Source organism: Protomyctophum parallelum, assembly GCF_964188405.1.
Source record: "Protomyctophum parallelum genome assembly, chromosome: 10".
NCBI lineage: Eukaryota > Metazoa > Chordata > Actinopteri > Myctophiformes > Myctophidae > Protomyctophum > Protomyctophum parallelum.
The window spans coordinates 13,901,180-14,045,358 of record NC_139704.1 but is presented as its reverse complement, the minus strand read 5'-3'; the positions used below and the strand labels follow the sequence as shown (position 1 = coordinate 14,045,358).

General features: G+C 40.5%; 4 protein-coding genes across 5 annotated transcripts; 2 read left to right on the top strand and 2 right to left on the bottom strand.

Moving 5' to 3' along the window:
* Nucleotides 1-48,653: 48,653 nt before the first annotated feature.
* On the bottom strand, nucleotides 48,654-108,368 carry LOC310865124 (uncharacterized protein). Of its 2 annotated transcripts, XM_083774129.1 has the most exons (11): nucleotides 108,256-108,368; nucleotides 105,826-105,936; nucleotides 90,263-90,374; nucleotides 81,376-81,505; nucleotides 71,217-72,028; nucleotides 63,409-63,570; nucleotides 57,818-57,980; nucleotides 56,092-56,231; nucleotides 54,955-55,076; nucleotides 52,736-52,840; nucleotides 48,654-51,190 (listed from the first exon to the last, which is right to left on the bottom strand). In XM_083774129.1, the coding sequence occupies exons 4-10, from the start codon at nucleotides 81,452-81,454 to the stop codon at nucleotides 52,744-52,746; spliced, it is 1,575 nt and encodes a 524-aa protein (XP_083630255.1). In that variant the 5' UTR covers nucleotides 81,455-81,505; nucleotides 90,263-90,374; nucleotides 105,826-105,936; nucleotides 108,256-108,368; the 3' UTR covers nucleotides 48,654-51,190; nucleotides 52,736-52,743. The 2 variants fall into 2 exon arrangements, with proteins under 2 accessions (XP_083630255.1, XP_083630256.1); XM_083774130.1 differs by lacking the exon at nucleotides 81,376-81,505.
* On the bottom strand, nucleotides 102,616-103,296 carry LOC310866163 (uncharacterized protein; the record flags this gene model as incomplete). The annotated part of the gene is made up of 1 exon (XM_083775592.1): nucleotides 102,616-103,296. The coding sequence occupies one exon, from the start codon at nucleotides 103,294-103,296 to the stop codon at nucleotides 102,616-102,618; it is 681 nt and encodes a 226-aa protein (XP_083631718.1).
* Nucleotides 103,695-104,081, top strand: LOC310865553 (NADH dehydrogenase [ubiquinone] 1 alpha subcomplex subunit 6-like; the record flags this gene model as incomplete). The annotated part of the gene is made up of 1 exon (XM_083774712.1): nucleotides 103,695-104,081. The coding sequence occupies one exon, from the start codon at nucleotides 103,695-103,697 to the stop codon at nucleotides 104,079-104,081; it is 387 nt and encodes a 128-aa protein (XP_083630838.1).
* A 1,706-nt stretch (nucleotides 108,369-110,074) lies between the features above and the next one.
* Nucleotides 110,075-112,519, top strand: fuom (fucose mutarotase). Its single transcript, XM_083774351.1, has 6 exons — nucleotides 110,075-110,194; nucleotides 110,294-110,362; nucleotides 111,147-111,217; nucleotides 111,405-111,491; nucleotides 111,695-111,768; nucleotides 112,227-112,519. Exons 1-6 carry the CDS (start codon nucleotides 110,113-110,115, stop codon nucleotides 112,291-112,293), a joined length of 450 nt encoding a protein of 149 aa, XP_083630477.1. The 5' UTR covers nucleotides 110,075-110,112; the 3' UTR covers nucleotides 112,294-112,519.
* The last annotated feature ends 31,660 nt before the right edge of the window (nucleotides 112,520-144,179 follow it).

Below are 144,179 nucleotides of genomic sequence, written 5' to 3'. Positions count from 1 at the left end.
ATCATTTTTGAGGATTTGAAAAAAATGAAAAAAAAAAAAAACATGGGTTATAGCCCATCGTTTTTTGAAATTTTGAAAAAAAAAAAAACCTCGTTTTTCATCATTTTTGAACATGGGCTATAGCCCATACCGTACGGCATACTATAGCACGCCGTTTTTCATCATTTTTGAGGATTTGAAAAAAATGAAAAAAAAAAAAAACATGGGTTATAGCCCATCGTTTTTTGAAATTTTGAAGAAAAAAAATAACCTCGTTTTTCATCATTTTTGAACATGGGCTATAGCCCATACCGTACGGCATACTATAGCACGCCGTTTTTCATCATTTTTGAGGATTTGAAAAAAATGAAAAAAAAAAAAACATGGGTTATAGCCCATCGTTTTTTGAAATTTTGAAAAAAGAAATAACCTCGTTTTTCATCATTTTTGAACATGGGCTATAGCCCATACCGTACGGCATACTATAGCACGCCGTTTTTCATCATTTTTGAGGATTTGAAAAAAATGAAAAAAAAAAAAACATGGGTTATAGCCCATCGTTTTTTGAAATTTTGAAAAAAAAAATAACCTCGTTTTTCATCATTTTTGAACATGGGCTATAGCCCATACCGTACGGCATACTATAGCACGCCGTTTTTCATAATTTTTGAGGATTTGAAAAAAATGAAAAAAAAAAAAAACATGGGTTATAGCCCATCGTTTTTTGAAAATTTGAAGAAAAAAAAATCCTCCGCAACACTCCGCAATTCCTCCGCATCCTCCGCAACACTGCTTTGAATGCCAGCATCAGAGTTTTGTATTCTGTGACTACCGGCCGTTAGCAAATTGCGGAGTGTTGCGGAGGAATTGCAATTAACCTCGTTTTTCATCATTTTTGAACATGGGCTATATAGCCCATACCGTATGGCATACTATAGCACGCTGTTTTTCATCCTTTTTGAGGATTTGAAAAAAATGAAGAAAAAAAAAAAAAACATGGGTTATAGCCCATCGTTTTTTGATTTTTTTTATTGTATAGCAGTGGCTCACAGCCTCAGCCTGATGACCTCAAAAGTCTCATATCTCCCCTGAGCCATAGGCAGTTGCTTTGGCTTAGTGGTTAAGATGTTGTCCTTCAGTGCAGGTGACCTGTGTTCGATTCCTGGGTGTTACACTCTGATGAACGTGATTCTATGTTCAACTCTTGATTCTTTCAACTTTACTATCTGAAGGCTAACATACAAAAGATCGCTTCAACAGTACAAAGAGGCAGATGTTACTGAGTGATGGTGTAGTAGGGGTTATTCCGCACAGAGAGTTCATTTTCAAATCCCACTCTTCCTAAAGTTTAATGCTAGTTATTGAGCTTCATTTACTGCTATACTAGCAGTGGCTCACAGCCTCAGCCTGATTACCTCAAAACTCTAATTGTCGTAGTGGTTAAGATGTTGGCTTTCCACGTGGGAGACCAGGGTTCGATTCCCGGCTGTTACACTATCATATAAAAGAAGACCTCAACAGCGCTAAGAAACATCTGATTAATATGATTCTGTGTTATTTAAACTTTACTAACTGAAGGCTAACGAACAAAAGATCACTTCAAAATGACCAGGAGACTTTGCCTGAGAGTGTCTGACTGATGGTGCAATGGTCTAATCATCAGGCTTTCAGTACAGACATTCCATGTTCAAGTCCTGTTCCTCCTACAGCTCAATGCTGCAGTAATTTGAACTTTTCAAGGCTTGAATGAAAAATAAAAACTCAAAAGCACCAGGAGACATCTGCTGAATGCCCAAAGGTGCCTTGGCGTAATGGTGTGGAGCGCTTGGCCCGTTGCCTCTGCTACAGGCAGTTGGCAGGTTCAAGTCCCATGTCATGACATCAAGGTGCTGGAGGACCATCGGGAGAGGGTGCTCTCTCCCCCTGTTTCCTGAGATGTAACGGTTGGGGCTTATGTCTGAAAGAACCCTGTCCAGCTAACCTTTTACCATGAAAATGTCCAATTTAACATACTCTTACCACCTCTCAGTTTGCCCTTTTCCAACTGGCCTGGAAGCCAGACATAAAAGAGGGACTTTCCAACCAAGTTTTGGCCCAGTATGCAAATAGACAGACTATTCTTTCTGTCAGATGATGGGCCAAATTGCTATTTTATTTTTAAACGTTTGACCTAATTCTTATCTGTAAAATTTTAGGTGGACAGGGTTCTTTCAAACATAACCCCCAACTGCTACTTTTCAGGAAACAGGGGGAGAGAGCACCGTCTCCCGATGGTCCTCACTAGTACCTTGCATGGGACTTGAACCTGCAGGCAGGTGGTAGCAGAGGCTACCGATCAAGCACACCACACCATTGAGCTAAGGCACCTTGGGGCAATCAGCAGATGTCTCCTGGTGCTTATGAGTTTTTATTTTTTATTCTAGCCTTGAAAAGTTCAAATTACTGCAGCATTGGTTGAGTATTAGTTTTGAACCAGTAACCTTTGGATTATGAACCTCAGATTTATCTTTTGAGCCACATCGGCATGTAAGGTACAATCGGGAACTTATATTTAACCAGCCGTTTAGAATTTAGATGGACAGTGAAAATGTTCTTCAGGAGAATTGAACCCGGAATGTTCTGCTTATAAACCCCAGGTTTATCTACGGTGCCACACTGGCATGTGAGGTACAATCGGGAACTTATATTTAACCATCCGTTTAGAATTTAGATGGACAGTTCTGTTTATAAACGTCTAAAACAAGTCTAAAAATAGACGTGTTTTAGACGTCTGTTTTGAGGATATAAAAAAAAAAAAAAACATGGGTTATAGCCCATCGTTTTTTGAAATTTTGAAAAAAAAAATAACCTCGTTTTTCATCATTTTTGAACATGGGCTATAGCCCATACCGTACGGCATACTATAGCACGCCGTTTTTCATCATTTTTGAGGATTTGAAAAAAAAAAAAAAAAAAAAAACATGGGTTATAGCCCATGGTTTTTTGAAATTTTGAAAAAAAAAATAACCTCGTTTTTCATCATTTTTGAACATGGGCTATAGCCCATACCGTACGGCATACTATAGCACGCCGTTTTTCATCATTTTTGAGGATTTGAAAAAAATGAAAAAAAACAAAAAACATGGGTTATAGTCCATCGTTTTTTGAAATTTTGAAAAAAAAAATAACCTCGTTTTTCATCATTTTTGAACATGGGCTATAGCCCATACCGTACGGCATACTATAGCACGCCGTTTTTCATCATTTTTGAGGATTTGAAAAATATGAAAAAAAAAAAAACATGGGTTATAGCCCATCGTTTTTTGAAATTTTGAAAAAAAAAATAACCTCGTTTTTCATCATTTTTGAACATGGGCTATAGCCCATACCGTACGGCATACTATAGCACGCCGTTTTTCATCATTTTTGAGGATTTGAAAAAATTAAAAAAAAAAAAAACATGGGTTATAGCCCATCGTTTTTTGAAATTTTGAAAAAAAAAATAACCTTGTTTTTCATCATTTTTGAACATGGGCTATAGCCCATACCGTACGGCATACTATAGCACGCCATTTTTCATCATTTTTGAGGATTTGAAAAAAATGAAAAAAAAAAAAAACATGGGTTATAGCCCATCGTTTTTTGAAATTTTGAAAAAAAAAATAACCTCGTTTTTCATCATTTTTGAACATGGGCTATAGCCCATACCGTACGGCATACTATAGCACGCCGTTTTTCATCATTTTTGAGGATTTGAAAAAAATGAAAAAAAAAAAAACATGGGTTATAGCCCATCGTTTTTTGAAAATTTGAAAAAAAAAATAACCTCGTTTTTCATCATTTTTGAACATGGGCTATAGCCCATACCGTACGGCATACTATAGCACGCCGTTTTTCATCATTTTTGAGGATTTGAAAAAAAAAAAAAAAAAAAAAAACATGGGTTATAGCCCATCGTTTTTTGAATTTTTGAAAAAAAAAATAACCTCGTTTTTCATCATTTTTGAACATGGGCTATAGCCCATACCGTACGGCATACTATAGCACGCCGTTTTTCATCATTTTTGAGGATTTGAAAAAAATGAAAAAAAAAAAACATGGGTTATAGCCCATCGTTTTTTGAAATTTTGGAAAAAAAAATAACCTCGTTTTTCATCATTTTTGAACATGGGCTATAGCCCATACCGTACGGCATACTATAGCACGCCGTTTTTCATCATTTTTGAGGATTTGAAAAAAATGAAAAAAAAAAAAAACATGGGTTATAGCTCATGGTTTTTTGAAATTTTGAAAAAGAAAATAACCTCGTTTTTCATCATTTTTGAACATGGGCTATAGCCCATACCGTACGGCATACTATAGCACGCCGTTTTTCATCATTTTTGAGGATTTGAAAAAAATGAAAAAAAACAAAAAACATGGGTTATAGTCCATCGTTTTTTGAAATTTTGAAAAAAAAAATAACCTCGTTTTTCATCATTTTTGAACATGGGCTATAGCCCATACCGTACGGCATACTATAGCACGCCGTTTTTCATCATTTTTGAGGATTTGAAAAAAATGAAAAAAAAAAAAACATGGGTTATAGCCCATCGTTTTTTGAAATTTTGAAAAAAAAAATAACCTCGTTTTTCATCATTTTTGAACATGGGCTATAGCCCATACCGTACGGCATACTATAGCACGCCGTTTTTCATCATTTTTGAGGATTTGAAAAAAATTAAAAAAAAAAAAAACATGGGTTATAGCCCATCGTTTTTTGAAATTTTGAAAAAAAAAATAACCTTGTTTTTCATCATTTTTGAACATGGGCTATAGCCCATACCGTACGGCATACTATAGCACGCCATTTTTCATCATTTTTGAGGATTTGAAAAAAATGAAAAAAAAAAAAAACATGGGTTATAGCCCATCGTTTTTTGAAATTTTGAAAAAAAAAATAACCTCGTTTTTCATCATTTTTGAACATGGGCTATAGCCCATACCGTACGGCATACTATAGCACGCCGTTTTTCATCATTTTTGAGGATTTGAAAAAAATGAAAAAAAAAAAAACATGGGTTATAGCCCATCGTTTTTTGAAAATTTGAAAAAAAAAATAACCTCGTTTTTCATCATTTTTGAACACGGGCTATAGCCCATACCGTACGGCATACTATAGCACGCCGTTTTTCATCATTTTTGAGGATTTAAAAAAAAAAAAAAAAAAAAAAAAACATGGGTTATAGCCCATCGTTTTTTGAATTTTTGAAAAAAAAAAAACCTCGTTTTTCATCATTTTTGAACATGGGCTATAGCCCATACCGTACGGCATACTATAGCACGCCGTTTTTCATCATTTTTGAGGATTTGAAAAAAATGAAAAAAAAAAAACATGGGTTATAGCCCATCGTTTTTTGAAATTTTGGAAAAAAAAATAACCTCGTTTTTCATCATTTTTTAACATGGGCTATAGCCCATACCGTACGGCATACTATAGCACGCCGTTTTTCATCATTTTTGAGGATTTGAAAAAAATGAAAAAAAAAAAAAACATGGGTTATAGCCCATCGTTTTTTGAAAATTTGAAAAAAAAATAACCTTGTTTTTCATCATTTTTGAACATGGGCTATAGCCCATACCGTACGGCATACTATAGCACGCCGTTTTTCATCATTTTTGAGGATTTGAATAAAATGAAAAAAAAAAAAGAACATGGGTTATAGCCCATCGTTTTTTGAAATTTTGAAAAAAAAAATAACCTCGTTTTTCATCATTTTTGAACATGGGCTATAGCCCATACCGTACGGCATACTATAGCACGCCGTTTTTCATCATTTTTGAGGATTTGAAAAAAATTAAAAAAAAAAAAAAACATGGGTTATAGCCCATCGTTTTTTGAAATTTTGAAAAAAAAAATAACCTCGTTTTTCATCATTTTTGAACATGGGCTATAGCCCATACCGTACGGCATACTATAGCACGCCGTTTTTCATCATTTTTGAGGATTTGAAAAAAATGAAAAAAAAAAAACATGGGTTATAGCCCATCGTTTTTTGAAATTTTGGAAAAAAAAATAACCTCGTTTTTCATCATTTTTGAACATGGGCTATAGCCCATACCGTACGGCATACTATAGCACGCCGTTTTTCATCATTTTTGAGGATTTGAAAAAAATGAAAAAAAAAAAAAACATGGGTTATAGCCCATCGTTTTTTGAAAATTTGAAAAAAAAAATAACCTCGTTTTTCATCATTTTTGAACATGGGCTATAGCCCATACCGTACGGCATACTATAGCACGCCGTTTTTCATCATTTTTGAGGATTTGAATAAAATGAAAAAAAAAAAAGAACATGGGTTATAGCCCATCGTTTTTTGAAAATTTGAAAAAAAAAATAACCTCGTTTTTCATCATTTTTGAACATGGGCTATAGCCCATACCGTACGGCATACTATAGCACGCCGTTTTTCATCATTTTTGAGGATTTGAAAAAAAAAAAAAAAAAAAAAAAACATGGGTTATAGCCCATCGTTTTTTGAAATTTTGAAAAAAAAAAAAACCTCGTTTTTCATCATTTTTGAACATGGGCTATAGCCCATACCGTACGGCATACTATAGCACGCCGTTTTTCATCATTTTTGAGGATTTGAATAAAATGAAAAAAAAAAAAAACATGGGTTATAGCCCATCGTTTTTTGAAAATTTGAAAAAAAAAATAACCTCGTTTTTCATCATTTTTGAACATGGGCTATAGCCCATACCGTACGGCATACTATAGCACGCCGTTTTTCATCATTTTTGAGGATTTGAATAAAATGAAAAAAAAAAAAGAACATGGGTTATAGCCCATCGTTTTTTGAAATTTTGAAAAAAAAAATAACCTCGTTTTTCATCATTTTTGAACATGGGCTATAGCCCATACCGTACGGCATACTATAGCACGCCGTTTTTCATCATTTTTGAGGATTTGAAAAAAATGAAAAAAAAAAAAAACATGGGTTATAGCCCATCGTTTTTTGAAAATTTGAAAAAAAAAATAACCTCGTTTTTCATCATTTTTGAACATGGGCTATAGCCCATACCGTACGGCATACTATAGCACGCCGTTTTTCATCATTTTTGAGGATTTGAATAAAATGAAAAAAAAAAAAGAACATGGGTTATAGCCCATCGTTTTTTGAAATTTTGAAAAAAAAAATAACCTCGTTTTTCATCATTTTTGAACATGGGCTATAGCCCATACCGTACGGCATACTATAGCACGCCGTTTTTCATCATTTTTGAGGATTTGAAAAAAATGAAAAAAAAAAAAAACATGTGTTATAGCCCATCGTTTTTAGAAATTTTGAAAAAAAAAATAACCTCGTTTTTCATCATTTTTGAACATGGGCTATAGCCCATACCGTACGGCATACTATAGCACGCCGTTTTTCATCATTTTTGAGGATTTGAAAAAAATGAAAAAAAAACAAACATGGGTTATAGCCCATCGTTTTTTGAAATTTTGAAAAAAAAAAAAACTCGTTTTTCATCATTTTTGATACGTACGGCATACTATAGCATACTATGGCATACTATGGCATACTATAGCACGCCATTTTTCATCATTTTTGAGGATTTAAAAAAAATGAAAAAAAAAAAAAACATGGGTTATAGCCCATCGTTTTTTGAAATTTTGAAAAAAAAAATAACCTCGTTTTTCATCATTTTTGAACATGGGCTATAGCCCATACCGTACGGCATACTATAGCACGCCGTTTTTCATCATTTTTGAGGATTTGAAAAAAATGAAAAAAAAACAAACATGGGTTATAGCCCATCGTTTTTTGAAATGTTGAAGAAAAAAAATAACCTCGTTTTTCATCATTTTTGAACATGGGCTATAGCCCATACCGTACGGCATACTATAGCACGCCGTTTTTCATCATTTTTGAGGATTTGAAAAAAATGAAAAAAAAAACAAACATGGGTTATAGCCCATCGTTTTTTGAAATTTTGAAGAAAAAAAATAACCTCGTTTTTCATCATTTTTGAACATGGGCTATAGCCCATACCGTACGGCATACTATAGCACGCCGTTTTTCATCATTTTTGAGGATTTGAAAAAAATTACAAAAAAAACAAACATGGGTTATAGCCCATCATTTTTTGAAATTTTGAAGAAAAAAAATAACCTCGTTTTTCATCATTTTTGAACATGGGCTATAGCCCATACCGTACGGCATACTATAGCACGCCGTTTTTCATCATTTTTGAGGATTTGAAAAAAATGAAAAAAAAAAAAAACATGGGTTATAGCCCATCGTTTTTTGAAATTTTGAAAAAAAAAATAACCTCGTTTTTCATCATTTTTGAACATGGGCTATAGCCCATACCGTACGGCATACTATAGCACGCCGTTTTTCATCATTTTTGAGGATTTGAAAAAAATGAAAAAAAAAAAAACATGGGTTATAGCCCATCGTTTTTTGAAATTTTGAAAAAAAAAATAACCTCGTTTTTCATCATTTTTGAACATGGGCTATAGCCCATACCGTACGGCATACTATAGCACGCCGTTTTTCATCATTTTTGAGGATTTGAAAAAAATTACAAAAAAACAAACATGGGTTATAGCCCATCGTTTTTTGAAATTTTGAAGAAAAAAAATAACCTCGTTTTTCATCATTTTTGAACATGGGCTATAGCCCATACCGTACGGCATACTATAGCACGCCGTTTTTCATCATTTTTGAGGATTTGAAAAAAATGAAAAAAAAAAAAAACATGGGTTATAGCCCATCGTTTTTTGAAATTTTGAAAAAAAAAATAACCTCGTTTTTCATCATTTTTGAACATGGGCTATAGCCCATACCGTACGGCATACTATAGCACGCCGTTTTTCATCATTTTTGAGGATTTGAAAAAAATGAAAAAAAAAAAAACATGGGTTATAGCCCATCGTTTTTTGAAATTTTGAAAAAAAAAATAACCTCGTTTTTCATCATTTTTGAACATGGGCTATAGCCCATACCGTACGGCATACTATAGCACGCCGTTTTTCATCATTTTTGAGGATTTGAAAAAAATGAAAAAAAAAAAAAACATGGGTTATAGCCCATCGTTTTTTTAAAAAAAAAAAAAAAAAAGAAACTCGTTTTTCATCATTTTTGAACATGGGCTATAGCCCATACCGTACGGCATACTATAGCACGCCGTTTTTCATCATTTTTGAGGATTTGAAAAAAAAAAAAAAAAAAAAAAACATGGGTTATAGCCCATCGTTTTTTGAAATTTTGAAAAAAAAAAAAACCTCGTTTTTCATCATTTTTGAACATGGGCTATAGCCCATACCGTACGGCATACTATAGCACGCCGTTTTTCATCATTTTTGAGGATTTGAAAAAAATGAAAAAAAAAAAAAACATGGGTTATAGCCCATCGTTTTTTGAAAATTTGAAGAAAAAAAAATCCTCCGCAACACTCCGCAATTCCTCCGCATCCTCCGCAACACTGCTTTGAATGCCAGCATCAGAGTTTTGTATTCTGTGACTACCGGCCGTTAGCAAATTGCGGAGTGTTGCGGAGGAATTGCAATTAACCTCGTTTTTCATCATTTTTGAACATGGGCTATATAGCCCATACCGTATGGCATACTATAGCACGCCGTTTTTCATCCTTTTTGAGGATTTGAAAAAAATGAAGAAAAAAAAACAAAACATGGGTTATAGCCCATCGTTTTTTGATTTTTTTTATTGTATAGCAGTGGCTCACAGCCTCAGCCTGATGACCTCAAAAGTCTCATATCTCCCCTGAGCCATAGGCAGTTGCTTTGGCTTAGTGGTTAAGATGTTGTCCTTCAGTGCAGGTGACCTGTGTTCGATTCCTGGGTGTTACACTCTGATGAACGTGATTCTATGTTCAACTCTTGATTCTTTCAACTTTACTATCTGAAGGCTAACATACAAAAGATCGCTTCAACAGTACAAAGAGGCAGATGTTACTGAGTGATGGTGTAGTAGGGGTTATTCCGCACAGAGAGTTCATTTTCAAATCCCACTCTTCCTAAAGTTTAATGCTAGTTATTGAGCTTAATTTACTGCTATACTAGCAGTGGCTCACAGCCTCAGCCTGATTACCTCAAAACTCTAATTGTCGTAGTGGTTAAGATGTTGGCTTTCCACGTGGGAGACCAGGGTTCGATTCCCGGCTGTTACACTATCATATAAAAGAAGACCTCAACAGCGCTAAGAAACATCTGATTAATATGATTCTGTGTTATTTAAACTTTACTAACTGAAGGCTAACGAACAAAAGATCACTTCAAAATGACCAGGAGACTTTGCCTGAGAGTGTCTGACTGATGGTGCAATGGTCTAATCATCAGGCTTTCAGTACAGACATTCCATGTTCAAGTCCTGTTCCTCCTATAGCTCAATGCTGCAGTAATTTGAACTTTTCAAGGCTTGAATGAAAAATAAAAACTCAAAAGCACCAGGAGACATCTGCTGAATGCCCAAAGGTGCCTTGGCGTAATGGTGTGGAGCGCTTGGCCCGTTGCCTCTGCTACAGGCAGTTGGCAGGTTCAAGTCCCATGTCATGACATCAAGGTGCTGGAGGACCATCGGGAGAGGGTGCTCTCTCCCCCTGTTTCCTGAGATGTAACGGTTGGGGCTTATGTCTGAAAGAACCCTGTCCAGCTAACCTTTTACCATGAAAATGTCCAATTTAACATACTCTTACCACCTCTCAGTTTGCCCTTTTCCAACTGGCCTGGAAGCCAGACATAAAAGAGGGACTTTCCAACCAAGTTTTGGCCCAGTATGCAAATAGACAGACTATTCTTTCTGTCAGATGATGGGCCAAATTGCTATTTTATTTTTAAACGTTTGACCTAATTCTTATCTGTAAAATTTTAGGTGGACAGGGTTCTTTCAAACATAACCCCCAACTGCTACTTTTCAGGAAACAGGGGGAGAGAGCACCGTCTCCCGATGGTCCTCACTAGTACCTTGCATGGGACTTGAACCTGCAGGCAGGTGGTAGCAGAGGCTACCGATCAAGCACACCACACCATTGAGCTAAGGCACCTTGGGGCAATCAGCAGATGTCTCCTGGTGCTTATGAGTTTTTATTTTTTATTCTAGCCTTGAAAAGTTCAAATTACTGCAGCATTGGTTGAGTATTAGTTTTGAACCAGTAACCTTTGGATTATGAACCTCAGATTTATCTTTTGAGCCACATCGGCATGTAAGGTACAATCGGGAACTTATATTTAACCAGCCGTTTAGAATTTAGATGGACAGTTAAAATGTTCTTCAGGAGAATTGAACCCGGAATGTTCTGCTTATAAACCCCAGGTTTATCTACGGTGCCACACTGGCATGTGAGGTACAATCGGGAACTTATATTTAACCATCCGTTTAGAATTTAGATGGACAGTTCTGTTTATAAACGTCTAAAACAAGTCTAAAAATAGACGTGTTTTAGACGTCTGTTTTGAGGATATGAAAAAAAAAAAAAAAACATGGGTTATAGCCCATCGTTTTTTGAAATTTTGAAGAAAAAAAAAACTCGTTTTTCATCATTTTTGAACATGGGCTATAGCCCATACCGTACGGCATACTATAGCACGCCGTTTTTCATCATTTTTGAGGATTTGAAAAAAAAAAACGAAAAAAAAACATGGGTTATAGCCCATCGTTTTTTGAAATTTTGAAAAAGAAAAAAAAATTAACCTTGTTTTTCTTCATTTTTGAACATGGGCTATAGCCCATACCGTACGGCATACTATAGCACGCCGTTTTTCATCATTTTTGAGGATTTGAAAAAAATGAAAAAAAAATAAACATGGGTTATAGCCCATCGTTTTTTGAAATTTTGAAAAAAAAAAATAACCTTGTTTTTCATCATTTTTGAACATGGGCTATAGCCCATATCGTACGGCATACTATAGCACGCCGTTTTTCATAATTTTTGAGGATTTGAAAAAAATGAAAAAAAAAAAAACATGGGTTATAGCCCATCGTTTTTTGAAATTTTGAAAAAAAAAAAGAACTCGTTTTTCATCATTTTTTAACATGGGCTATAGCCCATACCATACGGCATACTATAGCACGCCGTTTTTCATCATTTTTGAGGATTTGAAAAAAATGAAAAAAAACAAAAAAAACATGGGTTATAGCCCATCGTTTTTTGAAATTTTGAAAAAAAAAAAAAAATCGTTTTTCATCATTTTTGAACATGGGCTATAGCCCATACCGTACGGCATACTATAGCACGCCGTTTTTCATCATTTTTGAGGATTTGAAAAAAATGAAAAAAAAAAAAACATGGGTTATAGCCCATCGTTTTTTGAAAAAAAAAAAAAAAAAATTAACCTTGTTTTTCTTCATTTTTGAACATGGGCTATAGCCCATACCGTATGGCATACTATAGCACGCCGTTTTTCATCATTTTTGAGGATTTGAAAAAAATGAAAAAAAACAAAAAACATGGGTTATAGCCCATCGTTTTTAGAAATTTTGGAAGAAAAAAAAAGAACTCGTTTTTCATCATTTTTGAACATGGGCTATAGCCCATATCATATGGCATACTATAGCACGCCGTTTTTCATCATTTTTGAGGATTTGAAAAAAATGAAAAAATGAAAAAAACGATGGGTTATAGCCCATCGTTTTTTGAATTTTGATTTTTTTTTTTTATCCTCGTTTTTCATCATTTTGGACCATGGGCTATAGCCCATACCGTACGGCATACTATAGCACGCCGTTTTTCATCATTTTTGAGGATTTGAAAAAAATGAAAAAAAAAAAAACATGGGTTATAGCCCATCGTTTTTTGAAATTAAAAAAAAAAAAAAATTAACCTTGTTTTTCTTCATTTTTGAACATGGGCTATAGCCCATACCGTATGGCATACTATAGCACGCCGTTTTTCATCATTTTTGAGGATTTGAAAAAAATGAAAAAAAACAAAAAACATGGGTTATAGCCCATCGTTTTTAGAAATTTTGGAAGAAAAAAAAAGAACTCGTTTTTCATCATTTTTGAACATGGGCTATAGCCCATATCATATGGCATACTATAGCACGCCGTTTTTCATCATTTTTGAGGATTTGAAAAAAATGAAAAAATGAAAAAAACGATGGGTTATAGCCCATCGTTTTTTGAATTTTGATTTTTTTTTTTTATCCTCGTTTTTCATCATTTTGGACCATGGGCTATAGCCCATATCGTACGGCATACTATAGCACGCCGTTTTTCATCATTTTTGAGGATTTGAAAAAAATGAAAAAACGATGGGTTATAGCCCATCGTTTTTTGAATTTTTGATTTTTTTTTTAATCCTCGTTTTTCATCATTTTGGACCATGGGCTATAGCCCATATCGTACGGCATACTATAGCACGCCGTTTTTCATCATTTTTGAGGATTTGAAAAAATAAAAAAACGATGGGTTATTGCCCATCGTTGTTCGAATTTTTTTTTTTACCTCGTTTTTCATCATTTTTGACCATATCGTACGGCATACTATAGCACGCCGTTTTTCATCATTTTTGCCATTGAGCCCAATTGTAAATTTGAAAGCACTATATTTCTAAAACTATGAAACATTTCAAAGATTCCTTTTCAGGCAAACATGTCCACCGTGAGATGAACCTAAGTAGGCTAGAATGGGGTTGCTAGGTGTAAGTATGTAGGACTAGTAGCATGCCAAATTTTGTGCTATTGCCATAGAGAATGCATTGGGCGTTTAAGTTAAATAACTCATAAACTACAAAACATAAAAATAAAAATAAGGTTCCAGCATGTGTCTCCACAGTAAGCTGAATAATAAAAAGTGTGAATGGAGTTTCTAGATGAAAATGAATTTTGACGTGCCTATATAGCTGCTATTGAGCCCCATGTTAAATGTCTCAAATTTGAAAGCACTATATTTCTAAAACTATGAAACATTTCAAAGATTCCTTTTCAGGCAAACATGTCCACCGTAAGATGAACCTAAGTAGGCTAGAATGGGGTTGCTAGGTGTAAGTATGTAGGACTAGTAGCATGCCATTTTTTTTGCTATTGCCATAGAGAATGCATTGGGCGTTTAAGTTAAATAACTCATAAACTACAAAACATAAAAATAAAAAAAAGTTCCAGCATGTGTCTCCACAGTAAGCTGAATAATAAAAAGTGTGAATGGAGTTTCTAGGTGAATGTGACTTTTGACGTGCCTATATAGCTGCCATTGAGCCCCATGTTAAATGTCTCAAATTTGAAAGCACTATATTTCTAAAACTATGAAACATTTCAAAGATTCCTTTTCAGGCAAACATGTCCACCGTAAGATGAACCTAAGTAGGCCAGAATGGGGTTGCTAGGTGTAAGTATGTAGGACTAGTAGCATGCCAAATTTTGTGCTATTGCCATAGAGAATGCATTGGGTGTCTAAGTTAAATAACTCATAAACTACAAAACATAAAAATAAAAATAAGTTCCAGCATGTGTCTCCACAGTAAGCTGAATAATAAAAAGTGTGAATGGAGTTTCTAGGTGAAAGTGACTTTTGACGTGCCTATAGAGCTGCCATTGAGCCCCATGTTAAATGTCTCAAATTTGAAAGCACTATATTTCTAAAACTATGAAACATTTCAAAGATTCCTTTTCAGGCAAACATGTCCACCGTAAGATGAACCTAAGTAGGCTAGAATGGGGTTGCTAGGTGTAAGTATGTAGGACTAGTAGCATGCCAAATTTTGTGCTATTGCCATAGAGAATGCATTGGGCGTTTAAGTTAAATAACTCATAAACTACAAAACATAAAAATAAAATAAAGTTCCAGCATGTGTCTCCACAGTAAGCTGAATAATAAAAAGTGTGAATGGAGTTTCTAGGTGAAAGTGACTTTTGACGTGCCTATAGAGCTGCCATTGAGCCCCATGTTAAATGTCTCAAATTTGAAAGCACTATATTTCTAAAACTATGAAACATTTCAAAGATTCCTTTTCAGGCAAACATGTCCACCGTAAGATGAACCTAAGTAGGCTAGAATGGGGTTGCTAGGTGTAAGTATGTAGGACTAGTAGCATGCAAAATTTTGTGCTATTGCCATAGAGAATGCATTGGGCGTTTAAGTTAAATAACTCATAAACTACAAAACATAAAAATTAAAAAAAGTTCCAGCATGTGTCTCCACAGTAAGCTGAATAATAAAAAGTGTGAATGGAGTTTCTAGGTGAAAGTGACTTTTGACGTGCCTATAGAGCTGCCATTGAGCCCCATGTTAAATGTCTCAAATTTGAAAGCACTATATTTCTAAAACTATGAAACATTTCAAAGATTCCTTTTCAGGCAAACATGTCCACCGTAAGATGAACCTAAGTAGGCTAGAATGCGGTTGCTAGGTGTAAGTATGTAGGACTAGTAGCATGCCAAAGTTTGTGCTATTGCCATAGAGAATGCATTGTGTTGCGGAGGATGAGAGGAATGCTCTCATCCTCCGCAACACCCATTCTCATACACCGCTATACACCGCGAGGATATGGGCTATAGCCCATATCGTACGGCATACTATACTGTAGCACGCCGTTTTTCATCATTTTTGAGGATTTGGAAAAAATTAAAAAATTAAAAAAACGATGGGTTATAGCACATTGTTTTTTTTTATTTTTGAAAAAAATAATATCCTCGCTTTTCATCATTTTGGACCATGGGCTATAGCCCATATCGTACGGCATACTATAGCACGCCGTTTTTCATAATTTTTGAGGATTTGAAAAAAATGAAAGAATGAAAAAAAACGATGGGTTATAGCCCATCGTTTTTTGAATTTTTGAATTTCTTTTAATCCTCGTTTTTCATCATTTTGGACCATGGGCTATAGCCCATATCGTACGGCATACTATAGCACGCCGTTTTTCATCATTTTTGAGGATTTGAAAAATAATAATAATAATAAAAAACGATGGGTTATAGCCCATCATTTTTTGAAAAAAAGAAAAAAATCCTCGTTTTTCATCATTTTGGACCATGGGCTATAGCCCATATCGTACGGCATACTATATCACGCCGTTTTTCATCATTTTTGAGGATTTGAAAAAAATAATTAAATTTAAAAAACGATGGGTTATAGCCCATCGTTTTTTGAATTTTTGATTCTTTTTTTAATCCTCGTTTTTCATCATATTGGACCATGGGCTATAGCCCATATCATATGGCATACTATAGCACGCCGTTTTTCATCATTTTTGAGGATTTGAAAAAAATGAAAAAATAAAAAAAACGATGGGTTATAGCCCATCGTTTTTTGAATTTTGATTTTTTTTTTATCCTCGTTTTTCATCATTTTGGACCATGGGCTATAGCCCATATCGTACGGCATACTATAGCACGCCGTTTTTCATCATTTTTGAGGATTTTAAAGAAATAATTAAATTTAAAAAACGATGGGTTATAGCCCATCGTTTTTTGAATTTTTGATTATTATTTTTTATCCTCGTTTTTCATCATATTGGACCATGGGCTATAGCCCATATCGTACGGCATACTATAGCACGCCGTTTTTCATCATTTTTGAGGATTTGAAAAAATAAAAAAATAAAAAAACGATGGGTTATAGCCCATCGTTGTTCGAATTTTTTTTTTAACCTCGTTTTTCATCATTTTTGCCATTGAGCCCAATTGTAAATTTGAAAGCACTATATTTCTAAAACTATGAAACATTTCAAAGATTCCTTTTCAGGCAAACATGTCCACCGTGAGATGAACCTAAGTAGGCTAGAATGGGGTTGCTAGGTGTAAGTATGTAGGACTAGTAGCATGCCAAATGTTGTGCTATTGCCATAGAGAATGCATTGGGCGTTTAAGTTAAATAACTCATAAACTACAAAACATAAAAATTAAAAAAAGTTCCAGCATGTGTCTCCACAGTAAGCTGAATAATAAAAAGTGTGAATGGAGTTTCTAGGTGAAAGTGACTTTTGACGTGCCTATATAGCTGCCATTGAGCCCCATGTTAAATGTCTCAAATTTGAAAGCACTATATTTCTAAAACTATGAAACATTTCAAAGATTCCTTTTCAGGCAAACATGTCCACCGTAAGATGAACCTAAGTAGGCTAGAATGCGGTTGCTAGGTGTAAGTATGTAGGACTAGTAGCATGCCAAAGTTTGTGCTATTGCCATAGAGAATGCATTGTGTTGCGGAGGATGAGAGGAATGCTCTCATCCTCCGCAACACCCATTCTCATACACCGCTATACACCGCGAGGATATGGGCTATAGCCCATATCGTACGGCATACTATACTGTAGCACGCCGTTTTTCATCATTTTTGAGGATTTGGAAAAAATTAAAAAATTAAAAAAACGATGGGTTATAGCACATTGTTTTTTTTTTTGTTTTTTTAAAATAATATCCTCGCTTTTCATCATTTTGGACCATGGGCTATAGCCCATATCGTACGGCATACTATATCACGCCGTTTTTCATCATTTTTGAGGATTTGAAAAAAATAATTAAATTTAAAAAACGATGGGTTATAGCCCATCGTTTTTTGAATTTTTGATTCTTTTTTTAATCCTCGTTTTTCATCATATTGGACCATGGGCTATAGCCCATATCATATGGCATACTATAGCACGCCGTTTTTCATCATTTTTGAGGATTTGAAAAAAATGAAAAAATAAAAAAAACGATGGGTTATAGCCCATCGTTTTTTGAATTTTGATTTTTTTTTTATCCTCGTTTTTCATCATTTTGGACCATGGGCTATAGCCCATATCGTACGGCATACTATAGCACGCCGTTTTTCATCATTTTTGAGGATTTTAAAGAAATAATTAAATTTAAAAAACGATGGGTTATAGCCCATCGTTTTTTGAATTTTTGATTATTATTTTTTATCCTCGTTTTTCATCATATTGGACCATGGGCTATAGCCCATATCGTACGGCATACTATAGCACGCCGTTTTTCATCATTTTTGAGGATTTGAAAAAATAAAAAAATAAAAAAACGATGGGTTATAGCCCATCGTTGTTCGAAATTTTTTTTTAACCTCGTTTTTCATCATTTTTGCCATTGAGCCCAATTGTAAATTTGAAAGCACTATATTTCTAAAACTATGAAACATTTCAAAGATTCCTTTTCAGGCAAACATGTCCACCGTGAGATGAACCTAAGTAGGCTAGAATGGGGTTGCTAGGTGTAAGTATGTAGGACTAGTAGCATGCCAAATGTTGTGCTATTGCCATAGAGAATGCATTGGGCGTTTAAGTTAAATAACTCATAAACTACAAAACATAAAAATTAAAAAAAAGTTCCAGCATGTGTCTCCACAGTAAGCTGAATAATAAAAAGTGTGAATGGAGTTTCTAGGTGAAAGTGACTTTTGACGTGCCTATATAGCTGCCATTGAGCCCCATGTTAAATGTCTCAAATTTGAAAGCACTATATTTCTAAAACTATGAAACATTTCAAAGATTCCTTTTCAGGCAAACATGTCCACCGTAAGATGAACCTAAGTAGGCTAGAATGCGGTTGCTAGGTGTAAGTATGTAGGACTAGTAGCATGCCAAAGTTTGTGCTATTGCCATAGAGAATGCATTGTGTTGCGGAGGATGAGAGGAATGCTCTCATCCTCCGCAACACCCATTCTCATACACCGCTATACACCGCGAGGATATGGGCTATAGCCCATATCGTACGGCATACTATACTGTAGCACGCCGTTTTTCATCATTTTTGAGGATTTGGAAAAAATTAAAAAAACGATGGGTTATAGCACATTGTTTTTTTTTTTTTTTTTTTAAATAATATCCTCGCTTTTCATCATTTTGGACCATGGGCTATAGCCCATATCGTACGGCATACTATAGCACGCCGTTTTTCATCATTTTTGAGGATTTGAAAAAAATGAAAAATAGAAGAAAAAAAAAACGATGGGTTATAGCCCATCGTTTTTTGAATTTTGAATTTTTTTTTTATCCTCGTTTTTCATCATTTTGGACCATGGGCTATAGCCCATATCGTACGGCATACTATAGCACGCCGTTTTTCATCATTTTTGAGGATTTGAAAAAAATGAAAGAATGAAAAAAAACGATGGGTTATAGCCCATCGTTTTTTGAATTTTGAATTTTTTTTTAATCCTCGTTTTTCATCATTTTGGACCATGGGCTATAGCCCATATCGTACGGCATACTATAGCACGCCGTTTTTCATCATTTTTGAGGATTTGAAAAAAATAATAATAATAAAAAACGATGGGTTATAGCCCATCATTTTTTGAAAAAAAAAAAAAAATCCTCGTTTTTCATCATTTTGGACCATGGGCTATAGGCCTAGCCCATATCGTACGGCATACTATATCACGCCGTTTTTCATCATTTTTGAGGATTTGAAAAAAATAATTAAATTTAAAAAACGATGGGTTATAGCCCATCGTTTTTTGAATTTTTGATTCTTTTTTTAATCCTCGTTTTTCATCATATTGGACCATGGGCTATAGCCCATATCATATGGCATACTATAGCACGCCGTTTTTCATCATTTTTGAGGATTTGAAAAAAATGAAAAAATAAAAAAAACGATGGGTTATAGCCCATCGTTTTTTGAATTTTGATTTTTTTTTTTATCCTCGTTTTTCATCATTTTGGACCATGGGCTATAGCCCATATCGTACGGCATACTATAGCACGCCGTTTTTCATCATTTTTGAGGATTTTAAAGAAATAATTAAATTTAAAAAACGATGGGTTATAGCCCATAGTTTTTTGAATTTTTGATTTTTTTTTTATCCTCGTTTTTCATCATATTGGACCATGGGCTATAGCCCATATCGTACGGCATACTATAGCACGCCGTTTTTCATCATTTTTGAGGATTTGAAAAAATAAAAAAATAAAAAAACGATGGGTTATAGCCCATCGTTGTTCGAATTTTTTTTTTAACCTCGTTTTTCATCATTTTTGCCATTGAGCCCAATTGTAAATTTGAAAGCACTATATTTCTAAAACTATGAAACATTTAAAAGATTCCTTTTCAGGCAAACATGTCCACCGTGAGATGAACCTAAGTAGGCTAGAATGGGGTTGCTAGGTGTAAGTATGTAGGACTAGTAGCATGCCAAATTTTGTGCTATTGCCATAGAGAATGCATTGGGCGTTTAAGTTAAATAACTCATAAACTACAAAACATAAAAATAAAAATAAAGTTCCAGCATGTGTCTCCACAGTAAGCTGAATAATAAAAAGTGTGAATGGAGTTTCTAGGTGAAAGTGACTTTTGACGTGCCTATAGAGCTGCCATTGAGCCCCATGTTAAATGTCTCAAATTTGAAAGCACTATATTTCTAAAACTATGAAACATTTCAAAGATTCCTTTTCAGGCAAACATGTCCACCGTAAGATGAACCTAAGTAGGCCAGAATGGGGTTGCTAGGTGTAAGTACTGTATGTAGGACTAGTAGCATGCCAAATTTTGTGCTATTGCCATAGAGAATGCATTGGGCGTCTAAGTTAAATAACTCATAAACTACAAAACATAAAAATAAAAAAAAGTTCCAGCATGTGTCTCCACAGTAAGCTGAATAATAAAAAGTGTGAATGGAGTTTCTAGGTGAAAGTGACTTTTGACGTGCCTATAGAGCTGCCATTGAGCCCCATGTTAAATGTCTCAAATTTGAAAGCACTATATTTCTAAAACTATGAAACATTTCAAAGATTCCTTTTCAGGCAAACATGTCCACCGTAAGATGAACCTAAGTAGGCTAGAATGGGGTTGCTAGGTGTAAGTATGTAGGACTAGTAGCATGCCAAATTTTGTGCTATTGCCATAGAGAATGCATTGGGCGTTTAAGTTAAATAACTCATAAACTACAAAACATAAAAATTAAAAAAAGTTCCAGCATGTGTCTCCACAGTAAGCTGAATAATAAAAAGTGTGAATGGAGTTTTTAGGTGAAAGTGACTTTTGACATGCCTATAGAGCTGCCATTGAGCCCCATGTTAAATGTCTCAAATTTGAAAGCACTATATTTCTAAAACTATGAAACATTTCAAAGATTCCTTTTCAGGCAAACATGTCCACCGTAAGATGAACCTAAGTAGGCTAGAATGGGGTTGCTAGGTGTAAGTATGTAGGACTAGTAGCATGCTAAAGTTTGTGCTATTGCCATAGAGAATGCATTGTGTTGCGGAGGATGAGAGGAATGCTCTCATCCTCCGCAACACCCATTCTCATACACCGCGAGGATATGGGCTATAGCCCATATCGTACGGCATACTATACTGTAGCACGCCGTTTTTCATCATTTTTGAGGATTTGGAAAAAATTAAAAAATTAAAAAAACGATGGGTTATAGCCCATTGTTTTGTTTTTTTTTTGAAAAAAATAATATCCTCGTTTTTCATCATTTTGGACCATGGGCTATAGCCCATATCGTACGGCATACTATAGCACGCCGTTTTTCATCATTTTTGAGGATTTGAAAAAAATGAAAAAATGAAAAAAACGATGGGTTATAGCCCATCGTTTTTTTAATTTTTGATTTTTTTTTTAATCCTCGTTTTTCATAATTTTGGACCATGGGCTATAGCCCATATCGTACGGCATACTATAGCACGCCGTTTTTCATCATTTTTGAGGATTTGAAAAAAATAATTAAATTTAAAAAACGATGGGTTATAGCCCATCGATTTTTGAATTTTTGATTTTTTTTTATCCTCGTTTTTCATCATATTGGACCATGGGCTATAGCCCATATCGTACGGCATACTATAGCACGCCGTTTTTCATCATTTTTGAGGATTTGAAAAAATAAAAAAACGATGGGTTATATATAGCCCATCGTTGTTCGAATTTTTTTTTAACCTCGTTTTTCATCATTTTGGACCATATCGTACGGCATACTGTAGCACGCCGTTTTTCATCATTTTTGCCATTGAGCCCCATTGTAAATTTGAAAGCACTATATTTCTAAAACTATGAAACATTTCAAAGATTCCTTTTCAGGCAAACATGTCCACCGTAAGATGAACCTAAGTAGGCTAGAATGGGGTTGCTAGGTGTAAGTATGTAGGACTAGTAGCATGCCAAATTTTGTGCTATTGCCATAGAGAATGCATTGGGCGTTTAAGTTAAATAACTCATAAACTACAAAACATAAAAATAAAAAAATGTTCCAGCATGTGTCTCCACAGTAAGCTGAATAATAAAAAGTGTGAATGGAGTTTCTAGGTGAAAGTGACTTTTGACGTGCCTATAGAGCTGCCATTGAGCCCCATGTTAAATGTCTCAAATTTGAAAGCACTATATTTCTAAAACTATGAAACATTTCAAAGATTCCTTTTCAGGCAAACATGTCCAACGTAAGATGAACCTAAGTAGGCTAGAATGGGGTTGCTAGGTGTAAGTATGTAGGACTAGTAGCATGCCAAAGTTTGTGCTATTGCCATAGAGAATGCATTGTGTTGCGGAGGATGAGAGGAATGCTCTCATCCTCCGCAACACCCATTCTCATACACCGCTATACACCGCGAGGATATGGGCTATAGCCCATATCGTACGGCATACTATACTGTAGCACGCCGTTTTTCATCATTTTTGAGGATTTGGAAAAAATGAAAAAATGAAAAAAAGAACGATGGGTTATAGCCCATCGTTTTTTGATTTTTTTTTTTTTTTCTCGTTTTTCATCATTTTGGACCATGGGCTATAGCCCATATCGTACGGCATACTATAGCACGCCGTTTTTCATCATTTTTGAGGATTTGAAAAAAAAAAAAAAAAAAACGATGGGTTATAGCCCATCGTTTTTTGAATTTCTGAAAAAAAAATTAATCCTCGTTTTTCATCATTTTGGACCATGGGCTATAGCCCATATCGTATGGCATACTATAGCACGCCGTTTTTCATCATTTTTGAGGATTTGAAAAAATAAAATAAAATAAAAAAACGATGGGTTATAGCCCATCGTTTTTTGAAAAAAAAATCCTTGTTTTTCATCATTTTGGACTATGGGCTATAGCCCATATCGTACGGCATACTATAGCACGCCGTTTTTCATCATTTTTGAGGATTTGAAAAAAATAATTAAATTTAAAAAACGATGGGTTATAGCCCATGGTTTTTTGATTTTTTTTTTTTTTTTTTAATCCTCGTTTTTCATCATATTGGACCATGGGCTATAGCCCATATCGTACGGCCGTTTCGCCTAATTAGTGCCAACTTAGAGTGCAGGGCTTCTTTGATTAGAGTGTGGGAACAGAAAATCTTTCCTTGAAATTTTACCAAACAAATTGTCGTCCCGGCCAAAATATTCATTTTACACGCATGTTCTTTGGTCATTTTGTAGCCACACATCCTCTTTCACACAATGTGACCACCAAAGCACAGAGACATACAGAATGTGAACTACGGCCTTTTAACACAAAGAATGCTGGAACCGTATCCATACGCTTTATTAATCTCGAACGCCGTATGCTGAAAGCGTATCTATACGTTTTATACGTTTTTTTTATGATTATTGTGCTTCATATTTATACGCGCCCGGACAACAAAGAAAGTAACACCGATCGTCTCTAGGAAGGTCCGGTATGTGATCCGGGAGTTAAAAGCCCCCCCCTCCTGAAAAGAGGTCTGGTCTATGGCGGGCAAGCTCCCTCCAATGCCTCCATTACGACGTACTGGAGTCTGGAGGCGGCCTGCACGGCAACAGCATAGACCAACGCAGATGTCAGGGGATCTAAAATGGAGTTACCCATACTCTAGTGTGTGTGAATACACTCGATTCCCCCTCCCCTCCTGTTTCTACATGGTTTCTCCCGAGGCAGCAATGGAGGGAGGGGCTCTTCCTCTCTCCGATCATCGCATTACAGTTTCATTCCCCCCCCCCACTCACTCATCATCCACACAGATCCACTGGCTGTGTGTGCCTCCATTCCAACGGCAACTCGCCGGTCCGCCGCCTCGTCCTCTCATTCTCGGAAATATAAACCCGTATATAAACCAAGAATAATCTGCAACGGTCGATCGCCATTTCACGCACACGGACAGGTATACGCGAAACGAATGACGTATTCTCGAAGGACCGCCATAGGAGAAGCAGTATAGATATGATCAACTGTCTTTTTTTCGCCGTCGCGTCTTCACCGAGTGCAGTACTTTCATCCGACGGAGCATTGGTCCGAACGACAACCTACCTCCTCCCTCACCCTAACCCTAACCTCCCCCGGGGCAGACACCTAAACCTAACCGCAACCCTCTCCCGACCCGCAGCGCACCTCGGAGCATTGCTCCTTCGGATGATAGTATGCCTCCCGTCTTCACCAGCCATGTTTGGACAAAGAAGCAGTATACTAGCAGATATCACAGCCGTGGAACCCCCCCCACTGCGAGTTGCGATCGCTTTGCAGTTTGCATCTCTCTCATTCTCGGAAAAAAGATTCTCGGCAGTGGATCACCATAATCACCTTTAGCCATAGCGCCTTCGCCAGCCAATTGCAGTGATAAGACCGCAATGAAGGCGTCTGGGACGTAATCGACCCGTTTGTAATGGATAACGAATACACATAGCTCATCCTAAACTGCGGAAGCCATCGAGTTGTCTGTCATTTTGTCGAAATCACAGCCAGCCGGGATTATTGTCTCTCGCTTATCGCTCCTGTGGTTCATGTCCAGACATGTCCAGACATGTCAACCTCTCAAGTCACCGTTATGCTATCGTTCTGAAACGAAACGATCTGTGGAAGGTAGCCTACACTGATCAAGTTGATTTTGTTTACTGAGACAATGATCACATATGTGCACATAATCATCATCCTCATGAAGTTATCATAGCGAGTTATAAAGGTTTAAAGTCACAGAGATTGACAGGCAGATATAAACATAAATAAATTATTATCATATACATACTACACACTGAATGAAAGCCCTAAATGTCTAATTTTAGGAGGAAAACAAATAAAATACACATTGATCCCATATACAGTTTGTCAGTAGGCTATTGAATGCAGTTCAGGTATAAAATTCTCTTTTTCAGAGAGAACTTTAGAGAAAGCATGGACCTATAGAACTATTATTCACAAAATAAGGCCTATAGCGACATGTACATACTATATACCGTATGAAACAGAAGACTCTCTGCTTTCATAAGAAAAAAACTAATACTGTAATAATAATAAAAATCACACCCATGTGAAGTGAGCAGTGCAATGTTGTGAAGTGAGCAGTGCAACATTGCACTGCTCACTTCACAGGGGTGTGATTTTTATTATTATTACAGTAGAAGTATTTTTCTTATGAAAGCAGAGAGTCTTATGTTTCATACGGTATATAGTATGTATATGTCGCTATAGGCCTTATTTTGTGAATATTGAGCAGTTCAGGTCCATGTCTTAGTCTTAGTTATCTCTGGTGGGCACAAGCTGAATTCAATGACCAATTACTGTCAAACTGTATATGTGTACAATGTGTACTGTTTTCCTCCTAAAGGTAGACATTCAGGGCTTTCATTCGGTGTATGGTATGTATAGGATAGTATTTGTGCTCATATTTATATCGGTCTGAAAAAACTGAACTGAAATGTCTGTCAACTTCAACCTTCCATATCTCTGCTGTTTTTTCAAGCGAGCAGCGTGCCTTCAAAAGCAGGTGTTAGAAAAAGGTCAATATCTCCAGAATGGAAGATGGTAGAATCATATTTTTATTTTTAAATTGAAGTGGACATGTTTGGCTTTCTTTTGATTTATGCGATGTGATTCTCGCTATAAGAGGCCCCTCGCTGTGGGCCCCTAAAAAGTTCAAAAGTCCAATGTTAATCGCTTAGCACCAGCAATCCTGAGAAAATTTCAAAGCTTAGCATTCAATGTGTTTTAAGTGACACAAATACAGTCAAGCTGCTCATTGACCTCCATTGTAAAATTCTTACGAGGAAATTATCGCGATGACAATTCTTAACTCGCTCTTATAACCACATTTTCGATCGTACCAACACCACAATCGCACATGGTGTACCTCAATATCTCAGGCCACTCACAGCGAAAGAAATATTTGCATTCGACTTTTACTTTTTGCGATAGAGCAATTTGTTCGGGCATAGTTTCCCCCCATTCAGGACCATTGTAAAATAGCAGACCTTCAAGTTGCGCGCCACTCCCAGTCATAGTGCTGGCAGTCTTTTACACTTCCACAGCTGAGACATATAAGGGCTTAATTACAGGGCTGAAATTAAAGTTACAAGATCTCAATGAGTTGCTCTGCGATACCTTGTGGGCTTGTAGGTCTGCTATTTGTGCAATTGGATGGCCTTTACACAGCTCTCGCAAGAGCTGAAAAAAAAGAAAAAAAAATTAAAAAAAGAAAAAAATTGAAAAAATTGAAAAAATTGAAAAATTGAAAACTAACTTTTTTTTTTTAACTTAAAAAGAAAAAACTTTTAATAAAGAACTTAATATTATTATTTTTTTACATTTAAAGAAAAATCTTAGACCATTATCAATAATCATTGTGTTTATGCTTTTAAAGATAGGCCTATATGCTATTTGAACCTTCTTTTTACATGTAAAAGTATGCTATTTCTGTTAAACTCATGAATGCTTTTATATGTATACTCCATTGGATTGACTCTTTTTGTCTCCACCAGGCCGAAGGCATGTGGGGAGAGTATGTTTTGCACTCCGTCCGTCCGTGTGTCCGTGTGTCCGTCCGTCCGTCCGTCCGTCCGTTAGCAGCTAATCTCGGCCTATAGGCATATACAAGTGATACTTGGCTTTTATATAGGCTATACATCACAGTACTCAAGTCTTCGATCTTTAGGTATGCGGTCAAGTGCAAGCCTGGCTCAGAGAGTAGGACGCCCCTGCCTTGCAGAGTCCCTAGGCACTTTGGACTTAACATCATGTCCTGTGTTTTCGAAATCATTCACTCTGGAGTCATCCAGTGACTGCCTTGAATAGAATGGCTGACAACAAGGGAAAGACCATGTGGCTGCTGGAAAGACAGCTGACAGGAGGAAATAGACCCCACTGGGGCAGGTATGGGCTATATATAGCTACCCATATCAGCAGGATCCAATGCTAGTTAGTATTTTGGAGACACCCGCAAATTGCTACGAATAGAATACAAGAAGAACTAGAACTGCACTCTGTCGAGTGCATACTTGCTTGTTGCACACTAGTAGGCCATAAATGGCCAACTAGTGCGCAAGCAGAGCGCACAAGTACTTTCGACCGTTATAAACTGTCACTTTTGATGCGTATGCACCGTCCCAGCAAATTGTGCCCGATACGGCAGTGGTGCCAGATTACATACATGTATCACAGGAGCATTACCTTTAATCCTCGCAACACTAAAACATATCGTCATTACGTCACCATCGAAAACCAATTACACTCTGGCATTGGGTCCTTTAATCCACATATATATATTTTTAAAGATTTATTTATTGATAATGCAGATATCATTTACAACTAGAAAAAGTGCCCTTCTGGGCACAGGTCTCCACCAGGATTCTTCCTCAGCCTAGTGGGAATATGCGTGCACAGTTTCATCGCAATCGGACGCTGCGTTGAGGAGTTGTGGCGATTTGTACAAAGTGGGCTACTCCTGAAAACTGTAGGAGCCAATCGTGGCCATTCAGGATGGAATATGAGAATTCAAACAAAGCTGTCTTGATCACATGACTATGGAGATCATGTGTACCGATTTGCGTGAAATTTGGATAAAATCTGAAGGAGTAATAATAGAAAATGTGTTTTACATATGTCGGCCTCCTGGTGGCGCTATAAAGAGCAGATGTGAAAAATTCCAGGCAAAGGTTTTTCCTTGGCCTCTAGGGAGTTGGCATACAAAGTTATCCACAGATCCGTGCAGTTAGAGGTAAAAACACTTTTCGGCCAGTTATAGCGCCTTGAGGCTGAGTTGAAATTGTTCATGTGGCATTTCGTCCTCGGCCTAGTGGGAATGTGGGTGCACAATTTCACGGAAATCACGCGATGTGTTCATGATTTGCAGCATTTTGTTTGAAACTGAGCACTCCTGTGAACTTTGGAAGCCAATCTTAACCAATCAGGATGGAGTCTGAGAAATCTGAATGACCGGTTTCGTTGAATGGCTCTAGAGAGACTGTGTACCAATTTGCGTGATGTTTGGACAAAATCTGTAGGTGTACTGTGCAAAAACTTGTTTTGCACAAAGCGACCTCCTGGTGGCGCTATAACAGGCCGTTCTGGAAAGTTTGGGGCAGAGGTTCATCGTTGGCATCCAGGGAGTGTGTGTGGAAAATTTGGCATCGACTGGGTTAACGGTGGCCGAGATTAGCTGCTCACGGACGGACGGACACACACACACACACACACACACACGGACGGACGGACGGACGGAGTGCAAAACATACTCTCCCCCCATGCCTTCGGCCTGGTGGAGACAACAATGAATTACAGAATCATGATTTTTTTATTTATTTAAACAAGACAAGACAAACTCAAAAAAGAAAAGACAAAAAACAGTAATATATATATATATATATATATATATGCATTTCATCTTTATCTGTTTTCCTGAAACTCTAGAGAGTGTGTGCACTGCGCATTACACACACTCTCTAGAGTTTCAGGAAAACAGATAAAGATAAAATGCAATATATATATATATATAAATATATATATATATATATATATATTGCATTTATATATATATATATATATGTACAGTACAGTACAGTACGGCCATGGCTGCTGGGGGGCTGGGGCCCATGGTCGCTGGTGCGCCGATGGTGGCGCGAGCTGGGGAGGGGGACTCGGGTCCATCTCTGACGGCAGGGTGATCCGTGCTCGAAGGACCATGAAAGAATTGTATACTGTACGAAGGGGTTTGCTGGTTGTAGGCTATATCACCCTTACACCAGTGTGCCTATTAGAGCACCATGCAGGACCATAGTCGGCTTGTGGTTTCACATATATTTATTGAGGATGACATGGAGTGATTATGGTTGAATTATATTAACGCATCAAGGTGGACAGAATCAGGTTTCTACCTCTTCACCCATTCAACATTTCTATACCAAATGAGACCAAATGTTTTCTCTGAGGGTTAGACCTGTACATTATTGTACATTATGTGTCGCATGTCGTTATAGGTGAGCCGTACTGTACTGTACATTATGTGTCGCATGTCATTATAGGTGAGCCGTACTGTACTGTACATTATGTGTCGCATGTCGTTATAGGTGAGCCGTACTGTACTGTACATTATGTGTCGCATGTCGTTATAAGTGTACTGTACTGTACATTATGTGTCGCATGTCGTTATAGGTGAGCCGTACTGTACTGTACTGTACATTATGTGTCGCATGTCGTTATAGGTGAGCCGTACTGTACTGTACTGTACATTATGTGTCGCATGTCGTTATAGGTGAACAGTACTGTACATTATGCCCAGACAAGGGTTCCAGACAAGGGCACCAGGCATCGTTTTCCTTTAAAAAATAAACAAAGAAAAAAGGATTAGACCTGAGGACAATTCTACAAATGCCTTCTAAATCCTGACAGTTTTTTGAAAGAACTCATGTTTCAGTGGTTCTCAAACATTTTCATGTCAAGGACCCTCATCTGAAAATATGCTGTTCCAAGGACCCCCCCCCCCCCCTTCCCCAGAAGCAAAGATTTGAGTTAAAAACGTTCGCTCTGAAATAATATATTAAAAGATTTGTGCAATATTTTCCACGATTTTTAAAAAAATAGCAGAACTACAAGCTCATAGCGCGGCACATGAGCTTGTAGATCTAACATATTGCTTAACACCAAAAGGGGTTCCCGCCCTCAAAAAGAAAATCACACCATTTGGTGTGAATGGTGTGATTTTTTAGATGATATTTAGCCTCTCAGACCCAAAACTAAAGAATATTTTGGTGTCGGATGAGATTTTGTCCATCATTCCATTCTGTATTGATGTTGGTACCATTATACTGTAGGAGATATATAGCAGGCAGATGTTGATCAAAATAACAATTCTTCTACATTCTCTAATTGGGTAGACTTCTTGTAAATTAAGTAATGCAGATGTTTAACAATAATTTAATCAAGGTACTAGAAGGCTGGTTAAGTACTTTCATTTGGAGTGGGAGGAAGCCTCGGCTGAAATTGGCCAAACTTCAAATGGATAGCGCAGATGGTGGTTTGGACCTGCCCAATATAAGGCATTACCAACTGGCCGCGCACCTCAGGGTGCTTACGAATTGGCTTAAATCGGATCCTTCCTCGATTTGGCTTGATATTGAATCTTCGCAGTCCAAATGCCCTCTTTGGAATCTATTATTCATAAAGGACCTTAAGTCTATTAGGAAATTTTGTTCTAACCCCATCACTATGTTCAGTCAAAGCCTGGAGGTCTGTGCGTAATATTGAAGGCCGTGCTAAATTGACATCTCCCCTTACTCCAGTGGTAGGCAACCCTGACTTTAAGCCGGGACAATCAGGTGCAGGCTTTAGGACCTGGCATGAGAAGGGCATTACCAAACTTGGAGACCTTTTTGATGGCCATACCTTGAGGTCTTTCACACAATTGCAGCAGCGTCATGGGTTGCCAAAATCTGAATTCTTCGGGTATTTACAAATTAGACATTTTATTACTGAGGACACTTCACTTTTAGCCAATAGTTCCGCTTCACAGGTAGAACTTTCTACCTTTCTAAATCTCTTTGCAATTATCTAAGAAACAAATTTCAATTTTCTGTGACGTATTGAATTTCTACTGGGAAAAAGATCTGGACGTCTCTATTCATGATGAGGGCTGGGCAGATATGTGGGCCTATGCGAAACAGATTTCAGTTTGTAACCGAACTAAATCCATCCAGTTCAGAATATTACATCGTATACATATAAGTAACTCCTGCTCTCAAGAACAAAATGGATGTCAGTGCGTCCCCATTTTGCTTTAAGTGCAAGACAGAGATTGGTAATTACATTCACTGTCTTTGGTCCTGTGTGAAGCTTCAGAACTATTGGTATGACATTGTGTCAGAACTCTGTTATTTTTGGTGTCTCGATCGATTTAGATCCGTTGTGTCTTTTACTTGGTCTCCCAGATGTTCATGTCATTGATGTCAAACATTGTTCAACTTATTAACGTTTGCTGCTAGGAAAAATATTCTTTTGTTTTGGATCAAGGATGTTGCTCCATCAAAGAAATCATGGCATAACATTATAATGGGCTGTATTCCTTGTGAATACATTACATGCATGTTGCATTCTAAATTGAATCATATTGGGACCACACTGTCTGCCACGATACTTGGAGGTTTTCCGTACCAACCTTAGATATCTTATATGCCAGCATTCTTCCCTAGTAGGTGCTCTGCTTTGGGGTGGGGGCTTGTCTGCCCTTTGGGTATGGGGGGGTGGTCGCCCAGGCAGGGGTCTCGATGCGTTGCGTCGGGGCCGCTTCTTGGGGCGGTGGCCCTGCCGCCTGGAGGGGTGGCGGTTGCCGCCTTTGAGTGGAGCATGCATGGGTCTGCTCTTGTTGTAATGATTTGGTGCCTATGATAACTATTGTCTGCCTTTTTAATATATGTATTTATGTACTGTATGGATGTATTCCCTGATTGGGAGTCTATCAAAATTCAAAAACCACTTGTCATTATGGTTCATTGTCCTTGTCATGTCTTTGTATATTCAATCTTTTTATTTATAATAGTGTTGTGCCTGAGCTGTTTTTCTTTTCTTTTCTTTTGTTTGTTATTATGTTCTTGTTGTGTAATGTCTGTTTGTCTTTAAAAACCAATAAATATACCAATTAAACAATAATTTAACTCTTGAGAGCGTAAAATGAAACAAAATATTTGGTTTCATTTTACGCTCTCAAGAGTTAAAGATCTATAGAGCGTCGCAGTCCCGCTCCCTTGAGAGACCCGGATTCTTTTTTTTTTTTCCTCAGACTTTTCAAAAAGACGTTTACGCCGTGGACAAAGCCACCTGGAGTTGTGACAAACCATGAAAAAAAGGCTGGATACAACACTATTTGTTTTTCTTACAAATTATTTGATCAGCCCAAAACATTGTGTTTGTCATGATTTCTGACCACTTGAGTTGGCTCTGTCCGCGGCTTAAACATATTGAAATAAATACTTTTTGAAAAGTCTATGAGGAAAATGAACGTTATTCTTTTCCAGGTCTCTTGTCGTCATGAAAGGGGGCGGGACTGCAACACTCTATAAGGGTCCATTTGGGTTAGGGATGTCAGGGGTTAACTGGCTAACCGGTTAGCCGACCGTTAAGAAACATCCGGATATTTTTATCAGCTTTAAGGGTTAATTTGCATAATAATAAATACGTGTTCTGATCTTAAATCCCTTTATTTTAGATCGTTTTAGTAATAGTACAACATAAACATTACAGAGACTGTACTTGTCACTGTACAATACTTTAAAACAGTTGTCATGTTGCACACATGCCTAAAATTGTTTAAGTAAAACTATCAATAGTGCTGTCTAGAAATACTCTGTTGATGTAAAAGTCCAGAATTAAAAATGTACTTCAGCAATAGTATTGGTTTAAAAAAAGTAAATAAAGTACCAAAAGTAGAAAGTATTCATTATGCAGAATGTCCCTTTACAAGTTTTCAAATGTGAGCTTGTAGATCTTCAATCTATCTTTGAAATGGGCTGAAGTGGTTAACCCATTCAGGACGGGAACCTCTTTTGGTGTTTTAAGCATTATGTTATATTATATATTACACTATGATCTACAAGATCATAGTGCGGCACCGAGTGCCGGGCTACGAGCTTGTAGATCACTGGAACAACATATTTTCAGATGGGGGTCGAAGGCCAATTAGATATATTTTTGGGGGTCCTTGACATGAAAATGTTTGAGAACGACTGACATAGAAACATGGGCTTTTCAGAAAACTGTCAGGATTTAGAAGGCACTTGTAGAATCGTCCTCAGGTCTAAATAGTTAATGTATGTTTTGTAATAAATATTAAAAAGAATCTGCAAAGTAGATAGTAACTAATGTTTTCAAATAAAAGCAGTGGAGGTAAAAGTATAATATTTGGATCAGAGATGTAGTGGTAGTAGAAGTTAAAAATATTGGGGAAAAACAAATACCTCAAAATTTAAAGGAATGACCGAAAGTACTCAAATTCCCTCGAAAACTGTTGAACATTGTAAAAGCCTTGTAACATTGCAATAACATTATAACAACATTGTAGTAACCTTGCAATAACATTGCAACGCTAATGACATTGTAATAAATTGTAACACTGAAATAACATGATTGTAACATTGTAACAACACACTCACCGGTCTGCCGGGTCCACAGGCCGGGGAGAGGCAGGGAGCCAAATCTGTACCTCTCCCCCACGCCGTTCTGAGGGTTCCAGACAAGAGCACCAGGCATCATTCTCCTTTAGAAATAAACAAAAAATATATATATATTAAAAAAGGGAAAGGAAATCAGACACTGTACTGTACTGTACGTGAGCCCTCCTCCCTGGCCTGTGTGTGTCTTTGTCTGTGTGTAGGCTGTGCAACAGTGACACTTGGTGGTGAACAAACACTATAACGCTATTTGTGCTCGGACACAGGGACCCAGGGACACAGGGGAGGCGTACTATCATCCGACAGAGCATTGCTCCGAAGGAGCAATGCTCCGAGGTGCGCTGCGGGTCGGGAGAGGGTTGCGGTTAGGTTTAGGTGTCTGCCCCGGGGGAGGTTAGGGTTAGGGTGAGGGAGGAGGTAGGTTGTCGTTCGGACCAATGCTCCGTCGGATGAAAGGCATGCACTCGGGACACAGCCACACACATAGCTGTCTTACTGGCCATTACTGAGGTGTACCATTAAGCACAGCAGCATTGATTACCTACACCTGGCCTACGGAGCACCTGCTCCATGGATTACACCTCAGTAATGGCCGCGCCCAGGGCACCCCTCTGTGAATTAGTCTATAGGAGTGGTTGCACCACTCAAAAATCACACCCGTGTGAAGTGAGGGGCGCTCATCATCGTACATACAGTAATCATCACAAATGATGGTACCTAGTGTTCCCACCGACATCTGACTGGTTAGCGGATTTGCTCGTCTACATTGATGTACATTTTCCCTTCATTGTCCATGGCCTTTAATGTTTAATTTACGTCATATTTGACGGAAATTTGACCTAAATTCTCCTTTCATTGTCAAATATTGAGACCTGCGAGGACAAAAGCTGTATTATTTTTTTTAATCATACAAGTGAGCGGTGCTCTGGTCTTATCATCGTACATCATCATGACGCAACTTATGTCGATTTGCTCAGACACACATAAATTCTCCATTCATTGTCAAAAGTGTTTGAATTGATTTCGGGCCAAAATTGGGCATAGCCGTCCAGAAAAACGTGACATTACTCCTTTAAAGCAGGGATATACCATTCTGGCACGATAGTTACATAAACGTTTGTTATATAGGAAAAAACATAAGTACAACAGTAAAAAAGAAAAAAGGTATTTTACTTGAGTATTCCAGGACTTTTACCACTACATCTCAGAGGCAAATATTCTACTTTTACTCCACTACATTAATTTTAAAACTTTCGTTACTGTATGTTAGTTTGTACATTTAGATCAGTGGTGGTTTTCAACCCTCTTCATGTCGAGGCCCATTATTTATTTATTGGGCATTTGAGCCTCTCAGACCCAAAACTAAAGAATATTTTGGTATCGTTGCATTAGATTTTGTCCACCATTCCATGCTGTATTGATGTTTGTACCATTAGGAGATATAACAGGCAGATGTTGATCAAAATGACAATTCTTCTACATTCTCTAATTGTGTAGACTTCTTGTAAATTAAGTAATGCAGATGTTTAACAATAATCTGTACGGGTCCATTTGGTTTCATTTTCCACTCAAGAGTTAAAGATCTATAAGGGTCCATTTGGTTACCAACTCATCATTTAGCTGGGGACCACCTGGAACCCCCTCAAGTACCCCTGGTGGTCCCCAGACCACTGGTTGGGAACCAGTTTTAGATGATGAAGACCGCAAGGTCGAAACGTTAGTCGTTTGTATACTCAGCACCTAAATAAAAGGCTCTAAATGTCCGTGCTGCTCCAGCCTCTTCTCCTTATGCAACTCATGTCCTTGTACCTGTGAAGCACCGGATCAGCCGTTTCAGGCTTGAGGCGCGTTGGTAGACTCCCTTTGATTCCATCTAGAGTTGCAATACCCTCCATTGACTCCCCACTCATCCAATTTGCTTTTGCGATCTGCTTGTCTTAAACAACGTTGAACTCACCAACATTGCAGCTGTAGGCCAAGCTTGAATTATCCTCTTTCAATCTGCCAAGCTTTTGTTTCATAACAATCCACCGTAAACATGTTATGAGCTGCTTTCTGTCAAGAAATTATCAGCAGGTGATTATTTTTGTGTTTAGCTTTGAGTTTGGAAGCACTCGTTTTTATTAACAGGTCGCGCTGCTGCCTCCTGCATTATGTACCAACGTAACAGGTGGTACGCAGGGCCGTTCAGTGACTTCAACGAGTGCTTCCAAACTCCAACACTTAGAAAAATAATCACCTGCAGAGAATTTCTTGACAGAAAGTAACTCATAACAACATGTCTACGTTGGATTTTTATGAAACTATTTAAACAAACGCTTGGCAGATTGAAAGAGGCTCTTGCCCTACAGCTGCAATGTTGGTGAGTTTAAAGTCGTTTAATACTTAAGCAGATCGCAAAAGCAAATTGGATGAATGGGGAGTCAATGGAGGGTATTGCAACTCTAGATTCATCCCATTATATTAAGCTATATCAACTGTAGACCCGTGGGGACGATTTGTATACAAATAGCAGATATACAAGCTCACATGTCCACACACACACACACACACACACACACACACACACACACACACACACACACACACACACACACACACACACACACACACACACACACACACACACACACACACACAAACACATACAGTTCACTAGTACAGACCACACACACAATCGAACATCGTTTAACATGGTTTAGCATTTATTTAGAAAAGGTGGAACATGAGAAGGAATGATGCATAGGAATGAGATGCATTGAATGAATGATGCATTGGAATGATGCATGAGTAGATTGATGCATAGTTGATATGCATTGGATGGCCTTGACTGTTTGTGAGGATGAGTCCCGTTCGGGAAGGGGGGAAGGGAGGAGGATGTCGGGTTGGGAAGAGGGGAAGGGTAGGGGGTGTGAGGATGTAGGAGGTTTCCGAGGGGCCGGATGAATGAGTGAAAGGAGGGGGTGGGGAGGGGGAGTGAGGATGAGAGGATGATTTGGAGCTACAGAGGGAATCTTGAGGGAGTGATGGGGAGGAGGATGTTAGTGAGACTAGGCCCCTGGGAGGGAAGTGGAGGATGATAGGGCGTAGCCCTGTGGGGGGAGGGGGTGTCGAAGGCCCGGTTCCGGGGGGGTAGAATACCCTGAGTATTTGGCATAGGGTCTGAGTAGCGGGGCGTCCTTCTGGTTGTGTATGGACACGCCCCCAATACGAGACCCCCGTCGGAACCTGAAACTGGAGAACGAGAGTTAGTAACAGAAGCGGGAGGGAGGGAGGGTTACGAGATACGATGCACGAGTGGCTGGTGGAACAGGCTGGCATATATACTCTTCCCTTGATGCAGCGGGGGCAGCGATAGGGCAGAGAGCTGGTGGTTGCCATGGCAGTGAGGTCTCGGTGAGTGGTGAGGGTGGAGCTGGCATTGGTAACCATGGCAGGTAAATGGTGTAGATGATTGAGCTTGGTACCTGAGGCTAGGGATAGAGTTAGCGTGGCATGGTGGCAGAGGAGGCCAACGATCTTAGCTTGTAAGCGTGGTCTTCCTCCTGAACATGCGTTGTACCAACTTCAATAAAGTAACCAAAAATAGCCTCTGAGAAGTGTATTTTCAATATATTGAAAATCTAAAATACTCCAGTAAAAGCTTCATATCACATAACACAAAACAATGCAGACTGAAATAAACATTGATTTTACAATATAAAGTGGGATAGAAATAGAAATGCCATTAAATCCATAGACTAATATGCATGTCAAACTGGGGGGGGGGGGGGGGGTCCTTGAAATTAAATGGGTTGAGAATCACTGCTAGAGAGCCATCAAAATATTGTCATGGGGGTCCCTGGCATATTTTTTCAATTGGGGGGTCCGCGGGCTAATTAGTGTCAATTTGGGGGTCCTTGGTATGAAAAGGTTTGGGAACGAGTGGTCTAACCAATTGCTGCTACATCAAAGTGAAATTACACGCAATTCCATCAACTCCTTTAATGATATAAGCAGCTAATTAGCTAAGCCAGTCCACCAGTGGTCCTTGAGTGGTTCCAGGTGGTCCCCATGTAATGCAGCTATGGAGTTTAACCAAATGGACCCTTATTAGATCTTTAACTCGAGATAGAATGAAACCAAATGGACCCGTCAAGAGTAAAACAACATTGTTAAATACCTGCGTTAGGCTAATTAATTTACCAGAAGTCGACACAATTAGATAAAAAAATAATTTTGATCAACGTTTGCATGTTATCTGTCCTAATGGTACCAACATCAACACAGCATGGAAGTTTGGACAAACAACATATTCTTTAGTTTTGGGTCTGAGAGGCTAAATGTCATCAAATCAAACTTTATTTCTACTTTATTTACAAAGACCAGACGGTCAACCAAAGTGCTGTAGGCTTAGGCTACACGAACATGAAACAAGCATACAATCAACACAAACAGCATAATATAAAAACAACAACAAAAGCAATTATCATTGCAAGCCAGGGAGAAGAGATGGGATGTAAGTCATCAAATGGTGGTTCCGTGGCTCAAATGCCCAATAAATAATGGGCCTTGATATGAAGAGGGTTGAAAACCACCACTGATCTAAATGTAGGCTACAAACGAACATACAGGAACGAAGTTTTCAAATAAATGTAGTAAAAGTACAGAATATTTGCCTCTGAGATGTAGTGGTAAAAGTGAAGTAAAAGTCCTGGAAATTGAAATACCCCTTAAAATACCCCTTTTCTTTTTTACTGTTGTACTTACGATAAAATGATTAAATAATGGGCCTTGATGTGTAAAAGGTTGTAAAGCACTGAGCTAAGCGAACAGGTACACCTGCAAACACTGACTCACCTGAGTTCGATGATCAGCTGATTATCTGTTTAGTGTTTCCACAGCTTCTTGTAGAAACGTTTCTTTTATTTGTCTAGTTTTTCACCAGCCTGGTAAAAACACCGTCGACTCTCATTAACTCCATGTCAATGAAAGTTACATGCAAACATTCCCGATGGGTATGGTCTGAGGTCCATAGGCTGATGGGGAAATCCCAATATAAACAGGGATATTCTTCTATATGGGATAATCCACGCATCTTGATAGGTAAATATTCATTTTGCTGGGAGCCATGGCAAAGAAATGGCATAGGTGTAATTGATGATTTATATATGGATACAACTTTTAAGTCATATCAGGAGTTGGAGAATCAATTTAATGTGATGGGTATGGGTGAATTTTGGAAATATCTTCAACTAAGAAGTAGTGTTGGAAGTGTGTTCAACCTTAACAGGGGTATAGAGGAACCTAATATGTTGAAAACTATTTTTGACTGGCCACCGACAATGCATAGGGCTTCAATAATTTACAAAAATATAATGGAATTACAAAGTGCAAAGACTGAAAATCTTAGATTAATATGGCAAAGGGATTTAGGATGTGAAATAAGTGAAGAGAAATGGTCAAATATCATTTCCAAAATTGGGTGGGCCACTAGGGATATTAAAAGCAAATTTACACATTACAAAATTATACATAGATTCTACTATACCCCTGTGAAACTGTTTAGGATGGGCTTGGTGGAAGACAAACGGTGTTGGAAATGTAAAGGGGAAGATGGTACATTTTTACATGCATTTTGGGAATGTCCTGTGGTTGTGCCTTTCTGGAAAGAGGTACTGGGGAAACTTGGAGACTGGATGGGGCTAATACTACCAGAAATTGACAACCTTGGGCATTCTGGTCCAGAATGCCCAAGGTTGTCTCTTGGGAGATCGCACGGTGCTGCCACAGGGGGTCACCAAGGCACAACATGCATTGGTGACTGCAGGCCTTATTACTGCAGCTAGGTTGATACTGAGAAACTGGAAGAGCTCTGCTACGCCAGAGATCACAGACTGGACCCAACTTATGACTGAAGCGGCATCCTTGAGATATGGGACTATTTTTATTTGTATATCAAAGGATTGTTGTAACATTTTGTATTTGTACATTACATATGATATAACCACGAGTGTCAACAACAGAGTGTGGAGGGGTGTTGTCCAGGGGTTTTCTTTTTTTTTTTGACTGCTAGGTGTGTTTTGTTTGTTTGTTTTTTCTTGTCTTTTTCTTTTGTGTAAGTCATGTGGATTTTGTATGCTCTATTTAAAATCATTAAAAAACTTTGATGACAAAAAAAAAAAAAAAGTTACATTCCGAGGTGTTTAATATTAAAAGTAAAACAAACGGCTTTCTGTAACAAACACTGTAGCAGCGTGGCGTGCTTGTTTGGGCGTGTGTGTCAGTGACTCTGTCTGTGCGCGTGTGTGGTGTGGGTGTGACCAAGAGGTGGCGCGCACGACCCGATGACAAATACATGCACGTGCGTCATTATGGATCCCAGTCTCACCACAGCTCAAGCTCATCCCCCCCCCCTCACTCAGAACCCCCACTGCAAAGACGCACGCACGCACGCATCACGCACACGCGCACAATCTATTTAAATTATTAATATTTTTATTGACTGACGTTATCTGGCTTGATTGAAGACTAGGCCTATATGATTCAACTTTGAACGTTTGATATTGTTTATAATTGTTTTAAAATGTTAGAGTGATATATAGGCATATATATGTTTGCTGGTTTCAAATTGAACCAACATAATTATACTAAAGGTGCCTACTACCAATTTTGTGATTTTATTCTCATGCGTTTGCAGCGTTTTCACAAACCAAAAAACAAACAAAAAAAAGGAAACTCTGAAAATGTCTGTTTGCTGAATTCAAATTGAACAAACAATATTTTGTCAAAAACATCACTTTCTCCTAGAAACTCCATTCACACTTTTTATAATTCAGCTTAATGTGTGGACACACATGCTGGAACCTTTTGCTTTGAAATATGTTGTAGTTTCTGAGTTATTTAACTTAAACGCCCAATGCATTGTCAATGGCAATAGCACACAATTAAAAATATAGGCATTTATCAGACACTCTTAATCCAGAGCGATTTAACATTAAGCAAGAACATAAAGCATGGCAATACATAAGAATTATAGTTATCAGGAATCATACGTATAAGAACGTAATGGTGGAATATGTATATAGATCTATATATCCATAATTAAACTATGCATATATACTCACACTAAACCCAAGCGTTTAGGTTATAAACACATATTTGTAACACTTTTTAAACGTGTCACAGTGTTTAGATTATAAACAGAAGAACATATGTTTAATCGCGAGTAACACTTTTTAAACACATAAACGTGTTTAGTTTTTTACAATCAAAGTAAGTCATATAGGTGTTTAGAATTTGAACACTAGGTGTTCTTGTGAGGTGTTTGAGTGAACTCGTGTTCTACTGTATTGTATGACCATTAATAAACATTTGGCATTTTATTATTACACACTGGTGTTTAGGTTTTAAATGTGTCACATGTTCCAGGGATTTACAGTGATAGTGTCTACATAAAATGCTATCTAACTTACACCAGAGTAAGACACCTGGGGGCGCGTGTATACTATGCATCCGTCTGGGTGACAGCAGACTGCTGGGCGAGCGCTGGCATTTTGGGTCAGATCAACATAGGCTATATGGAAAGAATTCTGTACTGGCCATATATGGAGCCTTGAGTGTGTACAGGGTTTGATGAGGTCTGATCAACATAATGGAATGTCAGAACAGATCAGCTCCATATATGGAGATCTAAGGGTGGCAGTTGGGGCAGTGTCTTGAGTGTACAATTTACAATTCAGGCATTTAGCAGACGCTCTTAATCCAGAGTGATTTACATTAAGCAATAACAAAAACATGGCATACATCACATATATAAAAAGTAGTTATCATGAATCATGTATAAACTAAGAACGTAACAGTGGAGTATCTATGTAAACTATACATACTATATATATTATATATTATACATATATACTATAAAGTGCTATGACTACATAAAATGCTATTCTAATGCTGTCTACGTAACAATCTATAAGTCTGTTTAAAATATATCTAAGTCTACATAAAGTGCGGGCCATGGTGGAGTCTGAAGAGGTGGGTTTTCAGACTACGGCGGAAGATTGGGAGTGAGGCTGGAGCCAGAAGGGAGAAGAGTTTGGTACGTGGGGGTACAGGGTTTGATGAGGGCCCAGGTAAGGCCGGGCCTTAATTTTCGGGCCCGATGAGAACTCTAGTGTGGCAGCGGGGGCATGCAGTGTCTTAAGTGTGCAGGGTTTGATGAGGGCCCAGTCAGACTGACATACGTGACCATATATGGAGATGTGATGTCACAATACGTGACCATATATGGAGGCTTGGGTGACTCAATATATCCATATATGGGGTATTATGTCACATGATGTCACGTGTCTGGTGGGTAACAGGTTTGGTCGCCCCTTTTCCATCTCGCCTCACTACTCTACCTAGCTGTAAATAACAAACATAATTCATGTTGGTGATTATAGCCTATAAAAGGTATTATCATATTAATGTATCATTGTTAAGTTCACTCTGTATATCATCCACGGGCATAATAGCATGATGATGCCATTACAAAACATGTGCTTTACATGGAAGAAATGTGTTTCTTTAACGAAATGAACTGCTAGAAGGTCCTATTAAAAATTAACTTAATTAAGCAGTCACTTATAATAACTGTGTCAGTTAATCTTTCTTAATTTTGTATATTATATCGACTACTATACAATCAAATAAATCTGTATACAAGATCATTTCAGATTTCAGAGAGGGAGCTATAGGGAAATACAGTAAATACTAAATTAACTGTAAAGGGGCGAGTTGGTGAAGGGGCGAGTCGTTTGGTAGAGACAAAGCGAGCAATGTTCGCTTTGTATTTATATGTGTGAATGAAGTATGTATATATGTGCGAATGAAGTATTTATATATGTGTGAATGAAGTGTGTATGTATGTACAAGTGAAGTATGCATGTATGTGCATGTGAAGTATTTATATATGTGCGAATGCAGTATGTATGTATGTATGTACAAGTGAAGTATTTATGAAGCAAGTGAAGTATTTATGTATGTGTGAATGAAGTATATATGTATTTGCAAGTGAAGTATGTATGTATGTGCGAATTAAGTATGTATGTATGTGCAAGTGAAGTACCTAAATGTATGTATGTGCAAGTGAAGTATGCATGTATGTGTATGTGAGATATGCATGTATGTGCAAGTGAAGTACCAATATATATGTATGTGCAAGTGAAGTATGCATGTATGTGTATGTGAGATATGCATGTATGTGCAAGTGAAGTACCAATATATATGTATGTGCAAGAGAAGTATACATGTATGTGCGAGTTGACTATGCATTTATGGCCTAAACGGCTTCCCATAACACCGCCCTCTTGTGAACCATGAGGCCCAGTGCAGTCTGGGCAGCCGTCTGTGATGGGCATCCCTATGAAGCTCATATTAGTGTGGTACGATGCGTCAAAAAAACAGCTCCCGTAGGATTTTTGTGCTAAAATTGATTTTTTTTGCAGATCTTGGTTCTATAGAGTCCAAACTATGAGAAAATGATGGGGTTCAAATTTTCCCGACCCCCACCCCGTTTCTGGGGGGGTCATCTATTTGGGACCTCCCAGAACAGTATGCCAGCCAGTTAATGTCCGATTTTCATTATGAGAATTGTTTAGTATGTTTTAAAACATTCTGAGTTGATTTCTTAAACTTTGAAAGTGGTCAGAAGATTATTTTTTGACTTTTGGTAGGGGTGTTTCCTCACATGGGACCTCCCGGACTGACCCCTGGGCCTATCCCAGTTCTCATTACATTCCTCACTCTGCTCCTGCTCCAGAATATTGTCAAATTAGATCATAAATGAAGCATAAAAGTATTTGTAGCTGGGCTCTGATATAAAAAAAATAGTAGTAGCCAATACAAATGGGGCAAATGACCCCTAGGGGTCCTCAGAGTTACTACAGGGGCCCACCAATTCATTGTGGGATAGGAACTTTTTTTTTTTTTTTTTTTTTTTTTTTACATTAAACCACTTAAACCATCACCCTTTTCCAAGGAGAACTTTAGCCAACAATAGCTGATGGTTGTAGTTTGAGCTTGTAGATCAGCTATTTTCAAAGTAAGGTGCCTCAGACCCAAGTGTAGCAAATATTGCTGCTAAATAAAGATCTGTTTCTCCTGTCTCATAGATTAGTGTAATTAGTGTAAGATCTACAGGATGCATTCAACAAACGCATCAAAACGATGATGGCTGGCTATAATGAGGGACGCATTGTCTTTGATCGGTACATGGATCAGTCTTTAAAGAATAAGACTCGACAGAAGAGAGCAACTTCATCTGTAGAATACAAAATCCATCCAGAGATGAAGCTCACCATGTCCATCAAGGAACTCCTGTCTGCATCATCAAACAAGAAGAAGCTGTGTTAGGCCAGGGACTGCTTGAGTATTTCTCAAGGGACAGCTCTTTCATGCTGGTTGTCATAATGATAACTTAATCAAGGGACGTGATTTTGAGGAGGTGCACACACATGAAGAGGCTGATACCCTGATTCCTCATCAAGTCCTTGCCTCTGCTGCTAATGGTGCTTTGTGAGACATAGGCCTATGTGTTTGGTCACCCGACACTGATGTTCTCCTGCTGTTACTTGACTTGGTGTCTTGTGATTGCATTGCAGCTCCAACTTCTCTGAAATTTTCAACAGGCAAAGGTACAAACAAAAGGGAAATAGATATATTTGAACGAGTTCAAGTTCTTGGACGTCACAAATGTCAAGGATTCCTGGGCCTACACAATTTTTCTGGTGCTGACTGGGGAGGAAAATTAGTTGGAATCTCAAAGAAGACATGGGTCAATGCCTACTTGAGGCTTGATGATGACGATCCTGCCATTAACTGCTTCAAGGACCTTGGAAAGGGTTCCATTCCTCCTGAGCTTGTTAACGGCAAGCTTCCATCACCATTGGAGTCATTGGAGCATTTTGCATGCCGTGTTTACAGTCCAAAAGGTCCAACAACCTTGACATTACTCAGATGGGAACTATTTCGGTCAAAGAACTTGGAGGGTGAGATGCTACCTCCAACTCGTGCTGCACTGCTACCACATATCCTCCGTGCCAACTTCATCACAATGCGGGATAAGTCATACCTGACAAATTGCCCTGAGCTAGATTCCACCAATCGAACAAAATGGATGGAATTCAGATAGTGGAGGGTATGTTCCAGTCAGGTGTCTTGCCCTCCCTGATCCAAAGGCAGTACTTGAGCTCATCAAATGTGCTTGCAAAGCAGGTTGCAAGGGACGGTGCAGCTGCTCAAACAATAACCTGCCTTGCACTCCTCTCTGCAAATGCTATGGTGGAGACTGTGTCAACACTATTAGGGAGGACATTCAAGATGATGATGACAAAGATGAATAGATCCTGCAAATAATGTATTGTAGGCATAATTGACCATGGGCTCTTTAAGAGGATAGGTGTGTGCGTGTTGTGTTGTTAGTGTGAGTGCAGTGTGTGAAATTAATGGACACTTTCTGCGTGCATAAAGTGAGAAGTTGCAATACTTTTATTCCCTGCAGTAACACCTGTCAATAATAATGGTAGAATACTAATACACTATCAAAGTACTTTACATAAACGCAAGATATTCTAATTATATTCGAAATACTTGCAAAACACATACATGGGTGCAAGAATAGGGGCAAAACTGGTCCCGGACCCCCTGTGGAAGACCCCTGGTATTAGCTACTACAAATTTTTGTAATCAGTGCCCAGCTACAAAAACTTTTAATGCTTATATTATTATCTAATTTGACATTGTTCTGGAACAGGAGCAGAGCGAGGAATGTAATGAGTACAGAGATGAGTCCGGGTCCCGGGTGAAGAAAGACCCCAACCAAAAGTCAGAAAATATTATTCTGGCTACTTTCAAAGTGTAAGAAATCAACTAAAAAACCTATAAAACAACCCTAATATTATGAAAATCGGACATTCATTGTCTGGCGTACTATTGTGGGAGGTCCCAAAATATATGACCCCCCAAATAAGGGGTGGGGGTCGGGAAAATTTGAACCCCATCATTTTCTGACAGTTTGGTCCCTCGTCCCTATGAAAGCCAAAAAGGGGGAAAAAATCACTTTTAGCAAAAAAAATCCTACGGAAATACGCATCGTACCACACTATATTGTCAACCTGTCAATGAGGAAGTTGGAACACGCTGGATTTGTTTGTTTACACTCTCTGCCGTGTGGTCTGGCCGGACCGCGGCGGCAACGATCCGCGACCGTAGATGCCTAGATGGCCTCAGAGTACGCCGACTAGGTCAGCTCCTCTGGGTTCTACCCCGCCGGCCGCCGCCGCGGTGTACAGCCGCGATGATAGACCCGGAGCTTTGCTCGGGGTCTCACCGCTTCTGTAGCCAGGGAACCAAGGCTCCACCAACGCTTGGTCAGTTTCGCACTTGGCCACACTGAACGCCGTCTCCTAGTTTCCCCCAACGTGGTCAGGTTTCACTAGGGAACGGACGCACGGACAAGACTGAGGCTTCCTCCACTGTCTAGCGGGTTCGGCACTGCAGCTTGTTGCTGTTGTTTTTTCAGTGGAGCTATGCGGCGCCCTGAGAGGAGTCGTCGAGACGACTGGCTCTCTTCTTACCTATGGTAAGCGGACTGTGTGCCACGCAACTGTATGTTCTAATCTAAATATATATATATATATACATATTAATAAGTGTCAAAACTGCTGAGATACACGAAACGTCTGCTCTCATGGAAATCAAAAAATCGAAGTGGCCATGCCCAGATGGGGCTTAAATAGCCCGCTGATTGGCATCTGGGCAGGGCCACCATAGGTGATGTTTCTTAAAGAGATATCCATGAACACTGCCCCGTGGGGTCAGTGGAGAGCCAGTCTCGAACACGGTAGAGAACACAGGTTCAGTGTTCTGTTTCCTTGATTCAGATGGATAATGGAACTATGGAACACAGCTTCAATGTTCTTCAAACGAAAACAGGTGCCGATTTTAGACTTTAAAAAAATACATTTAGAATAAAGAAAAACAGGCCTGTATTCTCTTTTGGCCTGTATTCTCTTTACGTGATTGACAGTGGGAAAGGTTGGTGCTGGCCTTCTTCAGGTAGCCACTATGTAGTCATGTACATAGCTGACAATGAGGTTATATCTTCCCTTCTTCTCTGGAGTCCTGCCTCAAAGCAGACCAGAGGTAGAAAACTGTCGTTCCCTGATGTCATCGCTAGGGACACAGGCATCAGTAAGCAGGAACTGGGGATGAAGGACCGGGAAGTCTGGCGTGAAAATCGAAAAATGATGATGACTTAATCATGTCTGGACGATCAGGCTCTAAGAAACGTAGGTTATAATTAAACGAAAAGAAGTGTAATGGAGATACCATAGCCATTATTAAGCATGGCTCTTCTATATGCCGGAACTCCTTTCTAGGGAACTAGAAAGGTCTCCACAAAGACACTCACCAGAGGGAGCTCCACCAATCACGTTCAAACCAGATTTGGCTCAAACAAGGGGTTAAATTAATTTTGCTCCTATGCCACAAAAATGTTAACCTGGTCACACCTCGTGACATCATGCCTCCATATATGGTCACGCCTCGTGACATCATGGAGATCCTTAGATCTTGTGCATTTTTTGGTCAAAGACAGACCTCATCAAACCCTGAATAACCATATATGGAGAATACTGGCCTCACCTACTGTAGATCTGCATATATGGAGCCGGCCAGCAACTCTACATCTGACCTCAAACCTCAAACTCTTATATCTCCATATATGGATCTGACCTGTTCTGACATTCCATATGTTGATCCTCCCCACCCGTCCTTCCTGTTCTGACATTCCATATGTTGATCTGACCTCATCAAACCCTGTACACTCAAGACACGGTCGGTATGTATTTTTCAGATAACTCCACAGACCCTGACATTCTCATCGAGGGTAGTAGTATTCAGGTAGTATCAGAATTCAAATTCAATGTATCTAATTTCATACACATAAGACCATATCTAACAACAGATGCAGCTAAACTCTTCATGCATGCTATGATTTTCTCACACATAACATACTGTTTCACAACCTGGTCACAGACAAATCAGACAACTTTAAAACCCAAAGAATCACTGTACAAACAGACATTAATACTTGACCAAAAGCCCAACCGTTACCACCATGACCATTGCAACACAGTTCAAAAGTACAACTTATTTAATTTTGACAGCTTTTTGACAACATTTTGCAGATGCTTGTCTCATTTTTAAAACACATTTTGTGCCCAAGACGTCCACTGACGTCCTGGGAATTACCGCTATGTGGTGCCCAGGACGTCTGTGAAAAAAATATATATATGTTTTTGTGATTTCCAAATAAATAAAATGTAAAAAATAACATTAGGCACCCTGGGTCACTATTTTGATCTTAAATGGACTTGCACCTCCACCACTGAAACAGTTCATACTGTAGGTCAAAGGGACAGTGGTGACAGAGCAACAAGGGCAACTACCAGAGGGGACTGTGAAGTACCAACCAGATGTAGTGTGTTTGGTAAAACAGTCTTCTCTGTTAGAGCCTCCCATCACTGGAACAGTCTACCTATAGAAGTAAGAGAGACCTCCAACTATTTGACCTTCAAATTCAATCTGAAGAGGTGGCTTAAAACAAATCAAATCTGTAATCATGAGTAATTAACAGCTCCACCCATCACTGATGTCATATCTCACATCACTCTACGGTTGTTCTGTCCCCTGTACAATGTTTATTTGTTCCTGTACTGTATTGTATTGTATGTTTTCGTATGGATAGTTTTATCATCATTTTAAGAACCTGCTCAGGGACTACAGATGAAAATTAGCTTCTGGCTAACTCTGGCCCATTTACATGGATGTGAAAACTGAGGTTGATTAATGTGCATTGTCCCTGTCAAATAAATAAATAAATAAAGACACGCTCCATATAGGCCTATGGCCAGTACAGAATTCATTCCATGTGTTGATCTGACCCCCCATGCCAAAGCGCCAGCGCTCGCCCAGCAGTCTGCCGTCACCCAGGCGGATGTGTACACGCACGTCACCCAGGCGAGGTCGTGTTTTACTGGTAAATCCTCTTAGCAGACTTTGTATTGAACTGTACTTTCCTGTGCTTTTTTTTTGCAAACTGTTAATAAAGTATTCAATCAATCTCCAGTAAGCGGAGAAACATTTATTCATTATATATTATAGTCAGGCCAGTTCAGTTGTACTTCTCCACTGAAGGAGGATACCCCATACACTACAACTCGTTTTTGTTTTGCTCACTCAAAAAATGTACCGGTGGTAGGCTTATGTGACTTCCATTTGTTGAGCTCTTTGTAGACTTAGACATTTCTTCAGCACCTTCTGTGAAACATGGTATTCCAGAATTGAGTAATTGACCACAAGTTTAAAATCATTTAGGAAAAGCATGTCTCTTGTCATCTTATTTTGAATAAACTTTATTTGAAAAATAACTTTGAATATTAATGCAATATGCATACTGAAATATACAACCGATAACGTTGTCTTAAGTCACATAGCAAACTCCCATCTTGAAAAGCAACTGTATCTTGCATACAAACAGTTCTTATTGCCTATACAAATAAAACATATATTCTTTCAACTTTTAATTGAATATTCAGGTAAAAAATGAAGTATATTACAATGAAAGAACATTGTTATTTATACTTTAGGGATACAATATAATAACATGCTATGAAATACCCCTTGGTATTGTACTGTATGTATACTTTTCATACTAACAATGTAATTTAGCTAAAGTATGACCAGTTCAAACTGGTTTCAGTATTGCCAATACAAATATATATTTTTTACACTGGTTTGGAATTAGTGTCTTGTAAACAAAGAGCTTCTTGTCTTATAAATATACTGTAGCGCAGCTGCTGTTCATATGTTGCCATAATATGTCTTGCACCTTCCTATCTCCACGATTGTTTGCCTAGATATGTCCCTAACCGCCCCCTCAGGTCCTCCACTGATGGCCTGCTCGAACTCCCTAAAAGGGTGCCTACAAAAAAAAGGTGAGGCAGCCATTTATGGGCCAACGGCCTGGAATAAACTGCCACTACAGCTCAGACAGTCACCCTCTATAGACATTTTTAAGACAGCTTAAAACTCATCTCTTCACTCTTGCTTTTAGTTGAGTTTAAAATCTCTGTTCTTATTTTTGTACTGATCTGCCACCGTTTTATGCTCTTCGCTATTGTCCTATTGTTTTAACTGCCTGCCTGTTTTAATGTTGTTCTTGTTTATGTTTTTATTATTTTTATTCTGCTCTGTAAAGCACTTTGGGCTGCATGTATGTATGAAAGGTGCTATATAAATAAAGTTTATTATAATGGTCACTGTTACTGAAACCTTGTCTGCATGGAACGATTAATCTTCTAATTATTGGATCTCAGTGGAGATAACATCCTCTAATTTCAATGGAGTTCATCTTTTGTTATTCATTCCATCCTCATTTCTCTTAGACACTGTAACTCATTCTGCATCTCGTCAGCAATCCGATAAGGGAATCTCAATGACGTAACATTGGCGTACAAAATGCTAAATCACAGTACTTAAGGTGTCACTGAAAAAGTTGGTCATGACATATACCTTGTATCATGGGGTCAGTGTTTCTGAGCAGCCACTTATCATCAGCGTTTATGGGGAGACAATTAATGGTCTTTAACTTATATAGTTGCTGTCAGGCAGATAATCTTGTCCAAAACCGTTACTTTTCAGGAAATGGGGAAAAAAGAGCCTGTGTTCCATTAGATCCAATGTAGATATTATTTAGTCACAAGCTCTTGATAATACTTTTTAGGTTAAATATAAACCCCACAGACAGACTCAACCATTTTCAACCTGAGCTCCCCTATTTGTTCATGTCAGAAGTCATGTCATATACGACGTTGATCTTGTTACGTAAGATCAGATGCTAGCCATCATAGAGAAGTGCTTTTTTAAATGATCTTACATGATTTTTAACACATAATATGCCTTCTTTATAGACATAGGAATGTACATAGCACATAACCCACACAGAGCACTGGTTCTCAACATGGAGTCCGGGGACCTCCATGGGTCCTTAACAGGTTTTGATGGGGGCCTCCAGTTAAATGGTTTATAGTTAGGAACCAAATGGACAGTTATGGTTCTGTAACTTGAGGTAAGGTGTATTCACACCTAAAGATATTTGACTTTGCTCGAACAAAAGAAATATCCCTAGGTCTCGAAACTTTTACTTTCATTCCCTTTCCTTGCTCTTAAGCTATTACTGTACAAGGCTACACACTAAGACACACCGCCGTCTATCATTTGTGTATTATACAGTATATACACATGATACTGTATGACCACGTACGGTGAGACAAAATTATATGACATTGTTGGGTTTCACATTACATTTTTGTCTACACTTGCAGCATTCTTATTGTATTGTAGTGTATGCGCATGTGCTAAGTAAAGTGACAATGAATTGCCTTGTTCTGAATTTGAAACAGAATTCTTACAAGGCCTGATTACTTTTTACAGGTGAATGAATGTTAACACATCTTAAAGCACAATTAGAGTTGCCAATAACTATTTCACAATGACTGAGATGTTTGTACTATACCATCCAGTAGCAAACAGCTGTTTGTTACTCTTTTGACAAAGAATGGTTAAAGAAAATGCATCACTTCCAAAAGTTGATTATGAACATCACTGAAAAAAACTTTATGAACTTGTATGAACACAGCAATATACCTTTACATGCAAGACCATCAATCCATCATTCTAGAACCTTAACATTAACCCTTATCTTGTCTTTTCTTGGTGCTCTCCTTTTCTTGTCTATGATCCATCATAGTTCATCCTTTCAGCCCTCCCTCCATTCCTGCCTCTCTTTTCCCATCTTGAATCTCTGTGCAACATCATGGAGTCCTTCTGCTCTTCAGGGAAGCCTCTTCATACCCAGCCCCATCTGGATCGTATATCTGTGTAGAAGACAGAGGTGCTCATTGTGGGCAGTGTGTAGAAGAGTGCTCATCTGTTCACCTTTTTGAATAAATCCAGCAGATACAGTATATGTGGACACTGAATGTTATTGTTTCAGTGAGGCGCTCCCCAGTCCCCACCATAGGAGGATATGCCCATAGAAAGAAGCAGAACATAAATAAATACATCTATAAAGATTTGTATATGCGCATGCACGCGCACGTGCACACTCACACAATAACGAAAATAGACTATCTACAAATTCGATATATATCTACAATGATTTGTTTTGATTTTGTAGATCAGCCATTTTTTCTATTCAATATACCGTACAAACAACAAAATATATAAGGGTTTAAGTGGTTAAACCGTGCACGTGTGAATAGACGCCTTAACATTCCATGACCGGGCTTTTGCCGCTCGGTTGTTTTGTTTTTTTAACTATTTAATAGCCATTTGTACATACATTCTTGTTATTGTTTTGTGTGCCATTTTCATTTTGTTATTGTGTGTCGTTTCTTGCCGTTTTTAATCTTGCTCTGTGCAGCACTTTGGAACTATGTTTTGAAAAGCGCTATACAAATAAAGTTCATATCATATCATATCATAACAGACAACGTCACACTGATAAGCAACAGCATGCGCGCGCATAGTGGCAGCACAAGAACCCTTCCTCTCATAAGATGCAATGGAAAAGTTCTAACTGCACTCACATGTAAAAAAATGCACCATCAAACCTTCAGATGCTGTTTTTCTCCCAGTGTGGAGGAAGAATGATTAGGATTTTTATTGTTATCTCTCGCCCTTGAAATATATAATCCTTGGTTTCTGTTGTGTTTGAACAATAATATCAATTCAAATCAGTTGTCTTCAAAACCATACCTCCAGTCGCTGTCATAAGAACGGGAGGTGTGCTCATGAAGAGCCTGTTTGTCCATGGCTGCACGCGCACCTGCAACCCATCAAGTATCATTTATGCTTCGTCCCGCGATGGTGTCGCGCACGCAGACCTCTACACTCAAGATAGTCGCATCCGCGATGCGATGAGAGCTTGTATATCAGCTGTTCTCTGTGCGCAATACTGTTGTGCTTTGAAGTATAAATGTCTCCTAAAGTGCATCTCTCACTAGCCAACACACAAGGAGGTTGAATGAACTTAAACCAGTGCTCCCCAAAACAACAGGTTTGGAGATCTGTTGGAAATTGATTACATGAAACAGTCACCCGTGCGCCCAGTCCCAATGTTGGTAAACAAATAATTGGTCTATAAAGACTATTGTGATTAGAATCAAAATGATTTTGATTAACTTTTGGACAGTTTTGGTCCATGTCAGCTTAATATTCACTTTGACGTAGTCCTATCCCCACCTTCAATCTAAATTGAAAGTAACATTTCACATCTCCTTTGAGTATTTAAAAAAATATATTATAATATTTAAAGTAAACTATACAGTGTTGACGTGTGCCTCCGTTTTGTATGCCGTCCAACAGTATATGATACAAGGTCAGCACCATAGTGTGAAAAGAGCACTTGTGCACTGTACCTGCATGGTTACTGGAGCCAGGGGAAATCGAGTTTGTGCTGATGGCCCAAGGCAATCATGGAGTTCCTGTTTCTTCCAGGGAGCTCGACTGTTCCCAAATCAGGTCTGTGGGGGAAAAGACACAGGCTTTGATCACTGAGAGGCACTGACCTTTAGAGAAGACAATTTGAGAGAAATCTGTTGCCATTTCCGCTCAACCTGACATACAGTATATACAGCAACAATGGTGTAGTTTTAAATTCACTGCTATTAGATGACACTACACAAAGAGAGCTCTGGGAATATTGAAGTATTCATTCATTGACATAAGGACTATAAAATAAGCAGTGATTTGGAGACAGTCCCAGGTGCAGTTCTGTCGGAGAGTGGCGTCTTTTAATGAATGCTGGATGAGAGCCATATCTCACAAAACCACTGTTAAAATCCATGGGGGAATTCTCCTACTCCTCCAGGCATACCTCACGGCTGACACTCCAACCCCCAGCTCTATTAGTCTGGTCACGGCCAAGCTCTTGGAGACAAGTGCCCTGCTCAGGCTCGGGGAATAGGTTGAAAGGCCAGAGAAAGAACTGTTCTTTCCTGCAGCCCTCCGACTCCCACCAGATTCCAATGTTCTAGAACAACTCAAACAAAGGAATACCACACAACCCCTCTACTGACGATGCACCCATCTTACAGATGAAAATGTCCCAAGAACAATGCAGTTAACTTCTCAGACAAAATGACTCATGGCCATTTTATGCCTCAAATAACCCATTAGTAATTTTTCTCCCTTTTAGCTATGATTTCTCTGGTTGGGTTTTTGAGAGTCAATCTGTTAAAGTGAGGGAGGTGAGTAGAGTGGTTCAGTGGTTTTGGGCTGTTATCATTTCAGAACCAAAAAAGCATTTAAGAAGTCCTTCCTTCTGATAGTTGAAAAAGATAATGGCATGTATTGTTGTTGTGAGAGAATTCTTAAATTAGTGTTCATATGTTGGCTACTGTATATAGATTTATTATTCCCTCATAATTTATGTTCACAGTGTAACTAAGTTAGTGTCTACTTGTTTTTCTTCACAATGGCCTACTTATATTCTGCATGATGACAACCATGTAATTTAATAATAATAATAATAATAATAATACATTTGTATAGTACCTTTCCTAAAGTTACAAAGTACTTGTACAGTACAATACAATACATACAAAGCATTTAAGTATAATTAGCATAAAGCAAATATATGATACCGATAGTGAAAGTAAGAAACTGAAAGTAAGAAACATTTGCCTTCCCAGTTCCCACTATCTCCAGAGAATGCTAATACTTAACTAAATATAAGCAATTTGATACAGATATACGTACAGTGCCCCACACACACACACACACACACACACACACACACACACACACACACACACACACACACACACACACACACACACACACACACACACACACACACACACACACACACACACACACACACACACACACACACACACACACACACACAATCTGTGAGGAATCTCTTTTACATAATGAAGAAATTGGATATTTGGAAACAAAACATGGAAACTTGGCAAACTGCCACAGGTATCACACTAATCTTTCTGTGAAAAGCCACTGTGGTTCTCTGGCAGGATTTCACAATGTGAAATGTGAGGTAAAGATGTATGCTGCAAAATATGTTAATTTAAGTATTTATTTAGTATAAGTATTTATTTAACTCTCAGAATTAAATTAAAGGGGGGTCCCCAGATAAAGGATTTACAGTTAAGACCCTTATGTTAAATAAACACTCACAATCTTACAGTTCAGTAAAAGCCAGGCATGCCAAAGGTGATGAAAGAATTGATAGTTCTGTGGTTGTGCAGTGGATCTGTGAAATACCCTTTGAAAGCCCATACATTGAAACTATTGATATTGTAAATTACTACCAAAACCAGAACAACGTACAGAGAAGTGACAAAAGGAAAATGCTGAAAGCATATCAGATTGGAAACTACAGATTCACAATACATGAGCTCTCTCTTAGTCAAAGACTAAACATCCACCTGTGTCGTGTACTGTACTTTCACTCTATTGTATTGTACATCTTTTTTGTATACCCGTTTAATTATATGACGTCACAGACATTCCGTGCTCGGACAGACAGACATACACACAAAGCTGTGCATTGGAGCAGCTGCACAGCTCAAAAAAAAGAAACAAACAGATACACGGGGCGATGTATCCTCACCTGTAAAGCTGTGGACAGGACATCTTCAGAGATGGTGAAGTAAGTCCTAGCCTGCTTTGGTTCCTCAGCTTTGTCCTCTTCACCAGGTCTTTAACTCTGCCCCATGTGTAGTTCTCACTCAGCTGCGCACAAAGATGGGGTCGCCAAAATCAGTAAGGTTCATCCTCCAGGGAGCATGAATGCACTCAAGATATCTCCAAATATAATTGGTTGCCTAGGAATTTGTTGAGTGCAATTATACATTTTGAATTCATGATGGAGCTAGAGGGAAATGGCCATGAGGTCACCAAAACCGCTATTGGCCATCCTATGCGGAGCGTGAAGGTGCAAATCAGATCGACAATCTAGCCTGTAGCTTTTTAGATATCTTGTCTGGGAGAAACAGACTGACACACTGATATAGTCATAGAGCCCTGCCGCTAGTGGGGCTAAAAATATCTAATAGCACTTGCTACAATCATACCATCTCACCAAAGTAGACAAACCCTGACCTCCAAGTGACACACAAATGAGAAACAGGGAAAACAAACAACCTCTATATCTGATAGTAACTGTGTAAAGCTGCTGAAAATGTTCTTATTCTGCTGAAAACTGTTCTTGTAAATTGAAAGGCGTTTGTAAAGCTTGCAATTTTCTTCTTGTAGACAAGCGACATCGTTGTTCTACAGAATAGGATTTATTCCGAGGAATGTCAGACAGATGAAGGAACATCCCACGACTAATTTAATTAATCGATTATTAATCGCCAGAGCTGTAGATTATTCGATTGGGCAAATGGTCACTTTGTGGCATCCCTAGCTACCAGCGATACGTACATTCCTTTATAGATCCTTTATAGTAATGTACAGCTTTTATCATCCAACAACCTAAATATTGAATTACAGTACATCAGCTATCACTTCCTGCCATTCCCAGAGGTTGAGACTCTCACCGAGGGAGGCTCTCTGGAGTTAAGAAAGGTTTAGGAAAGAAAGTTTATCTATGAAAGTTTATCATTCCACGTGTCAACACTCTGGGCACGCTCTGCTGAGGATAGCAGATCTACAAGCTCACACCGCAGCATACCATCTGCTATTTTTGCCTTTTGACTCAGTCATGCGGTGTGAGTCAGATGGGTGGGTGTTCAGTGTGACTCACTCTTCGGTGGGGGATGGAGAGACCCTCGGTGCTGTCAGAGAGGAAGTGTGTCTCTCCCTCCGTGTAGCTCCTTCGGTTCTGACCCCTCCTCCACAGCGCCGTAGCTCCCAAAAGCTGGCATGAACCGTCACTGGCCAGGTCTGCACCAACGACATGGAGAGCAGATACAATGTCTTGTTTATTTTACATTCTCAGGGAAGGTGAAAGCTCTTTTTTATTCTTTTGAACAGGACACTGACCCGGGTTGAGCTGCTGATAAAGTGAGAGGGTATTTGTGTGTGTGTGTGTGTGTGTGTGTGTGTGTGTGTGTGTGTACAGTTTTCATGCACACAAAGAAGGGAGTGAGGTCTATTATGACAAATGGTGATGGGAATCAGAGGTCCCAGAGGAGTTCTGCCTGTCTGTCCGTCCGTCCGTCCCCCCCCCCCCCGTCCCCCCCCCCACACACACACACACACACACACACACAGGATTTGACTGTGTATGGAAAGACAATCCACTCCCCCTCGCTGCCTCTCAACCGGAGGGCCCCCATCAGCTGGGGCCCCCCCATCACCCGTTGCACCCATCAGCCGGGGCCCCCCATCTCTCCTGACTCTTCAACCTCTTCTCCAGATCCAATTTCCCACCAATCAGAGGAAGGAGCACAGAATTCCTGAGTCCGCGGGATATTATATGTTCCGTTCGTAAGCAGAATGCCTGGAATTCTGCCTGTGTTCCATACAAGTCGTAATTTCACCTTTCTCGTGGGACCACCGAACTGTCAGCCACCACCACCTCCTCAGGCAAAGTGGACCGCTCAAACACAACAGTAATAACATTTAAGGGGGCCAACCCTGCCGATCAAATGACCTCCATTGGCTAGAATGGTGTAGCGATGATGACGTGGTAAAGGTCATCACTGAAAAACACAATTGGGGTCGCTTTACGGTCGAGTTGTGAAATGTAAGGCCCTGCAAAAGCTGTTTTAATAAACAAACCCAGCCAGATTCATTTCAATTTAACGCTGGGCAAACACGGTCCCTAAAACGTTAGTGGTTGTGTGTGTGTGTGTGGGGGGGGGGGGGGGGGGTGCATGCGTGTTCCACTGGAGCAGGTTATGAGGTGCTAATGAAATTCTAATGTTGTAATGGGATCGACCGTGGGTGGCATGATGTCATAGTGGTTCTATGACCTCATACCATACTCACTCGCTCGCAGGACAATTCCTTCTGATACAGTAGATACAATAGAGGCCACAGGATTTATATTATATAATAATAATGTCTGCCGCCAGACAATGAGTCCAATGTACTATCCATTGTGCTACAAGGACACATGGGGTTTAATGAGGAAGAGAGACTGCCTGGTAAACCCGGAAGAGAAAGATTATATTTTAAAGTATAAACCAGGATTCAACGTACCTAACCTTGCTGGCAACAATGCGGAATATGAGAGCACACTTATGCAACCCTAAATCAGCCAAAATTGCTTGCTGGCGGAAATTATGATTAAATGAGTAGACTTCAAGGAACACTTTTGAAACTTTACACTGTTATTGTGAACACCTTTCTTCTACCACACCCATCACCTCAAATGGAAAGCAGACACTGTACATATTTAACTGTATAGAGATATATGCTTGATGCAATGGCATCAGCGGCTTACACCACTAACTAACTAATAAGTGGTACTAACACTGCCATTACGACCCCCCAGATATAATGTCCCACCAGTTACAACACACCTCTTGTCCTTGACATAAGTGGATGTCGTGTGACCTCAGGAATGGTGGACAGATCAGAGAGGGTACCGCTGGGTGAGAGACATTCACTCCTGGATTGTCTTTTGTGAACGTCCTGGAAGGCCAGGCAGGCTGCGCCACAGCTACAGTGCTGCTGGAAGAAGTCCTGTACAGAATGACAAAGCAAACAGATCAGTACTGTGTGAAAGGCATTCTGGGCCTGCATGAGAGGCTCACCTCGGTTGACCGTGCAGTCTTCTTTTGGGACACAGGTCTGTTGATATAAATTCTTAAGGCCACTAAAAGAGATCTGCATGAGAAACAGATGTTGAACTCGGTCAAGATACAGCTATTCACAAAAATCGGCAGTTGGTGAGTTGAATATTGGCTGAAGCACCGTCTCACTCTGGGTGTTTTCACACTGTCGAAATTGAAATTCTGTCCAAGTTAGCAATTCATTGCCCTTACAGGTCAATTTTTACACTCTCAACGTAAAACCGTATGGCTGCAGCTCAACCTTGTTAAATGAAAATGCCCTGCAGTAAGTTTTCACTTTGTTTTGTTTCTTGGGTCAAAAAGGATCCTCCGATGTTACATACTTGGCCGAGGAAGCAAGCATCTGGTAAAAATTCAGAAGCAATGTATTATGGGCCGCCATGCACTTGCATTTCTTGGCAGCATACAATTACAATTTACAATTTAGGCATTTAGCAGACGCTCTTAATCCAGAGCGATTTACATTAAGCAAGAACAAAAAGGCATGGGAATACATCACATATATAAAATGCATTTATCAAGAAACATGTGTAAGCTAAGAACGTAACTAGAACATACAGTATCTATATAATGACACTATACATATAAACTATACATATATACTATACTATGCTATGTACTATGAAGTGCTATGACTACATACAATGCAATTATTGTGCTGTCTACATCATACATGACATGCTATAAGTCTGTTTCAAATGCTATCTAAGTCTAAAAAGTGCTATCTAAGGGGGTAGGGTAAGTGCTATTGGCCATGATGGAGTCTGAAAAGGTGGGTTTTCAGACTACGGCATAAGAGCGCCGGTTTAGTTTAGCCCTGTGATATTTGAGCTTTGCTTTACTGTTTTAAACTTAATTTTGTTTATTATTTTCTTACATGTTTTGTTATTGCAAGTGCTGGGCTTGTGTTGTGTTGTAACATACTGTATTGTAATTATAAACTGGTATAAAATACAGTAATTGTGAGTTTATCTGTGCGTGCGTGCGTGCGTGCGTGCGTGCGTGCGTGCGTGCGTGCGTGCGTGCGTGCGTGCGTGCGTGCGTGCGTGCGTGCGTGCGTGCGTGCGTGCGTGTGTGTGCGCGTGTGTGTGCGTGTGCATGCGTGCGTGCGGGGTCTGACTATTTTCCTACTCTTCTCTTAAGATTAGAGTACTCTTAGAATACTCTTTGAAGTAAAAACCAAAATAACAATAGGATTAACTGAGTCATTTTAGTGCAAAGATGGGTGTGATTAAAGTTCACATCTGTGAATTCTGACTCAAAGGGAACTAAGCATGTCATTTCCACATAGAACCCCAGAATAGTTCAAACCACACAAGCGGCAATGCAGATGAAAGACAGTGAGCAAGATGCTTTTTCCTACTCCATTGTGCAGAATCATAATTACAATGTCACCCAGGGGGATTATTGGCCGTCTCTACTTGGACCTGCGCGGACACACACGTGACCAACATCTCCAGTACAGTACTACATGCACTGCACGTACAGTACACAAACCACCTGCACAGCTTCTGATTAGGTGAAGTAATTTCCTGACCTTTGGTATAAGTAACCTCTCTGTACCAGAATTACCTCTCACCTACATAGACACAAGGTCAAAACTAGATTCCAAAACAATGCATAATTTGGTCATCAGCCCACACACACAGATTTGTGTTGTTAAAATGTTTAAAAAATATTCGAAAGTAGCAGCCGCGAGTTTGTAGATCGACTTTTGTCAAAAAGCTGATGTACAGCATATAGAGTAGGGTTAAAGTGGTTAAACTGATTTTAACTTATTATGCTGGAGACCACTCGAGGACCCATGGGGGTCCCCGGACCCCACTTCGAGAACCACTCCTTTAGACATGCCTGTGCATGTAAGGCAAGCCCAGGCACTGCCAGGAACGCTGGTCCAGCATAGTGATCAACACGACTCCCTCTATGGACTGGATGGACCACCCCATCGGTGTGCTTATCCCCTCAGAAGAAAGCCCCGGACAACCTTTTGGGGCTCAGAGGGGGCGGGGCACCCACACTAGGCCAATGACCCCTGACCTCCCTGCGGAGGATTATGCTGTTAGAAGTATTATCTGTATAGTCAAGGGGCAACAAACATTCTGGGATTCTGGAATGTTCCACCACATACTTCCTGTCCCTCAATGACTGAAGAGACCGCTTTATGAAGCACATAGAAGATCCATGTGAGTGGGGTGCAAGAATTTTCTAAGGATGAACAGATATTTCTTATTTTGGGCGTTATGTGATAGCAACGAGACAGGAAACTGAGGGAAGAGGGAGAGAAGGAGAAGGAGAGAACTGTCTGTTGGCCAGAATCAATCCGGGGATGTTGCAATAATGTAAATGGTAAATGGTGCATTTATATAGCACCTTTATCCAAGGCGCTTTAAAGAGATTGTGCATTACATTCACCCATTCACGTACACATTCATACACCGATGGTGGCAGAAACCATGCAAGGCACCAACCAGCACATCAGGAGCAATTAGGGGTTCAGTGTCTTGCTCAAGGACACTTCGACACGAACTCTGGGGGAGCCCGGGTTCGAAGTGGCAACCTTGCGGTTACCATCTGGCCACTCTACCCCTGAGCCACCACCGCTGTGATCAGCAGCACCCAACCAGATATCAATTAATGACTTTGTAAACTTGTATCTGTATCAATGCACCAGTCATCGTTACAATGTACAGTATTTACTTTATTTTGAACATTGGGCTTCAATGTTTATTATTATGCTGACCTCGTAAGTGTACTCAAAATCGATGAGGATATTTATCTATGCATGATTTTGTGTGTCAGTTTATACAGTTCACCGCCATGTGAAGTCCTGGTGGTCTACCAGTTTAGAGGGCAGCAGGGTTGTTTAGTCTGAAGGTGGTAAACTGCCTATTGTCTGTCCTCTCTGCCTGGTGATTATGTGTCCAACTGTGCTTCTGGGGCTGGTGTGAAAGGTGGATGAAGTTTGGCGGACACACAGGGGAGCTCTGGCTGTCACTATGGCCTATTCACAGACCTTTAGACACGTCCAAGCTGAGCCGCTGTCCCCCTTTTGATGTGCCATGAACGTGTCTCGGCTCGTGGCTTTGCCATTGAGAATGTCACAGCGGGAGAAAGGGGAGAAGCAGCCGGTGTGGTCTGGTGGAAGAGCAGCTAGTGTGCGCTAGTGCGTGCACACACACACACACACACACACACACACACACACACACACACACACACACACACACACACACACACACACACACACACACACACACACACACACACACACACACACACACACACACACACACACACACACACACACACACACACACACAATCTCATCCTATATAGTATATACGACTGCAAAAACATCACTGAAAATGGACATTTTATGAATCAAATAAAGGTTTGTCCAATCGATATGGTAGAATATGTTAATACATAAATACAGTATAACTGTGGTAGGATTTTGTTTCCCTGCTCTTCTATTGAGACATAACCATTTAGATCGTGTCAAAGGTCATGTCTCACCTAGACACTGGATCTGACACGAACTTTGACCTGATGGTCAAGATCCAATTGATCCCCCGAGCAAGCAGGCCGACTATTAGCCCAATGGCATAAAAATTTATCAGCACTGTATCAGCGCAGAAAACCAGATTAAAATCTGGGGTAGAAGATAAAAGTTACATAGTAACTATAGTTAAAAATGTAAGCCTTATTCTCAAAATGTTTTGCATGTGGAAATAGCCAATCTACAAGCTCACCATGCTTCGTAATACGAGCTTGTAGATAGATTAGCAATTTTCGGGGGGAAAAAAACTGTTACCCTATAATGACAAGCTCAAAATAGGGATGCCATGTTGAAACTTGAAAGCGGTTAAAAGCACTTGTAGAAATAAAATGAAACTGAGCCTTCTTTTCCTCTCTCTCTCCTTCTGTCTCTTGCTCTCCGCCTGTCTTTGAATGCTTTGAAGTCGGGAGCTCACGCTGGGTTCACCCACTGCTCCACTGGAAAGCTTTTCCGGCCTCCGGGCCCAAACTGCCAAGGCTAGTTTCAGAACAGGCTATGTGAAACCCCCTGAATGGAGCTGCTCCTGTATTGTGCCAAGACCTTAAAGGAGCAAACAACATGCCTTCTTTACAGGTCCCTGTGTCCAATGTCAATGTCAGTGACAGATGACGCGAACATAATGCAGAGAAAGTCCAAGATGATGGTATCAGATTAAAACGCGACTACACTTATAACATTATTATATAACAATTTGCACAAAGAAAGATTCAATATTATCTTTTAATAGTATGGGAACAATGGATTCAACAAACACTATCTTCAATAGCCACATAGTCAAAAATGCTTCCCATGAGCTTGTATTATCACTACTCTGACATAGAAGACGATTCCAGCAAAACATTGTCAAACAACACAAATTAGTAGTGCTTTTATTTGCAGCATGAAGCTAGCAACCTGAGCAAAGCTATATATGTTTGTGAACAGAAAGTGAGAGGTACACAGTTGGACTATACATACAATGAATAGAATTGTATACAGTCAGTTACTCAGTGTTAACTGTGCAGAATTTGAAATATTTTAATTACACTACTACTGGAATTCTACTAATGTTTTTTCTAGAAAGATTTTTTTTTATTGGCCATTGTAAATCATCGTTTGACAGGGTCTCCAAGTTCAACTAACATTTCAGTTGTGGAAATTTATGTTCTGATTGCAGTCTAAGAATCATAGGCATAAATGTTAAAATATATATATAAACATTCCTGCACTCCCTCATTTGCAGAGAAAATATGCACGCACACGCACACACAGTATATTAACTTAGTGCAGATATGCATCTCTATGTTTGATACCAAATGTGTGGCCCATATGTGCCACCATTCCTCTATAGTGGGCTGACACAGCTGTTGTATTAATCAAATACACCTTTAATCCTGTATGACTAACAACCATTAGATTTCAGATTTTTATTGAAGGGACAGCCCCTTGAGATGCAGCATGCGTTACCGATACCGCATGCGTTTTGTTTTCAAAAGAAAAAAAAAACATAGGTTGGTGAACCAAGTAACAGGCAGCCGGCGTCCATTTCCAGAGCTAGTTTGATCTGCCCCTCTACGCCAAGAAAAGCTCAGATACGTTCAGGCTACTAGTGCAGTGACAAGTACATTCACTAGTTTCCCTCCCACAAACAAAGCCAATTATGTTTATCAGAGCACCTGGAGGACCACTGTGTGGTGGGTGAGTGTTTTAATTACCTCTATACCCCAGTCATCACATCCCCAGTTTGATGTTCATTTTAAAATATGGCGCACACACACACCTCTTTGGTCTTGGTCATCCTGCCATCCTTCTCCAGGCCACAGATCTGTCTCTGCAGTCGTAGGTTGGTCTCCTGGAGTTGACCAATCTTCTCAATGAGTTGGCAGATGTGCTCCAGGTAGCCCAGACCTGAGCCCAGAGGGTTGGAGCCAGCCTGATTGTCCTGGAGGATCAACAAAAATAGTATTCATCAAAAACAACAGAAGTGCCCAGGCCGTAGCGTACCGGTCTGGGCACCAGACTGGTAATCCAGTCGCAGTGTGCCGCGGGTTCGACTCCCGGACCCGACACGGCCTTTACTGCATGTCATCCCCCATCTCTCTCCCGTTTCCTGTCAGCCTACTGTCTGTCCCTTCAAAAATCAATAAAAGGCGTAAGCCGCAAAAAAATATCTTAAAAAAAAAAAAAAAAAAAAACAGAAGTCTACTGTGTAAAACTGGAGAAGATTAGACACTCCTTGAATGGTTCTTCCGATAGGTTTGGGAGGATATGGGGTCCATTCTTTCAATTCATTCAGAATTTGAATCTGTCTCTGCTTGGGGATGAGTGAGGTCTGCTGGACTTTTGTTTTAAAAGTAGCTTATACTGTGATTGGATTGTTTGGATTGTATTGTATTGGATTATGGATGTATCATGTACCTATGTTTTTTTTATATAGGATGTTGTGTACTGTTTTGTCTGTTTTTGTCTGCCTTTTATTTTTCAACTTTTACTGATCTTGTATTCAAGGTTTGTTTGTCTTGTTTTCTGTTGTCCTTTTTCTTTGGGGTGAAAATTCAATGTGTTTACTCTTTTATGTCATACTTGTGGGGTTTATTTAAGAGAAGCTGTTAATGTTAATTATTATTTTTCAAACTCAGTATTTCAATAATGCTTCTATGAAAAAAACCAATAAACAAAGTTATAAAAAAAAACAAACAACAGAAGTCTATACAGGCCAAAATTGTTTAATTGGGGAAGATTTAGTTTGACTCGTTTCCACAAAAATATAATAGCTGATTCATTTTTTCTTTTTATAATTGTTTGCCTCTTTCTAAAGTAATATTTAACAATTTGGTTAATGTTAAGTACCTAAGTTTGGTACTTTGAATGCAGTAATGGTCTTTCTTCATTTTTTCTTTTAATATTAAAAAGGTCTTAAAAGCCCTTAAATTGTCACTTCATTGTTAGCCTATGGGACCGCAGTCCACAAGCCTTGGCGAACAAGCCCGTAAAAGTGGCATAGGAGTGGGAGCGAACCTTCTATTTTGCTAACAGCTAACCCATAATGCAGATTTGGTGACGTCAGTGTTCTCCGCTGTGTTATACAGGGGAGGAGGGGGTGGTGCACAGATCTGACAGATTTCTCACCAAAGACATTTGATATTTTCACAAAATAAATTAGATTGAAAGATCACATTGATTGTCCTTGGTAGAAGTCTTGTCGTAAAGTTCAATAATGTAACATTGTATTATGTATTTGTAAAATAGTGTGGCTTTAAATACATTATTATCTGATTATCATAATGTTGACTGGTTCTAATTCTCTTGAATACCGTATTCATTGGATTGCCTGTAAGCAAAGAGGTCACTGGTGGGTAATGTAATCCTTTTTACAAGGAAACAGCTAGCTTGAGTAAGACTGGTGACAGGTTAATGGTACTGTAAATCCACTATGATGTGGGTATTATAGCAACGTCATTTTCTGATGGACAAATAAACCAATTGGTACTCAGAATATTCAGAGTAGGCCCAGACCGCTGGCATAGCGGTCCGGGCACCTAGTCTACAATGTAGCCCAACGAATATTAATTTTTTCGTGAGAGATGGCCAAAGTATTTTGAGGGTCCCCATCCCAAAAGGTTGAGAACCCCTGATTTACACGAATGGTACAGACCTGGTCCTAAATATCGACCCTTTAGCTGGGGAAACCCCTCCCTGGGGATCTGTACAATGGACTACAAATCTAAAGCATGAGCTTTCAAATTTGTTTGCATAATGTTTTTTCTATACTTAGTAAAACGGATCTGAGTTGGCACTGTACTAGGTGTGCTCTTTTTTCCCTCTACACCAAATCTCTTCAGCGAAAATAGATGAACTTCAAGCTCACATCGTGAGCAACATCAAGCATTAATTTGTGAGCTTGTTCCCAGGGACGCTAGGGCTCAAGTGGTTAAAGTGCTTGCAGAAATGTCACCTATTTAGGATGGTATAGGATGAAAGTATAAATCAGGCTTTAGTCTGTTCTTACTGGGATGATGTATGGCTTTTAAAAACAGTTATACACAGTTATATGTGAAGCGCATATATGTTTAAGCCAGTTTTAGCAACCTGATGCATTCCAATGTCTCTCTTGTCTGTCTCTCTTCATGCTAACATTGACCAGAGGGTTGAAGAATGAAAGCAATTAACCTCATCCTGACTTCATTACATAATCGTGACATGTCAGCATCAATTATGTACAGTTTCACTTGTGGTCTTTCTGATTAATTGTCGGGGAGTATGTTTTCCATGTTCCCATGGTAGAAATTGAGATATTTTACACAAACAATGTCATAGGATCTATGGGTAGCTTCACTTACAGGATAACATATGATATGTTGCCATTGAGAGGAATGTTATTGCAGTCAGGTTAGATTTAGAAAAGATAGTCTGCAATATCTTCTTGAAAAGACTTGGTTACGAGGTCCATGATAAATCATAACAAGGTAAAGGAAAAGTGTCTTTAGGGGTGGGCAGGCAGTGAAAGTCACTTTCTGTTTAACGTAAAATGTGTTGCTGAGAATTAATTTAAGGTTTTTCTTCATTAATGTATTTGCTCTGGGGTCTAGTGGCGTGCCATGGCTTGCCCGGAAGGTGCAGATGTTCACGTTTTTCACAAATACAAAAAAGGAAATTTTGAGAAAATATTTACACAATCATCAACATTCCAAAAAGTGTCCCAACAAAAGCAGGATGTGAGCTCAAGTCGGGGTCTCGCACCCTCCTTCCCCCCTTCCAGCAGCCCTTTCCCGTGCCACTGGCTGTGAAACTCCAGTGAGGGAGCTGGCACTCTGGTGGATAGGCTGGACAAACAATAGGACAGCAGCCACAACAGCATGGCGGTCTGACATCACTCATTTCCTCTGACGGAGAAAGAAGATACCACATCACACGCTTGACCGGGATCCATTTCCCACCGTGACATTTTTATCGCCTCTTATCTTTCTTTCACGCAGAAGTTTCTGTATTTGATATTACACTGTACGTCTGAGAGAACTAATTTAACTCAGAGACGGTACAAAGTTAAGTTAAGTTACAAATTAATGGATAAATGAACACTGAGGTGTTTATTGTGTATTCTTTCAGTTTCATTGGAGCTTGAGACAAATGTTGCTCACATTTGCATTGTCTCATGGACATACTGTACAGTAAATATAATCACTTAAAGCCTCTATACTATAAAATGGACCCGAGTTGCAACTGTACATGATACGCTCTCTTTTTTCCCACTATAAGGCTAATAAGAAATGGGCATTTATGGCCTGGAATAATTAAGTTAAAATTCGTAATTTAGGAATAAAAGAGTGCTCCTCAATTGACCATCTTCAACAGGTGGATTTGGTAACTGATCAAACGGGTGGACAGTCAAAGCACTGTAAACAGTAGGCTAATGTAGTTTATGGGCAGCATAATTGAGATAAACAGGGGTATTCCTCCTTCCAGGAGACGACACGCTGTTCTTTGGGGTAGTTAGTCACGAGAGGCCACTGGCCGTTAGTTATTAGTGGCCTTCCTGGCAGAGATGGTGATGGTGATTGGGTGGGGTGGGCCGATCTTATCAGTTCAGCCAAGGCAACTTAGAGACCCCTATGGGCACGATGACAGGGTCACTGTGGAAGAGAGTCTGGGGGTCCGGGAATGCCCCCCTTTTCGCGTGCATTTGAATGATGCACACACCAAAAAAAACACTAACATCCACACGCCCCGTTCCCCTTCCTCTGAATTTCCGCTGTCACTGTGAGTGAAAGGACAACAATGTGTTAAACATGGGAATGACCTGGGTGACGAGGAAGTGGGTGCCTCTGAGTCCCACTTAGTACTTACACAGTCTTCAAGCATTCTTCTTTGTCGCTGTTAGTATAACCACTTGGAATGCAATGTTGTAAAAGAAAGATGTTTTTCAATGAGCGAGCTATAAAGATTTATTTCGTGAGAATGGCTTTTCTTTCTTCTTCCAGCAACTGGGGATAAATCAAAAACAGTTGCGAATTCCTTCGCTGTGTCGCCATGGTTTTCTCTTTTAATTTATTCTCCATCATATCAAATAAATATAAGAATGATAAGGCGAATGATAGCCAAAATCACTATGGAAAACTATGGCCTCCTTTGGCTATTGCTTCTAGATGTTTCCAGCAGCTTCTGCATCCAAAATACTTTCCTAAACATGACAGTGTTGGAAAGGAATGAAGCACCAGATGTGGGGTGCGCACACAGATAGAGAGAAAGGTACGTGCAGTACTCGTACACACGTTCTCCTAGCCAGGCTCTGTTTTTATTTATTTTCTCTATGCACAATCTGGCGAGTGAAGATAGTGCGCTTGCACTCGCTTTCTCTACAGTCGATCTTTGAAAGCAACCAATGGGGAGCACACTACATGCACGGGTGTGCTTTTTTGTGATGATTTGTTTTCTTTCTGCTTTGACGGAAAGATACTTATCTACCGATTTATTTGAGGGAAGCGTGAAACAACGTAGAAGCACATTCAGTGACCCATTTCAGTTGCTCACATCTGCCACCTCACGTGATATCTGCTCATAACACATTGACGCAGTGTAATAATAGTATTTGAATATTAGACCACATGGATGCCTACTATGAAGGTCAAATTACAGTATGCACTACTACGAGCGTAAGGAGTGAACCCCATCATGAGGCTTGGCACACCAGCGCTGTGCATGTTCATACGTTACTGCTGAGGAATGCAAAACAAGTCACAATCACAATTTCAAAAGAATATCCAGGCTTTGTTTTTTAATTGGACCATATTTCACACTGCACTGATGAGGGAAGTATGCTTTGAATACCCGATGGTTTCCCAAATGCGGATACAGACGCTGCAGATCACATGGACGGCTAAACAAGTCCATATGATCCGAGGCTATTTTCCTGACGTTAGAAATACATCTGCTATGTGCCATACAGCTCCATCTCTGAGTCAGGCTGTGTTTTGTTGTTAAGGCAACATATTTTGTTTGACAGGCAACTAAGTAACTGCCAAAGCAAGGTCACTACTGTGTGTTCATCTTGCACATAAAAACTGCAGAGAAATATGGAATGAAAAAAATTGATGGAATGAAGTGAAGGGGAAAAGCCCTTGATGTTCGCTTAAAAAAAGGTTCCTTCTTCCTTGGACCACTGAGATTCATTTTAGCAGGCAAAGGAATTACATTATTAGCTGTGGTGACAAGTGACTATAACGGACGGCTACCTGCCTGTCAGCAATGTACCCCTAAAGAAGGCTGAGGTGGGCCCCCTAAAAAACGCCACTGCTCGCAGTTCCCTCACAGAGGCCCCAGACATCTATAAAAGGGCCTTTATCTGGGTAAATATGTGAGTAATTTGAGCTATTTGACACCTGTTTGATGCGTCTAGGTAGGCCGCCAAGATTTGGGCTTGGAGAGCAGGCAGGGCGCAGATGAGAGAGGGGCCGCTGGTCGGCGACAATATCGCCACAGCAATCTTCACAGTCACTCAGCACAGATGAACAGGTGCTGCATGACATGTGGGTGCAGGGGAAAGCGACCTCGCACTGTAACGCATGCCCTCTCCACCTTTCCTCCTCTGCCCACATGTAGCAGATTCTCGTGTTTTGGTTCACCCGATCCGTCGGCAAGGATGAAAGCTATGTCTTCGGTGGGGTCTCTTTGAACGCAACGTTGTTGTGAAAGGTCTTCAAGGGGAGAGATGGAGAGGATGTGTTGAGATATCTAGATATCTGCTTTGAAGTACAGTAGGGCTAGGTTAGGGAATTTAACCCCCTTCTTATTCAATGACATGGTACTGAAGGGAAGTGTACGTTATGGTAGAACTATCAAGCTCTCTCTTTGTCAAAATGTTTTTTTTTTTTTTTTTAGGATATGATAATCCTCATGTAATGTCATTATCGGTGCTCTGAGAAATCGCTGAAAGGTCATCAAGGTCATCACAAGAAGAACACCACTTTCTACTCAACAATGAAAAGGTTCATTTTGGGTTAAAAGGAAATTAATCATCGACAATCTGGGGGTCTGGAGGCGCAGCCAGTTAGTGCGCCACCAACCATGTGCTTCTTGTGTGTCCTGGCGACCCAAGCAAGATCGTAATATATCACACCCACTCCCTTAGTCCCTTTGCCCTTGTTTTTTAGTCTCTCTAGTCTACACTCTCCTATCTTAAATACTATAAAGCATACATACATTATGCCAAAATAAATTCTACTTTGTTCTAGTTCCAAATAATGTAGTTATATTTTTATAATGAGATTGATGCATTAAAGGAGGACAAGCCTTTTGTTTGCATGATTTTCATCATAAAAAGCTGATTAATCCCACCACAGTCTAAAACAACAGCAGGTATTCATATGGTGAAAAACAAAAAAGTCTGTATCAAATTCATATGCTAACAGTTCTCTGTAGCAAAAGACTTAAGTGAGGCGTGAGGGTGATGCTTTCAGGACATCAAACAGGTGATTATGACAACCCATACAGCTGTCAGGTGCGCCTCTCTTAGAACCCACTGTTTCTTTTTCCAGTTCAGACATGAAGAAGCCAGATGTCTATATTTTCACCCCATGAGATGAATGAAAATCACGGGTCTTTTACTATCAAGCTTTGATTAGGGAGCATGCTGCTACTGCCGGCATGAATGAGTACAGTCGCTTTATTGTCATGCCCTTTGGGAACAAGCAGCAGGTCTGAGACTGATAATATAACTCGCCTCAAATTAAGCCACATTTTATACAATGTTATATTATACATCGTTCGACAGTGTCCCGCAAAAGTAACGAGAAATTTGGAAAATCCAGGAAAATCATTTCGAATCTTTAACATTTCCCGCTTATAATATAAATTACAAGTCCAAAATAGGGACGCCTGGTTTGCAGTGGTTTAAAGCATTTTGTTCTGAGGTGGCAATACTGAAGAAAATATCCAATGACTTCAGGCTCTTTGCTTGTAATCATACCCTGAAATAAACTGCGGGAAATACATCAACTCCCATAATCTTATTTTGCTAGCAATGAGATAATTAGCTGGTGACATAAGCTGGGAAGAGTTGGTAATTAGAGATAATGACAGAGGTCCTAAAATATCTTTGCTGTTCACCCAAAAGGGCTTTCCTCAAGTCAAGTCCCTGCCACTTTGTAGGAAATCCGAATAGCCCTATCCAATTGCCCTTGGGCAACAACATCGTAAGTAAGCACTGTGATACAATAACACTGTGACGTCCTGTGTGACGACGTGGAGAAATTAGTAATAGTTTATAAGCGGTTTAAATGTCTTTGTATCCATTTGAAGGTCTGCGTCATGATCTGGGCAAATCCCATTTTTTTAATTATCACTTTGAAGTATCTGATTTATCTTACCATTTATGGTAAGTGAGATCAAATAAAATAAATAAATTAAAAACTATTCACAGTACAAAAGAACCACATCAGTGATTTAAGCAGACTGAAAGTTTTAGAAGTCCCTCCAAACGGGCCCTAATTTTTTTATGGGCTGTTACATAAGTGTGTAAATAAGACATGGGAAGCATCTGCATATTTGCAAGCAAGAATTTTGAGTAAACATGTTAAGACAAACAGTTCTCACCTCACTGATTCTGCAGCATTCCTCCATGTATTCCTCCAGGCTGTCACCGGTGGTGCTTTTTCTCCGGTGCTGCTCCTCAAAGCCAGCTCCCGTCGAGTCATCAGAGGCCCCCACTGAGCATCGGCTGCTAGGCCTGCTGTGCTCCGAGCAAGCCCTTTCAGTCACATTATTATTTTCCTCAACCTGTTCCGAGTTCTCTATAATTGTTTCAGTGGTGTCTCCCAAAGCTCTGTACTGGGCCTCACCCTCGGTTATGTGCAGTTCTACCCTCTCAGGGGAGCAGGGTTCCACTGACTTGACAAGCGCACCGTCCTGAGCGTCAAACGTCGTACATGGAGGATTATCATTCGAGTTCCCCGTCTCTGCAGTGTCAGAGTCCTGTTGTTTTGTGTGTAGTGTGTCGGGTATAATGTCACTAGTGTTCAAGTGGCAGGAGTCGCAGGAGGACTCTCGACTGTGAACCACGAAGCTCTGCTCAGAGCCTGTTGGCGTTGAGGGAGAGTTAGCTCCACTGGGTAGTTCCACCCCAGAGTCCTCCGACTCAAACTTGTACAGCCGAGGCAGCTGGGAGTCCGAGAACATGGCTGCCAGGTAGTCCCTGCTGGTTTCCATCAAAGGCTGTCCAGGAATGTTGTCAAGGTGGGAGTTCACCTCTGAGGCTTTGGTGGGTTCTGAGATGTCCTGCTCACAGGCCGACACGGTGGAGATCGTGGACACAGAGTCATCCAACATCAGGAGCTTCTCATGAACGTTGTTGAAGAGTTTCATTTTGGTAAGCACGACCTCACTGTCCAGCACCATGTCCCCTTTCCCTGTGAAGAGCAGAGAAAGAAAACAGAAATGTACTTACATGTACACCCTATTGCATACATTACATGGGCTGTCAGTTTGCACAGTTTCGACTCAAGTATCCTTGAATTATCCACAATGAAATGAAAGACCTCGAAATACCTGCGTTTGAGCCAAAATGTATGTGTTGCAAAGGCACGACCGTGGTAATTTTGACATGTCACAGAATCTTCCCATGCCATTCAGTATCATGATCACTGTCATTAAGCATGTTAGCCTGTAAAAGATATGTTGAGAACAAAAACATGAACTGTAACAGTTCAGGGACATTAAACATGCCCTGGCCTGTTTTATGAGGGGGCTGATCGTGTGCCTCTTCCAACGGATTCACGGTTGCATGTATGTCCAATTCCTTTGACCAGACTGGTGTACTAGAAAAATATACATCTAGAGTCCAGAGTCAGCCAAGTATCCACTGCTGAAACCTGAGGATTTACACTTAAGGCTATACAATCCTGCATTCTTTGCCTCGGGGGCACAAATATACGGCAGGAGACACACTAACTGTCAGTGTCCCCAATACCTGACTGTCTGGCTTTGATCTAGAGCTCCAGTTAATACCATTAGAGGGAGCAGTCATATGTGTCCTCTCCTCTTACTCGCTGCAGGCAATCTGATAGGCTCCCTGTCAATCAAATATTCATTCTTTCCTTTTCCAAACTTTTGGAAGTTGAAGAAAATACATTTTCCCTGGGAAAATCCTGGGGTTCTGATTAAACAATGACGTATTATTTATTTAAGTCTAATGGGGCATACTAAACATAGCTCTTCTGGAATTAGGTAACCCCAGTCCGTTTGATCACACCTCAACAATAGAGGAGGTTTGGCGACTTCCTGCTGGTTGAATCGGAGATCACGCCAAGCCAAATTTGAGATTAAAAAATGTCTTTGAAGTTATAAGTCCTGCACTTTCATCCTCTGTTGAGGGGAACTTTAGAAAAGGGAGTTTATTTTGCAGGGAATGTTCTGGAAATCATGTTGTGGGAATTTGAATGGGATGAGAGTATTTGGATTATTGCTAGTTGGGCCCTGGAAAGCAACAGCAGAAGAAGGAGTTGTGGTTGGGCGATTTGTGTATGTGTAAACACTCTGGGTGGAATATATTCCTTGTAGTTTAAATGAGGCACTGAGGCAGGCGGATGTTGTGATTATGAGGGGAGTTGGCACACAGTGAATGATGAATGATTTGTTGGAGAAGTTAATTAATAGAAACTCTCAGGATAATACGATATCCCCACTGTCCTCTGATTGGCAGGAAATGACCTCACCGGGTTCAATAAACTACACAGCTTTGAATGGATGGGCGGTTTTGATTCAGTGAAAATATCCTGTGGCGAAATACCTGAAGCAAATAATATTACATTACATTTCAAAGCAGCAAACTGTAGCGATGGAAATCTTTAGGATATAGGATTACATACTGTTTTAGTACTCATCAATCAGAATCTCTTGATATGATTTCAAAGTCAATAACGAAACAGAGGTGCGGCCATGTTTTCCCACTGGGTCGGACACAAAAACAATCCCTGTTGTGATAACAGTGTTGTTGGATAGGCCTTAAAACCTCTGCCAAAATAATGATTGTGGGGTCTTGTTGGGAAATAACGGGTTGGGGTCTGGATCGAGTCTTATCCCATTCTAAGCACGGACAGTGTTTTCCCAGAGTGGTTCAAGGTAGCACTGTGGCCACAACACACTTCAAATGAGTTTCGACACAAACTGCACTTTTCCAACTATGCTAGGAAAATATTAAATTGCATACTGGTGTAGAACTCATGTCACAGGATAATCTACAAATAGATCTGTTCAGGTGAAATGATAGCTGTAATGTCCTTTTAATATCCGTTTAACACTTTTAGACCACAACAGACTTTTTGGAGACAATTTACTGTAACAGGTGTGTTTATTTTCATATGGTTGTAGTTTGAGTTACATCCCTGTTGCTTTATTTCCATATAGAGATGATGCTGCGCACATATTTCTTTTCAAATGAAGTCTGGCCACTGTGAGGCTAAATGAATGGAGCCTTAATTTAAATAAATATGCAGATGAATCTCTGTGTTGATTTTATTATACAACACCACTAATTGGTTTTCATTTAAACTAATTGCATGTGGTGAGGTACCACACACTGTGTGAGTAGTGTGTCTCACTGTATTGCTGTGTGACATACATTTGTCTCATCATCATCATCATCATTATCATCATTATCATCATCATCAGTCCTATGCGTCTGATGCTGCAGTACTGTACATGTGGAATACATCACAACGGATTAACTCGATTTAATGCTTCTCACAGCAAAAATATTTTTCAGCAGAGGCTAGAGAACCCATTTCCTGTTTGCACTGAATGCAGAAATCTATTGCTTTCAGCTATGTATGCTTTAGTTTATGGAGAGCATTGGGGTGGACGAAAAAACACAACACCGCCAAATCAACCATTGTTTACAGCGATTACCTCACAGCAGGCAGTGAATGAGCAAGCTCATTGTGTGTTTATTCTTGAGGTAACCCAAGTCATTCTTCACTGCCTCTTGAGAAATACCTCTAACAGCACTAAAAGCCAAAGAATGATGTAACTAACTTCTCTGAATAGTCTGCCCCCATCAAAACAATAGTAGTGAAATGCAAAATACACAGATAAATATATATGTCTAGCTATATAGACCAAGTTTAAGTACACTGTCCATTGCCATTTGCCACTCTTCATTATTCCACTCTCAAAACATGAACAACTTCAGAAAGTACTTTCCAACGATGAGGTACCAAGCGATAGAGCATGTAGAACAAAATGCCAAGCATAAGCCAGGCTACAAGGATACTGTGCTGTGAATGTGAAGAACTAATTTAAACATATTTGTAACAGAAGAGCACCCTGATAAGACTGTAAGCCCAAAGGAGAGGTGTGAAGCCTTAAAACCCATGTCCACCCTCTTCAACTGTATGGCACACATAATTGTCTGCATCAAGTCCGTCTGCGGTTAGTCATGTGTTATCAGTGCTGGGCTAATGAGAAGTGTTGTGTATCACCCAGTGACTGGTGATAAAATAAGGAGGGTTCAAGAGCAGGACTGATAGCCCACTGTACAATGTCTGCCACATATATACAGTAGTTAGCGGTGGAATTTAAACATAATGCTATACAAATAAATGCTATCAAGGATGTGAAGGATGGCAGTATTATAGTAGACAAATACAATATACAATGTGTTCCTTTGAACCAAAATGAAATTGTAAATTTAAAGTTTGAAGACACCTGCAGGTATTCAGTCTATAAACATATGTCATTTTAACATTGTCGTGAATGACATTAGTAAGCATTATCAGATTGTATTACGCGGCTTGGTTGAATGCTTGATTCTGATTGGTCAATCGCTGAATTCAGTGGTGTTATTTCTGGATAACACACCGCTCTGCTCTGCAATGGCACCCTTTTCACTTTGGCCTATTATAGCACCACCAGGAGGCCACAACCTGACCTGTCCTGGTGGAGACCTGTGCCCCGAGGGGCACTTTATTAATTTATTAATCAATTTATGCATTAAGTAGCCGTGTAATAAGCGGGATAATGCATGGCTAGGTGGTCATTGTTTATATATCAACCATGACCACCTAGCCATGCATTATCCCTTATATGTTTGCCAATTTGCAGTGAACGCATAGTTGTTTCCCCACAATACCAGTAATTGAGAACGCTGCCAGCCAGTGTGCTTGAAGGTAGTGGTGAAAAGTAACTCAAGTACTGAACATACGTAAGTACAATTTGGAGGTACTTTTACTTTACATTTTGAACGTAGGCCTTTTACTTGTAACAGAGTATTCTACATTGTGGTATTGCTACTTCTACTTAAGTACTTCTTCTAACGATGCTTGCAGGTCAGTCAATTAAAGTCAGCAAGTAGACTTTTGCAGCAAAGTGAGACGCATTGTCAAAGTGCCAAGGCCCCAAACACAGGACAAAGAGTACGTTTGATGGTTGTTGGTGGCATGCTTTCATCAGGTCATTGTTCACGAACAAAAGTCAATCTGCATTCTAAATCCCCATGGATTTTTCATTTAACAACCTGTAGACCTGGCTGCCCTCACGGGAGAGATCAAACAGGAACTCGCCAAGCACCACGCAGCCTGGAATCTCAATAATGTAATATATTGTAAAGTACCTTGCCAGGAGTATGATGGGATATACAAACAACAGAATGTAGGTCACGGCTATCTTAAACGGATATGAAATGGATGGGGAGTTTGTTTGTTTATTTCTTTCTTTCTCTATAAATCATTCCTTAACACACTCTAAACTCAACTATTTTTCACACAGCAGTTACAGTGATGTACAGTACTGTAGGTGTATTCTGTTTAATTTAGTTTGCCTCATTCCAGACAGTACACATATAACTTCCATAGTTCTATTATTCATAATGAATCAATCATTATGGTGGTTGGGAAAATCTTCCATCATTGGATTGATTAGTCTTCTTCTCCTGATTAAGATAATCATTATTGTTAACCCATTATAGGCGGGAACCCCTTTTTGTAACCCTACCCTTCTGGACGGGAACCCCTTTTGGGGTTCGAAATCTGTACAGTATGTACAGTAATCAAAATGTAACGTTTTTCAGAAACCTTAGGTCAGGATTTAGAAGGTGTTTTTAGAATCAGCCTCAGACCAAAATGGCTTTTAAAAGCTGATTTATTTTCAGTGACAACACACCCAAAGAATTTCTGTTCAACACCAAGAATGTGTGGAAGAGGGGAAAAAAGATAGAATAGAATCTGAACACCCTGTAATTAATTAAGGGCAAAATGACAGCAGAATGTTCCTTCGAGGAATAAACTCAAGTTGAGCTCTTCATTCCATTGCTACCTCCTCAATTCTTCCACACAGTGCAGGAAGACGTAGGCTACCCAGTGTCTTTTACTTACAGTAAGTGGTTAATGTATGGTTTGTTTTAATAATGTAAGCAACTTGTAACTAAAGCTGTCAAATAATTGTAAAAAGTACAATATATGCCTCTTATGTACCTGTACACAAGATGGAACAATAAAGTACAACATTGAACCTTGAACATTGAACCTCTGAGATGTAGTGGAGTAGTTCAAAGTATCAAAATTGTACTCAAGTACAGAACTTGAGTTACTTTCCAAAACTGCTTCCACAAATGTATTCTGTGACAGTCTTTTCATGTGCATCACAGGTAGACAATAAGAAGACCAGGTTGACTTTAATTACACACTGCAATCACCTTGTCAACCCAGCTGTGTAATCTGACATTCTGCCATTGTGATACAATCCCTTAATTCCCTGCAGTCACTTCCACGCAATCGGCAACAACTGCACAGGTGTCGTCAGACTCGTCACTGTCATCATCCGCACCAAACAACACAAACAGATATCCTGTCCTGTGTAATTGTCTGCGCTGGCTGAGTCAGCCTATTTCCAGTCTCTGTCTGACTAAAACCCACAACATATAATTACCAATGGTCCACCCCCAACCCACCCAACCCCCCGCCACCCCCCAACGACTCATCCTAAGCTTCAGGTATGTCTGTAAAAAGAAAAAAAGAAAAAGAAAAAAGACTCTCAGCCATTTCCCATAATATTAATTTCACATTCCAGACACTGCTAATGTCACCATTCAAGTGAGCCAAATACTTTTCCCCCTGGAAAGCGGGCTGCTCAGTGATTTCAAGAATGGGGAGTTTTAGTAAAGTCGGTGGATTGCCCTGTTGCCCTCCCAGATGCCTTGAGCCCTGGTCCACTGAAAGAACAAAGGCCTAAGCTGCCTGGAAGGCTGTCACTCCCTCACAGAGGGAAAACAGCACCTGTGCCAGGGGACTGCCAGAGGCGGTCGGGTAGGGTATGCATATCCCCTCCTCTCATGTGCGCACATGCGTGCGTGCATGCATGCAGGTGCGTGTGTGTGTGTGCGCACACTGAACAGCAAATGTCTGAGTGCTAATTTAACCCTTAAAGTGTAAAGATTATTGCCCCCAGGCAATTGATATCAACATTACTACACTTTCAGAGTTTGCACAGCAGATAAGATACAGATAATTATGATCTCTGCTCTGCTCCTTTCACTCAAACTTCACATTCTAACCTAAATCATTCTCCTGAACAGGCCAAGGTGTTGTACGTGACAATAAGTAGGTTGTACTGTACTCCTGAATGTCTTCATAGAGGTGTGTACTGCTGCCTACCCATCTCTAAAGCAAAAGGCAGGTTTTGGGAAGTCCACAAGTCCTGGAGCCAAGGCAAGCATAAGCCCTGGGGCTAAACTGTTAGCTTAGTTGCCCCCTTGGTTCCTGAGTGGAAAGGTCAAAAACAGGCCACAACATGTTGGTTATTTTTACGGCCAAAGGGGATTATTGGTATGTCAGCTCCCTGTTAGAAGTTTTGGGTTTTCGCTGGTGAAGACTACTGACCACTGGTCCTACTGTACTGTACTATGGTATGCTAGTGCAAGGCTGCAAGCTGGCCACCAGAAAAAGTGGAACTTTTGTGGTAGTGGAAATACTAAGGGATTAACCACCATTTGTCTGTTAACGACTTAAAACCCTTCGATTATTAGTTTGCCTGAGTACCCCAGGTTAAACCTTCTTATTTCAACACCAAATCTCTCCACCCCAAAATAGGGATGCTAGAGTTCATGTGGTTTAACTTTAACTTCTATGATAAAATAATAAGCAATTTCATGACAAGCTTCACAAGTGATATAAATAATACAATAATAACCCCCAAACTGAGATTGTAGATGTAGACCATTCATACACATTGAGTCTTAGAACCAGCAATCAACAGGGCTTCCAAAACAAAGTAGCATCATTTTCTTGTGCCCGAGGTGCCAGAGCATCTCAGGTGACACAAACCAGATGTCCTGTCTGATGAGGTGTAACATACCACCACACACCTTCTCCCTGTCCCCCCCGTCCTCCATCTCTCACTCATCCCTGAAAACGCCTGGAGAAGCAGCATACATCACAAGTCCCATACATTGCTCAGCTGAGATTGTCTGTTTCCATCTCTTCCCTGACCATGGCGTTGTCAGACCCATGGACGCTTCCCAGACTCCCCGTCTATCAATGCAAGCTAACGGGGCCTGCGACCCCGGCCTCTCCTATCAGACAACATTGCGATAAGGCAAGAATGTGCAGGAGCGCTGTAACTCAAGTCAAGAAGGCTCCTTCGGGCTAATTTCCCCCGACAGCTTGTAGTTTACTCAACCCATAAATATATTAAAAACAGACTTTTTCCTAGAACCGTTTTCAACTTGACACTGTGCAAGCCCTGAAGCTAATATTTGCCTTTAGCATTACAAGCTTAATTAAATTAAAACCCTTGACCATTAATATAACCAACAACTTCATTAGATAAAGGGGCCCTGTGGTCTGTCTGGTCAGGTCAGATGACCAGGGAGAAGATAATGTGCCCCATGTCATATGTTACTACTTTCTTTACTTCAATATCAAAATGCCTGAGTTCTGATTCACTTCTCCACAAGGTGAATCTGTATATCACAAAATTCCAGCACATCTATGTCAGTTTTGACATATTTCAGGGTATTAGTCAGTCACACAGTGATGATTTAGTAATGTAAAAAAGGGCGTCATCCGGAATGGTCGAATGGTGCAGAGTAATTTCCTCCTTCCAGGAAATTATGAATATCAAATTAACACTTTTTTGTTTTTCATTGTTCGTCTCTCTCACCAGGAGAGCATTATGCAGTGTAGTTTCATCCAAGTTCAGTTCCTTAAGACGACTCCCCACCCTGAAACCTAAACAGTGATCGAGTGACAACAGTGATTCGCAAGAATATGCAAATAAAAATTGTGCCTCAATGTACTGTACACAATGTAAGTGTTGTCTTTACAATGGCCCTTTTCTTCCTCCTCCAAGTACCATGGCAAACAACGTCATGACTGTCAGGGAGGGCTGGGAGTCACTTTAACAACGGCAACAATGAGTAGAACTCTCTGTTTTTCTCTCTTTCTCTCCCTCCCATAACAATACAGCCGGAGGAGCTGAGGCAACAACGCTGCAGCTCAGCAGGTGTCGAGGCTGCACTGTACATATAATAAACTGAGATTGTTATCTGATCAATGTTCAATGGAATGCAGAGGAACCTGAAGGCAGCATTATATAAAGGGATGATAATGAGAACTCCTGGTGGATCACAGATATTTCCTTGAGTTTGTCTAAGAGCATCACTCATACAATTAATTTAAGTGTACTTAAAAGCATACTTCTGCTTGCTACATTAGCTATTCAAGGCTTAACCTATATGCCCACTATTGATCTGAACATATTTTTTTATCATGAAACACAAAGTGTAGCATTATATAAGTCATTATGTGATTGTTTTGTATACGGGCTGTCAAACGTGCTCATGTTACAGTAGGCATGCGAAGCAGGGAGTGCACCAATTATATTCCACCTCTGCTCAGAATGAACCACCACACATAAAGACACTTCATATGACTTACTTTTTAACAACTCTCCAGAAAGGGACTTTTACAACTCATTAAATTCATGAAACAAGCCTTCTTTATGCCATTTGTACCAGACCAGACAATCCCTTTAAAAACATTGTAATGAACAATCAGGGGCAGATGTAGAATGGGAATGTGTCGTAAAAGCTAATTTTCTCTCTTCCAAATGTTAAAGCAATTGGCTTTACCACTCTTTAGAAACAAAAGCAATTATGTAGTCTGCAGAAGTAATTACAGCCTTATGTGAAGAGCTGACTATAATATAGTCAGCTCTTCACATAAGGCTAATTATGGGCCACAATGTGATGAAATTGGTGCCACTACAAGAAAAGCAGTCTATAGTACATTTGATTCATATTAAACACACCTGTTGACTGAGTCACAACTAAATAACTCCCCATCCCGTCCCACACAGAATCTTTACTCAATCTATCCATCACAGCTATGCATCACCCAGTATCCCCCAGTAGCTGGCATCCAGCATCTCCAGTAAATCAGCCCTCTGTTTGCTGAAACAAATGCCCTGCACATGCCAAGCAAAACAAATGGCTGTTTGTAGACGGGGGAGCCAGTCGTCTATGTGATGAGGGGATTTGTCTGAGGATGAAAGCCTGGCACTTAAAGCAGCAACGCTTGTGTTTAAAAGAAAAAGAAAAAGAAAAAACACCTTGAGGCTGAAATTATAGCTTCTTCCCCGACCACAGCTACTCATCCTGCAGACGCTCAAATTACAATCTGTGATGGGAAACCCGGTTGGCACAGATTAGACTGGCAAAACAGCAAACACAAACAGGTTGTTCTGGAATGGGACAGTACTGTACCTTTCCTCCAAGGAGACAGGATGGAGAAAGACTTCTGCCAGCTGAACACTAGACCAGCCTTTTTCTTCTTCACACTCATGGTGTATAAAAAAAATAATCCCAATTCTTCAAAGACTTAAATCGGTCCCTTCTGTGAAAATTTTAAACAAAACAAGCAAAAGAAAAATAAAGCACTTCCTCAAAGCATCCACATGATCTATTGGTTGTTGTGAATCATTTCACTGGTAGAGGAACAACTCGAAAGCTTCACTTGTGGTGGAGGCATCTGTTGTCAGAGGTTACAGCTAGGATGGTGTCCCTAAATAGGGTCATAGTGCCAGCCTGTTTCCTTGCCTGCCTGCTGGTCTCTCTAGGAAGGCGTATTGCTCCCTACATCTAGAGTGTGTGCATGCGTGTGTGTGGGACAGAGTGTGTGTGAGATTCCTCCAGCTGAGGAGAGTAAAAGGGGGCCGGGCTCCACTGGCAACACTCACACCGTCACAGGGCTGCTAGAGAGGTGTGGCACCCAGCCAGAGAGAAGGGCGGGAGACAGAGGCACAGAGGGAGTAAAGGGAGAGTCTTGGAAAGGAGGCTAGCTAGCTGAGATTTAAAATCAACCAGTGGGTGAACATGAGAATAACAGGGAGGGACACAAGAGCTGCAGAGGGCTAGAAAGGGAGGATTTAGAGAGAGCAATAGAGAAACAAGGATGTGTTTATGTACAAAAATGAAATGAAGGTGGAGGAGGATAGGGTTGATGGTCAGATAAAGCAGATATTATCACTTTTTTCCTGCCCTCCTTCCAGCACTATAGAATGTGAGAGTATGAAAAGAAACCTCCACTTCGAGAGGCTATTATACTGCACTACCGGAGAACATTAATGAACAAGGAAGTGGGAAAAATACCACCAGGAAACACATCCATGGGAAAGAAGCATAGGTCAGATCATCAGGCCTGCCTGATAAAAGATTTATATCAGTACAGTACATTTTCATTGCTGTGCTTTGTCATTGGTAATATTATACTATATTGTGTTATCCTTTTAGCCCAAATGTACGTATGGCTGTACCCATGCTATACAGTGCTATATGACTCAATGTTTATTCCTTTTTTCAAATTGTACACAGAAAAATAGGAGATGCATGAACATTTTTAATTGGATTTCTGTCTAATAAAGTATTTAAACAATCAATACGGTTTTAAGAACTTGTTAAAAACGTATTTATTTCGTCAGCATCTCAATGTTTTACTGTCTATTGTTTTGTTTCTGTTGTTTGTTTCATGCCCTTATTTTAACATGATTGTTTTACCTTGTTGTACAGCACTTTGTAATATTGTTTTGAAAGGTGCTCTATAAATAAAATGTACTTACTTACTACTGGAATTTGGAAAATAGAATAAAATGCAAAGTTATGAATGATGGTTTCACTTTTGCAGAATAAAAAGATATACAGTACAAACACCCTGAGACACCCTTGTTCATTTGTTGACGTTTGCTTTAGTTAATAATAATTAGTTACATATCATTATATGTTTCATATCAGTGATCACATGATACAAAAACATTAAAAGCATTCCAGGATATATATTAATTCAAAATATTGACTCAAGACTGGATATCATCCAGTCTGTCTTCCCCTCCTTCTTTTAAACAAGTCTTGCCTCTGCTTTTCCTTCACTGACTAGAAAAACAAAGCAAGGTAATGGAATTCATACACACCCACATACATATAGTGCAGCTGTATTACAATGGATGCAACATCTTAACTCTCTTTGTCTGCCTTTCTTTTTTCTCTCTCTCTCTCTCTCTCTCTCTCTCTCTCTCTCTCTCTCTCTCTCTCTCTCTCTCTCTCTCTCTCTCTCTCTCTCTCTCTCTCTCTCTCTCTCTCTCTCTCTCTCTCTCTCTCTCTCTCTCTCTCTCTCTCTCTCTCTCTCTCTCTCTCTCTCTCTCTCTCTCTCTCTCTCTCTCTCTCTCTCTCTCTCTCTCTCTCTCTCTCTCTCTCTCTCTCTCTCTCTCTCTCTCTCTCTCTCTCATTGTAATGGTCCATTTCAACCCAGAGGGTCTTTGGGAATCACTGCTAGAGCTACAGTAACGCTACAGTAAAGTTGAGTAACTCTGAGACTGTACTGATAAGCTGAGGATTTCTACGGTTTAGCATGTGTGTCTGTTGAGAAAACAACAATGCTGCGACATTGTTCAAATAAGTTACAAGAGTTGGTGATTTCTTCAGGGATAGTGGAGCTCATCAAGCATGTATTTGGCCACCAGGTCTATGAACTTTTTACTATGATGTAGCGAGTGCCCCCCATGATGTCATGTTGCAGCCAAGTCTATATGGACTTTTTAGTATGTCGTAGTGGGTGCCTCCCAAAGTGTGATTTTTCAGGGGCAGCTAGCCCTTCCAACGTCTGGCTTTCTGAAAAGATCTCATGTTGCAGCCAAGTCACCAAGTCACCAAGTCACAGCCACAGTGGGCAACTGGGCACCCCTCACTTCACACAAGTGTGATTTTTTATTTCTACTCTTTTTTTGAGGGACGCTTGCCCCTCTTTGCGCCAGCTTTGTGCGTACCCCATAGCGATGATTTGATTGGCAGAGAGTTTAAAAAGTGAAGATAAAAAGCCCCTCTATAGACCAGAAAGTACGCTGGCTGGCAGGCTACACCACTGCTAAACACGGGTATATTTTACCCAATGTAAAATATTCTATAAAATACTTCTCATCAAAATACTGAATATTGCAGTATAGCCTGGGCCCTGGGGTACTCTTCTTTAATATTAAAAAAATATATCACGGGGGGCCCTGACATAATAAAAAACATGGGAATTAAAAGTCACAGCAATGACCTTTTCTGATCATGCAAGAAAAGGTTTGATCCAGTTGGAGATTACAAAGCAAATCAGTCTTATTTTAAGGAATAAAACATTCTAACCAATCTGTAAAGTATGTGAATACAATATAACTGTCTAGCACATGTGCAGTGGTTGGAGCTGGTCTCCATACTAAAAATATAGAGCCTGCTGTTGGGAAGAACACCTACTGGATTACAAATAAATAACCCTGCCTGAAGCTTATGCCAATTTCTCCTTTGGTCAATGTAGGATTATCTCTTGATGTTTGATTTCCCATGTGAGAGACAAGGTTCGAATCTCGGATGTTAGGACACCGGGAGAGGACATAAAGCGTAACTTTATCGAATTTATGTTTTGCAATGTGTATCATACACATGTACAGAAATAAATTATCCCAGCTTGCTCAAGAATACAGTTTCTCAACGTACAATAAGCCTGTTGTTTTACCTTTTAGAAGTTACTACATAAAATAACCCCGATGAGAAACCAGGGCTACTCATCTTTCCCATGTCCCTGACATCTATTGTGTGTGATATTCCAAACACGTGGAAAAACAAGAAACTCTCTGGTCACGGCTGGGGATATTGTCACAGGTCAGATCATAGGATGTGTGAAGCATTGTTGGTGCCAACGCAAACAGGATTGTATTCATGGCAACCACATGAGAATGTTATTTGTGAATGCTGATGGGGGGGGGGGGAAGTGATTTTAGTTTTTCAACCGAACATTTGCAAACAGTTCTGTTGCCTTTGGATGTGAATGAGAACAGTCTCCACAGGTATCAATACTTTATGTGTAACCTAATGCCTGATTTATATTTGATTGTGCACCGTGCAGTGCACTGAAAATAGCAAGTATAAATCAAGAGTGTTATATAATATTGACAATTTGCCCAGGCTCAACTCATGTTGTTCTTTATCTTTTATTCCACAATTTTGTAACCCATTTTTCACCCGGTGCCATTTGCCTAAACTGTAATCCTGGACGCTACTCTCCCTCTGCCAACCTGAGGAGACCCCCGAACTGACCTCATGCTTACTTCAATGCATGCGGGTTGCTCACTGCAAGCCGCTTCTCATCACCTGTCAGGGGGGGGGGGGGGGGTTTCCCCTGTAGGACATAGTGTGTGGAAGGAACACGGTATTCCAACCAGCTCCTTTCCCCTCCATCAGGCACCCCAGCTGACCATAAGACACGGGGAGAACATGCAAACTCCACACAGTAAGGCCCTTTCACCGCACCTAGGGTATGGGCTCTGATGACGCAGAGATGAGAACAAACCCCCAGCGCGAATCTTCTAGCTGTGAGCGCTACCAAGAATTTGGGTTTGATTTTCACAAGGAGCAGGGTGGGGCTAAAGCACTAATCTTTAGAGCAAAAAACAATAAGATCTTATTGATTCGTTTTCAGGATAAGGGAACATTTCTGACCTGAGATATGTTGACCTACTGTAGCTATGAGTACAGAACTTTGTGGCAGGTATTGATTGATTTTACAGTCAAGTCAGAAGCTTTGTGACAAACTTCGAACCATATGCAGGTATGTTTACATAAAGATGGGTGACAGTAGCTTTGGTTATGCTGCTGTAACATTCCATTGAAAGCTTCACATTAGGAATCTTAGGAATGCCAATAGTACCAAAATGAAGAATAATTCCCAGTAAAAAAAGTTCAAAGAATTTCCGTTTTTATATCAGAAAGTGTATGTAATACTTGTTTTTGGTTAATAATGGAAAATATAATATTACTGAATAATATTATCATTATGTTTCTTTTTTTAACAGGACAGGAACATACGGACACTACTGAATCAATGCAGTGACGTTTTGTGTTATTGTGTTTGGAGTCATTGAGTGTTCACTCTATGGACATGCCTTATCTGAGCGGCTTGTCAGAGCTACAATGTGAGCCACTGATAAACTAAACTGGACAGTGAGCAGGGGCTGTGGTAAGTGAGGGTATAAGGAGAGGTTTATCACAGAGGAAGAACATGCTCTGCTGCAGTATTTACTGTTTCTTAAATCTGCAATACACAACTTGGTTTTAGTGAATAGTTGAATACAATGTCATTTTAACCAATCTGTTAAAATGAGACAAGTATGTTAATACTATAACTAACACAACTGCAGTGGTTGGAGGAGGTCTCCCTGATCTTCTATTGAGACATTTAGTTAAGTCTTGTTCACGAATCACGAGTGAGGAGGGAGGACGGAGAAGGAGATCATCTGGAGAATCGGAGCGGCAGGGGCGGTATTGCAGTCGCTGTACCACACGGTTGTGACGAAAACAGAGTTGAGCCAGAAGGCAAAGCTCTCTGTCTACTGAGCAATCTTCGTTCCTACTCTCACCTATGGTCATGAAGTGTGGGTCATGACCGAAAGAATAAGGTCGCGAATACAAGTGGCCGAAATGAGTTTTCTCAGACGGGTGGCTGGCATCTCTCTTAGAGATGGGTGAGAAGTTCAGTCACGTGAGAGAGACTCGGAGTAGAGCCGCTGCTCCTTCGCCTGGAAAGGAGCCAGCTTAGGTGGTTCGGGCATCTGGTTAGGATGCCTCTCGGGTGTCTCCCTAAGGAGGTCCTCGATGCACGTCCCATTGGGAGGAGACCCCGGGGCAAACCAAGGCAAAGATGGAGGGATTACAACGACTCACTGGCCTTGGAACGTCTCAGAATCCCCCAGGAGGAAGTCACTAATGTTGCTCTGGAGAGGGAAGACTGGAGCTCTCTGGTGGAGCTGTTGACCCCGCGACCCGACTACGGATAAGCGGTTGAAGATGGATGGATGAAGATTATTTTACAAATATGTTGAGACTTTTATCATCGTGAGAACGATGCCTTCCATTTTCGCTTTGCAACTTTTCAGGACTAGAAAGCCTGCCATTTCTATTAGCTTGGATTCCCCATCGATGATGTCACTGGTGGACGGGTTTCTGAACTGCCCACAGCCCTCCTATGAAACACAGACTGAGTAGAAAAACAAATGTGCCATTTTATCATGATTATTAGTGAGGACCTAATATATGAAGATAGGTTGAAAAGTGGTGAAGTGGTCCTTTAAGTATATCACAAACAGCCACAATACGACGTGTTGTTGTGAGCTTGTATTGTATTGTTGTTGTGAGCTGATTTATTATATTTACATTTCTTGAAAATGTTAAAATGTTTTGACACCGTTTACCTGTATACCTACTACAGTGACATGCCCAAAATATGGACACCTGGCTGGTTGAAAGTGGTTAAGACTGCTGTCCTACGTGCGCTCAGATTGCAAAGGACATTCAGCAGAAATAAATAAATTATGTTCTCCTCAGTGTGCGTAATCCATATTCCACATAACAAGATTTGTACAGGCCTGACATTCTCATGTCTGTCTTAATGTTATGTATAGACAAAGATAAACCAAATCATATGTGGATTTTTCTGCCATTCCAGTGTGAAGACTGGATCAGTCATAATCACTGGCTCCGAGGAAAAACAAATCATCACACACACTCACACACACACACACACACACACACACACACACACACACACACACACACACACACACACACACACACACACACACACACACACACACACACACACACACACACACACACACACACACACACACACACACACACACACACACACACCTGAGCTAATAGGGTAAAATATGGCCTAGAATATACATAGGCTAAAAGAAATGACTACAGTATGTCACTGCACGGAAGCCATGTCCTGCTTTTAACAGGTATGAGCTTGTTTGGTCTGCCTGCTGGTACCCTGTCATTAGCCTAAATGTTGAATAGCAGGAGGTGTCTGAGGTAGCTTGTTTTTCCAGCAGTGAGAGCTCTGGTAGAACCATAGATTCCAAGAAGATGAACACAAATGAAAGACAAGCAAGCTAGGATAGCCTCATTGTCCTTTTTTATAAATCCTTTAAGCCTCTTTATTTATGCTAGCCATTCATCCCAGTACAGTCAATAGCAGTAGAAGTAAGCAAACGTAAATATTTGTTTTATTGGCCCCGTTTTATTTTTATTTCTTTCTTTCTTTTTAAATAAAGCTTTTAAGTCTCATTATTTATGGAAGACATTTATCTAGTATAGTCAATAGCGTCAGATGTAAGTAACTAAGGCAACATTCATATTTGTTTTATTGTTTGTTTTATGTTTATTAAAAAAAAAGGAGTGGGGGTTTGAATAATGTGTGACCTTGTTTTGACATGAACTGTAAAATATCCTAAACTATCTACTTTCTCTACCAACCCCTCTGCTTGTATCCTTGTCCTGGGGTAAAACAGGGGTGCTGGAAATGTTTTGCGTGAGAGACCCAGAAGGGCATAGATTCCACAGCAGTCAGAGTTCATCATGTTCATGTGAAAGTTGACTTCAGACATCTTAACCCATCTTGTTTGGAAACGACTTTGAGCTGTATGTCTTGGCCCATCAGTGAAATTATTACAGTCAGAGAGAAAATTTGGGCATAAGGAAAACCATGTGTCTCTCCAAATGGGCTCTGCTCTCTTGAATTAATACCTCTGGAGCTGATATGATAATAAAAGCACATCTGTGTTGGATTGGGAAGTGATTTACTCCATTGGACTTTTCCACCGCAAGAGAAAGGCCTTATATCCCTGAGTCAGATTTTTAGGGCCTGTGTCTGCCTGTGATGCATCAAGAATCACAAACCTGTTCACAGATCAGGTCACATTAACCCCACTTAATCATGAGTTAAAGGGGTATTTCAAATTAAAACACTTTTAACGTGTACTCAGGCTTTTGCATGCACCACAGACAATTTGTAAGTGGCTTGATTCAATTATTTTGAAAATGAAAAATCACACCTGTGTGAAGTGAGGGGCACTCTTATCATCGTACATCATCATGAATCATCTCATACTGGCCAATCAGAATGCCTGTTGCCTGTGATTTGCTCGACTACATATGACGTACATTTTTCCTTCATTGTCATTGGCATTTAAGGTTTTGATGTTTAATTTATGTCAATATTTAGCGGAATTTTACCTAATTTCTCATTTCATTGTCAATGGCAAATCTTGAGACGTGTGGGGACAACATTTAGCGGACATTTGACCTGAATTCCCCTTTCATTGTCAATGGAAATTCTTGAGACTTGTGAGGACAAAAGCTGTATATAAAAGGGGCTCCTCAAAAATAAAAATAAAAATAATTTGAGTAAATATATGCAACCAGAACTGAGAAGCAGGGATGTGTTTTCTCAAAGAGTCTAACATTGTTTAAATGAAGTTCAATAAACGTATAGATAGGAGGAGGGGGGGGTGTCTGATCTAATGAATATCAAATATCTACATATGGAATCAAGCAACTAACAATTTACAAACTCTCTGGGGTGCACACCAAAGCAAGCCTGAGTAGACGTGAAAATGATCCCCCTTGAAGAGTTGAGTTTAATAAGACAAGGGATCTAAAAGCCATGACCCTACAGTACAGTGCAAATCCTTACACGAAACCAAACCAGAGTTTGTGCTTTGTTTTTGTATGAAGTGCAACAACCTTGAATCTTATTTTGCTTTTGTTTTCCTTTTTATGTAACAATTCAGTTCATTGTCAATAAGGTGGGCATAATAAGCTTCTGCTTCAGCCCTTTCCTTTTCGGTCAATTGTAAAACATAAACCTTTCTATATTGTATGTACAACTGAGGTGATAAATGACAGAGACAAATAAACTAACTAACTAACTAACTAACTAACAAGAAATGTGGCAAATCAACCAACGTTGCAATTAATATTTTGTCCTAAGGCTGTGTTAGACTTCATTGCCTTTCCTCTAACAATGGGAAACCATGGGTTCACCATAAGCACACTGCTTCATCCTCCACTGAGTGTGACCTCCCCATGGAAACACAGCACATAGTTTTCAAGATATCTTGTTTGGGACCAAAGTGTTAGAAGGATGGCGGAAGGAACAGACAAACAAACCGACATCCTCTTTTTCCTTTCCCATATAATATAATTGCATTGCTCCATGGTGAGCTCATGGGCCTCAGGAGTAACAAACCAGAAATGTATGGCAAATGGCACTTACTGTATGCTGCTCCAGCTCCACGCCCCCTCCATGCTGCTCTAGAGATTGCTCTTTCTGTCACAAACACAGAGGTGGCCTGGCCTCCCACTCTCCACTATTGTGTCTGGATTTCCTTGAATTGAGAAGAGCAGAACAAAGAACAATGACATCATTGATAGAGCAGTTATAACACAACGGGCCAAACACATACATCACAGTGAGCCAATGGGCTCAGCACAGTGTTCGCTCATATGAACACATACGTATACTGTACATACATACATACATACATAACCGTACATACATACACATGCACATGCATTAAGTTTATACAACACTACCACACACAAACTCAAAGAATCCAGTATCCAAAACATCCACTCTACTCTCTCTCACACTCCTTCCACAAAATACTCTCTCTAATGCGTGAAAATCCATGCAGACATCTGTGGGCTTCACTGTGGCTAGCATGTTGTTTTGTTAGTGCTTTTCCTATTCATGTTTGGAGGGCAAAGGGAGAAAAGCAACATCCCTGATCCTATCAGCCAACTAGAGTTGAAGTGATTTCCTTGGAAGTGCTCTAGGACAATTACTGGATGAACATAAAAGGACTCCAGATTTATGGTAATTTACTACTGGAAGGAGGAGGATCAGACACAAAGGTTGTTCAAATGTTTTGATTTGTTCTCATGAACTCCCTGGTCGTGAACAGTTATCATTCTCACTTCGAGGCTTATTTGTATTTATCTTCCAACCCCAGTTAGATGACTTCTTTTGGGCACCGTTTCTGGGGTGTTGACGTGATTGTGGCTTGCTTGCACAGAACCTATTGTCACGTGTCATTATCTATTTTCATCCTTATTGAGCTTTTGTATTTTCTCTCTAACCCTGATAGCACCATGCTTGCTCTTTGCACTATATTTTAAAGGCATTGGCGTGACTTCACCCTGTTCGCATGGAACTCACAGGAAGTCAGTCACAGAGGGGGTTCGGAGGGGAGGTGCCTATATTTCCAATCATGCTCCCCCATGGAGGGCAGCGACCTCAGTAACTTGATTACTGTCTGTGTTATCATAAGGCATTCCGGCTGCTTTTAATAAACTAAGCTTTGCAGCACCTTTCACAATGAGGTCGGGGCTCAGCAAACATACAGTATCAGGTGTGCCTGAACTCTTGCTCGATGTGATGACTAAAGCCCTCTGTTATTCCATTGTTTTCTCCTGATATATTCTATTCTAATCCAGTGTTGGATGACGAGCTTACTCTTAAACACTGTTTGTCAACCTCCCCTCACCTCACCATTGTTTACCCTTGTACTTTAGAAGACTTTTGGTGAATATGAGACCTATAAACCCTAACCATTTTTAAACATACAAATAAATGACTCTCTCTCTTAATGTTAACGAAGTCCACACACCAGAGGGAGTGCAACAAACCATGTGCAACCCAGATTCGGCACAAACAAGGGACTAAATTATTTTCGCTCCAATGCCACCAAAATGTGGAACGCCCTACCAACAGTCATTAAGACATGCTAATCCCTTGACTCTTTCAAATCTGCTCTCAAAGGGCACCTACGGACGGCTGCAAATCGAAACTGCCCCCCCCCCCACCCATCCCTTTCTGTTTGTTTCTTTTCCCTTTTTACCTCCTTTATGATGAATTCCCGTTCTGCTCTTTGGCTTTATAGAAGTGTATATTTGTACGTCTCTAAATGATGAATTTAGAATCTAATTGATGAATTGAACAAGGTGGACCCTCTTGTAAACAAGTGTAATGCTTTATTGGGTTAACAGTCTTTGTATTGAGTTGTGCTTGAATTGTACTGTAATTCTCTCTCTCTCCCTCTCTCCCTCTCTCCCTCTCTCACTCTCTCTCTCTCTCTCTCCAAAGTTATTATCATACAGCCTCTATACCTCTAGACTAAGGGTCGTAACAGCCTAATTTGCATATTGGACATGGATATAACGAAGCTATTGTTACCATTATAAAGGCTGATGATATTCATGAAAAGTAAAGACTTCAAGATCATATTCTTTTTTTTTAATATATTTTTTATCCCACGATTTTGTAACCCATTTTTCACCCCTGTGTCAATCATCTAATGTGATCCTGGGCTCTATACACACCCTCCACCAACCTAGTCCCCATACGTATATGGGGGACAAGATCATATTCTAACACCCAGCCCAGGCTGGTGTAATTTTGTGTATTTGTTTAGTATAACTCCCGGCTACTTAAGCTCTGGTGATAAAATATGTGTTGATTTGGGATTTTGTATGGAAACTATTCTTGAAACAGGTTCAAGTTTTGATGCAGACCTGCTCCCTCCATGAACTCCCTGGGCCTAATGATGTCCATGTTTGAACATTAGTTTGACTGCACAGCCAGGATAAAACGATAAGAATTAAATTTATGGTCTGCGAAATAATTTGCTCTGGAAAATTCCCCACATACTCAAAATTAATTTTGTCCGATGATCCCATTTATAATAACGCCAGTTAGGATTTGTAAGAATTTAACATTGATAAGCATGTTCCTTGCCAGTCAAAACATTTTATCCTGATTCTTATAGTGTAGATAGAGAGGTGGTTCTCAAAGTGGGGTCCTTTGGGCGTTTCAAGGGGTTACACAGCAAAACGTGTTAATAAATTTTAAACCCTTTATCTATATTCTATACGTTGGCTATTAAAAAACATCAGATATACAAGCTCACAGAGCATTACCTCGTGTCACACTGCATGCTTGTACATCTATTATTTATGAACATTTTTGAAAAATCTTGAAAGTATTACATTAGATTTTTTGGCAAAACACACTTTCAGATGGGGGTCCGTGGCCAAATACATATCAATGTGGGGGTCCTTGACATGAAAAAGGTTTGAGAACTACTGACAGAGTACTGTCCACAATGCAAATGGGTTTAGTTTAGAACTGGAGTTGGCGGTGGAGAGAGATTAAGTGCTTTGCTCAAGGGCACAAAAGGGAAAGTGTGGCATCTTGATGAGATACTTTATTATCCCCGCAGGGAAATTGATGAGTATGTTCCTTCAGAGATCTTCCTGATCTCTGAAGTCAGTTCATTGACCTGAACACCTGTTAACACTTGCTGATAACACCAGCTGGAAACATCTGCCATCTATGTTCCTTGAAAACATCACAATCCATTGTATCCTACGAATGAGTTCATCGCCAAAACACCACAACCTTTTCCAATTTCTACAACATATTTTCAAAACTACCAGATCTAAGCTCACAACGTGTCACATTAGCCTAAGCCTAGGCTAAGGGTTTAATTGGTTAAATATTTCAGTCTATTCCCCAGGGGTAAATCTGTTACTGTGTCTGTTGCATGTGTCTGATTTTAGTTTCATCTTACTAAGTTATTTTGACGTATAAGATGAATATTATAAGCAGCCTTGAATGAAACTCTTCACTTTGTTCATGTACCTACAAACTGAATCTATTGGACCTCACACCTATGTTACCTCACCCCAAACACATGAACACTCTGCTCTGTCATTGGAGCTTGTTTGAGTCTGGGACACGGTGTAAGGCTATACTTAACACAGGCAGGCAGGAGCTTCTCCCAGCCTGTGGCTTTATGACGAGAGCGTTGCATTGAAGTGTCCACAACAAAAAGACAGACAAGCCATTTCTTGTATGTTGTACACACACACACACACACACACACACACACACACACACACACACACACACACACACACACACACACACACACACACACACACACACACACACACACACACACACACACACACACACACACACACACACACACACACACACACACACACACACACACACACACACACACACACACACACTTCTACTGAGAATAACTGACAAGAAATGAAGAATGTTGTTTTGAAGGAAAAGCGGTCTCTGGAGATCCATGGGGAACATTGCACACATTATTATTGTTTTTCAACAATAGAGTGAAGGGATATAGTATCCAGCGATAAACAGTATGGTTCTATTACCTCAATGCACTGTAACTCTATAAGTGTACGTGGTTCTAAAATGTGTTAATATCAAGAAACCCCAAATTAATATGGATGTAACTGCACATCCCCATCTAAAAATATTTGGTGCCAGGGACACCTATACATAACCTGACTCTGCCAGATTGCGGCAGTATTAAGTTCACAAGTTCCCTCCTCCTGCCTGGATCTGGGCTCTCTCAAGCATAAACGATAAACCGGAAGCGGCGGGACAAAAATGATGATATCTCCATAATAATTTCGAGTTGTAGTCTTGTTAGGTTTTGTTCACATTTGCAATGTGGCAGCGCTTCAATACGTCATCAGTATCTCGTTGATCCCGCCACTAGCGACTGCATACGGCCGCATATCTCTCCGGTCAGAAATGGTCCGGAGTACATCGTCTCTGCCCGAGAGGGACCAGATGGGAGCAGGAGGAGGAACTCATTTCTGCCACCAGCTGGCGGAGTCAGGTTAACCCATACAAGAGTTTTGTTTCAAATATATTACCATTTTTCTTTTAAAATTCAAGATATTTCGAAAATATCTACAATATCTACAAGATCACAGTCACAACCCCTCGTGCTATTTTCAAATAGCCCAAGTTTGTAGCCTAGACTAGAGTTTAAATGGTTAAACAGACATTTTAAATTAACTCATTTTGCTGGCCTGGGGGGGTCACCAGACCTCACTTTGAGAACCACTGCTGTAACTAATGGAGTATAGGAAGGCTGGAAGTAGAGTGCCCAGAAAACAGAAGTCACTGTAATCTGCAAAGAAAACATCAATGGGGAAGCTCTCTGCTGAACCAACAGACTGAGAGCTACGGTGGAGGAAATGGGTCATTTCCATATGTTTACATCCAGCAGTCTCAGTGATAACCTTGTTGATAACCTGGGCATACTGGTCTCTCCACCCTCCACAGAGCACAGGCCACAGCCCTGCACGTGCATACCCAAACAAAGACCTTATTTATCAGTTTCACTGTAGTATAGCTTCTAGGACTGACAAGCAGTAAAGCTGCCATGTCATCAAAAGCGTTAGATGTAACTGCATTGTTCCTCATAGTGTGTGAGGATATCCTTATCGCACACTGGTGTGACTCGATGACGTGCTATAGGATTATATACACCGAAGGATCGTGAGTGTTGATTTAACTCAGGGAGTGGCTTACAGATGCTCCTGAGAGTGCAATTATACAGTAGATCCATATAAAACCATTTTTATGTTCTAAGAGGTAAACACTCTTAGAACGATATTTCTGTGTACAGCAGGTGGGATTATCTGCGTGCTACTGAATTTGGTTGTATATGATAAAATATATGAAATCATTCAAATTGGAATCTGTATTGGCCAGCACAGCACCCACATAATTGGTATAAAATGTATATAGGTATTGTATATTACAAACATAAAAGTAGGAATAACTAGAACTGCACTCTGTCGAGTGCCTACTTGCTTGTTGCACACTAGTAGGCCATTTAAATGGCCTACTAGTGCGCAAAGAGCGCGCAAGTACTGTCGACCGCTACAAACTGTCAAATCTCAGCTTCTCTGTGAAGGAACATTTGAAATGTTGAATTATTAGGTTTAGCTATTTGCTACCTACCTACTTTATGCATTCTATCTATAAAAGAAATACAGTTTTATCCCTTTTTAGTATCTCAAAGAAAAATAAATCGATATCCGATGGAAAAAAAGGGTATATAAACTGAAATAAAATATGTTATCACGTATACAGTATAATTATTTAATTATTTATTCTAAATTGTCAATTGCCACTTTTGATGCGTATGCACTGTCCCAGCATATGACGTCAGGGTATAACTGGTATAACTAGCTCTCAAAGATGACGTAATAAAGATGTGGATTAAAGGACCCAAAGCCAAAGTGTAATTGGATTTCGATGGTGACGTAATGACGATATGTTTTAGTGTCGGGAGGATTAAAGGTAATGATCCTATGTATACATGTATGTAATCTGGCACCACTGCCGTATCAGGCACAAGTAGTCATTATGTCATTTGCTGGGACGGTGCATACATTACACATCGAATATCGTCCTGGGCGAAACTAGTACTTGCGCGCTCTGCTTGCTTGCACAAGTAACTAGAACTGCACTCTGTCGAGTGCCTACTTGCTTGTTGCACATGGCCTACTAGTGCGCAAGCAGAGCGTGCAAGTACTGGTATAACTGGCTCTCAATGGTGACGTAATAAAGATATGTTTCAGTGTCGGGTGGATTAAAGGAAATGACTCTATGTATATATATATATATATATATGTACAGTATGTAATTTTCGGTGTTTCAGTATGTACTGTATATGTAATTTGTAAGTTGATTAGCGGTATACTGTGGTTACTTGGGTCGTTTGATGCATATGTCCCGTAGCAGCATATGACGTAATGAAGATATGTACCAATGTCAGGGTGTAACTGATATAACTGGCTCTCAATGGTGACGTAATAAGGATTTGTTTCAGTGGCGGGTGCATTAAAGGAAATGCCTCTATGTATATATGATTTGTAAGTAGATTAGCGGTATACTGTGCATGGTTACTTGGGCTGTTTGATGCGTATGTCCCGTAGCAGCATATAACGTGATGAAGATATGTACCAATGCCAGGGTATAACTGGCTCCCAATGGTGACGTAATAAAGATATGTTTCAGTGTCGGTATATATAATTGTAATTTGTAAGTTGATTAGCGGTATACTGTGGTTACTTGGGTTGATTGATGCATCTGTTCCGTAGCAGCATATGACGTGATGAAGATATGACGTGATTAAAGGACATGCCTCTATGTATATGTAATTTGTAAGTTGATTAGTGGTATACTGTGGTTACTCGGGTCGTTTCATGCGTATGTCCCGTGGCAGCGTATGACGTAATAATTACTTGTGCTTGATATGGCAGTGGTGTCATATTACATTCATGTATACATAGGGGCATTACCTTTAATCCACCCGACACTGAAACATATCATCATTACGGCACCATCGAAAACCAATTATACCCTGGCATTGGTACATATCTTCATCACGTCACATTCATATGCTGCTACGGGACATACGCATCGTAGCACCTGACGAAGAACATTACTTGCACACTTGCGCAAGTAATTAATTACAATGAATACTGTGTCAGCAGTGTCTGTATTATGGTAAAGTTTACATCACTTATATTGGTCAATGGACATATTAGATTATCTACTGATTATCTACAAGTTGTATATTATGTGTACAGGTGCACAATCGGCATATGATATGCCCATATATGGACTGGACATGCCTGACGTCAGCACAAATCGGCGTCTCAGATCACTGCTGATTAGCTACACCTGTCCTACAGGGCACTGCTCCATGGATTCATGCCCTGGAGGTCAGTTGTAGCTGGTACACCTCAGTAATGGTCGCGCCCAGGGCACCTCTATGTGGATTTGTCTATATGCAACGGTTTCTGTTGTGTGTGATGACAGGCTAGAGCTCGATCAGTGAGAGAGGGATAAAGAGACAGAGAGAGGGAGGGAGAAGGGGAGTCAGGGAGAAGGGGAGCAAAGGATGGAGCGAGAGGGAAGGAGAGAGGGAGACCTCAATCAGTGCGAGAGAGGGAGAGGGATAGAGCACATTTCACCCATACAATAACTCAGTCAATGTCCTGAACATGGTGATCAACACGTCACCACATGCAACACGCCACGTTATCAGCTTGTGCTACAGAAGCGCTACAGAAGGTACATGCATATAAATCTAATCTATGCATTTCTAATACTAGCAATTATAGTAAGCAAAAGCAATACAATTAGGAAACTGACAAATGGCACCATCTTTATGTTCATCAAATTCACTTTAAAATGGCATTCAAAGCTGCAATGAAAGGATACGAATTGGTACCAATTTCATGCTCAGCTGCAGAGCTGTTTTTCTTCTTTTTTCCCCATGTCCCTCCCTTTTCTAAAAGACTGGCATAAACACTTAATCCAAAAGCAAACAAAAACATGCGGGTGTGCTGTGTTCCAGATCACAGACTTTCACAACATGGACGAGAATGGACTGATACCAAGAATGCAGGATGTGAAGAGACAACCATTAGGCCCGTTTCATTTCACACACACATGCGGTATATGACCCTGTAAAGTGTAACAACTTTCACCAAGGGTCACTGTGTTGGGAATGTCTTTATAGGTGAAAATGTTAAGAAATAGTCAACATTCAAGTTCAAGGCAAGCTGCCCAGCTCACCATGCATCGCGTGTGAATAGCCTGGCTAAAAAGCCAGACGTGAATCAGCCGTTTTTGCAGTGTGATATGAGTCTGACTAATTAGCCAGGCTAGCGCATGATGATCTTATAATCAGCTATTATTTTAAGGGGCTTAAGGGATATTAAATATCCCTTTAAGTATTACACTTTTAAGTGTTAAACTTTCGTTTGAAAGTGAAATGTCCCTTTAAGAAGTGGTTAATTCAAGTTTCGTTATACAACCGTGTCGCTCACTGAAAATAACAGATTTTCAACGTGATGCATTTCAAAATATAAATTATAGATGGGACAACATTGACCATAGCTTTTGAAAACTGATGAGACTTGAACTGTGTGCCATATCGTCACTACTTAAGAAAGATATAGTACTGTATAACGTGACCTCGTTATTTCATACCTGTGTTTTGTGTGTACATATGAATTAGGTACCACATACCTGTAAAACAAACAAGCCCACTCCTATTTATGGAAGTAATACATCAACCATTCAATCAGCTGCCTTGGCCAATCATTGTTCTTGCTTTTTACATGAGTTTCAGCTACAGTGATAAAAGTGTGAAGAATGTGAAATGGATGAAGATATACAGTCCTGACATCACTTTCAGTAGAGGGCGTCAGTCCACAGGTTCGTGTACTTTTTATTTGCATTGTAATCTCCATAGGGGGATTTTAGATCGCCTCATATAATAACTGTGTTTGAAAAATAAACCGATCACCCCGGCCTTTTCACCAATATGGATATGAAGCATCGACTGAAGGTGGATATGTACAAATATACCCAAAGAGTAACAAAATAAGCGTTATAAACGAGTCAAACAACCCAGAGACTACATTTCCAGGTAGGCGGGGTTGCTGCACCTGCCCGTCGCACAACAGAAACTGAATGTTAATTACGTTTTATTTTTATTTATTGATATTTAATGTTTCGTGGTTAGTACGAGTCGAGTCACCACCAGCTGAGCTTACGTCAACAAGGAATCTCAGGAACACAATGTGTTGACAGCTGGGCGTGACGTATATTAGCAGCGACATTGCCTTCATATGTAGGCTCATATTAAGGCTTTTGCGGCCACATTAATTCAATTCTCTCCAGAAACTGGCTGTATCAAATATGAATGGACATCATTAATGACGCACAGCCACTCCCCTGACAGAAAGGCCGGGGTGGTCGGTTTATTTTTCAAACACAGTTCTTATATGAAGCGACCTAAAATCGCCCTATGGGGATTACAATGCAAATAAAGAAATACATGAACCTGTGTATTGGCGCCCTCTACTGAAAGTGACGTCAGACTTCGGTGCTCTATAGTGAGTTGAAAGAAGCTAACTAGAAACCCTTGCTTTGCCCAAGGTCAAGATGACATCTCTACGACGAATAGCGAAAATAGCCAATCTACAAAATAGCCAATCTACAAGCTCACAAGATGTTGCGATGCGAGCTTGTAGATCTGTTATTGAATTGAAGCTTCTGGTCCTATAAAGTGCATTTACCTACATTTTGTTCCAGAAAAAGTGATTTGAGATCTTACAGTTTGCCTCCAAAATAGCCTGACCATCATGTTAAATACAGTAGTTATTTGGGAGGAAACTTTTAAGTAAGCAAATCTTTCTCAGTGTTTTGTTTGTGGGCATTTTGGATTGCGATATAAAGGGCATATGTTTAGTGTGTTGTGGTTTTTTGCAGGAAAGCTAATTCGATTTTCACTGGGGATATTGTGTTTGTACAGGAAATGTAATATTCTCTTGTTTTAAAAGTTGCTCCGGGCAACTCAGGCTGGTTTGGTTGTGCTCAATTGATCCCACATGTAGCCAAGATTAGTTTAGAATTACTAGGCTACTTGGATGAAATGTTTTACGATTGATACTTGACATGCATTGATTGATACACATTTCTGATGCTTTTGCACTCATTGTTAATCTATTTATTTTGCTTTTTCATTTAGCTTAAAAGCAGCAAACCGAAACTACATATTGATGTCTAATTATATATTAGTAAGACACCCTGAGGGCGCTGAAGCAACAGGTCTGGGAATGCCCATATATGGACCTTTATTTTTTATTTGTTTGCGTTTTCGGGCCAGGTAGGGTGTAAAATGTATGCTAATTAGTCAGGCCAGCCCAGTTAAGGCCCAGTTAAGGCCCAGGTAGGGCCGGGCCTGTTAAGAACTGTGGTTTTCACCGGCTGCCGGGCGCGGCTGTGCGAATAACTTTGGGGCGGGCCTGTCTAGAGTTTGAATGGACGGGTATCAGTCAAAGGGGAGTCATCGAAGAGGAAGGACGGGTGCAACAAACATGATACTGTTTGTTGCACAGTAAAGTGCTCATTATTAATTTATTTTATTTTAATTTAATTGTAACTCAGAGTAAGTGTAAGAGTAGACTCTTTTTTTCTTTCTTTATCCCACGATTTTGTAACCCATTTTTCACCCCTGTGTCAATCATCTAATGTGATCCTGGGCTCTACACACCCTCCACCAACCTAGTCCCCATATATGGGGGACAAGGGGAGAGCATCGGACTTGAACTCATGCTTCCTTCATGCCTGAGTGTCCAAGTTGCTCCTTTACACCTGACAGGGGGAGTTTCCCTGGTTGGACGTAGCGCGTGGAAGGAACACGTTATTCCAACCAGTTCCTTTCCCCTCCGTCAGGTGCCCCGGCTGGCCAGGGGGAGGCAGTTCTTAGTGACCAGGAGTAGACTCTTGAGTGTACAAATGTAACCAAATGGACTTTGGACATTTGTTCACTCTGATACTCATACATACTGTCAGTATACTTCATTAAAATAACATAACGTTCACGTTCATGTAACACGATTTGGTGTAAAGGAGGGGATTGTACTGTAATCACTGTAAAGGATTGTACAGTGTGGTTCTTGATCTGCAGAATCATTCATAACTTTGCTAGTAGTATGAAACTACAGTAACTTCATCATGTTTCTACAAATTGTCTGTGATTCCGTACAAATCAAAGAATCAAATAGATTTCTGCATTCACCTACTTGGGTGAATGCAGCAAGCAATCTAATTGATTAAGCCATATAAATGTACATTTATTTTTATGTATATATTGGCTCAGTGAGCCCATATAAACAAATGAGCTATGAGCTCACTCATCTTATTTTTACTTTCTCCTCAACTCCATCGTATATATAGCTGTTGTGGGACAAAAATAGATGATCTACAAGCTCACAACACGTTGCATTAAGCTTGTAGATCTGCTATGCATCCATTATGTTAGTCAAGAGCCCGGTCAAGGCTAGACAATGGCCTTTAAGAAATAACATATTTTGTGAGATTGACTGACTTAACTTGCAGTCACTCAAGAGTTCATGTTTCACTTTTACCCATGACTGATCTCAGTCAATGCCCACAGCTCCATCTAGTGTAGCAACCATGAACTACAACCAGTATTATGAGACTAGCCTAGTTTTTACTGTTGGAAATTAAGGCAGATTCTGACTGTGTGCATAGTTGAAAAATAAAAACTACTTGAGCTCTAGTTTACAGGAATATTTTAGTTCAACTTCAATAATATCACTGTACGATCTCGGTGCATCATTGAATAAAACTCAACATGTTTGTACTCTAGTTGAGTTTGCATTGTAGGACTTTTTAAACTATTCATAAAAATGCACAAAACTCATTATCTTATGGATTATGAATGAATGTCAGAAACTGTTGGGGTCGCATATTTACTGCCTGAATCATGTGCATTTAAGTGGGACTGAGAATACACACATGTTAGCAAGCAAAGTTACTGCAGTAGTTTAGAAAACAGTCTTTTGCTAGAATTTGATAGCAAAAAAGAAATTAAAGAATCTTATCCGACAAGGAGATAATGTAGGATGGGAAGTGTATGCTGATAATCTAAAGCCATGGTCACGTGATTCACATCATGTTGTGTATAATGCAAGTCTGTAATACATGTCATCCCTGTTATGCAATAACCAAATTTTGGTGGTCAAATGCGGAAGTGCAACCGAGCGCTCAATGTTAAAGCCCGGCTGCACAGGGTTTCCTTGTCATGAATCCATGGGTCCACCTGCAGTTCACGCTCCAACTACTAGGGCCGAGTGCTTCGACACTGGAGAGCCTTACTGGGGGCTTGCTCATCCCTCTACAATGCCACGAAGGACGGAACCCAACGAGCCCTTGGCCATCTGGAGAGGAGTCCTTTCCTCTTTGTTTTCAATATAGATACTGGCTCCATGCTCAACCAGCAACTTGGCTGCCTCCACACGTTCCTCATCGCATGCCAGGTGAAGCGGTGTATTCCCTTGTGTGTCCTGGATGTTGGTGCCGGCGCTGTGTTTGAGAAGCATCTGAATGAGCTGGTAGTTGCCTTTGGCTGAGGCTCTGTGTAAGGGAGTAGACTGCAACTTGTCTATGACATTAGGGTCTGCTCCATTCTCAAGCAGCAGCAGAGCTATCTCATATCTGTCTTTAGAAGCTGCATAATGCAGAGGGGTGCAGCCATTCTGATTTACAGAGTTCAACAGAGCTCCTTTGGCTATTAGAGATCCCACTATGTCCTCTCTGCCTGCAGATGCTGCAATGTGAAGAGGCGTCCAAGAGGCATCATCTTGCAGATTCACTTCACCGCCCACTTCCAGGAGAAACTGGACTATGTCGGTGTGTCCAGCCGAACAGGCCCAATGGAGGGCGGTTCTGTGGTCCTGGTCTGTTTTGAAGGCAAGTGTTTCATCTATTAATATGCATTGCTTTACTCGGTCAAACTGTCCCTTGTAGGCAAAATCACAGATCTCCACATTAGAAATAGAACCCTCCATTAGAGACGTTTATCCTTGATGTTATAAGATTAAAAAAATTCAAGTGAAGACAGGAACAAATAAATTAAGACAGCAACAAACCATGAGAGGAGGTTGAGGGCTCCCATCTCTTATGGCCTCCAGGCCACAACCTGTACTGACATCATAGTAATATCATGTGATGTCACATAATGTCATACCTGCTTTGCGTGTTTTCACCTGAGCCCTTTGTTGTGTGATGTCAAAGCTGAGCAACTGAAGTGATGTCATATCTGAGTCTTGTGATGCTATAGGTACTTTAGCATTTTCAAACGGCTGAGTCTAGTGGTCTGTGCATTTTTATGTCCTTACATAACCCCGTGGATTGGTAGATTTCTTAGAAATTTGCATTGAGTATAATAAGCAGCTATTCAACTGTTATGGCATCCAGTGCGGCCACCGGAACAGCAGCAGGTGCTGCTAAAGTGGTTAAATCTATTTTTTCCAGGGACCTGGATGAAGCGAAACGCAGAGTTCGGGAACTGTATCGGGCTTGGTACCGTGAAGTGCCAAATACAGTGGCATTGTTCCAGTTGGATATATCTGCACGTCAGGGAAGAGACAAAGTAAGAGAGATGTTCAACAAAAACAAGCATGTCACCGACCCACGTGTGATAGACCTGCTCGTCATCAAGGGCAAGATGGAACTCCAGGAGACCATCAATGTTTGGAAGCAGAAGACTCATATTATGAGGTATTTCCATGAGTCCGAGGCACCTCGCCCTACAGACTTCCTGTCTAAATTCTATCATGGTCATGACCCATGAGCTCTTGATACTCTGGCTCCTCTGGAGAAACTGGACTGGTAAAAAGTGCAACCGATCCCTCGGTGTGCGAAATGGCAGCCGGGCGACAAGTCCGTCCAGAGAAGGCTAGACAGCCACATGATGGAACCAAAAGAGAACTACAGCATCAGATGAGATTTGCTTTATCAATTCCCCGTTGCCACCAGAGGTTGAGGGCTCTGGTGGTCCTAGCCGTCAGGTGTTAAGTTAGCAGGGTCCCAAGGTACTGGGTCCTAGTCGTAGGATGTTAAGACGACATGGTTCAGAGGTAATGGAACCCCCGTTGCCACCAGTCTGGTGGTTCTGGTGGTCCTAGCCATCGGGTGTTAAGACTGTGTCTGATGTGTCTGGTTAAGTTCTTACCACTGCAGCAGGTTTTAAACTCGGACAACCAGTCCCCTTTGAGTAGTATTTTATAAATACATACAGTATAAGCTTAGTAGGCTAGCAGACATTTACGGTAATAATTGCAAAAGAAATATGAATTTCTATTGAATATCCTAGTTACAATGAAATTGAGTTGACTTTTTTTTAGGGTAACTGTTGCGTTGTGACAGTCCCGCGAACTCCCCCGGGCACAATTTAAAGACCCCTGTCCCCAGCCGAGGTGCCTTCTCCCCGGGCAGAATTTCAGGTTTACTCCCCCGGACCACCAGGGCCATAGTGAGCGTAGTGATTCTCATAATTTCAATAAATAAGCATAAACAACAATTTAACATGAACTTTGTTGGTAAAAGCTCCAGCTTGACACTCTCCAGGCTGCATGAACAGCGCTCGAGCACTCAGTTGTCTGCACCCCTCAATGTCGTAACTCTGTCTTACTCTATGGCTCTGATTAGATAGCGGCAGCACAATTACCTTCGTTTTTGGATATCACAGGCACTTAAAAAATCACAGGGAACCTTTACCCTCCAGCTAACAACAAATCTCAGTCAGTCCCCATTTAATATCATTTTACTTGACCTTTAGAAATTTCTGACCACACATTGTTTTGAGTCCTCCAAAAAAGCTATTTCCACAATGGCCATCTGTTATGAACACTTGCATAACCTATTCTGAGCATTTAATGATAGGTGACCATTCAGTGAAATGCTACATGTGCGCATGTAGATCCGAGAAGCAATATATAATAAGCAATCGACTGGGATCCCAGTCAACAAAGTATATAAGGTTGATGTAGTTAAAATGAACGAACCTCACCCCTGCCCACTTTGACAGGCTGGAATGGCTTAGGGTTGACGACAGAGTACACCGAGTACAGCATCTAGCAATGGGTCTGGTCCACAAGATTCGCTACACCACCAAGATACCCATGTACCTGTCTAAATACTTCCTTACTGTCAACAAAGTCCACACCCACAATACCAGAGGGAGTTCAACAAACCATGTGCAACCCAGATTAGTTACTAACAAAGGACTAAATTAATTTCGCTCCTATGCCACCAAAATGTGGAACGCCCTACCAACAGTCATTAAGACATGCAAATCCCTTGACTCCTTCAAAACCGCTCTCAAAGGGCACCTACGGACGGCTGTAATTCAAAACTGGCCCACGTAAAATCTGAAAACTGTTAATAAATACTTCAATCAATCAATCTTTGAATCTGAGTACAATTATTATAATGCCTTGCTCATAATCTTAGCCTCCCATGAATAATTACAAGACTCTCCTCCTTCATCAAAATAGATGCCAACAACAATGACCATAGATGCTAACGATACTGACCTGGAAAATAGAGAAGCTCTTTTCTCTGGTCTCTCAAACGAGTGACCAAAACAGGCAGGTCCATTTTGAACATGGGTCCAGGACTCCAATCTTGAATGCAACCACATCCACCTAAAACATAAGAAAACACTGCTAAATCGATCATCTACAATCTAAATGCTTATGCGTATCAGATAATACAGGGTACAGTGGCTCTATTTTATTTGGTCAAATATTAGATCATAATTAAAGCCTAATACACAATTTTTGGGGTATATGAAATAGGATCATGTGCTATCATTGTTCCATGAATTATATTTTTCATTAGCCTGTTGCTTGATGTGCATAACACCTTTCTCCCCAGAATTTACCATACCTTCATTATTAATTAAATGATTGACTCATTGTTATGGGTTTATTATTAAATCATCCTAGATAATAAGCAATAGTGACTATCAATGACTGGTACTGGTAGAACTTAGAAGACGGTTCCCCGGCCCAGACAGCTAGTGGTCCGTGCACCTAGGCTGCTGATGCAGCCTGTCGCAGGTTCGAATCCCGATCCCCGGCGACCTTGCTGCGTGTCACCCCCATCTCTCTCTCCCATTTAGGCCTACTGTCCTATCAATAAAGGCATAAAAGCCCAAAAATAAATCTGTAAAAAAGAAAACAGATACCCACCCCTGGGGCTAAAAACATCTTGTGTCACTGTCTATGTGTCCATCTCTCATTGTCCATCTGACCTCTGACCTCCCTGACTCCTCATCCATCTTCCATTGATCAGCATCAGCAATGATTGACATCTGCCTGCCTTGCTCAGCTCTCCCCGACGAAAAATCTGATGCCTGATTAGATTACCTCTGAGCCGAACTCTCTACACCACTATATTGCAGTATATGGGTCGTCCGTCTTTGAGGTTGACCAGGGTCCAGCGTACAAATTACTAGTAGGCCTACTAATGGTAACCTAACTCGCTGGTTTTCCGACACGCAGCGGTTTAGTGCATTTTAGTCTTTACTTCACCTTTATTTAAATTGCATTGAATTGAGAGAAGATAGTTGTTATTATCTAGCTGACTAATTGCATGTTAGCACTGCATAACGATGAAGACATTGAAACAATTTTCTCTCCACTGCGGCCAGTTGGTAAACCGGCGAGTTATCTGGTATTCCTACTAGTGTAGGCTATACGGTGCTGCGTTACTACTTGCCTATCGGGCCATGGCTCTTTAGTCGACTGGTAACGTACTGTGCCTGTGGAATGGAATGGGTTCGCCTCCTGGCCGAGGCTAGTAGGTATAGGTGAGGGAGGAGAGTCCGTCGTGGGTGACGGGTCCTCTTTGGAGTTTGTAGTGAATACAGGTCCAAATAATCAGTTTGCTTTGCTTCAATCATTGGCCACTAGATGGAGCTAGTACACTGCTATACACTCAAACTTTTAGTTTGAGAACTTGTGCTTATTATTTCGCATGATTTTAGTTCGGGAAGAACAAAACAGAACATTTACATATAGGCTAGGCATAATACTATGCATTTGGCATGCGCAGATTAGACAACATGTAGGCCTAGCCTACTATCAATACAATGTGAAAACGTTAATGATCTGGTTAGGAATGATCTGGCCAAAGGATCGTGATCATCTCAGACTGACTCCGCAGTCCCCCCTCGATGCTTAAAATAGCTCAAATAATAAATTTTATCTTGCAGCCTTTATAGCGACAAAATTGGTCACAACAATTTGAATTCGTTATAGGGGTCATTAAACATAAAATAGCTTACCATCAATGACTTTACAGCTTCAAAAAAATAAATGTTCATATCGCAAACCAAGTGTTATAATAGTTAAACCATCATGTCTGATGCCTATAGGCTATAATTTAGCAATTATTTTACAAATCTATGCAGGAAAGTGAACAATTTTAGTCTATGTTGCAGTTGCAACAGGCAAGTTAACAGGATAAAAGGTCAGGATCAAATAAAACAGGCGCAATATTTGGTTGATAACTTTATTAATATGCTAGCCATAAGCTGTGTCTTGCTAACTTCCAGTAAATTAACCATTTCTTATTTGATCGTTATCGGAATGCATCTAGCTTTTTTAGCATATCTATACATTATCCACACTATAGGGGTTGGAATTTAAATCCCCCAAATGAACCACGTAGGCTACCTACATAACCTAATTCTTAAACAATATTTAGGCCTGCAGATTTTGAAAACAAAAGACCGATGTCTGTCTGATTGCTTTCTTATCGTTTTCATTTAGGCTATTATTAATTATTCCCTTGGCGTGTTGCCAGATGTTATTTGGCATGAAAGGCCGGCTATAGCCAAAAATAAAACATAATAGTCCCATTTCCACTTCAAAAGTATAACGAAAACACCAGAACAAATTTGGTTACCATCGTCTATATGCTTTCTTTTACACAACAATCATCTGAACTGAAGGCACCTTTTTTTCACTCGTTCAGGTCTCAGGGTTTCTTCACACGAAGGCGCCCCATATCTTCACAAAGCCATGGCCTAATTGATTTTTATTTTCATTGAATTTTCCCCTTGGAGCTTGCTTTCTTGTCAGCCCCTGGAACAAAACTTCTGAAAGGGCAGGCAAAAAGGGGGGGGAAAGTCGTCTCCTCTCTCAGCGGGGAAGCACAACAGTCTGCCGAGGAGTACGAAAAGAGGCTCCGCTTTGAGGCTACCGAAAGGTCAAAATAATAAATGTAGACCCAATTGAGGCTCTCTACACACACACAAAAGGGGCAAAACGTTACATTTTGGCAGCGCGGACCCTCATAGCGTGATAAACTTATTTAAAGAAGGCGAACTAAAGAGGAAACAGCGTGAGTCCCCAGAGGCAGAAAGGGGGCTTTCAAACCGACAGACAGGCTTGGCTCATGGGGCCTTTTCTTCATCTCTTCACTCTCACGCTCCTCTTCCAGTCTTCCATCTTCCAACCACGCAGCTCCACACGCCGTCACACAATAAAGCGCATCATTTTCCTACAAATTAAACTAATATTGATCGAAAAGAAAAACACATGGAACTGAAGCTATTTGCCCTTCATTTAGCAGCATGCATTCATGTTATATAGCCTATTATGGAGAGGGGGGAAAGTCCAGGCAGATAGAGCTTTATACCTAATCCGATTTTAGGCTATTGTGTTTTTTCAAGATAATCATTTTGCCATCCAGTTGAAAGTCGCTCTTGCTGAATTTCAATTCAATTCAAATGAGCTTTCATAGGCCCATCTCACATTCTTGTCACTGCGGTGCCTGCATGCCTGGTATAGTGTCTGAACATTCATTGCTTTCTCCTTTGAGTTATACCAAGCATGTTAAGAAATAACATCCCAATATGTAGTATAGCCTATCTGCAAGGGTTATTTCCTTTCCCTATAGCATATATAGGCTGATGGTCAGGTTAGTTTACAATGGCATAATCTGATTATTTATTTTGAGATGATGATATTGATGATTTATTGAATATGATCAGGCTATTATTCATTGCACAATGCATTGGTTGATTTGGAAGAAAAGAGAATCTGCACTACAACACACATACAAATACACTGTATTTTTTGATGGGGCAAATATAGGCATATATCTATAAGTAGCCTACCACGAAACTGATTGACTGAGTGTGTGTATGTGTGTGTGTGTGTGTGTGTGTGTGTGTGTGTGTGTGTGTGTTAATGTATTAGATCAGACTATCTAACACAACATTTGATGGTCAAAGATCAAAGTAATCAAATTTCCTTTATTCGTTAAATAGCCCAACTTGATTATTGAATAAAACACGTTTTATTTGTCTAAAAGATCAAATAAAATCATGTTTTTTTGTTGGCCTACTACTTTATTAGTCAAAATTATAAACAGCATGTGCATGGGAAAAAGTCCTGGGGATTTTCACGACAGTTTCAGTTTGTAACCTAATAGTTTAACTTTAGTTTGATAATATTACACAGTAGCCTACTGTGCAGTGTGCACTGCTCAGTGTCCTGTACTAGCCTACTTGTCTTGATTCATGTTCATGGCGATTCCGAATGCATTCATTGTAGTGCTGCTGACCATGGTGCTGCCGAGTGCAAGAGAAGGCAGTCCCTTTGACAGCTGAGCTGACCAATCAAATGAAGCCCGTACGACGTGCTCGTGTTGTTCACGCACGCACCGCTTCCGTATCCGCTCTAATTTGTGCAAAAAAGGTTACAACACGTTTGTCGTTTCGTCACTCGATCATAACGCATTTCCTTATAAAACCTCAACAAAGACAGTCTTTTGCGACAACTGAACTCTGCTGCTCCAGCTGCTATATGGTACTGAAAGGAATTCCCTCTGTTCTGTCCCCAGAACTGCTGTATGTCCTTGCTCAAATGGGCCATGGAGATGAGTTGGGTATATGCTATATTTCTCTTTAATGACGTTTGAAGATAGTTAAATTGTTTACAGGTGCTGAGCCTGAGCCTAAAAATACTTACTATTGTCTTGCTGTAGTTCTGGGTGATGCCAATTTCCCATCATCTTCCGTTGCTGGTTGCGGGCCGAAGGAGATAAGAGCTGATGGTATGTAGGCTTACTAGGCTGCGGCCCATAGCTCTAATAGGAAAAGGCCATTAGCGAGAAGATTTGGACCAGTGTTGCCAGATTTTGAGAAACAAGCAACCTACGAAAACCAGGCCAAAATAAACAGTTATAGGGCAGGTATTTCAAACTTTATTAGTAGTAGTGGTTCTCAAACATTTTCACGTCAAGGTCAAGAACCCCACAAATAAAATTAATGTATTTGCCCTTTCGAAAAAAGCAGATCTACAAGCTCACAACACATCAAATCGTGACGTGTTGTGAGCTTGTGGATTGGCTATTTTCAAGTAGCCTTTAAACTGAAGCAAGCCCAAAGCAACTACACTTTAGTAGTTTACAGGAAAACAAGCCAAAAGTTGCTTATAACAAGCAGACTTGGCAACACTGATTGGCCTCTGCAATCATGTGTGATCAACTCTGCAGAGGCGGAAAGTAAAAGTAACTAAGTACTTGATGCATTGTACTACTTGAACAATGAAATGATGCTGTCTTTTTTTTTTACTTTACTGAAGTAAGATCTACAAGCTCACAACAGCGCATTGCGTTGTGAGCTTGTAGATCTTCTATTTTCAAAGGATTTTATAACTTAAAATAGGACATTGTGCATATTATGAGTAATTTTACTTGTATTATACTTATATGTTGATGCCAACACATTTGTAGGCTACTTTTACTCAATTACATTTAGAATACTGGTACTTTTACTTGTAACAGAGTATTTCTACATTGTGGTAATAGTCCACCACTGCCTCTTTGATCCTCATAGGTATTGGAATACCAAAGCTCCTGGAGGCCATTTTGAAGCTCCTTCCCCTGGATATGTATGCTCCTTCACCAGTAAGTTTATACTACACACATTTTCACACACTTAAAAGAAACTCTCTGAGTGTCATGTCGTCTTGCTGATTACTTTGATGCCTACAGTGAATTCTGCTTTTTTGCCATTAGTATCAGGAAATATACTACTGGATCAGCTATCGATTTATTGATGTACTGTATGTAATCTATTGATCTGTTGCACCAGGCTGCAGTCATGGAGCCGGTGGAGTCTGGTTTGGAGGTTCCTGTGTGGGAAACTTACAAACACCTATTGGACCAGGCTGGAGTTCAGGTGAACCCCCCCCCCCCCCCACACACACACACACACACACACACACACAGTCACACACACACACACACACACAGTCACACACACACACACACACACACACACACACACACACACACACACACACACACACACACACACACACACACGCTACGTATGGTCTGTTGTATGACAACTTATATGTGTTGCTTTACATTTCTATGCAGGCACCTCTTGAGAAAGTGGAAAGGTTTGCTTTCTATGAGCGAGCCAAAAAAGCCTTTGCCGTGGTGGCAACAGGGTGAGAATGTGCTCTGCACACTCTTATAACAGCTATTATCGTCATGCTTGGGCAAACATTCACTGCTTGTAGCTTTGTAGACTGGCAATTTGGTGTAGATGGGGAAAAAGTGGTTAAAAGGCAAGAAATATGGACATACTGTAACATGGAGATTATATTTATGTTTTGAGAAACTATTTGTAAATAATAATGTTTCTCCGATTGTATTGCACCAACCTCACAGAGACATAATGTATCATGTGCAAATGTATACTACCTTGTTCTACTCAAGACCTTTATTTGCTGTTAGTTCTTACACTGTGACAATACAGAATGTCTCTGTGGGGTCTGTCTTTCACAGGTGTACCAATTACCAATAGGAGTAATTCTATTTTGTTTATTTGACCGTGCAAAAATGTAGCTGATTAATTCATATAGAACATATCATTGTATAGTGACACCGTTTCCTGTGTACACAGGGAGACTGCTATCTATGGGAATCTGATATTGAAGAAGGGGGTCATTCCAGCTGAACTACTACAGTGACAATATTGCTATGAGATAATTATGATCATAGGAAACAGTTTTGAACTTATGAAGATCCATTTGTGAACAAAACGTGGGAGCAAACAACAGGGTGCAAGCGTGCAGCCTTAATCATTACCATCATGCTGGTCCTCTGTTTACCCTGCTATAGGCCTACTGATTACAATAATTGATGTGCATCCTCTACGTTTCATATTCATTGTGTTATAAACATAAGTCACTACTGTTCAGGTTTAGTTTATTATTGTTCTGTATAACATCTGAGTTTTCACATTATTTCCCTTTTGTATATTGAACAAATGTGTTTTATCCTTAATAATAAATAATACAAATAATAAATAACTTTCGATGATACACTGTGATTGTGTGTGTTGTCTGAAAAAGGAAACGTTTAGTCATTATTATTAGTGATTTTATTATTAAGATGGGAGACAACAGCTATTAGCAGTGGCATGTTGACATTTCATTGGATATGGCAAACAGAAGCACTTAGGTCAGTGGTGGTAACATCATCTAGGTTTCCCAGGGCCGGATCTACCATATGGGAACTTTGGGCACATGACCAAGGGCCCTTAGGCACCAGGGAGCCCTAAAAAAAGGAAGAAAAAAAAAAACCATCCAGCATTGCTGTGTTTTCATTCTGCATGCATAGTGCGTGAGGTGGCTCCACAAAAAAGGTAAAAACACTGAAATACACTGACACTGGCCCATTTGCTTACTACAGGGTTCCCCAACTAGCGGGCCATCTGTGGCCCGCGGAGCACCCCTTGTGGCCCGCAGAAGAATTAAATGGTGGTCAGTAGCCTCTGCATGTCAAACTGGGGGTCCTTTTCAAATGGGGTCTTGCCCTGATCATTAATTTCAGGGCAAGACCTCGCGTGTGCCGACTCGGCCCCCAGCCTGGTACCGTAGTCAAAATATGTCCCTTGAGGAAAATTAATTGAGGAACCCTGGCTTACTATGTGGGTCAAATAAAAGTAATGTGCTTGTTACTGCCTGACTGTCACTCTGGAACGGGGTAGGTGGCCGGGAATAGGCCAATATAACGGCATATAACTGCCCCAAAACGGCCCCAAAAGATGTCCATGTGCAGGGGGACTCTGCCCAGGGGGCTTCCGTGCCCTGGGGCCCTCAGAGGTGTTAATCGAGCCCTGAGGTTTCCTCTGTACAATGAGGTTGACTAGGCTGCCGCTCCAGCGGTACGATCCTCTAGTCATCACCTTGCAGTAGTACTCCCCAGAGTCTGGATCCTCTAGTCATCACCTTGCAGTAGTACTCCCCAGAGTCTGGATCCTCTAGTCATCATCTTGCAGTAGTACTCCCCAGAGTCGTGAGCAGCAGGTCAGGGTCACTGATCATCAGGGAGGCGTCGCCATTCAGGTACTCCCTGGCAAACGACAGGCGGCTGTCGATGCCGATGTGCACCTGACCATTGATGAAGACGATGATCAGTCTCTGTTTGGAGTTGGGCTTCAGCAGTAGCCACTCAATGTTGATGGACTGGGAGTTTGACTCCCGGAACCGATGATAGCACGGCAACGTAGCGTTGTCACAAACCCCACAAACCGCTTCATTTCTGTCTGGGCACCATCTGACTGCAGGCTGAGCATCACCAGAAGCAAAGAGCAAAATATTGCAGACATCACGGCAGCCGACACGGCTGGAAATCCCATGCAGCGAAGCTTGGAAACAATGTGCTCAATCAGACTATACCTTCACATTCATTCGGGTGACCCACATACAGTCACAATGAACACCAGAAATTGGGGAGAGACACGAGAGATAATTCTTCATTGATCAGCCCTTATCCAGTACTCGCTCACACATGTAGGTAATGGGGTCTGGGGTAATGGGGTCACTTGTAGGTAATGGGGTCTGGGTAATGGGGTCACTTGTATGTAATGGGGGGTAGGTAATGGGGTCTGACCCGTAACTGGACTTGCAGCCCAGCTTGACGTCACTGCCCTCCAGGATCTTTCCGTCTATCCAGCACTTTGGCTTTGAGGGCTTTACCCGTCCAATGAGGTTGACGTGGCTCCAGTGGTACTTCCCTCCAGTCTTTACCCGTCCAATGAGGTTGACGTGGCTCCAGTGGTACTTCCCTCCAGTATTTAACCCGTCCAATGAGGTTGACTTAGCTCCAGTGGTACTTCCCTCCAGTCTTTACCCGTCCAATGAGGTTGACGTGGCTCAAGTAGTACTTCCCTCCAGTCTTTACCCGTCCAATGAGGTTGACGTGGCTCCAGTAGTACTTCCCTCCAGTCTTTACCCGTCCAATGAGGTTGACTTGGCTCCAGCGGTACTTCCCTCCAGTCTTCATCTTGCAGTAGTACTCCCCAGAGTCGGTGAGCAGCAGGTCACTGATCATCAGGGAGGCGTCGCCTTTCAGGTACTCCCCAGAAAACGACAGGCGGCTGGCTCCATGCCAGTCGCCTCGTTGGTGTACACACCTGACCCTCAAAGAAGGTAATGATCACTCTTTGTTTGGAATTGGGCTTCTGCAGTAGCCACTCAATGTCGATGGACTGGTAGTTTGACTCCCAGAACCAATGATAGCACGGCAACATAGCCCACAACCCGCTACATCTCTGTCTGGGTATCACCAGAAACAAAGAGCAGAATATTGCAGACATCACGGCAGCCTGGACTGAAAAGCTTGGAAACAATGTCCGGTGTGGGGTGTGTGCCTCAGGTTCCCTGTGTGTGATACTATAGCCAATATCTTTCAAAAAATAAATTAAGATTTATTTTATGGAAAGAATAATCTTTTAATACTGTACCTGAACATGGTGCTCTGAATGCTGTTAGTCTTTGCAGTTTTAGTAGATCTGAAACACTTCCCTTCAATACTACTGCTATTAAAAACAAAGAACCAAGGGTCCATCATAAATCAGTGTATTCTGTTCACCTTTGGACCCTCTGGATAGATGATTGTTGACTTTCAGTAATTTTGATCTGCAAAATGAAAATACCGGTAGCAACATTTTAGACATAGGATCCTATTAAATAAATACAGTGTCTCAGCAGTGGCGTTAGTTGATTACAGTAGGAAGTGTGACCTGTAGTTAATCATACTGTCACTGCAGGTTGCTTGATTAAAATAATGTATTTGTAAGGAAATATATCTAAAAGTTTTATGCCAACCCTTTACAGTCATTAAACATGTAAAAAGAAACATAGTTGTAATTCAATTACAAAACCACTAATGACAAATCTATGTGATACATGTAGTCTAGCTAAATCAGCAATGATGAAGCCTATCTATCACATTCATAATAAATAACTAATAACTGACATTGGGTGGAGGTTATGTATCTTTCATTTAATCTCAAAACTTTTATTACAGTACTGTGTCCAGTGTTCAGAGTTAGTTCTATGAAATCAGGGAGTGAGTCATGCCATCCCATCAAATTAGGAGCCACGTATCAGGGTCACATACTGTACATACAGATGTTTCTCAGAAGTTATAAATGCATATTTTGAAATGTCGAATGTATCGATTAGAAAGCAAATTTCAGCAAACATCATCATTGTATTAAAAGCTTTTATAGGGGTATATTTATGAGTTGTCTCAAACACAAGCCCTCTGGTGCAGTGTAAGCACTGTATATTATAGCAAGTATTTTTAGGTTATACAGGAACCCTCTCAGACCCAGACAGTCTCCCTCATATGTGGCTTTTAGGCCAGGACGTCACCCAATTTAGAGTGACTAATTACCTTCCACATACAGTATGAGTATAGTATAGAGGGGATAGATTGGAGACAGATGATAAGTCTGTGATTCTAGCCACAACACAATAAAGCATGCAGCTTTGTGTGCGTGTGTGTGTGTGTGTGTGTGTGTGTGTGTACAGTATGTGAGAGGGTCACGGAGAAGGGTTCTCTATATGTTTCTTTTTTCTGTTTTTGTTTTCCTTATTTCCCCAATGCTGGATAAATATGATACTAATAATGATGATAATCCTGACACCAATGCATTGTGTGTTCTGTATGTAAATGTGATGATGATAATGCCCGCCTTCTCCCTGTTGGTTAACGAGCGGCGGATGCGCGCGCCACTCAGGGGCGGGCCTAGGTGCCTCAGCTAAATTTGTTCCCCAGCTGGCCTGCCACCAGGGTTACAAACGGATCACTCCCTCTGTGAGTTCCTTATGTCTCTTGTGAGTGGCATCCTCCATGTATTTGTATCCGTGGCCCCCTCTCCCTTTTTATTGTCTCCACCAGCCGAAGGCATGGGGTGAGTATGTTTTGCACTGTTTGGCACCGTTAACCTGGTCGTCGATGCCAAACATTGCACACACACTCCCTGGATGCCAACGATGAACCTCTGCCCCGAATTTTCCAGAACGGCCTGTTATAGCGCCACAATTTTTTACCTATAACTGCACCGATTTGCGTAAAATGTTGCACTCACACTCCATAGAGGGCAAGGACAAATTTTTGACCTGCATTTTTCACATCTGCCACCAGGAGGCCAACTTTTGTAAAAGACATTTTTATATTACTCCTCCAGATTCTGTCCAAAAAATAGTTGCAGTATCATGTGCTCAAGACGGATCTGTCCGATATTTCATATTCCATCCTAGTTGGCTAACATTGGCTTTCAAAGTTTGCAAGATTGGCCTGTTTTGAACAAAAAGCCTAAAATCATGAACGCAGTGTGCAATTTACGTAAAATCTTTCACGCACTTTCCTACTAGGCTGAGGAATATATCCCACCCTTTTCATATTGGCCCATTTTAGCACCACAATAGGTGGATATAATGCCTCAAATCATCTAATTGCCATCAAAGGCTTAAGAAGAAATCACACCCTTTTCACATTAAGGCCACAACCTGACCTGGCCTGGTGGAGACCTGTGCCCCGAGGGGCACTTTTTCTAGTTGGCTTTGAACTACTGTTCATGAGAATTCTGCATTCTGTTTTGCTGTGTGTTATATATTCTGATGTGTTTTGTGAAAAATTGTTGTGTTTTGCACTTCCGTACAACTGTAGTGGACTGTGGAAGTATCCTGTTGAATGTCAATTCTTTCTCAAAGTTAAAATACAGAGCCATAATCTATACTAAATAAACACAATCTAATGTGGCATCAACTATGTTCCGACATTCCAGTATCCAGTGTGGTTATTTTCAATCCAAGTCTTGGAATAGCCAAAATAAAAATGTAGTCTTTGTTAGTGTATGATGTTCCCATGTCTTTCTGGTCATTATCATTATCAGGTCTGACATTAGAATTTTTTCCCTATGGTAGGCCAGTCATTGTGTTGACATACTGTATGGATTATGAATGTATAGGATGCAACACAGAGTCACACACACACACACACACACACACACACACACACACACACACACACACACACACACACACACACACACACACACACACACACACACACACACACAGTTAAAGCAGAACAGGGGCAGACAGACACACCGCACACTTCCTGCTCTGTTCAGCGGATGGCTCCACTGCGTCTGCTGCTATCTGCGCTCTATATCAGATCCATATGTCAGCACACACACTGACCCTCATCTACCTCTGTTCCCAAGTCAGTGAAGTCTCCACACCACGATCTGCCCCAACGGCTGCATGAGAAAACCCCTGACATCTACGGGCCAGTCTATGTAATCACAAGAGAATGAGAGAGAACATATTAAACTCTTCACTAAATTAATAATCTTTTCTCTTATCTCTCTTATTTCCTGAAGATCAGTCAAATACAAAGTGATTGTTATCAAACCGACAGAGAGGCACTGAGGCAGTTAGAAACCATTATGGGAAATTCTGCTATGCCACTATCCCAGAAACCACAACCCTGAGGCTCTGGAACTGCCAACCTGGGAAGTGAGGTTTGACGGATAAAGTGTGCTGAAGCCTTTACCACTCCCAGCCCTCTCCTGTGTCTTGTACATATCATTGAAAAGGCTTTCATCAGCAGCCCAGAGGCCCAACAGTTACCCACACAGACTAACCACAGGAGTCTGCACCGATGAATGGCTGATGGTCCTTCAACCTTACAGGAAAACACACTTGGCTGTGGTTTAACCCTGCCTCTGGTTGGCAACGTGCTCTAGTTCAGTGACTGAGTGGCTTTCAGCTGGTCTGAATCATGTTTTGGTCATTCCATTAGAAGATGTATTAGTTACAGGAATGTAGGTGATGGAATGTGATGGAACTGCAAACTTTGTTTGATGTTTTTCAAACCCCATTTTTATTTTTTACTTACACTAACTATATGAAGAAGATTTACCTAGAGGGGTGCATATCACCAACGTTGCTCATCGTACCACCTGGATGTTTGACCACCAAATTGCACCATGCAATACATTGAGTTAGATGTAATATAATATGAAGTGTATAACCATACATAATGTATAGGCTACATAGTGTTACATGTCAATCCATTGGCTCTTGTGTAATGTCTAGGGGACTTTTGGCGGTACGTATTGATGCGCGCGCACGCACGCACACACACACACACACACACACACACACACACACACACACACACACACACACACACACAAACACAATCATGCAATTACAAGTCTGGTAACAGTACTAATACTTGTATTCAGTGTTAGTAGTAAGAACAAAAACACATCCTTCAAACGAAACACTCAAAGGCACGTTCACCCCAAGGAAACAGAGCAAATCGCTCTGACCTCAGACCCTTAATAATCCTGTCATAATTATGAGCTTTTAGAATGAGACATAGCCTACTATACACACACATATTAAGATGCTGAAAGCCCTGGTGGACATTATATTGAGCCCATGGGCCATTATAAACAGTGAATACTGTTATTGATGGAGTTTGACTGTGCATTATGTGGTTTTCAGGTATGGAAACAACTCTAGCTCGACAGCTTTTGGACTGTTTCTGCAGGGCCTCAAACCCCTCACATGAAACAAGATTTTATTTAATTTTTCTAATTTGAGCAGTGGATGATTGATTGAATTTTTCTGTGATGTTATGTGCAGTCTTCTCCCGGCACTTCTAGAAGCTATTTGAGGTTTGGTGAGGTCTGCCAAATGCATGAGCAAATCAGTTTGTGTGCGTGTGCGTGTGTGTATGCATGCGCACGCGAGTGCATGTGTGCAGATGACAATGTTTTTAGACACTGCAAAGAGGACAGTAAAGAACAGAATGAGTGGGAGTTGTCTGCAAGTAATGATGGATGGCAATAAACTGTGAAACTCACATCCACATCATGATGTTGCACAAAACGCACCATGTGTGCCAAGAATAAATTGCCTGTCTGTAACTATTTAAGTGAGGCATTTAGCCATGATTTATGCCCATAAATGTGGGACTGTATGAGGGAACATGCTCCAAATGTTGCAGCTTGCAGCAATTTGACTTATATGAGGGAAACCACCAGAATGGATATTTGACCAAGTTCCCATATTAAACTGGATGCTGTTGCCTTCATTCTCCCCAAAGTGCCAGTTACATGGTGGTTATGTGTGTATAGTGTGTGAAGTGTGCTATGGCTTACTCTAACAGAAAATATAGATTGATATGTTACTGTCACTGATGATGACAGAACCTTTTCAAAATTGTATCTTAAACAATCTAATCTCCTAGCCGTGCCACAAAACCAATAACATCTTATTACTCCTAAAAGTCAGCGAGGAATGCAGCCAGCATGTCCCTACTAGACTTCAAGGTGCATCTTTATTTGACTTTTCTGCTGTGAACGAAACAAACATTATAAAACCTGAATATCCCGCTGGCTACAATCAGTGCGAGAGATCAGACCGTTACTCCACGGTAAAACTATGTTTTTCACGCTCCAAAGGACAAACAGCCCTTTAGGATGTGTGTACACCATGGAACAGAACTGTCACTAATACATACTAAAACACTCATCAGCAACACAACATCATCATCACCCTCATTACTACGAGTAAAGCCCATAAAAGTTGTTCCAGAGGAGAGGGCTGTATTTGAGGCCAACCGGCTCTCTGTCTTTCCGTCATATCCCCCACACTCATAACATTTAGGAAAGCTGAGGGCTTTCTAAATAACTAAAATTAACTCAATGGCGTACAATTAACTTAATTGATGCCTCACCAACACCCATTAAACACACATTAGACATCTTCAGAGTGTAGTTGAACCACGTGAATTACAGGGCTGGTGGAGGGACCTCCATGGAAGAGTGGAGGTGCATGTGAGATGTTTTGACGATGGTCTGCTCTGAAAGGAGAGACTGTCATTGTTTTGAAGCTGACACACAAAGAATCAGCTTGCCGTCAGTCCGCCCACCCTCCACCCTGGGGAAGTTGCAATTCATTGTACTGTATGTCTGATCATTGTGTAGCTACAGTATAAGTATACACACATTTAGAACTTTTGCTGTTAAGTCTCTTTCAGAACAATCAAACATCCTTTACATTGATTATTACTCTTAATTACACACATTCCCATGTGTGGTTATACTATAGAAGGCTATATCAACGTATCCTCCAAACATGCCCACTATACTCCACTCCAAACGTACGTGCATTCGCACACACACATGCACGCGCACACACACAGCATGGTGAAGAATGCCTGAGCTGCTTTTTCGCAAAGCTGGTGGGAGCCTCGCCAGGCTAACATGAAGAAGATGAGGGTCTGGTGATGAGGCAGTCAGTCTGGGGCCCACAGCCACCTGACTCCACTGCTAATGCCTGGGTCTGTCTGACTCCGGCAACAATAGCACCAGTGACAGGGGAGGGAGCCTGGGAGCCTGGGAGGGCTGCACCCAGAGAGCTGCATGGTCACAGGAGAGACAGACAGAATTAAGAAGTGCCGCTCTGTCTCCGTTATGTAATGGAGAGACCGCATCCCTCTGAGGAGCTTGTCTCCCTGTGTGAGAGGAGACAGGAAGGAGACCTCACTCAAAAGGAATATGATTGGCTCATTGTCCTCTGAAACCAATCAGCGGAGCTGAACTGAGCGTCAGAGATGAGAGAGATGTGCATTACCACTGTTAGCCATATGATCCCCCCCACAGACAGCAACAACTCTGCTTTGTCGATTAATCAGTCCAGTCCAAAGAAGCAGAGGGGAATCTAAACAACATTCATCATATGTAATCAAATTCACTCAGTTTAGAATATTATCATTAAATACTCTCTCTCGCCCTCTCTTCACACACACACACACACACACACACACACACACACACACACACACACACACACACACACACACACACACACACACACACACACACACACACACACACACACACACACACACACACACACACACACACACACACACACACACACACACACACACCTCATAATTTCAGTAAACATGTGGCTGCAGTTAAAACAGGTTTAATAGCTATTTACTGTGTTCTGTACGCTTCTCATTAAACACATTTTCCACTCAGAGAGAGCTAATGTTTCGGAAAACTCTGTTAAATTAAAATGGCTATGATGCCAGCGCTTAGCACATGTGCACACTCATGTGCTTTGGATTGTGCCGGATTTTACACAATTAATTTGTATTAAAGCAGTAATAGCAAAATAAGTATAAGCGATAAGATTCCCTGTGTGCATTAATTCAAAAATCACAGTTGATTTTAAACAATTGATATTGTTTGTGTTCCGATTTGAAAGGAATGATAAATATATGATTCATAATATACAAGTCAGCCTGCATCTTTTAACATGGTAGGCTTTCTGGCAGAAGAGGGGCAACTCCTGTGTTGGGGGTACAGGGGTACCATGGAGAACACACAGTGGTGTAAAGTAACTAAGTACATTTACATACTTGAGATATATTTTACTTTAGTGGAGTATTACTAATTTCCAGTAGGCCTACCTTTCTTCTACTCCACTACATCCCAGGCAAATATTGTACTTTTACTCCACTACAATTATTTTATATACTTTAGTTACTAGTTACTTTGTTGATTTTTATTAGCATTACTACAACTTTTACTCAAGTATATTTTGAATTCCGGAGTTTTACTTATAACAGAGTATTTCTATATTGCAGTATTGATACTTAAAAATGTGACCACTGGTGCCATGGAACACATGGCCAGGGCTCCTTCATCCAGCTCCTCTTCCTCTGTGACAACAGCAGTGTTCTGAGCTTCTGACCACTGAATAGCTCCTCAACTGGAGTCCACCACGGCCCTGTCTGCCAGCTGGAGTTCTGCTGACCTTTCACCTCCGAACCCTGATCCCGCGGGCACTGCAGAATTCATCACAGAACCTTCACATCAATTGACATCACCGGGGGTGCGGGTGGGGGGCATCCTTTTAGACCACGGTCGCCATAGAGACAGGAGACTTGAGGTCAGAGCGGAGGGAGAACACTGATTGGATGATCCGTACAGGTGGCGGAGTCGGAGACACATGCAGGAAAGGGGGGTTGTGTGTGGAACGTTACATGCCACCACAAAGACATCATCTTTATTGTTGGTACCGTCTATCCAATCTGGGAACGCCAAAAAAATCGGAATCTGTCTTGAAAGATTACCGTCAACACAGAGCTCTATGCATTTGTTTCTAGACTTTCTCACTGATATCTATGTTCATGTGCCTTTGTGTAAGTGTGTGTGTGTGTGTGTGTGTGTGTGTGTGTGTGTGTGTGTGTGTGTGTGTGTGTGTGTGTGTGTGTGTGTGTGATGGTGTGAGTAGTGTTCTCCACTGGCCTGAAAGTTATGGCTCGGCCCCAACTGATCAGGCCCGAGTCCCTGCCCGATTAATTAGCATAGATTTTAGGCCCGACCCGGCCCTAAAACGTCGGGTCGGACCTAGTCGGGTTTGGGCAGAATTTGATAACTCTACACAGTAAAAGTGAAACGCCAGTCAGCACCATCTTCATAATAGATAAATACACAAACAGAACTATTATTATTATTATTAAAAATGCAATATATATATATATATATATATATATTTCTTTTTTCATGGAGCCCGAGGCCCGGCCCGGCCCGGCCCGGCCCTACTGATTAGTATACATTTTAGGCCCGTTCCTAAAACGTCAGGTCAGGCCTGGTCGGCTTCGGGCAGAGTTTGAAAACTAGTCTAGTGTGAAGTGAACCGGGCTTTAAAAGGGTTAAAAAGGCCAACAAAAGAGGAAAATGCCATTTATTACAAACAACCACCATCGTATAGCAATACCAGTGTGTGTGTGTACTTTAGTTTGCGTGTCAGGGTCCCATCCATCCTGATGCTCCTGGGTTAAACATGGGATCCTGCTGCTCCCTGATGGAGAGCTGACTGCAACAGAGATCCAGTTACAGAGAGTTCTTATGAAAGAAACATGTGGCCTGCTCTGCGGACTTATGTCCACTGACAACTAGTGTTGATTTTGACAGAATTATTACTTGCGCAAGCAGAGCGCGCAAGTAATGTTTTCGCCCGGTCTCTTCCGCCGTGACAGCTGTCCCGCCATTCGATGTTTATGCAGAAAAACATCAAATCTGTGCCTGTTTTGCTGGGACCAAATGACCACAAATTACCATATTTCTTACGTCATCATTTAGAGCTAGTCATACGTATACTATATACATAATCAGTAAAAATAAAATAGCAAATTGTACCTGATCTGCTGGGACCAGAGTACGTGGTGTGTATATGTATGACTAGCTCTTAATGATGACGTAAGAAATATGGTCATTTGTGGTCATTTGGTCCCAGCAAACCAGGCACAGATTTGTTGTTTTCTTGCATAAACATCAAATGGCGGGACAGCTGTCACGGTTTTTGGCGCAAAGTAACCACAGTATACCGCTAATCAACTTACAACTACACACTCTATATAGTATATATGTATACGTATATAGTATATGCCTATATACTATACTATATATAGTATATGCCTATATAGTATATGCCTGCTTTGCTGGGACCAAACGACCACAAATGACCATATCTCTTACGTCATCATTTAGAGATAGTCATACGTATACTATATACATAATCAGTAAAAATAAAATGTGTGTATATGTATGACTAGCTCTTCACCCAAACTTATATAGATAGAAACTTGAATCATACTTAATAATACTAGGTGTTTATATGCATAAAGTAGGTAGGTAGCAAATAGTTACATCTAAAAATTATACATTTCAAACGTTCCTTCACAGAGATACTGAGATTTGACAGTTTACAGCGGTCGAAAGGACTTGCGCGCTCTGCTTGCGCACTAGTTGGCCATTTATGGCCTACTAATGTGCAACAAGCAAATATGCACTCGACAGAGTGCAGTTCTAGTTTTATTTAGTTTTAGTAGTATTTTGAATAAAATTCTGAAATGTTTCATCTTTAGTTTTAGTCCACTAAATGTCATAAGATTTTAGTCGACTACCGGTAAATGTACAGTTGATTACCGGTAAGTCTGCTATTGCATGGTTGCATGCTGAAAATAGCAGATCTACACACTCACAACGTTCCGCAGTGCAACACGTTGTGAGATTGTAGATCTGCAATTTTCAGCATGCAACCAAGGTTACCAAGCAAGCCTTTCAAGATTGTAACATGATTTTAACATTTTGTTATTATTTGATGAATATATCAGTGCTGAAAAAAAAAAAAAAAAAAAAAACAACCACATAATTTGTATTCCGTTTGTGCATCTTCATAGTTGAAATTCCTGTGGTTTGTGTATTGTACAGTCATTGGATAATTACAGCCTCCATTAAGACAGATCACGTAGAACCCAGCTGCTTCATTTAAAATGATTACTTAATCTTTGGTCGTCCACCATTTTATGCACAACTAATTGGAACACTGCTGTTCAGGGAGATCTTGTGTGTGGCCTTGCAATCTTTGCTACGATATTTTCCATACCATATACCATATAAGGACAATTCTTTCATTCATATTTAATCGCCATAGGCTAGCATAATTTTTGTTTTGTATTTTAGTAGTCATGTTTGTAGAAGAGAAAATGATGAATGTGGAGAGAGACCATGGGGCAGACCAAGGACCAGATGGGGTGGATTATATCTCCATGCTGGGAACGCCAGGCCAGCATAATGTGGCCCTGGAAAGAGAAGACTGGGATTCTCTGATGGAGCTGTTACCTCCTTGAGCCAATTCCAGATAATAAAATAAGTTGCCTTCAACTATAACTTAGCAATCAGAAGCAAGACATTTCACAACTCCTTTCACAACTCCTACTCTTTAATGTGGATGTGACTATGGCAACAAAATGGATGGATAGATGGATGGATGGAAATTTTAAAAACACATCCACAGAAAAGATCCACAAAAAATAAAGCATGTCATGGTTAAAGGACTAGTTCTCCCCCCAAAACTATTTATTTTCTATCAATTATACACCCCATCATGAAGCCTTGAATTCATGGAGATTTGATTGTTTTTGTTACATTCCTAAGACAATAATTTGTCTCCGGTAGGAAACTTGACTCTGCAAGTCTCCTACCGGAGACCTACTCCGCCGGTCATCAAATTATTGGTTTAGGAATGAGACAAAAACAAACAAATCTCCATTAATTCAAGGGTGTGTAATTGAAATTAATGAAATATTATTTTTGGGGGTGAAAGCTTTGGAATGCAAGACACTTCTGCGCAAATTTTAGCACACTGTCCCTAATGCTCCTCATCCTCATCAGGGAGTTCAAACAAACCATGTGCAACCCAGATTCAGCACAAACAAGGGACTAAATTAATATCGCTCCTATGCCACCAAAATGTGGAACGCCCTAACAGTCATTAAGACATGTGAATCCCTTGACTCCTTCAAAACCACTCTCAAAGGGCACCTACGGATGGCTGCAATTCGAAACTGGCCCCCGTAAAACTGAATTCCCTCTCTTTATGTTTCTTACCAGTTTACCTCCTTTTATGATTTTTTGTATATAGAAGTATATATTTGTACATCTCTAAATGTTCTGATGAACTGAAAAGGATGGACCCTATTGTAAACAAGTGTAATGCTTTATGGTGTCGTCCACAGTTAACAGTCTTTGTATGGAGTTGTGCTTGAAATGTACTGTAATTCTCCAAACTGTTAATACATTCTTCAATCAATTAATCAATCAGTCTATGTTCTGAAATACTGTAAACACGGATACTGTAAAGTGACCAACTGTGCTGACGTAACCAATTGATTCACATGGGAACTTCATGTGGCCAACTTCCACAATATATATAAATGTAATATATTAGTTCCTAACCCTCACAGACGTGATGAATTTAATTTATGGCGGATTACACAGCTACAAATTAACATCCCTCTTCTGGAGTGAGTAGCAGATCCACAAGCTCGCATTGTGAACTTGTAGATCAGCTATTCACGGTGAAGAGATTTGGTGTTTGGGGAAACACTAGGATAGAGCCCTGAAGATTCTGGTGACTGAGTGAGGACTCCCCATCTTCAATTTATTAATTTCCCTTAACAGAGTGGTTTTCAACCCTTTTTGTATTTATTTATTGGACATTTGAGCCACGGACCACAATTTGATGACATTTAGCCTCTCAGAACCAAAACTTTGAATATTTTGTCCATGCTGTATTGATGCTGGTACCATTAGGAGATGACAGGCAAACAAATTGTTTTAACAATAATTTAACTCTTGAGAGCGTAAAATGAAACCAGGATTGGGGAGAGAGTATGTTTTGCACTCCGCGTGCGCGTGCGTGTGTGTGTGTCCGTCCGTCCGTGGACAGCTATTCTCCGGCACCGTTGGCTTGATCGCAGCCATACTCTGCACACACACTCCCGTAAATGCCACAGCTGTTCTTGGTGCAGAACCTCTGCCCCAAGGTTTTCACATTGACCTCTTATAGCGCCACCAGGAGGCCGCTTTGTGCAAAACCATTTTTTGGACAGTACACCTACAGATTTTGTCCAAACATCACGCAAATTGCTACATAGTCTAGAGCCATTCAACGAAACAGGTCTTTCAGATTTTTCAGACTACATCCTGATTGGCTAAGATTGGCTACCAAAGTTCGCAGGAGTGCACGGTTTCAAACAAAATGCCACAAATCATGAACACATCGTGTGATTTCCTTGAAATTGTGCACGCACATTCCCACTAGGCTGAGGAAGAAATGCCACTGGAACATTTTCAACTCAGCCTCATGGTGGCGCTATAACTGGCCAATTAGTGTTTTTACTACTGCACAGATCTGTGTAAAACATTGTAAGCACACTCCCTAGAGGCCAAGTAAAAACCTTTGCCTGAAATGTTTTACATCTGCTCTTTATAGCGCCACCAGGAGGCCGACATTATGTAAAACACATTTTCTAATAGTACTCCTTCAGATTTTATCCAAATTTCACGCAAATCGGTACACATGCTCTCCATAGTCATGTGATCAAGACGGGTTTGTTTGATTTCTCATAATCCATCCTGATTGGCTACGATTGGCTTCTAAAGTTTTCAGGAGTAGCCCGCTTTGCACCCGTTTTGTACAAATCGCCAGCTACTCAACGCAGCGTCCAATTGTGGTGAAAATGCATCCACTATAGGCTGAGGAAGAAATGCCACTTGACAGTTTTCAAATCAGCGTCATAGTGGCGCTACAACAGGCCAAGTCGCGTCTCTCTCACACACACACACACACACACACACACACACACACACACACACACACACACACAATGGCGCTCCATTAGTGCCACGCAAAACGCTGCTCGCGTCGCGTCACGCGTTGGATTTGCGCTGCTCTGCACTGCACCGTCTGAACGTGTTATTTTTTCCCCATTCATTTCCAATGGGAACGCGCGCATGCGGAAAGTCCCGCATGCGCATGCATCAATCAACGCGTGCCTCAACACGTTTATGCGTTTTTCTCAAATATCGCATCAATATTTTTTTGTCATGCGTCATGTGATGCGGTCATGTGTGTGCAGAGCTGCTGTGCAAAGTATGTGTGCACACGTGACGCGTGACAATAGTTGTTGTGACCGTGTGTGCCCATCATGTTTCACAGCACCGTGCGTGTGCGTGAGCGTGTGTGTTCGTGTGCGTGCATGCGCGTGCGTGTGCGTGCACCGTGCGTGCGTGCGCGTGCATGTGCATGTGTGCGCGTGTGTGTGTAATAAATAATAATATTAATAATATTAATAATGCCATATATACATATAATATAGATATCTGTATATTTTTTCTAATATTCCGAAGCATGGAATGACCTAACACTAGGTCATTAGATCACATACTGAAATATCATTAAAAACAGTGTTACACATTTCTCAAATCCACCACAGTGGAGTAAGACAAAAGGACATCATGATTATTAAAGAATCTAAAACAGTGATTCACATAATCAGGTATTATTAATTAGGCAACAATTCAAATATATACAGCAGTGATGTAAATAGGTTTCCAATGTAATGAGTCCCAGGATGCAGGGATGGTCTTGTAGATGAGTCCCAGGGACATTTGATGAGTCCCACTTCAGCGACGTTGTCAGTCACATTTTGTCATTTTTACAAATTGCAGCATTAAACTATCATTTCATTTTTGATTGTTATAATGTGGTTATATTCATGTAGAAATGTATGAAAGAAGTGAATACAATTCCAAATCTGAAAACTTTAATATTTGCAAAGATGTTTGCAACAACAGTGCAAAGTATGCAAACAGAACAACACAACAGTGCAACGTATGCAGAACAGTAAATTATATAATGGCACCAAAATAATGTAAAATATATAAATAATAATAATAATGTGGTGCAATCAGTGAGCTAAAGTATGGTGCATTTAATGCACTGCAGCACAGCTGGGAATGGGAACGGGGTTATCAACATCATCAATGTTGATGTCATTAGCAGTTGACTTGGGTTTGGGTTTAGGTTTGGAAAATAGCGTTGCTGATATTTTCTGCTGCCCTGCAGTTGGCTTTGGAAATTTCTTTGGTGCCATTTTAATGTGTGGTGGCACAACACACACGCAACAGAAACAACAATACCGGCGTGTCACTGTTATTGTGAATCGCGTCTGCTTGTCACGCTAAAACATGTTCCCCTAAATATTTCTGTCGGAGGCAGCGCGGTTTAGTTGAGAGAGTTGCGACATCTCCGTTCACTGCTTATTCGTGGGGCTGCAACGGGCTGCAAGCGTCACTGATCACTCAATTGTCGTCACTCTCTCTCTCTAAACGGCTCTAGTCTACTCTAGAGGCTGCGCTCGGAGCGCTCCGCTCCCCGGTCAGAGCTCGCCTGAGCAACATGGCGGCGCGCTGTGTTGACAATGTAGTTACAACAAATTAGTGGTTCTACAGCGATTTCTACATGGATTTTATTTTTTATAACATAGGATGAGGTCGGATGTGGGCATACAAAATGATCGTTTCCGTAGATTATTGTTTTACCGCATTTTTTTCCCCCGCGATTTCTTTTCAGTGGGAGTACAGTAGTGCATCCCATGGACGCACAGGTTGATGGTCTATTGCGTCCCAAAACTATAAAGTGCGTTTTTGGACGCAAAACGCACCCTAGTTACATCACTGATACAGCATATACAATAAAGAAATTACAAAAAGTGGCTGATGGGGAAGTCCTCGTTCATTCCCTTTGGGGACATTGTATTTAAGGTGTAAATCCAAAAGGATTCACGTTTCTATTCAATATTCTATTTAGATCCCCACCTCGCCTGGGGTATTTAACATGTTCAATCCCCTGGTATCTAAGAGTGGCCACAGTGTGTTTTGCGGACAGAAAATGCATTGCAACCGGGCTTTATAGGATCTTGGTTGCGGTGCATAGAGGACCGTTACTTGAGGGGGGGTCCCGTTTTGATTGAAGAACCTCCTCTTGTGTACAGTCGCTGAATCTGTCGCGTGCCTTTTTTAGCCATTCGTCTGGATATAGCCTCTGCTTCTGAAGTGCGCATCTAGGATATCTGCCTGTGTTTTGTAGTCTGCGTCTTCACTACAGAGTCTCCTCATGCGGCTATGTTGGCTTATAGGAAGGCTGCGTTTCAGTGGTAGCGGATGGAAACTGTCAGCTCGGAGCAAGGCATTACTGACTCGGCCCCCAGCCTGGTATACTCTAGTCAAAATATGGCCCTTGAGGAAAATTAATTGGGGAACCCTGGAGTATGCTATTGGAATTTAGAGGCGCGCCCAAATAATTAATTAGCTATTACCTGTGCCTGTTCAAAAGTAGGTCAAACTCTGCTGTCACTCAGTCTCCAGCATTGAAGCATGTTGACCACAGCCGAGAAGAGGACATTTATTACTTTGAATATGTTATGAATTAATCTGGCTATTAATCTGTGCAAAACAGCAGTGGGCGGGCGGCACTTATAAACTCTCCCATTGTGTTGTGCAATCGGTGTTAATTAATGAACACCGAATTAATGAGGAATTAATGAGGCCATAACTCATTAAAAATAATAATCATAATAATGATTATGAACAAACGATTAATGAACAAACTTTAGTTATTATTATTATTTTTTAATATTTTTAATTAATTTAAAGATATAGCTTTAAATAATACTATTATTATTTATTATTATTATTATATTAATATTATATTATTATTATTATTATTATTATTATATATGTGTGTATATATATATATATATATATATATATATATATATATTATATATATTTTATTTATTATATTTATTTATTTTTGTAATATTTATTATTATAATAATAATTAATAATTAATATTAATATTAATATATATTTTAAATATTTTTAAATATTTTGTAAATATTTTTTAGGCTACACGACGCGACATCACGACGCGATGCAGTACAGTACACAGAACGCGAACGCGATGCAGTAGTAACGCGACGCGTTAACGTGGGTGCAGAGCTGCAAGCCACAAAGCATGCGTCAAAGCATACATCAAAGCAGCGGTGCTTTCTGCGCGGAACGGACGTATGCACGCACGCACGCATTAAAAAAACTCAAAGCGGCCATGTGGAGTACCAATGCAGTATGGTTTTTGTATGGCCTGCGCTGAACGGACGTATGCACGCACGCACGCATTAAAAAATCCGGGTCCAAGCGATGCGAGCAGCGTTTTGCGTGGCACTAATGGAGCGCCATACACACACACACACACACACACACTCGTTTATATTACTCCTAAACATTTTGCCAAACATCACACACACTCCTATCCTCCTGGTGGAGACCTGTGCCCAGAAGGGCACTTTTTTAGTTACCAGTGTGTTAATCACAGCTTCAGCCAGTGGTAAAGTAACTAAGTACTTTTTCTCATGAACTGTACTTAAGTACATTCTTTAGGCATTTCTTTTGGGGGGGTTTACTGGAGACAGGAGTATCTCCAATTTTCAGTACTTTTACTTCTATTCCACTACAACTTAGAGGCAAATATTGTACTTTCACTCCACTACAATTCTTTGAAAACTTAAGTTACTTCCTAAATTTAGATTATTATTATAAAACATACATTAACCACTTCAGACCTATATACATTTCAGCCATTTCAAAATATCCGATCTGCATCTCACAATGGGTCACATTGTGAGCTTGTAGATCAGCTTTTTTCAAAATTAATTTATACATTTTATATTTGAAAACTTTAAGTACAATTTATACTAATACTTAGTTTACTCAAGTAATTTTTTTATTCCAGACTTTGAATTTGAGTATTTCTACATTGCAGTATTTTTTTAAGTTATTTTTCCACCACTGGCTTCAGCAACACAACACACAATCTTTCTTCATTTTTAGATGAGTTACAAACAGTTATACTGAAAATTTGAATCTATTTGAATAACAATTGAATTTTTCTCATGAATCAATCTTTTCTCCAGTGACTATAACTATGTGAAATAGAATGGAATCCAATGGCTTCCTGGAAAATAAAAGAAACCACCAATCATGCCTTTGAAAACAGTTGCCACTTGCCAGTAATAATGTCAAATATACAGTCAGTGAGTCATAGACATGGGATAAACATGGCAGACCACCGGTATGGTCCAAACTGAATCAACTGTCACATTGTACACAAGCAAAGCAGCAGCACGCCTGCTAATTTCCTCACTAATATCAGGTTATTAGTTGGGCTGTGAAGCACAGCAAAACGTATAATGAGGCTCTTTGTCCGTCTGTCTGCCTGTCTCTTTGTCTGTCTGCCAATCTGTACACAAATTTGTCCAATAGGGGGTTCGGAAGTGGCTATATGCAGCATTGCAGACCTCTAGGTTGCCCTCTACATAGGCCTACTAAATCAGTGCATAGAGCAGAACTGATCTTTTTGTTACCATAACCACTTAAGCTCTATGCACATTGTACGTCAAATAGTGAAAATAACCCATCTATGTAACCCATGAATGTTCACCTACTGTGACATGTCCAGAATACTAGGGAAGCAGGAACGGTATTGCAGTCACTGTACCGCACTGTTGTGACGAAAACTCTCGATATAACGAGCAATCTCCGTTCCTACTCTCACCTATGGTTATGAAGTTTGGGTCATGACCGAAAGAATAAGATTGCGAATGCGAATACAAGCAGCCAAAATGTTGCCTGGCTCCAGTCCTGAATCGCTAGCCACGCCCTTTAACACAATCAGTGCCGGGATTTCTTTCAAAATAGCAGCTCGGAGTGGCGCGCAGATATAGCAGCTTTTACTATGAAAGCCCCCCCTTCCGTTCCGTAAAAACGGGAGAAATTATGTTGCTTGCTTACCTCGCTATGATTATGATAAAGTCGCTTGATAATCCCTCACATTCATATTTTAATCGAGAGGCATGTTGAAGTCAGAAATGAAGAGCTTAGTATATCCATCTGGTCAAAACCATGGAGGGCTCCCTAGATTAGGAGATACAAGCCTTTCTTTCTGAGCGATAAACAGGGAAGTGAATGGCAGCGCGCATGCACGAACAGCAAGGAGTATGGTGCAGAAGGAGAGGTCAAAAAGTGGGCGGAGGAACGTCGGCCGAAAAGATAAAAATAATTCATCTTTTGGGCGATGTTGGGCGACGTCGCCCGGCCATAGTGGGCGATTGGGCGATAGCTGTCTCCCGCTGTTAAAACGTACTGTAAGAGACAGGGTGAGAAGTTCAGTCATCCCTGAGAGACTCGGAGTAGAACCGTTGCTCCTTGACTTGGAAAGGATCCAGCTTAGGACGTTCAGGCATCTAGTACGGATGCCTCCCGGGCGTCTCCCTAGTCCCTAGGGAGGACTTCACTGCACGTCCCACTGGGAAGCAACCACGTGGCAGACCAATAAGGACCAGATGGGGGGGATTATATCTCCACACTGTAACGCAGAAGGACACCCATGACACTCACTGCTATGAATATTTCCTTAAGCAGCAGTCAACTTGGCTTAATAATAATAATAATGTTTATTGTCCCCCGAAGGGATATTTGACTTCACAAGTCTGTTCAAGAAACACCAACAAAAAACAACACAAAACTATAGCACAGAACAACATATCACCAAGACAATACATGTGGTTCCCACTGTACACAGAAAACCACCCTATCGGCAGGGAAGTTTGTTTAATGCGGCGATGCCTGTGGGGACATCTCGTGCTAAAACGAACCTTTTTCCACTTCAAGGATCTGTATCTTTGTCCAGATTACACGAGATGTAAGTAGCGATACAGGGGATGATTAGTGTCACTTGTTATTGAAAGTGCCTAGCGTGTCATGGCCTTATTGTTCATATCAGAGAGTGTGGGTGTGGAATGTCCGATAATGGAGGCAATTCTTGGACAGTATAGTGTAATATAAGATGATTGAGTTAGCCACAGTTTGACAAGTTTATGTTTCTTAATATTTTTCATCTGCTCGTCTTTAGACATCACTGCCAACTGTAAGTAACATCTCAGCTCTTCACTTCTGATGTCTGCACCGCTTAGCATGACTAAAGAGATGGGATGATTTGAAGAAAATCACAAGATAAGTCAAGCGTGGTCAAAGATGGTGTTCATTAAGGTACAAAGAAGAGGTCACTGTTTGAAGACATGCCATTTGTACGCCAATTTAAAGTTATACATGCTAGGGGGTGTTTAAATGATGTGAGCAGTGTAAAAAGTCACAGGACTATTACTTTTGTGAGATAAACTAATAAAACAATGTTACCTGCTGTGTCCTGTATGCATAGCATAAGATTCATCTCACTAAATACAGCTACTATTACATTGTTGGTTTACATAGCGCTCTGAACTTCTCCCTGAGGAGTTTGCCAGAATCGGGATTTTAATAATGTCACAAAATCACTCCCAGCTGCTCTGACTGCAGGAAATGCTTCCTTCTTTAAACCCCCCCACCCCCTCCAACAAAACAACTCAGAGCGAATAATACAACAAGCACAGAGTACTCATAAGCTCATAAGGACATGTCTGTCCTGTTGGTTTGTTTGGGTCTTTGAAGCATTTCTTCTTCAATGTTGTGGTCACGGCATGCATTTTGCTCCTCTCTTTCTGCACTGGTGAGCGTTCCCATCCCACCCTAAACATCTTAAACTTTCAAAACAGGCTAAGAGGGAGACCTAATTCATGGTTTTGAGAAAATGTAACGCTCACCAGATCAACTGGCATTGAATCCTTAATGCTTGCAACGTCCATGAGGTCAACCCGCAGTCAGTCGCACAATCGCTGCAGGTCTGAGTGGATATTTAGTGGGTGTAATAGTGACTTGAGCAGGCTTTGGACTCATGCTTGTGAAAGCAGTTTAGCAAAGAGGTAAACAGCCTCGGGCCAGCAATAACAGAGTGGAACTGATTACAGAGAGAGAGAGAGGGGAGGGGGGGAAGAGAGAGAGCGAGACAGAGAGAGACAGAGAGGAGAGAGAGACAGTGAAGGAAAAACAAGATAGTAACTGATAGTATCTTAACCAACTTAATGAGACCAGACAGTTAAACACTCCACAGAGAGTGTGAGAGAGTGTGTGTGCGCGCGCGCGCGCGCGCACGTGTTAAGTATGTGTGTATGACAATGTGTACATGTATGGTTTCAAATTACAGCTTTGTGAAATGTGAAAAATAACATGCTGCTAACTGTGCTATATTTATAATAAAAATAACAGCAACAATAGTAATAATAAAGTGGTAGTAAAAGGGATACTGAAAGTGATGTCATGTTTCTACTTCCCGTTTGCAAATGCTGGGATTCTTCAGATAACCCATTATCTCCACACTTTATCTCTCATTATCTCCCTGAGACCACCATATTTCCATTCTTGGCTCCTGATATATCAGTGAAAGCTGTTTCTAATAAAAGTGAAAAGGCCAAATATGAAAAGGAGGTGAGAGAGAGCAGAGGAAGCTGTATTCTTTGCTCCCAGTATGAGAGAAGCTTTGCCTTTTCCAGGGAGATATGAAGCTCCAGCGACCTGGGGAGACCGGGGGGAGGCACAGATAGGAGCCAAACGTCTACCATGTCGCTCAGGGACATTACAAGAACATTTAGCTCTGTCAGGCTTCAAAGGGACAGCAATTATACTGGAGACACAGTATGACAGGACATCCTAACATGCTAACGGCTAAGCTATGAGCACTAGAGGGAACAAGCCACACCTTCAAAACCCCAATGCACAGGAGACACTCAGCCCCTCCTCTACTCTACTCCTCTCCTCATCTTGACATGGCAATAAGCTACACTAAAGCAGAACCCCAGAACCCCAATAGCTCATCTCCATCTCCTCTATGCAGAGACGGCAGCCATTGTGTGCCTGTTCCTCTCTCCCCAAGTCAGTTTCCTATTGAGGGCTTGAAAGGGCCATTGAGGGGCCCTGTTTTGGCCCTGCAGCTCACCTGCAGAGGGGAAACTATGGGTCCATTCTAAAGCGCAGCAGCTGCCAGGGCAGAGAGGCTGGCACCAAGTGAGAGAGAGAATAGCAGCCGCAGAGCCTTTCAATACGAAGCCACTTAGTAACAGAAGGCATGTGCCAAGCCTGCAAAACCACAATGAAGAGTCGTCCTTTGGTGTTCACTAAATATCATGGACGAATTACGCTACCCCCCCCCCCCCCCCAACTCCTCATTCTGCCCCCCATCTCCCTCTCTCTGCTTTCTAGCATAACTGTTTAAAGAATGATATTAAACAGAGATGCTGAGTGAGGAGAAACGACACGTAGAGGTGTCCTGAACAGTTGGACGAGGGTGTGGTGGAGGTGGGTATATAAACTACAGTATAGAGTGTGCATGGTGACAGTGAAGTAACAGTATGGGGTCATTGGTCAAAATAGGTTATCAATGTGAGTTATCCATTTTGGTGGCTAGACCACATGTTAACTTTTTCCTCTTTTGCGATAATCAGTAGGTTTGAGGTTATCAGTTTGCGTGGTAGAAGAATACATGTTAAAAAATTGTCAGAATGAACCTCAGCCATGTCAGACAATTCCCCCTTCTGTAGAACAGGACAGAGTAGCCTATGTATTGAAGACTTGAGCATCAGACAGGCTACTGCTCTCATCACAAGGCTGTCGTAAGAATGTCCGTAGCTGCAGAACTAAGGGTGAAGATGTTACATAAAGCCCCTTTCTGCCAGCCAGCTAGCTCCCACACTGACGCTAATTTACGATGCCCTCACAGCAATTTCCACAGTCAGAGAAGTTCAATTGTGTTTTCCAGCTCATTAAGCATTGACACAACAAAGCTTTCATCTACTCCTCCATCCCTTTATCCCCCCCATCTCACCATCCACTCATCTTCCTCCCTTTCTCCTGCATGTCTTCAAACATCTAATCGAAAGAGATTAAGTGTTAAATATAAATGTGCCTCCTTACTCTGACAAATATCTTTCCCTCTCCCTATATATAATTCTGTTTCTGTGTGGATCTGTGGCCTGGTTTGTTTCAAACATGGTATGTAGTGTGAAGGGTCCCCCTCAGCCAGCCATAGAGACAATTTAATGCTTGTTTATTCAGTGGCCTCTGCTCACCCCTCCTCTCTCCTTCAGACCTTCATGAGAGAACGTGGAATATTGTAATCTCAGAATAATCAGCTCTGCGTATTTGTTCAGGCTGTCATTGTGTTGAGATCAAATAAAGAAAAAGAAATACATGAAAATGAAGTGTTGTTGGTGAACATAGTAAATGTAAATCATACAACATAAGGAGACAGTGTTTGCATTCACAAATGCATTTAGGTCAAATGATGACAATTGCCTGGCTGAAGGTTAGAGAAGTGGCCTTGTGACTGAAAGGTCACACTGGTTCCAATTCCCAGACAGTCTGGGAAAACCTGAGGAAGAGGTATTGATACAGTGAAACAAATTTAAAACACAATTGTGCTTCGTAATGGTAAACTAAATGTTGTGAAATTCAGTGTGAATTTTAAAGGACCATACCAGTGGTCTGGCATGTTTAGTCTTCTAGCTGACCTCAACTCGGTATGTACAACCATTTTCCAAAGCTATTGTTTGCGGAAAACATTGGATTCAGTTTATTTTAATACAATATGAAAATAAACTTGCAGAGTCTTGAGATAGGTAATCGAACAAGCAATAAAACAGCACCTTGAAACAACGCTGTTATAGCGCCACCATGAGGACAGAAATACATGGGATCTGACTAATAGCTGAAAAACAACCAGTAGACTGCTATGCAATAAAAACAATTTACTACTCCAGCTAGTACGCCAACCCGACGATTACTAGATCCTGTTGAGTCAGCCTGCCAACTTGAACTCAACTAATATATACTTTCTGGAAGTTAGACTTTTCCCATGGACATATATAATTATGATTTATTTTTGAGGGCCCCTCCTATGCTCAGCTTTCCGAATTTGTGTAAACACCTACATTGAAGACAAAAGTGAGGACGGAAAAGTGAGGACGTAAATTGTGATTGGCCGGAATGAGATGATGTATGATGATAAGAGCGCCCCTCAGTTCAGATAGGTGTGGTTTTTGTATCTTCGTGTTGTCACTGCTGTTTCTCCGCCCCACTCCACCTGCCACTTCCCTACCCCGAACACAAGTGTGTTTGTAAAGCCTGATGCACCATGGTGGATAAGGGATTTGAACGCCATTAGACTCTGCGGTAGTGGCAGAGTTTACCACTGTGCCACCCGGCACCCATGCACCCTTATGTCCATGAAATGCATTTTTACTATTAGCATTGGCAGAGTAATATTTATAGGGATGAGGCATTTTTCATTTGAAAACGTCTAGGTATGTTGTCCTGCTGACTCGATCATTCTGTGATTCATTATAACTTGCAGTAACTAACTTGTATGTGGGGAAAATGTAAATGAACATAAAATCAAAAAATAAAGTCACTTGGTCTATGTATAGTATGGTGTGAATATGATGATATGTATTGATAATAATTGATAAGGGTTTATTATGTCATTTGTTTTTGTGAATAAAATGTTATTTTGCCCAAACTGTAGAGTATGTTAATACGCTATAACTTATACAATTGGGGTGGTTGTATTTGTGACATTTAGATGTCAGAAATACATGGTTCGAGACAACCTTTGAATTGTGACCTGAAGGTCAAAATTCAATTTATCCCGTGAAAAAGCAGTCAGGCTCTATTAGCTCAGTAGTAAAAATGTCAGTACTTGCACAAGAGACCCAGGTTCAAATCCGGGGTAGAACAAGAAAGTTACATGAAATTGATCAGCTCACTCATTATTTAGCAATAAAGAACAATAAAGGACTGTAGTCAATATATCATTAATAAATATATCACCCAAAATACACATCAATAATAGATCTGTATTTGTACAACATTTTAATGTTTCAGAAAGATAGCCTACTTTTAACCACTTGAACCCTAGCGTAGCTATTCCGGGAATGTCATTCTACACTCCTTTGTGAGCTTGCAGATCGGCTTGATTCGTCAATTTTCAGCAAAGAGATTTGGTGTAAAAGGCAGAAAATGAGGATAGAGCCCTGTTGTCAACAAGTATATAGGATTTATGTGTTGAAACAGTATAGAGAAAAACACAAACTATCTCCTGTGGTTTAGGTGTAAATGTCCTGTCACAAAATTCTTTGATAGAAATCACAATATCCCACAGCTAATGTGAATGACTGCACAGCAAACAATGCTCACCACTGACACATATTGTTCTGATTTGGTGGTTTGACCTCTTCTGCATTTAAGCTGAGACACCAAGGGGAAAATTGATGTTGTGGCTGAAATTTTTGTGAAAACTAATTCATTGCAAGTCTAGCCTCTGGGGGGAAAATATCCTAGACGGAGTGGAGAAGAGAAAGAAACCAAATGAGAGTGCATGAGAATATTTTATAGTGTGTGGTAGCATTCTCTGGTCATTCACTTGACCACAAAATGGCTACAGTTTAGTTTATAGTTAAGTTAAGCCATGTCAGTTCCCTCTGTCCCCTTGAGAACCACAGGAATTCTGCTGTCACTATTTCTCCACGGTCTGCAGTCACTGTTCTCCAGATGTAACGTTATGGCTTCTCGTACTCACAAGACGACATGCTAAGAGCTGTTCACCTGTCCATGCGTTACTATATCCAATTGTAACTCTGAGAGCGTACAAGTGTAAGCAAATTGACCCATCCGGGACCATTTGTAAAGTCTCAGTTAAATTAGCACTGAGGATTTAAGTGTGTGCGAGGCGAGCATGACACTTTGTATGTAAGTGTGTCAGGTTTCTAGCTGAATTCTGCCTCTGATGTGTCCTACTCCTCTGCTGTCAACACCTTCATACAAACACTGTGCGCGTCTGCTATTAAAGCAAGAGGGACAATTAAGAGCCAGTGATATTTGTGCATGGCTAGCAGCCTCTCTTGTAGGGGTCATTCTCTAACATTCTCATCATCATCATTATCAAAGAGAGTGCACGTCTTCCATCTGAGTTCCCCTCGGCTGTCAGCGATGTCACTGAGCTCACCCTAACCCCTGGCGCGCCATGAGGTCCAGAGAGGGGTGTCCGGTTCCTCTCGTCCCCCTTGAACCGCAACAATACAGCCAACAATATCTCTGTGTTCACCTGTTAACACCTGGTGCTGCAGGCTAGACTCGCTGCCGAGGCGCTGCCAATGGAACACTGTGCTCGTCTCTGTTAGACGCCATGTGGAACGCGCTTCCCTGTCATCGTGGCCAATATCCAACATACAAACACATGGGGACATAATAAGCCACTCGCTGCTGCTCTGTCAACACTTTCTCCTTCCTCTCCCAAGTCATGTTAACATATAGAGGAGAAATGAGGCCACTTAACCAATCAGCAATCCATCAGGTAATTGCAAAAGCTTTAAAGCATCATCTCCTCTGTTGTCAGTACAGCCCCCCCCCCCCCCCCCCCACCACACACACACACACACACACACACACACACACACACACACACAAAGGGAATTAATTAAATAATCACATCACTACTTATTAATTATTAGCTTAGTATGCCAATGAATATTCAAGTAAAAGTCATTTAGGCTGTCATGCTTGTATTTTATTTTAATTGCCCCAATTTGCTTGAGAATTCTGCATTGCCCCTGGTGGCTGTAGTGGGTAAGTGATCATCATTTAACCACTCAAGCCTTATTTACTCATTCATTGTATGACAAATAGTGAGAAAAATAATCACACCTGTGTGAAGTGACTAGTTGGCGCTCATATCATCATACATCATCCCATTCCGGCCAATCACTTTTGGCGTCCTCATTTTTCTGTCCTCAGTTCCATGGCCCAGCCAATAAAATCGTCACTATGGGGTACACAGTACACGCACACACACACAAAGCTGGGCATCGGGGGCTAGCGCCCCTCAAAAATGTCATAACCCGACATGTTGTGAGCTTGTAGATCTGCTATTTCCGCTATTTTCTTCTTTTTTTATATAAAAATGAAAAAAAAATTTTTTTAAATGACCCCAAACAGCGATGCCAGGGTTATGTGGTTAAATAAAACCTGCAGGATTAAATGTCAGCCTCAGAAATTACGCCTGGCATGTTTTACTTCACCACACGCTGGGACAGAAATGTGCTCCAGAATCAAACAGGAAATATGTGAAGCTCTGCACTGCCAGAGATTGGGATAATGAAATTGGGGGAAGGGATGGGCTTGGTTCAAGCGCAGATATGTGTGTGCGTGTTATTGTAGGGTGATATGAGTTGACTCCATGGTGGGATTCAGCAGTGTTTAGTGTTGCTGCTGCACTTCTGCATAGGATCTAGTCATGGTTACTTCACGAGCATCATGGCTTAACTTCCGCCTGTTTTACGTGATCGCTACATTTACAGTGAAAACGTGTACATAAACATTCAGATTTCAAATATAAAGTATTCACCATGTGGGCCACGGGTGTTAGAAATTTGCTGGTACAGCGATTAGCACTGCTGCATTCCGCGTTGTTTAATAAAAAGGCATTTTTATCCGAGCTGGGTTTTTTGCAATAAGCTTTCAACTACACGTCCCTATCGGTCGGGAGGAGTGTTGCACTCTGAAACATTGGGTGTGTTCGATATAGGCACGCTGACCGCACTGCCAATACAAACTAATATAGGCGAGTGTGCTCCCGGTATGCAACAACACGGAATGCAGCAGTGCTAATCACTGTACCAGCTAATTTCTAACACCCATGGCCCACGTGGTGAGCTTAGAGTATGTATGAATAGAGACGGCACCCGGAGGAAACCCTGAGGCGAAATGGACATAGTGGCCGAATTTGGTATTGCAGCGCTGGTCCAACTGGTCCGTTGACTATCATTGTGCACGTTCATGATGACACGTGAACGCTGTTTCATATGTGAACGCCGCTTTTTCATACGTGAACACGTGCAATGATAGTCAACGGCCAGCACGTTCATGTTATTGGGGCAATCCATCCCAGAATGCACTCTGTTCCTACCCGGAAGGAGTGAAATCGCCTCATGCGCTTTTGAGCAACTTAATGCAAGTGGATGGGAGGAGAAATCTGGTGCTGTCTCTATTCATATATACCCTAAGGTGGTGAGTCCCTCTAGTACTGTACTCTATATAGTTCTACTCTATATAAGTCCTCACTCTCGAGTCCTCACACCATGACAAACATTCAATAAACAATCTTCTCAGTATGTGATATCTTCCAGCATCAAAGACAATGAGTAATACACACAGACACAGCAACGGCCACGGAAAGATTGACCTCCGGCTCCAAGAGTTACAGAGAAACAAGATAAGAGTTAACAATGTAGTTCAGGTCAACTGTCCAAAACTCCTAACTCTGAGGCAAATCGTGTAGCCTACCGGTAAATTAGGGTAATTGAAAATATATATTTTTGACCAAACAAGCAATAGACTTGATTTAACTAACAGTATGCTGCTATATACTGTACATAGCAACAAGAACCCCAAAAGGGGTTCCCGTCTTGAAGGGTAAGAACACCAAAAGGGGCCACTAAAGCCTGATTTATATTTTGTCGCAAGGCGGCTTAAAGCTGAACTACGTACCTTTCCTCTTCTACCCCGAATTTGAACCTGAATGGTAGCTCAATGGTAAACTGAAATGTTTGCCATTGAGCTAATAGAGCCTGCCGGCTTGCTCAGGGGATAAATTGAATCTTGACCTTCAGGTCAAGATTTGCATCAGATCATGTTGACCTTTGACACAATTGTGTCAATGTTTCAATGGAAGAGTAGGGAGACAACATTTTCTCTGTGATACAACGTATAAAATAGGGTTTACAGGGTAAAAACTACAGTCTACAAAACTACAAAATGTTACTATTCTGTAAAGAATTAAATCTGACATCCATTGACAGTTTGACATACCAAGCGTTGGCAGCTCCACTCAGAAACAGGATTATGTTGTGTTATGCTTCGCTAAGCAGGAAGCTCTTCCTTTTAAAGATGATACTGTTTTACCACAAGGCTTCCCGCTGTGCAATGTGTGCATTTCATAAATGTTTATCCCACACTGCTCCGGACCCTTCCCGTGACTATGTGAACCCTGCCGGTTCTCAGGAAAGACGAAAGAGAGAAGAGATACAAAAAATACAATGTACTGTAGGCTACATAAAGTTTTCTTTGACATTACCTTACCTTACGTTACCTTCTTAAACAATCTAATGCTACGGAAGGCCAGCTAAATTCAACAAGATTCAGAAAAAAAGAGGAAGAAACAGACATACATTTGAACATGAAGCAGATCTGATCATCTGACTGACATGAACAAATGGGGGGTGGATCCACTGGGGGTGGATGGATGGGGGGAGGGAGAGAGAGAGAGAGCAGTGGCGTGCACAGATAGACACTAGGGGGTGCTAGAGCACCCCCTGCCCTTTTGGCAATGTGCCCTCTTGAGAGAAAAAAGGGCGGGAACCCCTTTTGGTGTTAGCATTATGTTGTGGTGGACACTGAATGGGGACCTCACCTCAGATTGAGCACCATTGCACTGGGTGGTAACGGGAGGATGTAGGAAGTGATATAGGGAAGTGATGTACCTGTGTATTGTTGTTGTTTGTTGAAAGTAAAGTTCAGAGACTCACATTCTCCGTCTGCTCGTCTCATTCCTCAACTTCCACAGTGGTGACCTTGACGTTTGTAATTGAATTAATATGGATGCTGTTGCGCCGGCTCCCGCTGTGTATGCGGCGACAGTTAAACTGCCAGAGTTTTGGCAGCACGATCCAGGCCCGTGGTTCCAGCATATCGAGGCACAGTTTCACCTCAGAGGGATCACGGTAGATGAGACGAAATATTATCATGTCGTCGCGGCTTTGGATTCTACCACCACCCGCCGAATGATGGGACTTCTGAGGGACCCTCCAGCGGCCGGCAAATACGCGGCTATCAAAGATAAACTCTTGCAGTTGTTTCAGCTATCCGACGAAGAGCGCGCAGAGCGCCTACTGTCTCTGAATGGATTAGGAGACAGTAAACCCACGGAACTGATGGAGAATATGCTGGCACTGATCGGTACAGGTGACACTACATTCCTGTTCATCCAACTTTTCCTGCGGCAGCTTCCCACCCCAGTGCGCACGGCTTTGGCCACCTCTCCACTGGTGCGCACCAAGGATTATCGCG

Bases quoted from the DNA above. Each gene is read 5' to 3' on its own strand.
- fuom (XM_083774351.1), top strand. From the start codon at position 110,113: ATGGTACTGAAAGGAATTCCCTCTGTTCTGTCCCCAGAACTGCTGTAT. The intron at 110,195-110,293 runs GTATATGCTATA...GTCTTGCTGTAG, and splicing joins GGGCCATGGAGATGAGTTGG to TTCTGGGTGATGCCAATTTC. The intron at 110,363-111,146 runs GTATGTAGGCTT...TGATCCTCATAG, and splicing joins GAAGGAGATAAGAGCTGATG to GTATTGGAATACCAAAGCTC.
- LOC310865124 (XM_083774129.1), bottom strand. From the start codon at position 81,454: ATGAGTGTGAAGAAGAAAAAGGCTGGTCTAGTGTTCAGCTGGCAGAAG. The intron at 63,571-71,216 runs GTGAGAACTGTT...TTGATCCTCCAG, and splicing joins AATGCTGCAGAATCAGTGAG to GACAATCAGGCTGGCTCCAA. The intron at 52,841-54,954 runs GTGAGGATACAT...TTTCCCCCACAG, and splicing joins TCCTGTCCACAGCTTTACAG to ACCTGATTTGGGAACAGTCG.